Genomic DNA, 144,179 nt, shown 5'->3' with positions numbered 1-144,179 from the left:
TCTATTCTTTGCCTCCCGAGTCCCAGCCCTGCACAGAGCTGGAAAGCAGGTTAGTGGGTTGGGGGAGAGAATGGGGATTTTGCAGTATCCTTCCCCAAGCCACACCCACAGAACTGGTAGTAAATTTTTTGAATCCCACCACTGGTGTGTATGTGTATGTATCATATATATACATACATACATGTATATACTGTATATATCCCCCAAACATTATGCTTTTAAAACAAGACCAGAGCTCATGTAATAAGTTCAGAGAAACTCTGTCTGTCTGTCTGTCTGTCTGTCTGTCTGTCTGTCTGTCTATCTATCTATCTATCTATCTATCTATCTATCTATCTATATAATATATCTATCGATATCTATTGATATCTAATTGATATATATAAATAGAGATCCAAAGAAAAATGTAAATAATGGGAAAATAGGGGAGGAACAGAGGAAGAGGAAAAATGTAGGATCAACAGGAGATAAAAAAGAAAAGCAGAGACTTCCAACTCTGTTTAGGGCAGTAGAATGAGGTACTAAAATGCAATATCAACTTTTTATTTTTAATAACAATATATCCTAGCCATTTCTATAGTGACCTATTTAATCAGCACAACTCAAAATCAAAGTTTCATTTTTTTCCCCACCTCAAGCACAAAATCCAAAAATGGTTTCCAAGCAGAAATGAAATTAATTAGATTCTTTTATGAACACCTTTAATATGCCATTAAGGAAAGGCATGTTTTTCTGAAAGACCCTTTTTTCGGTGGTTGTTAACCAAATATGACAGTCGTAAAGTGAATGCCAAGCAATGGGCTACCGCAATGGGGGAGGTTTTACCAGAAATCAGAAGCAAGCACCAGTTTGAAAAAAAAAACCGTTGTAAATTGTGATCACATGACCACGGGTGCTGCGAGCAGCTGAAAATGTAGGTTGCCAAGTGCTGAAAATGCTATCACGTGACCACGGGGAGGGCTGCCGTTGGAACTTTGAATCTGAGTTGTAAGTAGCCCTGGGGAAGTCGATCACAATTTTGAATGGTTGTTAAGTGACTGTCATAAGTCAAAGACTATATGAATAAGACTTGACAAGCATTATAGGAATAGATATTTCCAAGCAAGCCAGTCAGAATAACGGAATAATAGAATTGGAAGGAAACTTAGAGATCTTCTAGTCCAAACACCTGCTCAAGCTGGAGATCCTGTACCATGTCAATTTTTTTTTTTAAAAAAACTTATTTAAAACTTCTAGTCTGGATCCTTTCCTGTTGTTTAAGTCAACATGGCTATGCGCCATGTTTCCAGTCCAAGGGCATCATACCTGCAGATGTATCAACCTTGTGAGATAGTCCAGACAAGAAGCACATCTAAAAGTACTAGCTCTTAAGATTACATTAACAGAATCTTAAGATTACATTAACAGAAGTCTGAAAGTTCATCTCTTCCCTCTCACCTTTACTGTCCAGGAAAATAGGGAGGGTCCTTTCTGAGATATTTGCCATGTCCCCATTCGTTGGTTTCAAACCAAGGTAACTGTCTCAATGACCTACACAACAGTGGTAACTGTTGTGGCCCACCAGTGAGGAGGTTGGGGAGGAACATGAGCCAATCCTGGAGTCTGGAGAAGGCTCTGACAAGTGCTCTGAATTGGAGGAAGAGATGGGACCAGGGCCTCCTCCACAGTTATCAGTTAACAGTGCCTTCGGAGTCAGAGATCAGTGGGGCAAAAGAACAGTTGGAGCCTGTTCCCTGTGTGTAAATGCACAGAGCTGCTAGGAGAAAGGAACAGTTAAGGAACGAAGGTCGACTCGGGAATAAAGGCTCAGGTGGACAGTAAATGGCCCCTCCCATAGGGAATAAAGAGGAGCGAAAGGGGAGTGGTGTTTTAAGGAGAAAATTAGTTCAATTCATTAGAGCGAAGATCTGTTCCTGACTTCTTGCCAAGCAATTGCTGCTACAGCGTGGCATTTGGAAGATATCGACCTGACAACTCTCCAAGCCTGATAAAGGTCTGTAGTTATGAAATCTCATGAAAGACTGTTTGCCAGGACTTTGCTGGAGAGGAATTTTTTAACTTAAATAAAAAGGTCTTAATCGGGATGAAGCATCTGCTTCATGATCTTGGGAAGCCTAGGTCAGAATAGTAATTGGAAGGCAGATCAGCATTAGAGATCGTGAAGTTTTACTCCTATTTTTCATTGGCTTCTGAGCCATTCATGGAGTGTTTGCAATCCTCAGTCTTCAATTCCTCCAAAACAAAAATGTCTTCCTTTCTTTTCTTTTCAAAACATGCATATTTTATTTTGTTGCTAAGAAGCTAAAAGCCAAATTTAGGTTATGGTGACAGCAGAGCATCAGAAGGGTTTTCCAGCTTGTTGTTGTCTTTTCAAATTATATAAGTTCTTCGATGCACGCACAATCTTGGTGAAAATTCTCTTCTCCTTCTACTTTCTGCTTCGCTTTATATCCATGATTGTGTTTTTAATTCTGCAGCTCACTTAGGCTTCAGTCTCTTTTATTCCCTGGTGTGCTCTTGGACATTTTTTCCTTCATATTTCTTTCCTTAGGAGGATGGATGCCTATGGAACAATTTATAGTAGAAATTGAAAAATTGGCTCTATTCTGACCAGGTTATTTTTGCAAATGTTATTAGTCTCAAAAGAGTGATCAAAATGCAATCTAAACCGGAGCATTGCATCTTCCATCAGCCCCAGGTAATTCCAAAACAGCAATTCCCAGAATTTTAGCCTGCATGATAGAATTTTGGGAATTGTAGTTCCAGCCTATCAGAAGGACATCAGTTTGGCACAATTGTTCTCACACTCTACCCAGAAAAGTCATTGGCAGGACCCAACGATTTGATGAGCATTAGAAGCTACTCCACATATAGGTAGCAATAGTAATAGCACTTAGACTTACATACCACTTCACAGTGCTTTACAGCCCTCTCTAAGCAGTTAACAGAGCAACAATCTAGGTCCTCATTTTACCCACCTCGGAAGGATGGAAGGCTGAGTCAATCTTACCTGAGTGGTAGTCTTTGACTCACACTCATTTAGATACCTTTCAAAATTACAATGCACCCCACCCCCCAAATGACTTGCAGCTGGTCCTTGCACCTACAACCGACAGAGCATCCCCATGGTCACATGATCAAAATTTGGTTGCTTGGCAACCAGCATGTATTTACAACAATTGCAATGTCCTGGAGTCATGGGATTGCCTTTTGCAACCTTCTCAGCTGGCTTCCAGCAAGCAAAGTCAAAAGGAGAAGCTGGCTTTATTTAATGACCTCATGATGCACTTAACAACTGTGGTGATTCGCTTAACAACCATGACAAAAATGGTAGCATAATTGCTCACAACTTCCTTAGCAAGCACCTTAACTATAGAAATTCTGCTTTCAGTTGTGGTTGCAAGTCAAGGACTACCTGTGTCTGGGGACATCCAGTCAAGGAAGACTGCTATAAAGGCCAAAAAGGGTTTGGTCTCCATTCTTCTCACTTCCACTTCCCCAATTTTTGGACATGATGTGAGATAGTAATGAAATATGAATTACACCTAAGCGCTGACACATAATTCTCCTTGGAATAAATTGAATCTTAGATCAACTCTGCCCACGGTTCTATGCTGAATTGGCTGAATATCACCAAAATACTGACCTAAACTAACCCATTGTTTCATTACTTCTGTTGCGGCTCCATACTACGTGTTCTTCCAAATTGTCTTCCAGCATTGGACATGAACCAGATTAAATTAATTTCAGTTCTCAGTCCCAGGACTGACTGTGCTATATAGTTAGTAGGCTGCTTTGGAATATACTTACCTGTTCTGTAATTGGAGGACCAGTGAAAGTAAGTTTGCAGCTTCATAACTGGCTTGTGACCTCCTTGCTTATTTCAGGGGTCACCAGTTATTAATCCAAACAAGCTGCTCTAGCACGTGTAGACTGCATACCACCTCAAATTTTCACACCAAAAATCTGTGACCAGCAGTGCTTATCAATAAAACTTTTGGAACACAGGCTGCCAGAATCCTATTTTTCCAGATCTGTCAACAATGGAGGATGGTACTTACACCATCCGAGTCCCCGGTGGGTAATTTTCTCTTTTATCTGCATTCTATGTGAATCTCGTATTGTTCGCATAACATCTTCAGAGATGGCAATTCGTAATTTGGCACAGTTTTCTCTTTCCCTGGAGGGCCTCTCTCCTTTGAGTAGTCTTTTCTGTTTGCCCCGCATCATGGCTGCTTGTTTGTGTATAGTAAGTCTTGTCTGGTCCACTGGGAAATTTGTTATATCTTTTAAATCATGACTGATTGCAAGCACATCTGCTCCAGAGGCTGCTGTCCTCCATCTTGAGAGGGTGAATGTCATATTGAATCTCCAAATTCTGCTGTTCATAAATTTTCACTTATTATGATGTAATTGCGATAGGTAAACCCCACAACATGTAAATGTCGAGTTTTAGATGTCAGAAACACAGTTCACTCATTCTCCTAAGACTTAGTTTGTATAATTATGATTTATTGGAAGGGGGGAAATCATTTGGCAGGTTTAAAACAAGAAAAGATGGGCTTTTTCCTCCTCTTCCCTTACATTCTGCATGCAGCCTTGATACAGAAGAGTATTACAGGTAATCCTCAACTTACAACTATTTATTCATTTGTGGACACACCAGAAGCAGTCAGATATCAAATTATAACATCTATCCTACTCAGAGGTGGTATTCAGCCAGTTCTGACAGGTTCTGGAGAACCGATAGCGGAAATTTTGAGTAGTTTGGAGAACTGGCAAATACCACTGGCATAATGTTTTAGGAGGATATTTGTGTGTGTGTGTGTCTGTGTCTGTGTGTGTGTGTGTGTGTGAGAGAGAGAGAGAGAGAAAGAGAGAGAGACAGAGAGACAGAGAGACAGAGAGACAGAGAGTGTGTGTGGGGGAGAGAGAGAGAGAGGTAGTATTCAGCTGGTTCTGACCAGTTCTGGAGAACTGGTAGCGGAAATTTTGAGTAGTTCAGAAGACCAGCATACACCACCTCTGACTGGCCCCGCCCCCATCTATTATCTGCCTCCCGGGTCCCAGCTGATTGGCTGGGTCTTTTTTTGTTGCCCTGCACAGGAGAACGGAGCCGGAAAGTAGTTAGTGGGGTGGGGAGGAAATGGAGATTTTACAGTATCCTTCCCCTGCCATGCCCACCAAGCCACGTCCACCAAGCCATGCCTACAGAACTGGTAGTAAAAAAAAATTGAATACCACCATTGGTCCTATTGTGACTTTGGTGTGATATTATAGTATTTTTTTTCACAGTTTTATCTTAATTTAATATTTTATCTCATATATTCTTCTGTCCATATATATTACAACACAAATATGTTTAAGTTGAGTATGAGCAAATAAGTATATTTAATGACCACTTAAACTTATATTTGTGTTGTATGTATAATGTGTTTTATTAGTGTGGTATGACCTCTGTAGATGTCACACCCTAAGTAAAATAAACAACCCTTCTGTTATAACTTGGAATAAGGGGAGGCCACACCAGAGCATTACAAGAACATACTTTATTCTAGGAATAAAGGGGGCTGTCGCGTCTGCTACTAACACGCAGACATACCCAGCAAACAGCGACTGGTTTCGACTCTAGCAGCCAGCTTTTATAGCCGGTTGTCGAAGGGAGCCAGCCAATGGGGCTGCAAACGTCCCGCAGTAAGAACGGACCTGGTTGGGAACTTGTGTCAGCCCCAAGGACATAACACCCCTTCCCCAGATATGAGCATGCATAGTCCTTTAAATATGCTGGTGGTCTGTGCGGGTGCCCGGATCGGCGCACTTCCGGTGAGTCACTAAGTGGCACAGAGTTCGGAGAACCAGGAACGGGGTCTGCTGGGGAGCAGGATTGTTCTGGGTCCTGGCTAGGTGTCAGAGAGTCAGTCAATCCCGGGTGGGGTTGTCATACAGTCATTGTCCAGCAACCCGGTGGCGCTGTCGATCGGTAATGCTGGAGTCTCAGGTGGACGGTCCGGTCTGCCCACCGTCCACTCCTTGGTTCGGCCGGTGGTGACTGGCCCCTCTGGTGGTCCCTGCTCGGATCCTGTGTGGTACTTGGAGAGTTAATGGTGTCCATGGGTCAGCGTTGTCATGACCGCTCAGGCGCCTTCTTATCTAGTCCAGATGCCTACGCCAAATGCGCCCGTCCTCCAGCTGAATGCGGTACGATCTTGGACCGGTGATGGCCACGATCTCCCTGGTACCCATAGCGGATCGCCGGCGTGGTTCCTTACAAACACCTGGTCCTGCAATAAAAACCTCTGACCCTACTGTCAGAACCGATTGGCATGTCAGGGCAATAGTGGGGATGCAGTCTATCTAACACTGTCCTTGGCGTCTGCCCATCAGTAGCTCGGCAGGAGACTTGTTTGTAACTGTGCAAGGGGGTCGAGTGTTGGCTTAAAAGGAAACGGGAGAGTCTGGAGTGCCAGTCTTCTTGATTGAACCTGGCCAACGCCTCTTTTGCTGACCTAACAGCTCTCTCCGCCAACCCATTGCTAGCGGGATGAAAGGGGCCCGTTAGGATGTGCCGGATGCCCAGGTTGGTGACATACCGACTGAATTCTGTAAATGTAAATTGGGGGCCATTGTCTGAGACTATGGTGTCAGGCAACCCGTGTGTATAATAAGCGGGTCAGAGCCTGGGCAACTGCTCGGGTGGTGGTCGTGAGTAGGAGGGCCACATCGATCCATTTGGAAAACGAATCCATGACCACCAAGAAGGTCTTGCCGTGGAATGGCCCGCCAAGTCAATGTGCAGCCATGACCACGGTGCGTTGGCACTTTCCCATTTGGTTGGGGTGGTGATTGGTGGTGCTGGCCTAGATTCCTGACAGGGACGGCAGGAGCTTACCCATTTGGCGATCTCGTCGTCCATGCCTGGCCACCAGACGTAACTCCGAGCCAACACTTTCATCCGGACGATGCCAGGGTGCCCCTCGTGTAGCGCCTTCAGGACGGATGTTACGCGCAGGGGGTTTGGGATGACAACTCTTGTCCCCCCATAACAGGCAGCCCTGTAAACTGGAAAGTTCCTGCTGGCGGGTTTAAACGGTGAGAATTCAGTTGAAAGGTTAGTGCCCGGCCACCCCCTCCGTGCCCAGTCCAGAACCTGGGTGATAGTTTTGTCTTTTTGGAGTGGAGGGCGATGCGCCAGCGGTGACTGGAATGTTGAACTTCGCTGACATCGAAGATGGCATGGACCGGGCCGGGTCCTCCATGGGGGCTGGCAGCGGGCAGCGGCTGAGGGCGTCCGGCGTGGCTAAGGTTTTTTCCTGGGCGTGAACGAGCTTGTGCGAGTAAGCCGCCAGGAATAAGGTCCACCTAGTCATCCTGGGTGACAAGACTTGAGGTGTTTGTTTTTCTCCTGAGAGTAGCCCCAACAGTGGTTTGTGATTTGTGATAAGTTCAATTTGTGACCAAAAAGAAATTCATGGAATTTTTTTACCGCAGCGACGGCGGCTAGGGCTTCTTTGTCAATTTGGCTGTAATTACGCTCGGTTGGTGAAAAGGTTCTGGAAAAGAATGCGATTGGAGCTTGAGCCATTGGGAAGCCTGTGGCTTAAGACAGCCCCAATCCCGAAAGGTGGCGTCTGCGGCTAAGACTAGAGGGAGGCGCTGGTCGGAATTGTATTAGGACGGCGTCTGAGGTGAGCAGTGATTTGACTGCTTTAAAGGCGTATTCCTCTTTGGGTCCCCAATGCCATGGAGTGTTTTTGTCTCAGAAGCCTATGCAACAGCTCGGCTACTGACGCTTTGTGGGGTAGGAATGACGCATAGAAGTTTAGCAAGCCCAGGAAAGCCTGTAATTCTGACTTGGTGGAAGGAGTGGATGCCTCGTGGATTGCTTTGACTTTAGATTCCACTGGGTGGATGCCAGAGGCGTCTATTTTATACCCAAGAAAGTCCACCTGCTTAGTGGTGATGGCACACTTCTCCTTTTTAGTTTGAGGCCATGCTGCCTGAACCTATCCAATACCGCTCTGACTCTGTGGAAGAGTTGGGGTCTGTCCCTGGCTGAAACCAAAATGTCATCAAAGCACGGAACCACGCCAGGGAGGCCTTGAAGTATCCGTTCCATTAATGACTGAAAGATGCCTGGGGTGACGCTAACGCCAAATTGGAGGCGCTTGCATCGGAATGCCCCTCTGTGAGTGACAATAGTTTGTAGTTCGGCCGTTTGGCTGTCAACAGGAAATTGCTGATAAGCCTGTGACATATCCAATTTGGCGAATAGAGTACCAGGCTCAAATGTGTGTAGTAAGTGTTGGATTACCGGAACTGGGTACGCGCTAACCTGTAGGTAGTGGTTGATTGTGGTCTTATAATCAGAACAAATTCTCAAACTGCCATCTTTCTTAAGGGGTGTGACAATTGGGGTCTCCCACTTAGCAAAATCCGTGGGCTCAATCACCCCTTGTTTGAGCAATTTGTCCAGTTCTGTGTCCAGTTTAGGGCGTAGAGCAAATGGTACTCACGCGGTTTTAAACGGACGGGAACTGCTTGGGGTCCACAGAAAAGGAAATGGGCGTGCCATTGTAACAACCTAATTCATTGCTGAACACATTAGCGTAGTCTGCAAATAGTGAGTCGATATCGGAAGTTGAGACAGCATGAACTCCCGTTAAGCTAAGACCGAGATAGGGGAACCAATCTAATCCCAGAAGGCTAGGGAGGGCACCATCTACAACCACTAAAGGCAGATGGCCTTTAAAGGATTTAAATTTAACGAGGAACTTGCCTTTACCAAGTACTGGAATATTCTTTCCTTGATAGTCCCTCAAGGTGAGACAACTCTTCTGGAGCTGGTTCCTGGACAGGCTGGGTCGTATTTTCTTAAGTGTGCTCCACGAGATGATCGAGAGCGCTGACCCGGTATCGACTTCCATACGACAGGGTTTACCTTCTAAATGAATAGAGAGTGTGATTTTATTAGGTGTCAAGAAAGTGTGGTTAGCTTGGTAGCACGTATAACAATTTTCTACTTGCCTTGGTGGCCCCGGAGTGGGGTAAGAGGACGACGACCTTTGTGGAGTCACGTGCGTTGCCTGGCAGGCCCTGGCGATGTGGCCTTTCTTGCTGCAATTGTTGCAGGTAGCGTTTCTGAACCTGCAAGTCGTTCTGGCATGGGAACCCCCACAGGAGAGGCACAACAGTATGTGTTTAGGCGCGTTGCTGTTCCCGGGCCTTGCTCCTACCTGTGGTTGCCTGGATCGTTTGAGGCGATGAACTTCTGAATTTTCGGTGGGGTCTTCTTCGCTCGCTGCTTCCTCGGAATGAACAGTGACTGGGCTGGGTTTGAGCGAGGTCCCTTGGATTTCAGCGGCTGACTGTGTCGCTAGCTCTGCGGCCAAGGCTTCTTCGACCGCTTGGGCGAGGTTGAGGTCTTTTCTGGCCAGTAAACGCCTCTGTAACCTTAAATCTCTGACTCCACAGACGAGTTGATCAAGGAGCATGTCTTCCAAGTAATTTTTAAATTCGCAGTGGAGAGCTGCGGTTCTCAGGGCGGCCATATACTGATTGATAGATTCCCCATCAGCTTGCTTCCTCATACGAAAAGGCAAAACGCTCTCATGATCTGCGATGGCTTAGGGAGTAATGGTTGGAGAGTGTTTCCAACAGCTCGGTCCAAGGGACGTTCTTTAACTCTCTTGGGGCGAGTAGCGCCGTGGCGGTATCGAAAACTGCGGCCCTCAGTAGCTCAGGAAGTACGACTTCTTCCTGTGTTCCGTAGCATCGGCCAGACCGATGGCATCAATGTAGTGATTGAAGCGGTTCCTGTAAGAGTCCCACTTTTCTTCATCTGGCTTAAATGGCGGGAACGCCGGATTTGAATTCATTTTGGGTTTTCAGTCTGTTGGTAGACTGACCAATCTCTCTGGGAATACGAGGCCCTGATGAGTGTGGCGGCTGTAACTGCAGCGCCAATCTAGCTCAGTGCTTACAGCTCTTAGAGGTTCTCTCTGTGTTACACGCTCTATGTGTCTTTTGGTGGCTATGACTATAGCGCCGTAACTGACTTCAGTTTGAATTTCGCGCCCTCACAAGAGCGTTGGCAGCTATAGCTGTAGCGCCGTGCTGACAGTCATTCAAACTGCGCGCCAATGTATTCTGGCGGCTGTGAGTGCAGCGCCGAGCCTCGCTAACAACAGAATTCGAACAGCAGCGGTTAGATTCTGTGTCGTAGAACGGCTGGGCGGCTGAGGCTCTCAGCGCCCTACTTTCACTATGTAGCTTTCTAACTGAGCGGCTACATACAACGCTCTACTTTCACTTCCGCAATCAACGACTGACCGAGCTCTCAACGGCGCGGCTACGGCTCAGCGTTCAGATGTGTCTTCAACTCTTTTGATTGTTGCTGCTGGCTGGCCAGATCCCATCCTCGTCGCCAAAGTTATAACTTGGAATAAGGGGAGGCCACACCAGAGCATTACAAGAACACACTTTATTCTAGGAATAAAGGGGGCTGTCGCGTCTGCTACTAACACGCAGACATACCCAGCGAACAGCGACTGGCTTGACCTAGCAGCCGGCTTTTATAGCCGGTTGTCGAAGGGAGCCAGCCAATGGGGGCTGCAAACGTCCCCGCAGTAAGAACGGACCTGGTTGGGAACTTGTGTCAGCCCCAAGGACATAACACCTTCATTTAGTGATTGTTCAAAGTTACAATAACACTGAAAAAAACTGACTCATGACCAATTTTCACGTGACTATTGCAGCTTCCCCCTGGTCACCTGATCAAAATTTGGGTGTCTGGAAACTAGCATGTATTTATGACAGTTACATTGTTCCAGGGTCATGTGCTCACTGTAATTTTCCCAGTTGGCTTCCAACAAGAAAAATTAAACCCAATTCAATTAATGACAGCATGATTCCCTTAACAAATATAGTGATTCACTTAACAACTGTTGCTTTTAAAAGAGTTCATAAAATGGGGCAAAACTTACTTAACTTCCTTGCTTAGCAACATACATTTTGAGCTCAGTTATGGTCATAAGTTGAGGACTATTTGTCTATCGGTGTGAAGACAGCTGCTCCTATTGCTGATCCCTTCCTGCCTCTACAGGTAGTCCTTGACTTACCTATAGAGTAAGGTAGTACAGATAACTCATTTAGCAACTGTTTCAAATTACAACAGCACTGAATAAAGTGACTTATGACCATTTTTCACACTTGTGGCCATTACAGCATCCCCATGGTCACTTGACTTACTTGATTTATTTACAAGATGCTTGGCAACCTGCTCATATTTATGACAGTTGCAGTTTCCTGGGGTCATGTGATCACCTTTTGCAACCTTTTGATAAACAAACCCAAGGGATCCACTTAACAATTATGTTACTAATTTAATAACTGGAGTAATTTACAGCTAACAAACGTAGTAAGAAACATCATAAAATGGGGCAAACCTCCTTTAATAAATTTCTTACTTAGCAACATAACTTTGGGGCTCAATTAATGGTTACCTGTATTCAGGGGTGGGATTCAAATTTTTTAACAACCAGTTCTGTGGGCATGGCTAGGTGGGCGTGGCTAGGTGGGTGTGGCTTCTTTTTTTTTTTTTGCAGCACCCCCCCCCCCCCCGTCTTTTTGGCTTCCTGGGCCTCAGGGAAGCCTCTTGGGGGAGGCGTTTTTGCTCCCAGGAAGCTTCCCTGGGGCCCAGGTAGGCAAAAAACAAGCGTGCAGGAGGACAGCCCCTTTTTACCTCCTGGACCTCAGGGAAGCACCTGGGCAAAGCAGTAAAACAGAGAGGGGTATCCCGGCACAGCTGATCATCGGAACAGCTGATCATCGGGAGGAAAAAAATACCTTAAGGAGTGACTGGGCGGGGGAGAATGCAGTCAGCGATGTCAGGCATGCATGTGATGTCGTGCATGCACAATAAGGACTGACTGGGAGGGGAGCAGTGGGCAGAGTGGGGCAGGCCCAGCCAGGGGGGCAATTTGTCAGTTCTCCGAACTGCACGGAATTGTAACAACCAGTTCTATAGAACCGGTCCAAACCTGTAGAAATCCACCCCTGCCTCTATTATCTTCCCCCACTACTTACTGCAATCATCCTATGAAGGTTTCTGTGAAAAAGCCTAAGAGATTTTGCAAATTTGAGGCTATCTTTGGATGGTGTCAGAATAAAGGGCAAAATATTGCTTCAACAGAGATACATTTGAGGTCAACTTATGTCTATTTCACTCATAAACAAGGTAGAGACAACATCTTGAGGACACAGCAGAAAAAAATATGACACCAGCCAGAGAATGTTTTTAGGAACAAATAGGAAAATGATAGTGTGGTGGACAACCACCCAACCATCTGTCTCTAATTTCAATTTTTTTAAAGAGAAGAAGGAGAAGAAGCAAAGCCGCCCCTTTTCTCATCCGTACCCTTTCTGTTTGTCCAATGTCCCTTTTGTGAAAGGGCCAAAATTTACGTCTTAGATTTCTCTAATGACCTTATAATTCCTACTGTTTTTCGTAATGAATCTTTTTCGCTACACTTATTCAGTGGGACATTTTCACCATGTCTCTAAGACTCTGTCCCTGATCAGTTGTCTCTGCCAACTCAGACCACATCAATGTTCATGTGAATTTAGGATTTCTCTCCCTGGACAGTGTTATTTCAGATTCATTTCCATTGAATTGCCTTTGCTATTTGGGTTTTCTCTCATAAACTTAAAAAAAAAAGAGCCACCCACAAATCTGGTGGAAATTTGGTCATTTCCTGTTCGCACCTAACCCCGAATAATGTATGCACAAGTTTAAAAGCAATAAACATCTTCTGAGAGAAAGTTTTGTGAAATCACAATAAGTTCCTCTTCTCTGTCAATCAAGTTGATTACAGTCAAAGACCAGAGACCAGAACAAATAAAAACACTCAAGGAATATCCTGTTAAAAATTCTACAATAAAATAATAAATAACGGATAAAATCTATATTAAAATCACTATTTGTCATCCAATCTGTCAGTTGCACATGGCCTATATATTATAATATCAATCCTTAAACAGTGAGGCCTATAGTCATTAAATACTAAAATGCAAAAGAGTTTGCTACATTGGTTGTGTAAAACAGCTATGGTGGATCAATTAAGGATTTTCGACGAATCCCCGATGCTCCTGAGCAGAATCTAGCCACCTGTGCTGTAATCACAGTCTGTCTCCAATCAGTAAATTATGCTTTCATTTTGGAAGCCCTGAAGCTGGTGTGTCTGCAATCTTGTTTCAGCTGTGATGTATATATGTATGTATGTATGTTTGTATGTATGAATGAATGTATGAATGTATGTGCACACATGTATACGCACACACGCACAGGGGTGAGGGTGGGATGCTACTGGTTCTGCCCGGCTCTGTAGAACCAGTAGCTCTGAAGAGCAGCAGACATAGAACCAGTTCTGTGTGTGCTACTGTTTGGTCCACCCGCCCGCCCGGTATCTTACCTGACCTTTATTTCCTGCTTTTTCAACCTCAGCTGCTTTGCATGGCACAGCTGAGGCTGAAAAATCAGTAAAAAAAGTTTTTTTTCAAACACTGCGCACCAGTGCGCAACGCTTATCAGCTGTCCGGGAAACACAGCTTTCGTTGCATTACATACGTGCGCAGTGCGTGTCTGGCGCAAAGTACTGAACCGGTAGTAACACCGGTTGAATCCCACCCCTGTATACAGAAACACAAACACGCACACACACACACCTTGCTACATGTAGTTGTCGACTTAACAACCATTTGTTTAGCAATGCTTCAGAGTTACAATAGCAGCGGAAAAAGTGATTTGCAATCTTTCATTGGACTAATCCCTGTTGCCCCATCCCTACAGTCACCTGATTAAAAGCCGGGTGCTTGACACCTGACAACATATGCTGCAGCATCATTCATGGGTCATGTGATCACAGCATTTGTCATTTTCCCAGCCAGCTTCCGACAATCAAAACTAGTGGGGGAAATTGAATTCACTTAATGACTGCATGATTCACTTAGCTAGTTAGTGATTTCCAATTCAGAATAGAGCTGGAAGGGACATTGGAGGTCTTCTAGTCCAACCCAAGCAGAAGATCCTATAGCATTTCAAACAAATGGCTGTCCAGTCTCTTCTTAACAACTCCAGTGATGAAGCACCCACAACATCTGAAGGCAAACTGTTCTACTGGTTAATTATCCTCACTGGTAGGAAGTTTCTCCTTAATCCCAGGTTGCTTCTTTCCTTGATTAGTTTCCATCCATTGTTTCTTGTCCTGTCCTCAGGGGCTTTGGAAAATAAGTTGAACCCCTGCTCTTCTCTGTGGCAGCCCTTCAAATACTGGAATACTGCTTTCATGTCACACCCTAGTCCTTCTTTTCTCTAGATTATCCAGACTCAGTGTTATGTCCTGAGGACTCTAGGAGTTCTCACTCAGGTCCACTCACTTTGTGTGGGCGTTATTACCCTTTTCCCATTGGTTGATTCCCCAGCATCATCTTCCAACCAGTGCTTTGCTGCGACCAGGCGGGCAAGCTTCTCTGCAGTCGCTTCAGCCTAGAGGGATCTCAACATCTTTTTTTTACATCGTGGCATACCAAAACTGGATGCGGTATTCCAAGTGTGGCCTTACCAAGGCATTATAAAGTGGTATTAACACTTCATGTGATATTGATTCAATCCCTCTGTTTGTGCAGCTTAGAATTGAGAGGATAATAGTAATACAATCATACTACATGGGTAAATATACCTACACATAAGACTGTAATGTGGGAATTAGGGGTTCAGTGAAAAAGGAAGGGAAACTCTCTGTGTCTAGTTTTCTTTTAGCATACGGTAAGTACCCTGTAGTGGTGTCCTGAAGGGAAGAATTGAAACAGTTTATGTCCAGGATGTGAGGGGTTTGTAGATGTCTACATTTATATTAGAATATGGAAAAAATGCTCGTTTGTGTGTGGGTTTTTCCCCTGCTTTATGGGCACTACATTTTTTAAAAAAAATTCTGTGTTTGTTTATTCCACATACTTATTGTTGGGTGACACCCGGATAATTTTTGACAAGTTAAAGAAATTTGATTAGTGAATTAATTGGAACTACCTCAACACAGGATGGCATCTAAATTGGATAGATCTAACTTATTCTCACAATCCATGAAAACCTAAATATAGATTTATGGCTTGTTCATCAGCACACACCGTCCCTCCTTTTTTTTTTTTTTTATTCCTACGTTGCGTGGAAAAGCCTTCTACAGGCAGTCCTTGTATTTAATGGCCATTTGCAGTTATATCAATAATGAAAAAGTAATTTTGTGAACAATCCTCACATTTATGATCTTTGCAGGTCTACAAAGCAAAGGAAAGATGAACCAAGATTAAAAGAGATTGCTTCATTTAACAACCAAGTTGTCAGTCCCAACTGGGGTCACAAAATGAGAACTACCTGTATTCTGTAAGCTGTCTCGATATTCTTGTAAAAAATGGGTTTTGGGGAATGCCTGTCATGTGGTTGTGATAGGTATGTAAAAAAATAGTCAATCAAGATGGTGAGATTTTAAGAGCTTGTTTAAAGTTAAGTTATGAGATATGGAAAGAAGAAGGCATTTGCTGTAACTGAAGAGGAGGTGATAAATTACCAATATCATTTGTACTTGTCAAGATAAAGGGGGAAATTCTTTATTTTTTAAATTTTTCTGCACCTTCTATTTTTCTTTTTCAGTCTTATATTTTATGTCATTTATATTGGTTTGTATTGTATCTAATATTTAATATTTCATTCTTTTTCTAACCTTTAATCTTGTAATCTTTAATCAAAATTATTTTAAAAGAAAGAAAGGAGGAAGGAAAGGAGGAAAGAAGGGAAGAATGAAGGAAAAAAGAAAGAAGGAAGGTAGGTTTGTACTTTTAATGAAGACTGTACAGGCATTTTGACCAAACAGTATCTGATATGCAGCAATGCCCTAGATTTTATCCACATCATATGCATATTTCAAATCAGGGATATTGTTCGATCTTCATTTACTCCATGGTGCTTTTTTTCCCACCAAGTCAGGAATAAATAAAGAGAGATCTGATTCAACCAAACATTTTATTAATGACTATCAGGCGTGTTCATGTTAGAGTTAATCTTCTGAACAAATAGAGCAAGGCTGTAGCAGAATAGAATAGAATTCTTTATTGTCCCAGTGTGATTGGACACACAAGGAATTTATTTTGGTGAGATTAGAAGTTCCTCAGTTTAATGGGCTGAGAAGCTGAGAAGGGTTAAAAACCAAATATATAGTATTAGAAGAACTAATGGGAGCCAAATTGAGAGTCAGATAGCTAAATTAAATAAAGCGTGAATGAAGGAACAGAGAACAGAATAGAGAACTGGTGAAAAAGAAAAGGCATACTGGAATTGTGTCACATTATAAATCCTCAGGGGATTTAATACGCAAAGTCCTTGAGTTAAGACTATAATTTGGGCTGGGAATTACAGTTATAAGTCATGAAGGTCTTAAAGCAAGTCACCATGAGACCAGATCCAATATCAAGAACTTTTTCGCTGCAGTTGTTAAGCAAACCCTCTGGTCATTAAGTGAAACCATCATTCGTTAGGGGTTGGTTTTTGACAGAAACCAGATGTAAATGCTGGTTTCCAGCGAAGCTATCATATATCACAGTGATGTGACTGTGAGGCACTGTAAATGGCCGTAAATGTGGGACAGTTGCTGAGGGTGAAAAATGCGATTACATGACTTCAGGGGGACAAGGATAGAACTTTGAAACTGGGTAAGTACAGGTAGTCCTCGATTTATGCCAGTTCACTTAGTGACCATTTCAAAATTACAGTGGCATTGAAAAAAGTGACTGATTCACATTTATGACCTTTGTAGCAGCCCCATGGTCATAGGTTCAAAACTGAGATGCTTGGCAACTGATTCATACTTATAACTGTTGCTGTGTCCTGTCATCATGTGATTCCCTTTTGTGACCTTCTGACAAGCAAAGTCAATGGGGAAGCCAGATTCACTTAACAACCATGGTATTCACTTATCAACTGTAGTGATTCACTTAACGTGGTAAGAAAGTTCGTAAAGTGGGGCACTTAACAGATGCCTCACTTAACAACAGAAGTTTGGGGCTTAATTGAGGTCGTACGTCAAAGACGGTGTAGGTTTTTTTAGGGGGGTGGTGGTCTGTTGTAACTTTGAACGGTTGCTAAGCAACTGGTTATAAATTAAAAAAAAACACCAGTAAAAGTAGTATTTCAGTGTACAGTCTGGATTGTTTTCTCATAACCAGCACAATTTATTTCATTTTTTTTCCCTTGGTTGCCTAGAAGGACAGGAAGGCTAGATATTCTGCACTTCTGAAATCTTATTTCCACTAGATGTGCTGGAGTTCCCTGCAGAATCCCCAATGAACCTTCGGTTATACGAACTGGAATTAAGAGGGCCCAGCATATAGCAGTAGTACATGCAGTTTATCTACCAGCCTTACCTGCCATCTCAGTCCAATATCCACATTGATGTTAAAATTCAAAATTTTAAACATTTTAAAACATGACCATAATAAAGACATTCAGTCAATGTAATGCAGGTAGTCCTCGACTTATGATCACAATTGACCCCAAAATTTGTTTTGCTAAGCAAGACAGTCATAAGGTGATCCTTGCACCATTTTATGACCTTTCATCCCACAGTTGTTAAGTGGATCCCTGCAGTTGTCCAGTTAGTTACACGGGTTGTTAAACAAATCTGGCTTCTCCATTGACGTTGGGTCGCAAAAGGTCATCGCATGACCCCAGGACACTGCAACCATCATAAATTTGAACCAGTTGCCAAGCATCTGCATTTTGATCACATCACTACGGGGATGCTGCGAAGGTTGTAAGTCGCTTTTTTCAGTGCGATTGTAACTTCGAACGGTCACTAAATGAACTGTTGTAAGTCGAGGACTACCCGTAATGCACATTCAGCATTAAGTGGCATGCTGATGGCTTGACATTGTTCACAGAAGAAGAAGAACAGCCAGGTTTAAACCACATTTTGGAAGATCAACCCTCCTTGCTTCAGGGGTTGGGGCAGCAAGGGAGGTCTGGTGAGGTAATAGAATATGCAGACGACCTTGGGGCAGTGGTACGATTCAAATTTTTTTACTACTGGTTCTGTGGGCATGGCTTGGTAGGCATGGTGTGGCTTGGTGGGCATGGAAGCAGAAGGTTACTGCAAAATCCCCATTTCCTCCCCACCCAATAACCTGCTTTCCAGCTCTGTTCTCCTGTGCAGGGCAACCAAAGAAGACCCAGCCAATCAGCTGGGACTCGGGAGGCAGAGAATAGATGGCGGGGGGGAACCAATCAGAGGAGGTATTTGCCGGTTCTCTGAACCACTCAAAATCTCCGCTACTAGTTCTCCAGAACTGGTCAGAACTGGCTGAATACCACCTTTGCCTTGGGGGATGAGGGAAAGATAAAACAGAATAGAATAGAATAGAATAGAATAGAATAGAATAGAATAGGAATACCTTTATTGTCATTGCATTCTACAAATACAATGAAATTTGAAAGCTACTCCAGCACAGTGTCCCAAACACCACATCACAATCACACTACAGAGTATTTAAAAATTAAAATAATTAAAATAATAATTAAAAACCTAGTCTAAAACCTATCTGAAACATATAGTAAGTTAGATAGTTTAAAAATGCCACTATATACATAGGGCTAAATCACATATGCATTGTTTCATTCAAGACAATTATTGCTTTGGAAAAGAAACTGTTTCTCAGTCTATTAGTCCTCAATTTAAGACACCTATAATGCCTCCCTGATGATAACAGTTTGAAATATGAATGTCCAGGATGAGAACGGTCTGTGGAGATTTTTAGTGCTCTAGAGAGGAGTCTGGTCTGCACAATCTCTTCCAAGGAAGAAAGAGAGCAACCGATGATTTTTTGTGCTGTGTTTATAACTCTCTGGAGCATCTTCTTATCCACTGCAGAACATCCAGCATACCACTCCGTTACACAGTATGCCAAAATACTCTCGATGGTAGAACGGTAAAAAGTAACCAGCAACTTCTCACCCAGAGCACTCTTTTTCAGCAGCCTCAGAAAGTGCAGGCGCTGTTGGACCTTCTTTGCAGTGGCCATAGTGTGGACCGACCAAGTAAGGTTGTCGGAAATATGAGTTCCTAGAAATTTAAAACTATGAACTCTTTCCACACAGTCTCCATTGATATATAGTGGAAGAGGCTCTGCTTTGCATCTTCTGAAGTCTATAATCAATTCTTTGGTCTTTTTGATGTTCAGGGCGAAGTTATGACTCTTGCACCACAAGACCAGTCTGAGAACCTCTGACCTATAGGCTGTTTTGTCTTCTGATATGAGTCCCACCAATGTGGTGTCGTCTGCAAATTTTATTATAGAGTTTGTGGGACAAGAGAGAGTGCAGTCATAGGTGTAGAGTGAATACAAAAGGGGGCTCAGCACACAACCCTGTGGAGAGCCAGTGCTGAGAGCAAGAGTGGAGGAAAAATAACTTCCAATCCTAACAGCTTGGGGTCTGTTAGTAAGAAAGTCCTTTATCCAAACAGCAGATGTGAGAGGAGAGGCCCAATTCTAGCAACTTCTTAATCAGTATATCTGGAATGAGGGTATTAAAAGCTGAGCTGTATTCAATGAAAAGCATCCTTATATAGCTCCCACTATGCTCCAGATGTTTCAGTGCAACATGGAAAGCCATGGCAATAGCCTCCTCTGTGGATCTGTTATTCCGATGGGCAAACTGGTATGGGTCAAGGTTTGATGGGAGGGCAATCCTGTATATATTTTAAGACCAGTCTCTCAAAACACTGCATAATTATGGGTGTGAGAGCTACTGGTCTATAGTCATTTAAAGTATCAGGAGAGGGCTTTTGGAGAACTGGAATAATAATGGAAGTTTTGAGACAAGATGGAACAATGGCTTGTGTAAGAGAAAGGTTAAAAATATTTGTAAACATACCTGCGAGCTGGTCAGCACCTGCTTTGAGTACCTTCCCAGGTATCCCCTCAGGGCCAGCAGCCTTTTTCACATTCACTGCTCTAAGCACCTGCTTCACATCATACTCTTGTACTGTGAACAGTTGAGTACCGGTGGTTTGTAGAGGCAGTGTGTTCGAAGACCTATTCAGTTCGAATCGGGCAAAGAAGCAGTTCAATTCTTCTGCCAGGGATGCGTCCTTATTGATCGATATGGGGTTGCTGCCCCTGTATTTAGTGATGTGTTTAAGAGAGGCAAGAGCCCCCAGGAGTTTAAAGATCAGAGTTTTAGGAAGGACCTGCCCAAATGGATCAAGCAGCTAAAAGCGATGGTGGAAAGTTTGTGTTTTCAGATTCATTATTCATTAATTCATCCCATGTCCATGTCATCCATCTCAACCAAATGGTTTCCAAAATTTTATTAATACAGCCTTATAATAAAGTAGAATTAATTCATCTAGTCACACTTCCTGTCTGGTTTACCTGGGAGAGCTGATTGATGTGGTCTTCTCTTATCCTGCGAGGAAGAAATCTTCTGTTCTCTGTTGCCCAGCCTCTCTAAAATGCCCAGATCCTGAGACAGATGGCATTTTAAAGGACCAGATAGATAGCATTTTAAAGGACCAGCACTGTGAACTCACTCAGAAACAATTTGGTTCCCATAGCGGCATTGTGACATGGCCATACTATTAGCATACAGCTGTCTTATGGTAGCTGAAGTTTTCAAGGTTGGCTTCACATAAAGTGAAATTACAAAAGTCAAACTGAGAGATGACTAGGGCATTATGATGCTTGTCAGCACATCCTAAGTCACATAAAGCTGCAACCAGGGTACCAACTGGAGATGGATAAAAGTCCTCGGCCATGGCTTTCATCTGCTCTTGTCGAGTGCAAAGTTGGAGAAGATTGGCCTTATCTCATGAAAGGACACAGAGGGATGGATGAAAAGAGTTGGTTCCTCCATTGCTATATGATAGCTTGCCTCCTATGGCTTTCTTGCTATCCCTGAGACATTCTTGGGGGAGTCAAATAATAGAAAATTGATGAATTGGATGACCATATATGCATAACATCAGTTGAAACAATGCAGGGAAACCCTTTCATGGAATGGAGTTACATTCAATTTGAAATCTGTATTGGGGCTGAAGGACAACATATGTGTCTACATCAGGGCTCTCCAAACTTGGCAACTTTTAAGACTTGTGGACTTCAACTCCCAGAATTTCCTATCCTGGCTGGGGAATTCTGGGAGTTGAAGTCCACAAGTCATAAAATTGCTAAGTTTGGAGGGTCAATGACAAATACAAGTTCTTTGATGAAGACGGAGCACTTCCTGTTGACTTGGATGATACTTTCATTTGCACAGATCCTAGAGGATTTCTGGCTGCCTATGAAGTTATTCACTGAAGACCAGAATGGATCTGGAGACTGGTGTGGGGGTTTAACTTAGTAGAAATGTTGTATGACTCTTGAGTGAGGTGGTTATCGGCCAGAGCCATTGCTCCTCAGGAGCAGCTAGTGTGCAAAAAAGAGACAACATCTGAGCATGTGGTAGCTGTGATTGCCTGAAATTGGCAATTTCAATTTCTCACTTTTACAAATCTGCCCATTTAATTTTCTCAGGTTGTTTTTTTTGTGTGTGTGTGAAACCACTACAGTCAATTTATGTAGGTATATACCTGTGTTTCCCTGAAAATAAGATTGGGTCTTATTTTCTTTTGGGCCCCCAAATTAGCACTAGGGCTTATTTTGGGGGTGTTTTTTGGGTTTTTTGGCCATGTACGGAAGGTCCACTTCTTCTGCTTGCTTGTGGCAGGGCAGGAGACTGTGTGGTGTGCCAGTGATGCCGCCACGAGGCATGGTGGGTGAAGCTGCCTCATGCACCCTGCACTGGCTTACCTCAAGGCCCTTGGTAGCCAGGCCATCCACACCCTGACACCTGCCTTGCCTCGCGGCCACAGCATCAACACACCAATCTGCCTTCTGCTCTCTTGTGGTTGTGAGCAAGCAGAAAAAATGGGCTGGCGGCCATGTGGGCTCTTGCTGCACATGGCTGCTGGTGCTGCCACCGCAAGGCAGGTGTTGGGGCGTGGATGGCTTGGCAACGTAGACCCTGAGGTAGGGCAGTACAGGGCCTGCCTCACTTCATGGCTGTGGCACCGTGAGCAACCAGATGGAATAGGCAGGAGGCTTGATGCACGGATTCTTAAGTAGGGCTTATATTAGGTGTACACATAAAACATTGTGGGTCTTATTTTCTGAATAGGTCTTATTTTCAGGAAAATAGGGTATATTTTAAAGATGCCCTTAAAATGCTGCTCTGTATTAGGGCTCTCTTTCCTAGAACATGCACGTTTGCCACATGTCATTTTTTAAAAAAATATTTTCATGAAAAAAAGAACATTTCTGAACAGACTTTCCTTAAAATAGTTCTTTCTAGAAAAAAAAAAATCCAACAAAGTGTTCTGCAAAATTTGAAGAAGTGCAAATTTGGAAGTTCAGCTGATTTTCAGTTGGTGCATTGGTTCAAAAATGCAAAATTAGAAAAATTCACACAAACGTTCACAAACCAACAAAAGGCACAATTTTCTCTCTCTTTCCTAATAGCAGATGCTGCTGCCACCCTCCCACCCGCTCTTAATTTTCCTTTACTGCAACAGGAGTATTGGAAAGGAACTATGGTAGGGCTCTTGCACCTCTGCAGCAGTGAGCAGTGAAGGGGTTGATCTCGTCATGTTTCCAGTTGCAGAAGGCAGTTAAGATATTCTAGTTACAGCCTGCCATTCTGGTTCTTTTGATACACCCCACCCCGCAGGGTTTCCCTGCTTGCCACACGGTGCTCCGTTATTACTAAGCAATAAGAAGCACCCCAAAAATCTGGGCAACAGGTTCCCCCACCCCCACCCCCCGGTAACTGGCAGTTATGTGAAAACAATATCAAGGCCATTCCTTGGTGGGACTATGGAGGAAAAGTTGATAATGATGGCAAGGCATAGTAATTGTGGGAAGTCACCCACTTCTAGAGAATAAAAGATTTTGGGGAATATTAAAAGAGGTAGAATATTATAGTTCCCCAAAGAAGAAATGAAGAAAGCATGTTTTTAAAGGCAACCCCAGTCTTCTTGCATAGTAAAACAGCCTCCAGCAGATGCCTGAAGTCTTTAGAGAGGGAGAATTTTGTGCCCTTTAAACAAAACATCTTCACCTCCAGGGTGGTGGTAATAAGAGAGACAGAACATAATCTTTAGTACATAAGAGGATTAACCCACCAACATTAGAATAGCAAAAGAGCTCGCTACATTGCACAACGTCCTAGGGCCGTGATGGCGAACCTATGGCAATCGCTGTGGGCATGAGTGCTTTCGCCAGTTGGCCTTTGGTTTCCAGTGTTCTGGTAGGCATGAAGACCAGGTGGCTGGCATGTGCATGCGTATCGGCCAGCTGGTCTTCATGAGTGCTTATATGCATGCATGTGCATGCACACGCATACACGCACACATTCCAGTTTTGGGAATTCAATGCCAAAAAGGCTTGCATTCCACGCTCTAGGGGAATTTCAGATATTGCACAACCCCCCGCAGCATTTTAGAAACCGTATAAAAATCCTTGCACTCATCAAGCTAATTTGTCAGCTATCCCAAAATCGCATACTGGTTCTGCTCATCAATAAATGGAATCCTTCTTTCCAATCAGCCTCCATTTTATTTTCTTCGTTGCCTTTCTCCCAGCTTGGAACTGAACCAGATGGGTTTTTCTTCCTACAGTAATAATGATGATAAGGCATAGTGGTGGCTAGCTTCTAGCTGATGGTGAGGATCTCAGCAGCCAGAAGGTAATATTCAACAGGAGTTTCCGTCAGTGGGAAAACCTTCATCCCCGCAACTTCCAAGAAAGGCTGTATCCTGTTTCGTAGGGTTTCTCTGAACCACAAGCTGTACATTAATGAGTTGTGTTTTTGAAACCCCGAAGGAAGCCTGTGACGTGATGGAGATATATGTGTATGTATGTATGTGTGCATCAGTCTCAAATTGGCAGGATCCCTGCATGTGGAGGGGCCTAATCTCCTTTTCCAGCACAACTTGACATTCCCTTTGGAACTATTTAAACATTTGGTTGGCTTCTGCTAATATGATGTGGAAGTGTTAAATCTTTAAAAAGGAGAGAAAGAGTGGGAGATTACCATAAAGCGGTGCCAAGATTGGTGGGAGAGAAGAAAGAGGAGAAAACAGTGACTGAACAACTGAAGTTCCAAGACCAGTTTAAAACAGTGCAAGTTCTATGAACTCCGAGGAGCCAGTTCGGTCTAGTGGTTAAGGCATCAGGCTAAAAATCTGGAATCTGGAAGTTCTAGTCCTGTCTTAGGCACAAAGTCAGCTGGGTGACCTTGGGACGGAGTCCAGTAGTGGGATTCAAAAATGTTTACCACTGAGGTTCAGTGGTTGTTGCTTGGTGGGCGTGTCAGGGGAAGAATACTGCAAAATCCCCATTCCCTCCCCACTCCTGAGGGAAGGATACTGCAAAATCCCCATTCCCTCCCGACCCCACTAACCTGCTTTCCAGCTCCATTCTCCTGTGCTGGGCAACAAATGACAACCCAACCAATCAGCTGGGACTCGGAAGGCAGAGAATAGATGGGGGCAGAGGTGGGATTTGCCAGTTCTCTGAACTACTCAAAATTTCCACTCCCGGTTCTGCAGAACTGGTCAGAACCTGCTGAATACCACTTCTGGGATGGACCCCCTCTCTCTCAGCCCTAAGAAGGAGACAAGGGAATTAATTTGCCAAGCAACTGCAGGGATTTGTGTCCAGGAAGTCCCATTGAAGTAGAACTGCTCAACTCATTCTTTGCATCTGTCTTCATGCAAAAAGAAACTATAGCTCAACCCACCAGAAATCTAACTGTAAAAGACAGACCAGAAATAAAAGTTAAAATAAGCAAAAAAAATAGTAAGAGAACACCTGTCTGATCTTAATGAAAACAAATCACCGGGGCCTGATGGATTACATCCCAGAGTTTTAAAGGAGCTGGCAGAGATCATCTCAGAATCACTGCACCATATCTTTCAAAAATCCTGGAGCACCGGGGAACTACCAAAGGACTGGAAAAGAGCTGATGTGGTTCCCATCTTCAAAAAAAGGAAAAAAAACAGACCCAGGAAACTATAGACCAATTAGCCTAACATCAATACCCAGGAAGATACTGGAAAATATAATAAAAAAACAGATCTGCCAACATCTAGAAACAAGTAAAGTAATAACTAGCAGTCAGCACGGGTTTGTTAAGAAAAGATCATGCCAAACCAATCTTATTTCATTCTTCAACACAGTGACTAAATTAGTAGACCAGCAAAATACTGGACATAATATATTTAGATTTCAGCAAGGCATTCGACAAAGTAGACCACAACCTACTTCTTAGTAAGCTAGAAAAAGGTGGAATAGATAGCACCACCACTAGATGGATTTGCAACTGGCTGGCAAACCGTACTCAATGAGTAGTCCTTGGGTCTAAGTCTACATGGAGGGAAGTAAGCAGTGGGGTACCACAAGGTTCCGTCTTAGGCCCAGTACTCTTCAATAGAAGAAGGTAGGCTCAAGATCCAGATGGATCTCGACAGACTAGAACACTAGGCCATATCTAATAAAATGAAATTCATTGTAGAGAAAAGTAAAGTCCTACACTTAGGCAAGAAAAACCAAAAGTGCACATATAGACTGGGTAAAACCAGGCTCAATAACAGTAACTGTGAGAGGGATCCTGGAGTCTTAGTAGACAACCAGCTAAATATGAGCCAGCAGTGTGCAGCCGCCGCCAAAAAAGCTAATGCAATCCTAAAGTGTATTAACAGCGGGATACAGTCAAGATCAAGAGAAGTACTAATATCATTCTATAAAGCCTTAGTAAGACCACACCTAGAGTACTGCATCCAGTTTTGGTCACCACATTATAAAAAAGATGTTGAGACTCTAGAAAAAGTGCAGAGAAGAGCAACCAGGATGATTAGGGGACTGGAGGCTAAAGCATACAACGAATGGTTGCAGAAACTGGGCTTGGCTAGTCTAGTAAAGAGAAGGACCAGGGGAGACATGATAGTGGTCTTCCACTATTTGAGGGGCTGCCACAGGGAGGAAGGGGTCAAGCTATTTTCTAAAGTGCCTGTAGGCCAGACAAGGAATAATGGATGGAAACTGAACAAGGAGAGATTTAACCTGGAAATAAGGAGAAACTTTTTGACAGTGAAAACGATCAACCAATGGAACAGAAGTTGCCCTCGGAAGTTGTGGGAGCGCCATCACTTGAGACTTTCAAGAGGAGATTGGACTGCCATTTGTCAGAAATGGTGTAAGGTCTCCCGCTTGGGTGGGGGGTTGGACTAGATGACCTACAAGGTCCCTTCCAACTCTGATTATCTGCTATCTGTTAAGTAGGGAAGTCTCTTTAATTCCTACAGCACTTTGTCCATGTTCTCCATCCTTCTCCTTGCCATACAAAGGATGCCGTAGGAGCCAAGGACTTCCTTCTCCTGACTTGCGGGGGAGGGGTGGGTGGAATTTTTTCTACCATCAAAATGATGTTGTTTGCTCTTTCCTTTCACAACAAAAAACGAGATTCAGAGCTGTATTGCTTACCTCAATTAGAGGCTTATTTAGCATTATTATTTCAACTTGTCTCAGAATTTCAGGTGGTCACAAAATGCACATGAAACATGAGTCAGGCGGGTAAGTTCTCTAAAAAAAGGGAAAAAAAGGAAAATTAAGTTTTGGGCTGTATCATTGTTTCTAAATGATCAGAAAGAATACAGTAATTCTGTTGGGCATGGCTCAGCCCCTACTTATTGCAGGATCTATTGGCAGGGCATATAATTTAAAAGAAAACTTTTTGCAAAGGTTGTCCAGTAACAATTGGATGAAATCTTCTAACAACCCTAGTTTGCCCAACATGGGTACTCTGATTTGGGTGAAATAGGACTCAGAATGTGATGGTTACACAAGCAACACCTGTTTTGTTAAGCACCTGCAACCAAGAGTATCTTTTCCTTTTATGGCATGGCAACACTTGTCTAGGAAAAGAGGCAGCTGTTTTAATAGATTCCTGACAGTTTCTATGTCTGCATCTATACATCTTCCAAATCACATTTTGCCCTTTGAGTCTTAGCCATCCTGCCACAAATTTCTTCTTCCAGCTCAATCCTTAGAGAAACAGAGAAGCTTTAAATCCTTCTGTCAAAAGGCCAGCAATGAAGCATTATTTTTTTAAAAAGCAATCATCTAGAAAACAGGATCCATATCTTGAACAGTTTTGCAAGTGCAAAAATTTTGAAAAATGTCCTTATTAAAGCAATGAAACCAAATTGCTAGAGATAGAAAGGACTACTTTGGGAAAAGAAAAAGAAAAAAGAAAGGTGGGTATTTAACACACTCTCTCTCTCTCTCTCTCTCTCACACACACACACACAAGACCCACACAGATAAAAAATCAAGGCAATGAAAGGATTTACACTACAGGCACTCCTCGATTTATGCCTATTATTTTAATGATGGTTTGAAGCTACAATGGCCTTAGAAAAAGTGACTTACAACCTGTCCTGTGAGCTGTGACCCTCGTACAACCCTTGCTGTCATAGGATTGCAAAATGAGTGCTTAACAACCCAGCTTATATTTACAATGGTTGCAGCATCTTGCAGTCACATGACCATGATCTGCGACTTTCTCAGCTACCTTCCGACAAGCAAAGTCAGTTGAGAAAGCTGGATTGGCTTAACAACTGCACGATTCACTAACAACCACTGTAAAATGGTCAAAAAATTGGGTCTAATCCAACTGCTGCAATTTAGGATGGAAAATTTTAGAATTTCTTAGTAAATGAAGCTTGAGCTAAGATACCTCTATGCCAATGTCTCCTGGGCACAACAATCTTCCATCATCTTTGAAAGCTGGGAAAAAAATGGGAAGAGCGGGTCAATCTATTCCCCAAAGCACCAGAAGGACAGATAAGAAGCAATGACTGGAAACTAACCAAGGAGAGAATCAACCTAGAACTAAGGAGAAATTTCCCGACAGGGAGAATAAGTAATTAGTGGAATGGTTTGCCTCTAGAAATTGTGGCTGTTTCATCACCATTTTCAAGAAGAACCTGGGCAGCCATGTGTCTAGTATATGGTCTCTTGCTCGAGCAGGCCTTCGGGGTCCCTTCCAACTCTATGATTCTATCTTCTATGATGGGAAGCACAATGAAATTTACCTGCCCTAGTTCTGGCAGTCTAACATGGAAGGTCTACTTCTTTTTAAGGACCCCAAAACAACCACAAAATACTTTTTTAAACCATAGTCTGCAGATAAATAAAATAGGAGTAGCAACATAAAAGTATGGTGTGAAACTGAGATTGACTAGTTCTGTGCCACTGAAAACTGTAAAAAAGAAAGGCCCTTTCTCTCTCTTTTCCCTTCTCATCTTTAATGTCAACTTCTTAAAATAGTTCAGTGAGACAGTCCATTGCAACATGCACAGTTAAGGATAGGATATGAGTCAGAACAGTTGTCCAGCCAAATAAGAACCATAAATAAGCCCCCCTAGAACCACATTTTCATATTCAACCTGATCGATGTTCTAAGGCAGGGGTGTCCAACCTTGGCACCTTTAAACCTGTGGACCTCAATTCCCAGAAGTCCAGAACCAGCCTTGCTGCCGACCCCTGACCTCGCCTTGGTCCCTTGGGTCTTTCAGTGATGCTCCCACCACTTTTGTAACTGAATCTATCTACCTCACTAAGGGCTATCTGTTTTTTATCTTCCTTTCTCCCTATTTCAGCATTATAGCCTTTTCAAAAGAGCTAGCTGGATCTTTGCATAATACCCTGTTTCCCCAAAAATAAGATCTACCCCTCAGAATAAGCCCTACTTAAGAGTCTGTGCAGCTGGCTGCCCACCCATTTCATCTGATTGCTCATGGTGCCATGGCCACGAAGCACCATGAGAAGTCAGGGGTTGTGGTGGAGCTGCCCCACGCACCCCACACTGCAGTGGTGGGATTCAAATATTTTTACTACTGGTTCTGTGGCTTGGTGGGCGTGGGAGGGGAAGGATACTGTAAAATCTCCAGTCAGAGGTGGTATTTGCTGGTTCTCTGAACTACTTAAAATTTCCACTACTGGTTCTCCAGAACTGGTCAGAACCTGCTGAATACCACCTGTGTCACACTGGCTTTCCTCAGGTCACCGCAACCAGGCCATCCATGCGCTGACACCTGCCTCACGGTGGTAGCAACAGCATTTGCAGCAGGAGCCCAAATGGCTGCCGGCACATTCTTCTGCTTGCTCGCAGCTAAAACAGAGCTGGAGGCCGAGCAGTGTGCTGAATGCTACAGCCATGAGGCAAGGCAGGTGTCAGTGTGTGGGTTGCCTAACTGCATGGATCCTGATGTAAGTCAGTATGGGGCAACTCAACCTCCTGCCTCACAGTGTTAGCACTGGCACACTGCATGACCTCCTGCCCCACTGTGAGAAAGCAGAAGAAGCAAGCCTCCTGACATGAAAAAAAAAAATGATATCCCTCAAAAATAAGCCCGAAAGGTTATTTTTGGGCCCAAAATAAAAATAAGATCTTATTTTCGGGGAAACAAGTATGTCCAAAATATGGTAATCTGAGCCGGCAATGTTTGTCTCAAGAGACAATTGTGGATTGATATGTTCTATGATCCATTTGGGTTCCCCCCTGCTATCTACAGTAATCACACTTGGCCAATAAAGAATTCTATTCTATTCTATTCTCCAGGGGTTTCTTCAGCATTCATGTTCAAAACTGACAACGTGCTTTCTAGTCTGCTTCTTCAAATTTCTCCTCAATAGAAAACCTTTGCCTGCGTGATTCTGATCTTTGCAGGTATAGGTATATCCCAGCATCTGACTATTTTTTCAAAGGACATTTTTGCTCCCTTGCCATGTACGAGTCTGTGGTGTATTTCTTGACTGCTGGTTTCTTTCCTCTTGAAAGTTGCTTCTAAAAGGAAGGAACTGCCTACCACCTCAGTGTCTTAATTGTCAGCTCTGAGGCTTACTGCTGTATTTGTTGTTTGATCTTCTTTGTAGTCCCCTTTTCATGATTTTCCTTGCTATTCATTTATTAGAGTTTTCAAATTATCAATATTTGCATTCTCAGTTATTAAAGTAGCATAATTATTATAGCACAGTTTATAAGAGCTGCAGTGGCGCAGTGGGGTACTGCAGGGTACTTCTGCTGATTGCCTGCTACCTGCAATTTGGCAGTTCAAATCTCACCAGGCCAGGGTTGACTCAGTCTTCCATCCTTTTGAGATTGGTAAAATGAGAACCCAGATTGTTGGGGGCAATATGCTGATCTTGTAAACCGCTTAGAGAGGGTTGTAAAAGCACTGTGAAATGGTATATAAATTTAAGTGTTGTTGCTATTATTGTTCTCCTTCTATTTCTCTTCTTTCTCTACAAGTAAAACCATACTCATCTTCTCCTAATCCAGCCTTTCTTAATACAGATATTAAATACATAAGGAGGAGGTATGAAGCCCGATCTCACTCTTTGCCTACCATTTCTCTATGTTTCATCCAGACTTCTTGTCTTAGGTATATTTGTGGGAAGCTATTCTGAGAGTCCCATTTTACTAAGGGTTTTCTATAGCTTGTTAAAATCAGCACAATCAAAGGCTTTTCTACATTCAACGAAGCACATATTGATTTATTTTTTTGGTGTTCTTTGGCTTTCTTAATTATCCACTCTGCATTGACATAATAATCTTGTTCACTGGCCTTTTCTTAAACCATCTTGAACATCTGGCATTTCCCTTTTCCCTAATCTGCAGTAGATAATCTTAAACATTATCCTGCCAGTATTGGAAATTAAGGATATTATGTGATAAATTACACTCTATTAAGTCTTTCTTTGGTATAAATTTTCCAGTATTTTGGCCACCATGTTGTTCTACAGATTTGCTAGCATAATTTATTTAGAACCTGCAATGATTGTTCTTCTGTGGCTTGCTATATTTCTCTAAATATTCCATCAAACCCTGTCGCCTTTTGACTCAGTAATGTTTGGGACCAGGGGAGGCATGATAGCAATCTTCCAATATTTGAGGAACTGCCACAGAGAGGAGGAGGGGGTCAAGCTATTTTCTAAAGCACCTGGAGGCTAGACAAGGAATGGATGGAAACTGAAGAAGGACCTGGAAATTAGGAGAAACTTTCTGACAATGAGAACAATCAATCAATGGAACAGCTTGCCCTCGGAAGTTGTGGGAGCACCATCACTTGAGGCTTTTAAGAAGAGATTAGACTCCCATCTGTCAGAAATGGTGCAGGGTCTCCTGCTTGGACTAGATGACCTACAAGGTCCCTTCCAACTCTGATTATCTGTTATCTGAGCCCTGGTCTAACTTTTTCTATTTCTAGAGACTCTTGTAAATAGAAAATATTTTCTAAGGTATTTTGCATGTTGATGTTCGAACTATATAGAATTTTGCTATACACCTTCCATTTAGATTTGATTTCCTTTGAATCAATTGCTATTCGTCCATTGGATCCTTCAACATGCCACTTTAAAATTGGAGCCTGTTTCTGAGTTTAGAGACATGTTCGAAGATTTCCCGTATTGTTTCTTGTCTGTTTTCTATCTCTGATGTGTTTATCAGTATCACTGTGATACTGGTAGTCCTCGACTTACGACCATAGCTGAGCTCAACATTTCCATTGGTATGCAAGGCAGTTGTTAAGTGACTTTAGCTCCATTTTATGATTCTTTTTGCCACAGTTGTTAAGCCAGTCACTGCATTTGTTAATCATATGATCATTAAGTAAATCTTGCTTCGCCTATTGATTTATGATAGAAATTCTGTATACAGCCCTACAGAACAGGCAATGCATAGTTCACATGTTCTTTTTCTACTCTGTAGGGTTATATAGGTTGAAATCATCCTCTGCTACCGTAGCGACTTTGCTTGTCGGAAGCTGGCTGGGTAAGTTATCAATGGGGATTGTATGACCCCAAGACAATGCAGCTGTCTTAAATACATGCCAGTTACCACAGGCCTGACTTCTGACCATGTGACCATTGGGATGTCATGAGAAAACTGCTCATAAATCATTTAATTCAGTGCCATTGTAACTTTGCTTGATCCCTAAATGAATGGTTGTAAGTCGAGGTGTACCTCTATCACCTCTTAAGTTTTCTAACAGTCCTCTGAAATTCTTTGTAAAGTTCCTTCATGAGTTCTGGGTTCCTAAAGTTCTTTCCTAAACTTCTTCTGAGTTCTTGGTTCCGTTTCTCTTATCTTCTTCACAATTTCTACCATTTCTCTTATCCTCTTGGTGATTCCCACGGTTTGCTTTCTTGTTTCTTGGTCTTCAGCAGTCTGCAGCTCCACATCCACATGTGAGAATATCGCAGTTCAGTGGTGGTATTTAGCAGGTTCTGACCAGTTCTGGAGGACTGGTAGTGGAAATTTTGAGTAGTTCGGGGGAACCAGCAAATGCCACCTCTGAGTGGCCCCGCCTCCACCTATTCTCTGCCTCCTGAGTCCCAGCTGATTGGCTGAGCCTTCTTTTGCTGCCCTGCACAGGAGAACGGAGCTGAAAAGCAGGTTAGTGGGGTGGGGAGGGAATGGGGATTTTGCAGTAACCTTCCCCCAGGAGTGGGGAGGGAATGGAGATTTTACAGTATTCTTCCCCTGCCACGTCCACCAAGCCACACCATGCCCACCAAGCCACGTCCACAGAACCAGTAGTAAAAAAATTTGAATGCCATCACTGTCGTAATTCCTTTGGTTCTCTGTGGGACTTCAAATGGTCTCTTTGAAAATGGTGGACATATGCTCAATATCATATCATAGAAAATGATTCCTTTTGTCTTCTACTTTAGCTTCCAGCGAAACCTGCACATATGATCAGCAAAATCATGACCAGTTCCTCAACCAGCCCTTGGCCACAATTTTGCTATCATAACTTTGACTTCCATCTTGTAGCAATCATATGGATGATTTGATTTCTGTGTGCTCTGCCTGATGACATCCATGCCTGTAGGTATCATTTCAGTTGACACTCACCACATGCTGTACATCATGCTTGGATGTTCCGTGATTTCTGATTAAACTTGACCATCACATTTGTCATCTGCCTTCTGCGTCAAGAGGATGAACGTGGATAGCTGTCCTATTAAAGAGCTGACTGCTAAAGGAGTCTAATTGATATTATTGGTCATTAATTGCAATGTACTGCAAAGTACTGTCTTTGCTATATCCTTCCTGTCTGTGGACATAATACTGTTCCTTCTTTGTTGTTCATGCCCAAAGGAGCATGATTTTCTGAAAGGGTCCAACTCCAATCCGTTGAAATTCATTAATGACTAACTTGCCCAAATACAGAAGATTCATTCCATATTTCATTAGGTTAAGCTTTCCTATGCCTATTGATTTATTTCTTTATTTCTCATGAGTGGTTAGAGTACAATATTGCAAGCTACTTCTGCCGGCTGCCTGCAGTTTGGCAGTTCGAATCTCACCAGGTTGACTCAGCCTTCCGTCCTTCTGAGGTGAGTAAAATGAGGATCCAAATTGTTGGGGGCAATAGGCTGGCTCTGTAAACTGCTTAGAGAGGGCTGTGAAGCACTGTGAAGCAGTATATAAGTCTAAGTGCTATTGCTATTGAATTTGTACGTTCCCCTTTTCACCTAAGTTGACTCTAGGTGGTTTACAGTCACTTGTTAAAAATGACCGTATAAAACATTAAAACAATAACGTGAGACATTTATCTAAATTATGCAATTAAAATTGACCAAGATGAAGAGGAAGGGAGCAGAACGTGCCAAGGAAAGAGATGGGGTTCTTATCATTAGACTCCTCCACAGTGACACAGCTCCATTTGGGTCCCAGGCCAATTTGTAGAGGAGGCTGATAGGGCGAGTACATCACTCACCTTGGGGAAAACACAAAATTCCAGAGGCCAGGAGCCATGGCAGAAAAGGCTCTTCTTCTGGACCCTGCCGGCCGGAATTTCTTGGCCAATGGGGTCCACAGGATCCCCCTTCTGCTGGCACACATGTTTGTACTTCTTATGGATATGGTGGGACAGTGGTTAGAATGCAGTATTGCAGATTAATTCACTGCTCACTGCCAGGAGTTCGATTCTGATCAGAGCTCAAGGCTGACTCAGCTTTCTTTTCTTCCAAGGTAAGTAAATGAGGACCCAGATTATTGGGGGCAATAGGCTTACCCTGTAAACCACTTAGAGAGAGCTGTAAAGCACTATGAATTGGTATATAAGTATTATTGCTATTATGTTCCATGTTCTCACTGTAGCTTTGTCTTTGCAATTTTGGATTTTGTTTTCCTCCATGGCAACCTCAGCAACTAGACGTCCCAAAGGCTTTAATCTAGCCGTGTCATAAACACCATTACAACTGCAAAAGATCCTCAGCTCTGCCTCTGTAGCATGCTGAGTGCCCTCCGCTCAAGAGATCCATTGTCCAGCACAATATCATCAATCACTTACTGTAGTATAACCATGTGGTTGTACTGGTTAAAAAAATGTCTATCACTACCTTTCTGCCTGCAGGATGAAATAATTCCTTACCATTCTCTCCAAAGTTATTATTTGCATCCCTGATCTGAGAATAGAATAGAATATTCTTTATTGGCCAAATGTGATTGGATACACAAGGAATTTGTCTCCAGTGCATAAACTCTCAATATACGTACAAACAAGAAAGTAATATAATCATAAGACACCTATAGGATTAGATTGGAGTGCAGATGAGAAGCATAACATTCAGTCCTACTACACAGGTAAATATCCATAGATAAAAGACAGTGCTATGGGAATTAGGTGTTCAGCGGAGTGATGGCCTGAGGGAAAAAATGTCTTTGCGCCTAGTTATTTTGGCATGCAATGCCTTACAACGGCATTCTGAGGAGACGAATTGGAACAGCTAATGCCTATGATGTGAGGCAACTTTTGCCACAATATAGATGTTTGTCTGCTTTAATTAAGCACCTGAGATGACCATCACACCACGTGTAACCCTACCAGGAGTAAATATATTCCCAAAATTCTTTACTCTTCTCTTCTAGGAACCTCCCCCCCCCCGCTCCACCACTACATGATGAGGCAGCATAGCAGAGGGTGCTGATGGAGGAGGGGGAATTAAGCAATGATGCTAAGCAAGGAAATAGACCCCAAATCTAAAAAAACCAATACAGAAGTGCAGTCAAGCATCCCCATCAGAGCATTTCAGGTTATGCAAAGTATTTCAAATGGAGGCAAGTATAATTCATGGCTTTCCTTGATGGGTCTAGGTCAATTTGCCATGGCCAACTTGCAACAGCCAACTCACCATGGCCAACTCGCAACAGCCAACTTGCCACGGCCAACTTGCCGCAGGACACCTTGCAATGGCCAACTCACTATGAGACAACTTGCTGCAGGATAAGAGTTACACTAATATCAAAGAAATGGTGGAAAAGAATAATTAAAGAACAGATGCAAAAAGAGGTGACAAAATGATATGTGAATGACAAAAATTAAAATAATAATAATATTTATTTTAAATCATTAAATTGAATTGATACCACCATACTGGGTCTTATTACAGGACGTGACGTAGCATACAGGGAAGAGGTCCAGAAATTATCCACATGGTGCTCCGAAAACGACTTGCACCTAAACTTTAGGAAGACCAAGGAGATGGTGCTAGACTTCCAGAAGAAGAGAGAGGAACCTGCCCATTTTATATCAAGGGGGGCTGTGTGGAGAGGGTCTCCTCTTTCAAATTCCTGGGAATCCATCTTAGTGAAGATCTCACCTGGAAAATTAATAATTGATGATCCAGGTGGTCAGGAAGGCTCAACAGAGACTCCACTTCCTCAGGGTCTTGCGGAAAAACAAAGTGGAGTAACAACTGTTGACCTCCTTCTACCAGTCTATGATAGAAAGCATCCTCACATATTAAATCACAGCATGGTATGCTAGCTTGACGGACAAAAAGACATTACAAAGGATATTGAGCACAGCACAAAAAATCATGGGTTGTCTCCTGACCTCACTAAATGAAATTGTTAGGACATGCTGTGTTATCAGGGTGAGGAAAATCCTCAGGGATAATTCACATCCTGGTCAACACTTCGTTATTCTCCTATCTCCAGGCAGGAGATACAGAAGCATAGCCAGCCAAACAAATAGGCTGAAAAATAGTTTCTATCGGTGGGCTGTCAGACTTCTGAATGCAACATAACACCATAACTATTTAGTATGATAGACTTGTAGGGCCAGCACAACGTGCAACATGTCTACACTGGTGCAATATAATATAATGTAATCTTGTGCACATATATGTATAAGGGTCATGTGTCTGTTAGTATGATCTACTGGGTCAGGGATTTTCTTTCTTTCACTTATGAGCTGATTGAGATGTATTTTGTGTTGGGGTGGGGCTGTACTAAGGGAGGCTCATCCAATCTCATTGTATATATGTTGTGCATTGACAATAAAGGTTTGAATTTGAATGTAAATTATCCTGCAGTGAATTGTCCCATAGCAAATTGGCCATGTTGAGTTGGCTGCATTCTGTTCCTTGCAATCTTCATCACCCAAAAACTACCCCCTCTCCAAAAAAGCACCGCACTTGGATATGCTGGATTCACTTTACCATGTGGTTTGCATAAGGACCATGCGGTTCACTTTACCACTATCGTAAACATGGCTGTAAAACCAAGTCTGGTCACATTGTGCTTCAACATATGACTGCAATGAGTTAACTTCTACTGTATATTTCTATAAAAACTTATAAGTATTTTTAAAAAATTATTTAAGGTACATTTGCAATATGTTTAAGGTTTCAGGAATCTCTGAGCTTCAAAACTGTACAACATCCAATTGTTTGCCCAGATTGGACAAAAGACCATATGTAAATCATGAGAAGAGTCCTCTGCTCCTTTACTTGTAACAGAATATTTTATGCCACCAGACTTGAAATTTTAGGCTTATGACAACTTAGAACTACGCCAACTTCAGTCCGATCTAAGTGTAGCACACAAAATTATCCATTGCAATGTCCTACCCATCAATGACTACTTCAACTTCAACCACAACAATACATGAGCACATAATAGATACAAACTCAAGATAAACCGCACCAAACTCGATTGTAGGAAATACTTCAGCAACAGAGTGGTCAATGTCTGGAATACCCTACCTGACTCTTTGGTTTCATCCCAAACCTCAAAAAACTTTAACCTTAGACTGTCTACTGTTAACCTCACCCCATTTCTAAGATGTCTTCAAGGGGCGTGCATAAGCGCAACAGGATGCCTACCGTCTCTATCCTAATATTCCATTTTATTCTTATCCATTTCATGTATTAATTATCATGTTTATACTTATATCTGTTATCTAATACATGTTTGACAAATTAAATAAATAAAAATAAAATAAACAAATCCTTTTTAATGTTGAATAGAAACCTGAAAAATCCACGTGGGCTTTTGTAGGTGAAGAGAAAAACAGTGAGGAGTGACATTGTGGGCATCACTATGTTATTATGCAATTTGTGCAACTTAAGTAATTTGCACCATGACATCATGAAGCTGATGACATCATAAACGACATTGAAATCTTATCAATGGGGCTTGTACTAGGTCATATTGCTGTCATGTGATGTATTGCAACGTTTTCCCCTTTGTGGAGCTGGGCTGGGCGTGGCCTGCGTGTGATGCATCCGGTCCGTAGGCTGCCAGTTTGACATCCTTGTACTGTATGCTTATCTTTGCAGTGTAATCCCTTTTCACACAGAATCTTTATGAAAGGTGGAGATCCCTCCATCTTCCCCTGCTGTTTCTGAAACATATTTTCCACCTCTTATGTCATGCTCACCTGAATAGGAAGGGTTCCAAAGTAGCTGGAAGTGAGGGGGGTGGGGGGATAATTTAATCTTCCCTCCCTGGGGCACAGTGACCCCTGCTGGGCTTTACCTGCATTACTAGTGAGGCTGCCAGAGAGGTAATGTTAAGAAACCGCAGGACTTAGGGGAAAAAAAGTTCTAACAAAGTGCTTCCCAAAACTGAGTGAATCATCCAGAATTTGGTAAAAGTGGGGATGGGGGAAGGGACATTTAAATAGGGACATTTAAACTGACTTGAAGATTGCCACATTTATTAAAATAGATTTAAAGCAATTTCTAAAGTATTCCTACTGTATTAAGATGAAAATCGATGAAATCATCAATGCTAATCTGTTGAAATGATATAAATGTCATTCAGTGATATTTTTTCTATAATATGGATAGTCCTCGAGTTACGACCATTCATTCAACAACTATTTGAAGTTATGACAGCAATGAAAGAACAGTTTTACAACCAGTCTTCAAAGTTCAATAAGATTCTTGGATAAATGATTTTGAGTAATGAAGGAAAAGACTTGGGAAGCACTGCTTTAAGATTTTACTTCAAGATCTGAACTCATTATTGAGAAAACGGGCTTATTATGGCTGCGCACATGGTTTTTTGATTATCTCACAGTCCCAGAAAGATGGAGAACTGCTTTTATAAGTCGCTAGCAGAATTTTGCATTGATACTCTGAAAGTCCTTTTGGGAAATTAAAATCAAAACTTTTCAGGATTGACTTTTTCTCCAAAGCACAAGAGGGTAGAACAAGAATAGGTGAAAGCTTGCCAAAGAGACAACTTAGAAGTAAGGAGAAATTTTCTGACAGGGAGAGCAATTAATTGATAAAATAGCTTGTCTCCTGGAGCTGTGGGGTACTCCATCATTGGAAGTTTCCAAAAAAAGACTGGACAACCATTTCACCAGGAATGGTATTCGGCCTCCTGCTTTCAGTGGAGGGTTGATCCAGACCAGGGGTCTCCAACCTTGGCCACTTTGAGCCTGGTGGACTTAGAATTCCCCAGCCTCTGGGAGTTGAAGTCTACCAGGCTTAAAGTGGCCAAGGTTGGAGACCCCTGGTCTAGATGACCTCTGAGATCCCTTCCAGCTCTGTGATTCTATATTCTATGTTCTACTCAATGTCAGAATTTCAAGGTATAATAGTTGAGGAAACAAATTCACAAGGGCTACTGAAACTCTATTTATTATACTCAGCAATAATAGAATTGGTTTCTTCCCCTTCTTTTACCAAAGAAAATGAAGGTGATTAATTTAGAGCTGCTTTTTCATTTCTTCCTCTTTTTTTTAGGGCTGAACTGGTATTTATGTATCCGCTGTTGCTTGTGTTTTTCAAGGTTATCTCCGTGCTTCTAAATGAATTCTGTTCTAAAGAACTCATGATTGTATTATCTTCTCTGTAAAATCTTGACTTGTGGGATCATCCCACCCGCCTTCAGATCTCTTATATTAGGCAGTGCAGTACAGTGGTGGTATTTGACCGGTTCTGCCCGGTTCTGGCAAGCCGGTAGGAGCGATTAGCAGCGGAGACTGAACCAGTTCTCTCTGCTGTTCTGTTGTTGGGCCCACCCACCTGCCCGGGCTTCCATACTCACCTTTATCCGCTGAATTTGAATTGCAGCTGTTTTGTGTGGCACAGAATAGTGCCACAGGGCAGCTGCTGAAGTGACCAGGTTTGCAGGAGGTGAGTTAGAACGCCTCTACACCTCCGCAAAGTGTGTGTTTGGCGCTTGTGTGTATGCAAAGTGTGTGCATGCATACAAAGCGCACTCACCAAGCCACGCCCACTGAACCGGTGGCAACAATATTTGAATCCCGTCACTGGCGCAGTATAAGCACACAGCAAACAATGGACAATTCCATCCCACCCTTCCATTAATGGACACCTCCAAAACTGCAGACATACTCTCCCAGAAATAAAAACAGATCTGTTAGGATCGGCATGGAATGAAAATAAAAATTTAGCTGTGGGGGAAAAAAACCCTCTCACTTTCTTCTCTCTGCCTGGATAACCTGGATAAAAACTAGCTACATCAAGGTGAAGGTTGCAAAAGAAGTTTGGGTTGGTATGGGATCTTCCATTATTCCTTTGCAGTCTTAACCATGATGGAGCTAGTTTTTATCCAGGTTGTATAAGCATAGCACTTAGAGCTCAAAGCATTGTTAGAGACTGCACGCACCCACTTCACGGCCTGTTTCTGTTTCTCCTTCTTTGAGAGGAGGTTTCAAAGTATTTCTAGCAGATTCTACCCGATTCAGTAACAGATTTGTTCCCTATGCCACCGTCTGGTAAACTTGCAATATTCATTTTTCTCGCCATGTACATCTATACATCTGAACTAGACTGCATTGTTTCTCTGTGTCATGTAATATATGTGGGCATATGCATAATTTTGTATTTATTTTTGTCATGTTTGTATAGTGTGACCCTGGAGGTGGTGACCCTTTGAGAGCTGTATGCAATGAAATTTCAATTTAATGTAAACCAATTAGTGCACATTCAAAGTGACAATAAAGTTATTCTACATTTAAGTCTAAGGTTTTGCAATATCATCTACTGTAGAATCCAATGGTATTATAGTGGTGATCATATAGTTCAGCTTTGTCTGGATGAGGATTATATGCCATCAACTTTGGTGTCAACTCTTAATGAATACTAGGGAACCCCAAAGAAAAGCAAAATAACGTAAGTTGAGGAAATTAAAAGAAGTAGAACAACTGAAGGAGGTATGAATTTATTTATTTTATTTATTTATTTGTTTTGTCTAACAATTATTAGATAATAGGTATAAGTATATACATAGTTATGAATACATGAAATGGGTACATATAAGAAAAATAAAAGAAACAATAGGACAGGGATGGTAGGCCCGTTGGTGCACTTATGCACGCCCCCTACAGACCTCTTAGGAAAGGGGTGAGGTCAATAGTAGACAGTCTAATGTTGAAGATTTTGGGGTTTGGGGAAGAAACCACAGAGTCAGGTAGAGCATTCTCAACATTGACTATTCTGTTGCTGAAGTTGTATTTCCTGCAATCAAGTTTGGTTTGGTTTATCTTTAGTTTGTATCTATTTTGTGCTCTTGTATTGTTTTGATTGAAGCTGAAGTATTCATTGACAGGTAGGACATTGCAATATATAATTTTATGTACTATATTTAAATCAAACCAAAGGTGGTGTAGTTGTCTAGATCTAAAACTTCAAGTCTGGTGGCATAAGGTATTCTGCTATGAGTAGAGAGTGGAGGACTCTTCTCCTAAAATATTTCTGGATTTTCTCAATTGTATTAATATTAGATATGTAATGCAGGTTCCAGACTGATGAGCTGTATTCAAGTATTGGTCTAGCAAATGTTTTATATGCTCTGGTTAGTCTCTACTAACCAGAGCATATAAAACATTTGCTAGACCAATGGTATTACTGGAGAAAAAGCTATGCAGGATTAGATTAGCAACTCTTAATGCCTTTTTGACTATGTAGTTACAGTGGGCTCTAGCACTTAGATCATTAGACATGAGTATTCCAAGGTCCTTGACAAAGTTTGTGTCATCAACAAGGTCTTGACTATTCAGCTTGTATTTTATTTTTTTATTTTTTTTGCCAATATGTAAGATAGAGCATTTATTTGTTGAGATTTGAAGTTGCCACTTGTTTGACCATTCTGACACATAGTTGAGGTCTTTTTAAAGGGTAGCAGCATTGTCAGTGGTGTTGAATAGCTTTACATCATCAGCGAAAAGAACACAGTTGCTCTTAATATGATCACAGAGGTCATTTATGTAGAGTATGAAAAGAGTTGGTCCTAGAACTCTGCCTTGGGGGACACCACTGTTGACAGGTACAGGATTTGATAGGATACTCCCAATTTTGACCATTTGTTGCCTGTTTGACATGAATGCTTCTTTTCAGTTATGCAGGTATCCAGAGATACCATAAGACCTTAGTTTTAGAGTAGTTTGCTGTGTACCATTGAATCAAAGACTTTACAGAAGTCTATGTAAATTGTGCCAATTGCTTTGCCCTGATCAAGTTGTGTAGTCCATAGGATTTTACAGTGCAAGAGTTGCATATTACAGGACAGTTTCCTTCTGAAACCAAACTGTTTGTTAGAGAGTAGGTTGTTTATCTCTAAGTGGAGGATAATGGATTGGTTAATAATTGATTCCATGACTTTACAGATGACGCAGCATAAAGAGATTGGTCTGTAATTTTCAACTAGGCTGGGGTCTCCCTTTTTGAAGATGGGAATGATTGGGGCTAGTGACCATAGATTTGGCAAGGAGCTGGTCTGAAAGATTTTTCAAAGATTATGCTTAGAGATTCAGCTATGGCAGAGGATAGCTTTTTTAAGAAGTAGGCACAAACTCCATCTGGTCCAATAGATAAAGATAGTTTTAGATTGCGTAGTGCTTTTTCAACATTGTCTTCTGTAAAATCGATATGTATTAGATCATTGTAGTTGTCTGTGGTTCGACTAAGAAATAGTGGGCATGATCCATTGCTGAGCCAAAGAATGCATTAAAGAGGTTGGCTTTAATGGTGTCATCATTGCAGTCTTTACATTTGGTTCTTTTAGGGGAGGGGTGGACCTTGAGTCTTTTAGTTTGTTTACAAAATTGTAGAAAGCGTGGGTGGAATTGGTGCGTAGAAGGTTTTCCTCTTGTTTAGTGTGATAATTGGTACATTCAGTCTTTATCTGGTGGCATAAATTTTTGTATCAGCTTTTAAAGTTGGCAACGTGACCAGATTTGTTTTTCCACCAAAGGGATTTCTTTTTGGATTGGAGCTTCCTTATTGTTATGGGTAATTTGTTTTTTTCTGGTTATGGGAGTTGTTATTGATACATATAGTTTGATGACTCTTTTGACTTCAGGTAAAAATATGTTGTAATGGTCTTCAACAGTATTGCATCCAGTGAATAGAATTTGCCAATCAAGAGATGAGAGATCGTATAATAAGATCATAGTTGCCTGTTTGGAAGCTATAATTTGGGATCCTGTCATTATGGTGATTTTTTTGAGGACATATGTTGAGACAAAAGTCAGTCATGCTGTGGTCACATTTTTTTTGTGCAGAAAGAATGTAGGACATGAGATTAGTAATACTACTCGATATAAACTCTTCAGGAGAAGCTAATCTTGTCTAATTTGAGACTGTAATTCCATAATTTCCAGCCATTTCCCTGCTGGATATGAATTTAGAAATGTTTTCCTGAGGCCCTAAATGTAATTTATTTATTTATAGTTGCAACACATTTTTTTAAATTCTTCACAATCAGTGTTCATTTTATTTTCCCTCCTGTAGGTTTTGCAAATACTAACACATTTTTAAAAATTATTTGCAAAACTACAGAGGAGAAAATAAAATAAACACTGATTATTCAACACACAAAATCTATAAATGCACCTATGGTATCTGTGAAAAGAAAAAACTGCTGACAATATAAAACTGGTTATTATTTTTATTCATTTATTTTTTTGAAGAGAGGGCACAAAAATGTGTGTATTTTTGTTGTTGCCTCCTATTGGTTTTCTGAATGTTTGCTGTTCAATCCATAGCATTAATCCAATATAGTGATTCACGCCCAGCATGTTAATTTCTCAAAATTCTCCTCAGATCTAGATAAAACAAAATAAAAGAAGGAAAGTGTTGCCTCACTCCCAAGAAGCATCCTGCAGGGCACAGGGCCAACTCATTAATAGGCTACATCAGGGAAAACTAACTGAAATTAAATCCAAACATAATTTGGAAGCTGGATTCTGGAGTTGAGGTGAGGCCTGCTTTGAATGAGGCTGGACATCCATCAATAGTTTCACACTTGACCCTCAGCTCATATTGGCCTTGCAGGTCACAATCAGAATAACAGAATACAGGTAGTCAGTCCTCAGTTCATCTAGTGACAAAGTTACAGCATTCAAAGTTACAATGGTACTGAGTTACAGCATTCCCATAATCATGTGATCAAAATTCAGATGCTTAGCAACTGGTTCATATTTACGACCATTTGCTGTGTCCTGGGGTCATGCGATTCCTTTTTGTGAGCCTCTGACAAGCAAAGTCAATGGGGAAACCAGACTTACTTAACAACTGTGTTACTAATTTAACACTGCAGTGGTTCACTTAACAACTGTGGTACGAAAAATCATAAAATGGGGCAAATGTCTTAACAATAGAAATTTTGGGCTCCATTGTGGTCATAAGTCGAGGACTACCTGTAGCAGAGTTGACAGGAACCTTGGAGGTCTTCTAGTCAAACCTCCTACATAGGAAGGAAACCCTACAACTATGATGGCGAACCTATGCCACAGGTGGCTCGCCGAGCCATTTGTGTGGGCCCGTGAGCCCCAGACAAATTTACCTGCACTGCCCATGTGCGTGCCTCCCAGCTGATTTTCAGCCAGTTTGAGGCCATTTTCGCCTTCCCGGAGGCTTGAGGGAAGCCTCTGCAGTCTTGGGAGGCCGAAAAGCGGGCCTTCCGAAAATACTGGAAGTGCCAAAATGGGCCCATTTTCAGCCTCCAGAGGCTCCAGAGGCTTCCCTTGAGCCTCTGGGAGGGCGAAAACAGCCTCCCTCGAGTTCCAGAGGCCCTCTGGAGGCTGAAAATGGGCACTTCCGGTATTTCCGGGAGGCCTGTTTTTCGGCCTCCCGAAGCTGCAGAGGCTCCCCTTGAGCCACTGGGAGGGTGAAAACATCCTCAAACAGGCCGAAAATCAGCTTGGAGTTGCATGCATGTGCAGTGCAGATAAGGGGACGGTGTGGGGATATTATGCATTGCATTGTGGGTGCCGGCGCAAACACACTTTTGGCACACCACAACAAAAAGGTTCACCATCACTGCCCTATAACATTTCCAGTGTTAGAGCACCTACAACTTTTGGAGACAAGTTGTTTCACTGATTAATTGTTCTGACTCTTAGGAAATTTCTCCTTAGTTCTAGGTTGTTTCTTGCCATGATTAATTTCCATCCATTGCTTCATATCCTGCCTTCAGATGTTCTGGTAAATAATCTGACTCCCTCTTCTTTGTGGCAGCACCTGAGATATTGGAACACTGCTATCATGTCACTACTAGTCCTTCTTTTCATTAATTAGACATACACAATTCTAGCAACCATTCCTTATATGTTTTAGCCAAAGGTGGTATTCAGCAGGTTCTGACCAGTTCTGGAGAACCGGTAGCAAAGATTTTGAGTAGTTCGGAGAACTGGAAAATCCCATCTCTGACTGGCCCAGCCCCCATCTATGCTCTGCCTCCCAAATCCCTGCTGATTGGCTGGGTCTTCTTTTGTTGCCCCTGCATAGGAAAACGGAACTGGAAAGCAAGTTAGTGGGGTGGAGAGGGAATGGGGATTTTGCAGTAACCTTCCACCAGGAGTGGGGAGGGAATAGAGATTTTACAGTATCCTTCCCCTGCCACGCCCACCAAGCCACGCCCACAGAACCAGTAGTAAAATTTTTGAATCCCACTACTGGTTTTAGCTTCCAGTCCCCTAATCATCTTTGTTGCTTTTCTTTGCAATCATTTTAGAGTCTCTCTATATATTTTTTTAATCTTGTGGTGACCAAAAGTGGATGCAATATTCCAATTGTGGTCTTACCGAGACATTATAAAGTGGTATTCGCATGGAAACTTCAGCTGGTCCATCAATTGCAAACCTTCTTAAGCTAGTTGGACTTAGCAACTAACAGTTATCCACTTTTGGTTATATCCCATCTTGACTAGTACAACATGGTTTACTGGGCCAGGGTGGGGTGAGATAACTGGGCAGCTGTTTTTGAAAAGTGTCCAGAATTCATAATCAAATAGGCTGCTAAGTGATGCAAGGGAAGGGAATCATATTATGTTTGTACTGAATAGTCTTCACCGGTTTCTAATTGCTTATCAGACAAAAGTGTTTAAAGCTATAAAAAGCTTAGGCGAAGGGTGGGCCACTATGACCCTTTTATAACCTGTGAACCTTAACTCCCAGAATTCCTGAACCAACAATCACCAATTGTTTTGTTTATAACTGTTTTATTATTATTTTATGCCACATTTGTTTAATGACCACCACAAAAACAGCCATTAAATCAGTTCAGTCGGGTAACTGACCTGTTTTATAACCATCATAACTTACAACCATGACAGGTAAGCTTCATTAAGATCAGTGGTGGGATTGAAATTTTTTTTACTACCAGTTCTGTGGGCATGGCAGGGGAAGGATACTGTAAAATCTCCAGTCAGAGGTGGTATTTGCTGGTTCTCCGAACTATTCAAAATGTCCACTATTGCTTCTCCAGAACTGGTCAGAACCTGCTGAATACCACTCTGATTAAGATTGTATATCGAAGACTACCTACATGGTCATAACTCTAAGTCACTGTTTCTCCACTTTGGCATCGTTAAGATGCGTGAACTTCAACTCCCAGAATTCCCCAGTCAGCATGGGTAACTGGGGAATTCTGGGGATTAAGTTCACCTGTCTTAACGTTGCCAAGTTGAAAACACAGCTCTAAATCTTTCAGAGCTAAAACTCAGTGCACATAAAGTGAATGCTTTGCAGCAAGGGATTTGGCTCAAAAAGTGAAATTAATGTTTAATTTAACCATGCCAGCGGCAACACTGGATGCTCAATTCTGAAAGTAAGTTGAGCTCTTCATCAACAGGAAAAGAAATTTGCCTTCTAAGTAATTTGAGGCTATTTTTCTTTCTTCTCTAAAATGAGAAAAAAATGGCATCATCTGTACACATTTGGGTCCATCTTATAATAAAGACAAAGTATAGAAATGTTTAACTATTAGAAAGCAAAAGGAACAGCTGAAATAATTTAAATATATTATAGAAATAATTTGAAACTTCTTAGTTCCGTACAAATATCCATTTAAGGAAGCTCACAAAGAAAAGTTCTATAGCAAATGTGACATTCCCCCCACCCCCACCCCGTTTTCATGCTGGGGAAAAGAGATCGGGCAGAACTGGCTCACAATCTTCTGGGTCAAATTTAAATGCAATTAAAATTAAATTAAATCTGTACAATTAATTCCCTGGAGATCTAATTATTTGATCCTTTGTTATACTAAGGACTGCAGTTGGATAGTAACTTTCTCCAATGCTTAAGGTAATAAACCCCAAGGTTTTTCAGACTGGCTGGGAAACCCAAGCCAAGCATTGCTGCCCATGGAAACTCGTCTCCAGAGTCCTGGACCGAGTGGGTTGTTGAGTAGCAGGGCAGTTTGTCTGTAATTGACGTAATTTGTGGTAATTTGTCCTTTACCCAGCTGCCTTGCACTATATTTAGAGTTGGTGATTGTCTAGTCTAATTTTTATTTCCTTATTATTTTTTCTTTAAGAGTAATGGGGAGAATTCAAGCTTGATCTGACCAGCAGGTTTATGGGTGAGGGAACTGTATGTAATGTAATATAATTATTTCAATAGTCTAAGTTGCTTTTCTGCTGCCTGAAGCAAACATATTGGGGGCCCATTTTTCATACTCAGTTGATTTCCTCCTTCCCCACCTTCAGAGAAAACATAGCAGTCTCTGAAGAAAGAGGATGTGTTAAATGATGTCATACCATTTAAGTAGCATTAAATTTTACTGGAGTGAGTTCTATAGCAAAACGACTGCAGCTTTTCCACACACAGGAACTGTTTTCGACTTACAAATTATTTAGTGATCATTAGAAATTACAATGGCCCCAAATAAGTGATTTATAACTGTTTTTCATACTTACAACCATTGCAGCTTCCCCATGCCATGGTCACATGATCAGAATTCAGATGCTAGTCAATTGACTCACATTTATGACGGTTGCAGTGTCCTGGGGTCATGTGATCCTCTTTTGTGACCTTCTAACAAGCAAAGTCAATGGGGAAGCCAGATTTACTTAACAACCGTGTTACTAACAACTGCAATGATACACTTAACAACTGTTATGCAAGAAAGGTTGCAAAATCGGGCAAAACTCACTTAACAAATGTCTCACTTAGCAACATAAATTTTGAGCTCAGTTGTGGTCGCAAATTGAGGACTACCTGTACTTTCTGCTAATTAGCCTTTCTGGTAATTAACTAACAACCCCGTCCTCTAATATTTCTTGTAAATTTGCTCTCTTGCTATAAAGGTAGTCTTTAACCTACCACAACAATTGAGCCCTAAATTTAAGTTGGTAAGCAAGGCAGTTTTTACATGCAATTTGCCCCATTTTATGACTTTTCCCCCCCACAGTTGTTAAGTGAATCACTGGAGTTGTTAAGTGAATCATGCAGTCATTAAGTAAATCTGTCTTCCCCCATTGATTTTGCTCATTGGATGCTGCCTGAGAAAGTGACAAATAAGTACATGCCAGTTGCTAAGTGCTCGAATTTTGATCCCATGATTTGAAGTTAACCCAATAGTCATAAGTGTGAAAATTAGTCACAAGTCAATTTTTGTGGTTGCACTGTAACTTTGTATAATCACTAAATGAACGATTGTTAGTCGAATGCCAAGTCTTTGGGGGCTTTACTGCTGATTGATTTTTATAATGCAGAACTGAATCAAAGGCTCCATTCACTTCTGACCCTGCAGAATTGAAATATCCACAGGTTGTGACCAATTTGTGTCTTCTTTATTGTTGGAATGTTTATTGTTAGCTCTCCCCAACCTGGAGTCCCCAAGTTGGGTTGGACTACAGGTAGTCCTCAACTTACAACCGTTCATTTACATAGTTACTAAAATGACGATGGCACAGAAAAAAAAATGATTTACAACTGATCTTCATACTTACAACCATTGTAACAATCCCAAAGTTATCTGACCAAAATTAGGGTACTGTAGGAAGTTGGCAGCCTTCCCCCTGAAAGAAGACTTTCCTAGGATCAAATCATTCATTTCTCTCCACTAACAGGAAAACATTCCAGACAGTCCCCCTAAAAATTAAGTTTTATGCATGAGATACTTTTGGATCTATTGAGAAAACTTGAATATTCCATTCAGTATCCATTTATAGAAACCCAAGCCAGCCTATTCACAAACAAAACACCTTCAACCACAGCTCCCCGCAGGCTGGAGCTAATGGGATTAAGAATTTACATTACCCCACTCAATTCTAAGGACAGGACATGACCTTTAGGACATAATAGGATTTACCCACCACCAAAAGACATAAGGGTCACTACATTGTAAAACCCCCTTAAGCATCTCAAACAGAAAACCTCAGAATCCTATAAACATCAATCCAGTCATTCAGCCATTTGGTCAGCCACCCCAGAAACAGTGTTGCTGTCACTGAAGTTTTTGGAAACCAAATAAACAGAAACCTTCTTTTCAACCAGCCAGCCTCCATTTTATTTCCAGCATCTTTCTCCTGGGTTTGAACCGGACTGTATTTTATTCCTGTATTGCTTAGCAAACAACAGGCTTTTAAAGCAGTTATACTGTCACAGGGTCATGTGACTTTTGTGGTCTTCCCAGCCAGCTTCCGACAAGCAAAGTCAATGGGTGGAGCCAGATTTGCTTCACATTTGCAAGATTCATTTAACAACGGGAGTGATTTGATTAACAACTGTGGTTCAAAAAGGGGGCATGGAATTGGGTGTAACTCAATTTACCAACTGCCTTGCTTTTCCACGTAAATTCAGATTCTAATTATGATTGTAAGTTGAGGACTACCTATACGCTGATTTTAAGCACTTAGAAAGTGTCAGATTGGGAGAAGACTGAAGAGCTATTCGCCACTTATTTCTAGGTCATGATATTGTTACATGAGAAAGACAAGCTCACTGCCTGGCACTCAGGGGGTGATGAATAAAGAACGGGAAAATATTCCTATTAGCAGAAGCTTTTGACTCAGATTTCCTGCATGGAAATCTCTGCTTGCAGCTTTATTGACAAACCCCTCTCAATCCTTCCAGTCAGCCCTGCAAAAGATTTTATTTTCCCAGGTTATGTGAGCATTCTTTATCACAAATCACTCTGTTTAGTTGCTGGCTGGTTACACCATTGTTATACTTCAATTTTCCAGCATGTACAAAATGTTCAGAGTGCAACATTACTTTTTCATAGGGATTTTAGCTGCTAGGAAGTTAACATCTTGATGGCCACAGGATGGAAGTGTGTAAACAAAGAAAAATAATAATTCAGTCCATAAAGATTATTATTATTAATATTTGTAGCCCAAATTAATTAAAAATCAAAATCATATGTTTTATAATTTCATTTTTAAAGGGGCATGGTTTCAAGTTAGAATCTTTGCAATTCCATGGATTGTTCTCATGTAACCAACACCAGGTAGTTTTTGACTTACAACCACAATTGAGCCCAACATTTATGTTGTTAAGTGAAACATTTGTTAAGTCAGTTTTACCCCATTTTATGACCCTTCTTGCCACAGTTGTTAAGTGAATCACTGCAATTGTTAAGTTAGTCACACGGCTGTTAAGTGAATCTGACTTCCCCTTGGACTTGGCTTGTCAGAATGTCGCAAAAGGGGATCACAAGATCTTGGGACACAGCAAGGGTCATAAATATGAACCACTTGCCAAGCACCTGAATTTTGATCACGTGACCAAGGGGATGCTGCAATAGCCATAAGAGTGAAAAATGGTCATGTCACTTCTTTCAATGCCGTTGGAACTTTGAACAGTCACTAAATGAATTGTTGTAAGTCGAGGACTACCTGTAATATTTTCTGCTCAAAAGTATGTTTGAAATTATTGTGTTTTTTTAAAAAGAAACTATGTTGATAATTTCAATTTTAAAAAAATTCATAGAGAAGCACGCCTTTCATGGGCTACTGTTGATTGTTAGTGCCAAAAATCTTCCAATTTGGAAAGTGTGGATAAGCACTCTTCAGTTTAACAGACTTTTGTTAATAGCAGACAAACCTCCCCGCCAGAGTTGGTATTCAGCAAGTTCTGACCAGTTCTGGAGAAGCAATAGTGGACATTTTGAATAGTTCAGAGAACCGGCAAATCCCGCCTCTGACTGGAGATTTTACAGTATCCTTCCACTGCCACGCCCACCAAGCCACGCCCACAGAACCAGTAGTAAAAAAATTTGAATCCCACCACTGCTCCCTTCCCATTTGTTTGTTAAAAGAAAGTTTTGCTGCACTATTCACATCCATTCACTGAAAAGACATAATGTTGTGGTTACTGCCCACCAGATTCACTCTCAAGAAGTTTCCCATTTATTTATTTTTGCAGGGTAGATGATCAATCTTTCTAGAAAAGTTCTAGGTTGCAGCTATCTGATGTTTATTTTTCAAGATTGTGCACGGAGAACATGTGGGATCCAGAGGCATTCTTGCAAAGAGAGAGCCCTGCTCGCGGAGGCTGTTTCACACCTTGAAAACTTCCAATTTGTTGATGGATGTTGGTATCAAAGGAATCAATTAAAAAAAGCAGAGGGCAGGAATTCAAGGTGGGCATCAAAATATTATAAACCTTTTCTCTCTCTTGGTAACCTGCTGAAGCAAACAACGCCTACCTTAACATCTAATTAACCCTGTCCTGGTAGGAATCTCTCAAAAGCTGGCAACATTAAGCAATAAAAAACATTGGAAAGCAGTCAAATATCTGCTTTCGATTTTGAAGGGTATGGAGGTGCAACTTTTATGTTCTTCAGAGTACTTTTTTGGAGGAGCCAAAGTTGTTGTTGTTGTTGTTGTTGTTGTTGTTGTTTCTTCTTCTTCTTCTTCTTCTTCTTCTTCTTCTTCTTCTTCTTCTTCTTCTTCTTCTTCTTCTTCTTCTTCTTCTTCTTCTTCTTCTTCTTCTTCTTCTTCTTCTTCTTCTTCTTCTCCTCCTCCTCCTCCTTCTCCTTCTCCTCCTCCTCCTCCTCCTCCTCCTCCTCCTCCTCCTCCTCCTCCTCCTCCTCCTTCATGGGTGAATAGCCAAAATGGAATGGATAATGAATAGCAGTACCAGAAATTAGAAATTCAGGATAGTTTCTGACTTTGGGAATCAACTATCCAAAGAACCAGCAGATACAGACTAGCACTCAGTAGGGCAGTCATGAAAGTCTTGGAAATGACATTCAGATGCTGTGATGGGTCTATAGCTATAGAGTCAGTTTGGTTAGTGGTTAAGGAACCAGGCTAGAAACCAGAAGATGGTGAGTTCAAGTCCTGCCTTAGTCATGAAAGCAGGCTGGGTGACTTCAGGCCAATCACTAGGAGACTATAAGTTCTAGTCCTGCCTTAAGCATGAAAGCCGACTAGGTAACTTTGGGTCAATCATTAGGAGACTGTGAATTCTAGTCCCACCTTAGGCATGATAGCCAGCTAGGTGGCTTTGGGTCAATCACTAGCAGACTGTGAGTTCTAGTCTCGCTTTAGGTATGAAAGCTGATGAGTAACTTTGGGTCAGTCGTTACAGGGTTGTTGTTGTGGGGGAAATAGGAGGGGGAAGGAGATGTTCACTGTTTTGAGTTGTTTATAAAAATGATAAAGGTGGGATACAAGAAATAAATAAAAATATTATAAATAAAAATACATGAAGACCAGAATCCTTCAGGCAATACTTTTCCCTGTGACTCTCTACAGAAGTGAAAGTTAGACTTTAGAGAAGCAAGATAGAAACAGTATGGAAGAGTAAGATAGTAAAAATATTGATGCTTTTGAAATTTGATGCTGGAGAAGATTCTTGAGAGTGCCACTCTCAAGTTCAGTTTAGAAAATAAACAAAGAGATTATTGAACAAATCAATCCAGAATTCTCCCTCAAAGCACAAATGACCAGGATCAAATTACCATGCTGTATTTTGAACAGATTATGCAAAGACCTAATTCTCTGGAGAAGTCCATCATGCTGGGAACATTGAATGGAGGAAAGAAAAGGTTTCAGCGGCCAGCAATAAATTATAAGGACTCTGTTATTGTGGTGATTGGAACCCTGTTGGAAGATCTAGAGATCTACATCCTGGAAAATATCTCTATGGACACTAAAAGTCAACACTAAATGGATGGTTTCTAATAAAATCAAAGCTTTCATTGTCTCTACTTGCTGAGTTGAGACATACATAGGGGAAGAATGATTTTCTGCTTCTTCTGCTGTTCTGAAATGTCTCATATAGCAGACTGCCAGGGCTGTGGTTTCAAGCAGAGAATTTGGATCAGGTCCTCCTGGATCATGGAAGTCACCTGATGAGGTTGTGCTAGCTGCTGACTTTTCATATAGCTTAGCTCAGAGGTCTCCAAACTTGGCAACTTTAAGACATGTGGACTTCAACTCCCAGAATTCCTGTTTCTGGCTTCTGGTGGGCCTCCAGAGCCCAGGAGAGGATGTTTTCACCCTCCCACAGGCCTCTGGGAGAGCAATCAACAGCCTCCCCCGGCCTCTGGAGGCTCACCAGAAGCCGGAAATAGGCCCGTTTTTCCACTTCCGGTTTTTCCGGGAAGGCTGTTTTTTGCCCTCCCAAGGGTCCAGAGATCTCCCTCGGGCCTCTGGGAGGGTGAAAATGGCCTCCCCTGGGTTCTGGAAGCCAGAAACAGGCCCTTTTCCGGACTTCTAGAAGGCCCATTTTTCCCCCTCACAGAGTCTCCATGCAGACCCTCCATTGAAAATGGGCTGCCGGGAGAGTCCTGGGAGGGGTGGGGTGGGAGGAGTGGAGCCAGCTGGCCAGTTGAAATATCAGTTCAGTGAACCAGCTGTAACTTTAACATCTGGTTCACTCAAATTGGTCCAAATCGGTAGAATCCTACCTCGATATGCAATTCTTCACTGATGATAGAAGTCAGTGGTGGCTAACCTTTTTTGGCTCCCGTGCCAATAATTGTGCACACGCTTGCGTGCCACCACCCAGAAGGCAATGCGTGTTGGCCATGCCCCTGCATGCACGACCCCCTCCTCATGTGCAGTGCATCCCTGCACATGCTTGTGCATCTCTCGCGCACCCCCCTCCGCCCTCTGCGCATGCACGCCAGATACCCAACAATCAGCTGTCAGGTGGTGGCGAGTATGTGCATGTGCAGTGGGGCTCTTCTGGGCGACCTCTCATGTGCTGGGGGAAATGGCTCAGCATGCCACTTCCAGCACGCATGGCATAGGTTCGCCAACATGGATATAAGTGAAGACAAGTTCAGGAGAGTGGGTTTGCAAAGTTTTTACTTATTTATTTAAATCCTGGATTCATTGTTTTAATAAATAACTCGAGGCAGTGAACATATCCAATACACCTTCCTCCTCCTATTTTCCTCACAACAACAACCCTGTTAGGTGGGTAGGGCTCAGAAGAATCACTGGCCCCAAGTCACCCAGTCAGTGTTTCATGCCCTAGATTAGAACTCATAGTCTTCTTGCAAATGTCTAATGAAAAGCAAACTCTGGTACCAATATTCAGTATCTGTTCCATTTTAACTATTCACCCCATCCTAAAAAAACAAACCCAAGGAAAGCTAACAAATTTGGCTCCTCCCAGAGGAACTCTGAGGGCCATAAAATTTATACTTCCAAACCCTGAAAAATGGAAAACAGATATCTGACTACTTTCCAATCTGCCTAAGGTGGGAGTAGAACTCACAGTCTCCTGGTGATTGGACCAAAGTTATCCAGCCAACTTTTATGCCTGAGGTGGGTCTAGAACTTACTGTCTCCTGGCCTCTAGCCTAGCCTGGTGCCTTAGGCTTGATTTAGACTTCTGCATCACTGCACGACGGGGAAAATGTGTTAGTTGTTTGGGGGTGGTTGCATAGCTGTTGCAATTATACTTCTGCGAATGTTAACGTTCTGGCAGTAGGATGCTCAGACAACAAAGCACACAAAATGTAGAAGATGTCAACCAATGAGCATGCAGGACACGCACCTCACACAATGCATAGTTGAGATTTGGCAGATGTGTGGATCAGCCCATTTCCAACCACTCGCAACCTATAGTTACCCATCAATCCTTTGGCAGGATAAATATGCATTGAAGCCTATGCACAGCTGCAGATAAAAGTTTCTATTGAGATTGCTGCAGATGTGTCCTCTCCCCTCCACTGGCTGGCCATTGTCCTGAATTGGCCATTTGATCTGGGCTGCTGGAGTGCCTAGACACTTGCCTTCTCTATGGTAATCTTCCTTCATAATACTTTTCCTGTCCTTTGGAAAATGCTACTTGGGCATTTATGTAGGCTTCTTCTTAAACATATGAGGAACAGTTGCAGGAACTGGGTATGTCTAGTTTAATGAAATGAAGGTCTAGGGGTGACATGATAGCATTGTTCCTATATCTCAGGGGCTGTCACAAAGAAGAGGTCTTTCAACCTATCCTCCAAAGCACATGAAGGCAAGTCAAGAAGCAATTGATGGAAACAAATCAGGGAGAGAAGCAACCTAGAACCAAGAAGAAATTTCCTAACAAGAACAATTAACCAGTGGAACGGCTTGCCTTCAGAAGCTGTGGGCGCTCCATCACTGGAGGTTTTTAAGAAAAGATTGGACAACCATTTGTCTGAAATGGTATATGGTAGGGTTTCCTATTTGAGTAGGGGGTGGACTAGAAAACCTCCAAGGTCCCTTCCAACTCTGTTTATTCTATTCTATTCTATTCTATTCTATTCTATTCTATTCTATTCTATTCTATTCTATTCTAGAGAGTGGATCTGCTGCTGGTGTCGCTATGCAATGGGAATCACAGCCTGGAGAGTCCATTACTTGCAGTCCTTAACTTGTCTCACATCTTATGTCTGAGACTATTTGTTATTTATGTGAGCCATGCATTTTATGCACTTTAAAAAAAAGGGGGGGGCAGGAAGTTAATCCAGACAGTCATGAATACTGTTTTGACTTTTTTGAGGGTCCCTCCACACAAAATAACCTCCATCCCATCCAGCATCGTTTATTTTTTTTAAAGTGTATGGCTGGGTTTCGTACATAACACCAATACAAAACATGATGTCTTGAATTTTGACTCATATACAGGTAGCCCTCGGCTTATTTAGTGAGCATTTGAAGTTACAGCGGCATTGAAAATGTGAGTTATAACTGGTCCTTGCACTTTTGACCGTCATAGCATCCTGACACATGATCAAAATTTGGCAATTGGAAACTGGCATGTACTTACGATGTTTCCAGGGCCATGTGATTTCCATCTGTGACCTCCCCAACTGTCTACTGATAAGCAATGTCAATGTGGAAATCTGGATTTGCTTAACAACCATGTGATTTGTTTAACAACTATGTGATTCACTTAACAACCATGGCCAAAACAGGTCATAAGATTGAGCATGACTTAACAACCCCCTTGCTTAGCAATACAAATTCTGGCCTGGTCATAAGTCAAGCACTACCTGTATGTCAACACAGCCTTTGTTCAGCCAAAAATTTTGGTTGAAATAAGCCAAGGCTTGGGTTCTGTGCATTAACTTATTCATCTTCTCAATGGTTTTAGAAAACCAGCATCATTTTTGTACTTTCATTTATATCAGGAAGGCTAAAGGGTCATATATCAGTTTGCTTAGGATCAAACAGGAAGGCTATGGCTGAGACCAGAATAGAAGTTCATAGCTGTTGCATTTAACCATTGCTCTATTTCTCCTGTTATGTGAATTCAGTATGCAATGCATACCTAAATGTTGAAAAATTAGGTTGTAAGAAATTCCTACATTATTTCAGCAGAGTGGTGGCACTGGCTTCAAGGGTAGACAACCGGTAAAGAAAAACAATGACTCTTTGTTTCCAGATTGCCTTTTATTAGCCACAGTGTTGACAGTTGGTCCTTTGTGGGAAGAACAGCTCCCAAGCAATGTGCAGGCCAGATCAGGTGGTGGTAGCTTTTCTTTCGCTTCCTTTTCATGATAAAGGAAGGGTGGGAAACTTGTTGGAAGAAAAAGTTGCTTAGGTTTAGTTTGGTTTACTCTTTTAGTAGGCATCTGTAGAGAGACAGATAATTGGCAACAGGGCATGTGAGACTAGTTGGATGCTGAAGGAACTTATTACACGGACCTCACTGATAGCAGGGAAGGCTTTCTGCTGCCTTCTACTCTACTCTTTCTTTGTTCTCTTGTTCCTGGACTCCATCTTTACAAGTGCTACAACCGCCAGGATATTTATCCCAGTGGAATCCAATGGAGGAAATGACGGAACTGTAATGGCCACTGAAGAATCGCAGGACAGTGTTTGGGAACAGCGGGGCCCCATTGAAACTGGAGCCATAATCCTTGCCGAAAGAAAAGTAGCGCCCCTCATCAGTGACGAAGACTAATTTGCGGATATAGCTGCTATATTTCCCAGATACTTGGATGATGGACTCCCTTGGGAACAGGAAGATTTCCTCCAGATCTCCTGAAGTGCCACCAACATAGTTGCTCCACTGCTTTCCATAACGGACCTGAAGGCTAGAATAAATAAATAGGATCTTGGTTCTCTTGGACCAGTTTCAATCTGTGAAGTATGAGTTTAGATTAGACTAGAATCATATAAAGGCTTCTTCATTCCCTTCGTTTCTCAAAGAAAAGAACAATGAGGAAATGAACAATGAGGAAGGTTAGAAATTGAGGATATCTTTGAAATAACTCCTCTTAAAATTCTGCAAATAATATGAAGACAACTGCACAATGAAGCTTTTGTTTGGACTTAATTACACCTACACTGTTAAAGAGTGAACTGGCTTAATGATGACTAAACCTACATTGGGAACACTGTTTATTTCCAACAAGTGTAGAAATTATCTCTGGACTGTTAGAAACCTTTCTCTGAAAGTGTGTTTGCTGGCATACTAAACCACATAGGCTATTCATTTCTGGTTAAGTAATCCTATAGTAACCCTGTCATGTGAAAAAACATGGATTGGAAGAACAGCCACTAACAATTCAAAATGAAACCACAAAAGAATTTAGATGAGTGTTTCTCAAGCTTGGCAAGTTGAAGATAAGTGAATTCTTCAAGTTGTCAAGCTTGGGAAACACTTATACACACTATAGTATCTTTGGGATAAGACACTGGATCAAATCTAACAAAAGGAATAATAACAATGGTTTTGTACCACATTATTTGAAGGACTGTCTTTTCCCAGTCACATCTATCCAACCCATCACAGCAGGCAAACAGGGAATGCTACAGGTCCCCTCTCCTAAGGAGATCCTTTTAGCAAGACTGAGAAGAAGGGGCTTCTCCTGGTGGCTCATCTCTGTGGTGGGATTCAAAAATTTTTACGACTGGTTCTGTGGGCATGGCTTGGTGGGCATGGCAGGGGAAGGATACTGTAAAATCTCCATTCCCTCCCCACCCCATTAACCTGCTTTCCAGGTCTGTTCTCCTGGGCAGGTCAACCAAAGAAGACCCACCCGATCGGGCTGGGACTCGGGAGTCCCAGAGAATAGATGGGGGCAGGGCCAGTCAGAGGTGGCATTTGCCGCTTCTCCGAACTCCTCAAAATTTCCGCTAACAGTTCTTCAGAACTGGTCAGAACTTGCTGAATACCACCTCTGCTGTGGGGATAAGATTGACCCACACTTTAACATTTTTTCAGTAGGCCCTGAAGACAAGGTTTTGCCAATAGGCCTGGGGACCCTAAAGTGGGATGGAGCCCGTCAAGTGTCTTATTTGATTGTTGTCACTTGGGGGGAGTGTAGGAGATTATTGCTTTTTATTATTTTTATATTGGCCTTTCATCTTTGCAAGCTCCTCAGAATCACTGAGTTTGGTGGCCATATAGATTTTCTTAAAATACTAAGACTGAGTATCCCATTTCAAAGTTGAATTTGATAACAAGCAGTAATTCAATTTCAGATCCAGCACCAAGGTTTTTAATATGCCATAGCCTGTTATCTCTCTGGGTTCACCAACGATCAGTGAGAGAAAAAAGGGATTTAAGTACAATAACTCTGGAAGGAAAGAGAAGAAAAGGATAACCAGTAGCAAGGTAGACCACTTAATTACAGCCGAAATGAATCCACTGTTGGAAGTCCTGAATCTGAATGTTGGGTTAGAACATCATGAAGAAATGGGGTCTTATGGGGTCACCATGAATCACATCAATATAATGGCACATAAGTCAAATAATTGATAAGCAACATTTTCATAATCAAGGTTTAATCATTACTCTGCTGTGTGCAAGACTGATTCCAGGGCTATTAACATGAACATCCAAAAATTGGAATTCTGTCAAACACAATTTTTAACAATTGTCCATTCAACCGATTCAGGAAATTTCTAAAATCTGAAAGGGAGTCACAATCAAACTGAAGGAAAACAAAAGTTACCCCAAAACTCTTCTCTCTTCTATATGGACAGAAAAGATCTGTAATGAGCAAATATCCTTATGTTGACATTTGTTTGTGCACACATCCTGTACACAATGGTGTAATTGAAATCCTTCCTCTTTTTATATGTGTTGTGTAGGCAACACGTTAAAAATCGGGGGGGGGACTCTGGTCACACAGTCATTACTGCCATTTTAACCTCTTTGACCCCTTCCTTGAGCTATCCCTATATATACACAGTACCATATCTTTTGGACTATAACCACACCCCCAAAGTGGATAAAAATGTCTGTGCGTCTTATAGAGCAAATACAGGCCCACTTTTGGCCTCCCAAAGCCTCCATGCATCCCGTTTTTGCCCTCCCCAGCGTCGAGAAGCACGCTGCAGGCCAAAAATGGGCCCGTTTTTGGCCTTCGTTTTTAGCCTGCAGAGTGCTTCTGGACATATAGTCTGAAAAATATGGTACATTTTAGATTTTATGGAACTTATAGTTTTGTTACAGTACCTTCCTCGTTCTTTTAATGTTTTAATTTAACAGAATATTTTATAATTAAACACAGGTCTTCCATAATTTCATAACTTATCCAGTTGTCAAATATTACCTTTTCTTTAACCATTCATACCACAATTCTATGTTTTATAGTAAAAATAGATAGCTGCAACCTAAAATGGGACTGGTTGTTTTAATTATTTTTATTGTTTTGAAAATATAGGCTGCCCAGTCTTTGACTGAGATGGGTGCTATAGAAATGGAATAAGTAAAAAAATAGGCTTCTGTTTATATTTATGTTGGATGTTTGGATTACAAAATGCCTTCGTTTTAATTGTTTTATTAATTCTGGAATTGTAAGTCACCCAGAATCATTGAAATGGAGAGCTCTAGAAATTAAACAAACAAACAAACAAACAGATCTGATCTGCTTCCCCACAAAGTTGTGCTGACACAGGATCTTTTCGGTTCCATCAACCTGAGCATGTTTTCCTTCCTTGACATGCATAATCCTGAACCACAGTCCACTCAGCCATTTATGTACTTACCCCACAATGAAATTACGGTTAATCCGGACCCTTAAGGCCGTTATGGGCCCCTCGAGTTGGTACCCAGAATGAGAAAAGCGATTTCCATATGACTCCCCATACGGGCCAGAATAGGAGGAAGTCCGAGCATTCTCTGAAATAATGGAGGGGAGGAAGAAGGGGTTGAGCTGTGGTAAAGTAGTGGAAATAGCTCCACTCACTGTGGAACAGCCTTTCCTTGAATTTACCTGCATGGAGAGTGATGCCACACGACAGGAGGAAGATGATGATGAAACAATGCTTCCTAGAAAGACAATTGTGTATAAAATCAATAAATTACATTATTTTTGTTATTACAGGTAGTCCTAAATCTACAACCATTCATTCAACAAATAGCAATAGCGCTTAGACTTATACACAGCTTCATAGTGCTTTACTGTACTTGCTAACCGGTTTACAGAGTCAGCACATTGCCCTGAACAAACTGGCTCCTCATTTTACTGGCATGGGAAGGATGGAAGGCTGAGTTAACCTTGAGCCAGTCAGGATCGAACTCCTGGTAGTGGGCAGAATTAGCCTGCAATGCTGCATTCTAACCACTTTGAGCCCCACAGGTCAAAGTTACAGCAATCCTGGAAAAAGTGACTTACAGCCATTCCTCACACTTACAACCCTCACAGCACCCTCTGGTCATGTAATCAAAATCCGGGCACTTGGCAACAAACATGTATTTATCCCAGATGCAGCATCGTGGGGTCACATGATCGCCATTTACGACCTTCCCAGCTGGCTTGTGACAAGGGGGTCACAAGTCAGTGGGGGAAGCCAGATTTGCTTAGTGATCATGTGATTCACTTTACAACTTCATTGGTTCATTTAACTATGGCCAAAAAAATAATAATCATAAAATTGGATGTGACTCACTTACTTAGCAATGGAAATTCTGCTCCCAGTTGTGGTTGTAAGTCAAGGATGGCCTGTATATTGCGACATTGCTCTTCTTCCCATAGTAGCAGCCATACTTCTGATCTGCTCATTGTATTTTTTGCAATACCTCCATGCAGGGATGGGATTCAAATATCTTAACAACCAGTTCTGTGGATGTGACCTAATTTGTGGGTGTGGCTTGGTGGTCATGTGACTGGTTGGGCGTGTCTTGCTGACTGGGCATGGCTTGGTGGTCATGTGACTGGCTGGGCATGGCTAATATGTAAATATAATAAATATTTATGTAAATATTGATTTTTTTATAAAAAAACGAGCAACTTTTACCCAAAATCAGGCAAAGCAGGCAGGCAGATTGAGTTGCTCACAGAATCACAGATTAATTCAGAGATCTATCTTTTTGCAATCGGTTACCTGAGTCTGCACTGTAAAATAGAAGCTTCAGTCCTAAGGAAGGTTCAGCTCTGCTTTCAGATTAACTAGAAAGCAAGAAATCCAACGATTTCCTGCTTTCTAGCTAATCTAAATCTCCCGGCACAGTAGAAAGAGCTGATGGTCGGGGGAAAAAAAGGAAAAATAGCAACTTAGCAGGAAAGTTTCATGGTGCGCATGCCAGCTAAGAAGTGAATGGGTGGGGTGAGGTGGAGCCAGCCAGTGGCACGATTTGCCGTTTTTCCAGCAGATAGAATCCCATCCCTGGTGAGAGTGTATTTTGCGCGTGTGTGTAGACCATTTCCCAAAAACCTCAGCTGTGCCGTCTGGACAGCTGACAAGCAGCGTTTCAAACTCCTCTTCTTTCCTGCCTTTTCAACCTCAACTGTGCCGCGCAAAGCAGCTGAGGTTGAAAAAGCAGGAAATAAAAGACAGCCAAGAGCCCGGCAGGCGGCTGGGCCAAACAGAGCAGCAGACACCAAACCGGTTCGATGTCTGCTGCTCTTCAGAGCTACCGGTTCTATAGAACTGGGGCAAACTGGTAGCATCCCACCTCTGCCTCCATGGGGTGACCCAAGGTTAAACATTGGACACGGAAGCCTCAATATTCCTCATGCCCCAATTTTTGCAGAGGAATGGGGCTTAATGGCAGGGCCTTGAAATCCACTTCTAACATTCTTTCTACAAATCCCAGATTGACCTTCTCTTTCCAGAAGACGGCTGCTAAAAAGAACTCTAAAGCTACTGGGATATAAAGACCGCTTATGGATCACCTGCATCAGCACAACATTCAAGATTTAAGAAGCTTCTCCCCTATTAAATATTTTATTACATTTAGAAACCATCCAGCTCCCTCTACCATTGAAGCAACTCTTAGAAACTCAGAGTAGGGACAGCGTATAAACTTGTCACCTAGATTGGTGAGAATAGATCTTTTGTTATATTAAATCAGAGGTCTCCAAACTTGGCATCTTTAAGACTTGTGGACTTCAACAGAATTCTCCAGCCAGCTGGAAGTTGAAGTCCACAAGTCTTAAAATTGCCAAGTTTGAGGACCCCTGTATTAAATAGGAAAAAAAAAAATCCTTGCTCCATTTCTTACTTACATTGCGGCCAACACAGTCCCAGGCTTGGAGATCTGTGACTATCTCTTGCAGAGCCTCCTAAGGGGACTTTCAAACTGTTTTATACTGTTTCCGAGGCACCATATGAATCACCTTATCTTGAGAACAGGCCTGCTGTGTCAATATCATAATTTGTTATAGATTTCTTGGGTTGCCATTTTCCTGGAAGTCACCCAATGAACCCTCTCTCTCTTTCCTGACTGCCTGCTCTGGTGGCCCCAGCTGGGTTTTGAATGACTTCTAGGATAAGGATGTCCTTGTGACCAGGAGTGGGATTCAAAATTTTTAACAACCGGTTCTGTAGGCGTGGCTTGGTTGGTGGGCATGGCTTGGTGGTCAGGTTATTGGCTGGGCGTGACCAACTCAATATCCCTCACATCGAGGCACGCATCTCCTCACCTGGCCACTCATGACTGTGGGGATGCTGCAACAGTCGTAAGTGTGAAAAATGGTCATAAGTCACTTTTTCCAGTGCCATTGTAACTTTGAATGGTCACTCCACACAAGCAAAGTACCAGCAAAAGAGGGAAAGAAAACACCAGAAAAGTTCCTGAGACAGGAAGTCTAGTCCTGCCAAGAATGTGATAAGGGTTAACAGAGAGGCGGTTTCTGTAAGCAACACCAGAATGTTTCCTTTCTGCCTTCCTTACAGGATTAGGCCAATAATTTCTTGTAACAACCAATTCTCTGAACTGCTTAGAATGTTAACAACCGGTTCTAGCAAATAGGTGCGAACTGGTAGAATGCCACCCCTGCTTGTGACCAACTTTGTTAAAAATTGTATTTCTTCAAAACCATTTTCTAGCTGAAGGGCTTATAAACTGCTTTGAAGGGCAAAATGCTTTGTAATTACCCATTATTAACAAACTGAGAAGGCCCATAGTTGACCTGAATGGCTGACTTAGCTGGTTTCTTTGATCGAACATTGTCTAAATGCAGGGCTGGAATGCTGTCGGTATAACAACCGGTTCAGTGATTGCACGCTTTAACACAGTTGAGGAAGGGCAATCCGTTCTTCCGTGCTGATCAGCTGAGACGATAAAGGCCAGTACAGCGTAGGAGTGGGCATGTAGGCCCACATGATCATTGGAGCGAAGCGGTTCCCTCCCAGCTGATCTTCGGAGCTAGGGGTTCACCCAAACTAGTCCAAACTGGCAGAATCCCACCCCTGCCTAAATGTATATTTATATATCTATATTTTGAAAACTCGCATGCATTTTTCTAAAATGAGAAAAACAAAACTAAACAATTTAATTCAGGATTTATAAAGGGAAGGCCTGGAAGAAAGGTAAAATGATAAGTACCTTACAAATTAGAGGTAAGAGAATATTCCAGAGCAGTGTTTCTCACCCTTAGCAACTTTAAGATAGGTGGATTTCAACTCCCAGAATTCCCCAGCCAGATTTGAAACTTGAAGTCCACCTATCATAAAGTTGTTAAGGGTGAGAAACACTGCTCTAGAGCACAAGCACCACTCCACAGAAAGTCTCCATACAAAGATTGCACTACTAATCTAAACACATGAAGCCAAATTCCCCTGAATGTAGCAATTCTCTAATCTTTAGTGGTGACGGCAATATTTGACTGGCTCTTGATCCTTTTGTATGTCAAATACTGTCAAGGAGCAGTGCAACAGCAGCTCATTTTGAAGACAGTCTAGTCTGTCATATCTTTTTTGGATATCCCAGTAATAGCACTATCTCCTCATGGATTCTTTTAAGAATTCCCAAGTCAGCGGGCTCCAAAACAGCAGGTTCCTAGCCAATACATACTCAAAGACTAGTACTCACTGGTCTTTTCTACTCTTTCCTACCTCTACTATACCTTTATTCCTCCAGTAGTATTCCTTATAAGTCCTACTGCTCGAGAAGAGTATCTTTTACTTCCACAGATCAATGCCCCCCCCACCCCCAGCTGCCTCTCTGCTCAGTTTTTATAGCCAACAGTAGTTATGCTGGCTAGGATATTGGCCAGGTAAGGATAGGTGTTGGCCACTTTGTAGGCAACCTGCTTCTCAAATCTGCAAACTTTTGACCCTAGTTTGGAATCTAAGGGGCAGCCTGTGCATATACACACATCGAAAGACGTTGGCACAGCATTTTGCAACTGCCGAATAAATACATTACAGTACACTGAACTACCAACGCATGAACAGATTATGTCCGGGAAAAGTCACAGCTGACATGCCAGCTGAAGATAATAGGTGCTCCTGGCCTCCAATGACATTGTGACCTTCTCCAGTTCAAGTGTTTGTGGTTTCTGAAAGAAGACAACCCCATTTGAACAGTTAGGACTCCTGCTCCCAATTTTCATACCTGGGAACTATCCAGTGGTGGTATTCTACCAGTTCAGCCTGGTTCTGGCGTACTGGTAGCACCAAAGATTGGTGGAGACCGAACTGGTTCTCTTTGAGGAGTTGCTGTTGGGCTCACCCTCCCACCCAGGCTCTTGTGCAGACCTTTATTCCTTGCTTTTGAAGCGCAGCTGCTTTGCGCAGCACAGGAGATTGACACGTGTCAGCTGCTGAAGCTATAGGGAGAGTGCAGGATTACAGCAGGTGAGTTGGAATGCTTGTGTGTGTGCACAAAGTGTGCATTTAGTGTGTGTGTGCAAAGCGTCCCCACCAAGCCACACCCATCGAGTCGGTGGCAACTTACTTTGCAACCGTCCACTGGTACTATCCATCCACATAGTCCTTTTTTTATTCGTAGTAGTATTAGTGAGATATCCAAAAAAGATAGGATAGATCGCCTACAAAATGGCCGCACTAGTGCTTCTTTTGCCCTGTTAATTGCCCCTCAACAATACCATCAGTGTTGGTAGTTACAGATAGTCCTTGACTTACAACACTTCATTTAGTGACTGTTCAAAGTTACAATGACACTGAAAAAAGTGACTCATGACTGTTTTTCACACATATGACCATTGCAGCATCCCCATGGTAACATGATTTACATTTGGATGCTTGACCATTGACTCATATTTATGACGGTTGCAGTGTCCTGGGGGGGCTCATGTGATCCCCTTTGGCGACCTACTGACAAGCAAAATCAATTTGGAAGCCAGATTCACTTAACCACCATGGTACTAATTTAAGAACTCCCCTGATTCACTTAGCAAATGTTGCTCCAAAAGTTTGCCCCATTTTACGACAAAAGAAGTTGTAAAATGGGGCAAAACTCACTTAACAATTTTCTCATTTAACATAAAATGCTAAGCAAGGCAGTTTTTAAGTGAATTGCCCCTGATTTTATGAACATTTTTTTTGCCACGGTTGTTAAGCGAATCACTGCAATTGTTAAGTTAACCATGTGGTCATTAAGCCAGAGTCTGGCTTCCCCCATTCCTTTGCTTGTCAGAAGAGCTCTGGGAAGGTTGCAAATGACAATCACACAACCTGGGGATGCTGAAACTGTTGTGAGTACATGCCAATTGCCCAGGCCCCCAATTTTGATCACATGACTACAGAGATGCTGTGAGGGTCATCATAAGTGTAAGGACTGCTTGTATGCCACTAAACAAATGGCTGCAAGATGAAAACTACCTGTAGAACTTTTCCAAAATTAGATGTTATTGAAAAGTAAAACCGAATGTCATCAGTGCATTGATACCAAATGAATTCAAAACATCTGATGACTGCCTCAGTAACTTCATAAAGATGCTGAATAGCTTTTGGATCAAAACTAATAACTTGTGGCTCCAAGCAGCATAGCTGTCATTCACAGTGAAGAGGAATGATTACTCAGTGCTACTCCTTGAAGTGCTCAGCCTCTAAATCATGGAGTTCATTCAAGAGAATAGGGTTACTGATCTCATCAAAGGAGGCTGAGGGATCAAACAGGATCAGTGGAGTCAATACTCTCTTTTGGTCCTACAGAAGATTACCAAGCAAGGCCACCTTGGTTAATTCAGTCCCAAACTCAATTCTAGTTGGCTTTTAAATGGCCTCGAAGAACATCTGGGGCTGCACAAAAAACACCTGCACATTCAAGCGCTTTGCTCAAAGGATGTGGGATAGACCCTGAGCCAGAAAAGGTCTTTAGAAATGGGTACATTTAGTAGCCCATGATTTATGACCATTGGGACCAGAATTTCCACTGCTAATAAGGAAGGAGATTGTTGTATGACTCAAACCTGATTTTACTGTTCACGGTTGGTAAAACAAATCACAGCAATTGTTATGTGAGTCACATGGTTGTTAAGTGATGATTGTTTGCTTGTAAGAACTCGGCTTGGAAGGTTGCAAATGTTGATCACACAATCTGGAACGCATAATGGCCATAAATATGCATGTCAGTGGTCAAGGGCCCTAATTTTGATCAAGTAACCATGGGGATACTGCAAATGGTCAGGTGAGGATTGATTCTAAATCACTTTTTCAGCGCTTTGGTCATTAAACAAATGGTTATAAGCCAAGGACTAGCTGTATTGTTTTCTTTAAAGCCAGCAGCATCTTTCTACAGTGCAACAGACTGTTTGGTTTCTCTCCCAAGTGACTAAGTCAATTTCTTCTGCTTAGCTCAAGTAAAGGGGATTTGCAGATGTTAAGAAAACATGTGATAGACTTTACAGCTATTATGCATCTTGTTTATGTCTTCAGATTCAAAGATTTGAAAACTACCCCCCAAAATTAGATTAAATGGCACACTGGAGCCTTCCATATGTATCACATCAAAATGCTGCTTTTAATATAAACTAGAGTGAGCCTGTACCACATTTCAGTATGATTTATACTTCTACATTTGCAATGACGCATATAGATGAATATATGCAAAGTTAATGCAAATCACTGCCTTCTCTTGTCCTTCTTTAATGATGGATTTCCTCCTTTATGGAGATGTATAAACAGAACTGATGAAGATGAAAGATAAAGTAAAAGGAATTTCATGTAAATATTCACTACAAAGTTAAGCCCTGGTGAGTTCAATAAAACAGAAGTTGGAGTTCTCATTTTAGCAAAATGAACTGTTAATGACAGAACAGGCTATGCCATTTCTCACCAGAGATAATAAGAAACTTATGGGTTATGCAGATATAGTCCTCGGCCTACGACCATAATTGAGCCCAACATTTCTGTTGTTAAGAGAGACATTTGTTGAGTTTTGCCCTATTTTATGATCTTTGTTGCCACAGTTGTTAAGTGAATCACTGAAGTTGGTAAGTTAGTAACCCAGTTAAGTGAATTTGGCTTCCCTATTGACTTTGCTTGTCAGATGGTCACAAAAGATTATTACATAACCCCAGGACACTGCAACCATCATAAGTATGTTTTTTGTAATTAAAATTTTATTAATTTATAATATGGCATACAAAGAAAATACAAAAGTAAATAGTAGGGAAATTAGGGGAGGGAAAAGAAAAGTTGATAGTGGGGGAAAGGCAATTGGGGGCGGGGGGGAAGCATTGACTTCCGACTCCTTTTTGCATTAAATAAGGTATTAATATCTAACCTCAATTTTTTACTTTTCCATAATAGTATAAACTAGCCATTTCTACAACACCAAATCTATCGAATCGGTGAAACCCCAAATCTAAGTTTAATTTTTTCCCCCATTTCAAGCACAAAAGTCCAGAAGTGGCTTTCAGGTAGAAATAAAGATATTTGTGTTTTTCTTTAATCAAAACAGTCAATTTAGCTACCTCTACTAACTCCGTCAGTTTTCGCAGCCATTCATCATCCTTTGTGGGGATTGAGGTGGACTTTCCATTTCTGTGCATAGTCATAAGTCACTTTGTTCAGTGCTGTTGTAACTTTGAATGGTCACTAAATGAACTGTTGTAAGTTGAGGGCTACCTGTATACATCTCTCTGTATAACAATGCCAGGATCAGAATAGCCCATCCAGTCTATAGAAATCTGGGGCCTTTCTTCATTTTGGGCCGGTGCAGTGGCTCAGTGGTTAAGATGCTGGGCTTGTGGGCTGGAGAGCTGGCAACCCAGGTTCGAGACCCGAGGGTCAGGCGACGGGGTGAGCTCCCATTCTTGCCCAGCTCCTGCCAACCTTAGCAGTTCGAAAGCATGTAAATGTGAATAGATAAATAGGTACCACTTTGGTGGGAAGATAACAATGGTTCGTTATGTCATGCTGGTGACCATGGAAACGTCTTCAGACAGCACTGGACTAATGGTGTTGAAACAGAGATGAGCACTACCCCCTACAGTTGGCAACAACTAGTGAAGTTAAATCCTCAGGGGCTCTCTTACCTTTTACCTTTATCTCACTCCTCAGTTAACTTCCTGAGTTTGAATTGGCAGAAAACTATTTTGTCATAACAATTGCTATTTTTTATTTCCAATTCCTACTTTTGATCTACAGTTTGTTCTTGACCCAAAAAAGGAGCTGGAATTTCTGTTCCTAAACAAGAGAGTAATTAAATTAGTTGTGCAAGATTTCTTGACTTTTTTCCTGCAGTCATTAAACAAATCACTATGATTGTTAAACAAAGTATGCTATTGGTTAAGTGGCTCCAGCTTCCCCTATTGACTTTATTATTGGAAGCTGGCTGGGAAAGTTGAAAATGCCAATCACATCATCTTAGATGCTACAATGATCATAAATAATGCCAGTTGCCAAGTGTGATTGTGGGGGACAGTGATACGGTCATAAGTATGAGGATCAGGTGTAACTCAAGTTTTTTTTCAATTTCACTGTAATTTCAAAGTCACTAAGTGAATAGTTGTAAGTTGATGAGTTCCTGTACAGGTAGACTTACGACCACAATTGAACCCAAAATTGTTACCAAGTGAAACATTTGTTAATTTTGCCCCCATTTTACGAACTTCTGTGCCACAATTGGTAAGTGAATCTGTTGTGGTTTGCTGGCAGCAAGTGCAGACGACTGAGGTCTCAGAGAGTAAGGAGTCAGGTGAGGGACCTGCATGTGATGCAGGGATGGGGCCAGGACCATCAGGAAGTGGAATGCTGCCTGTGGAGGCTGGCAGCCGTGATGAAGAAGTCCCCGAGGAGCCTGTGCCCAGTGCGCGTGCGTGCAGGGCTGGAAGGAAAGAGCAGCTGCAGCAGCACAGACGACTCAGGAATAAGGCTGCAAGGTAATGGCCCCTCCCTTAAGAGATAAAAGCCAGCTGAGAAACCAGAGTTCTTTGCAGGAAGCAAAGAAGTTTTTGCACTCAAACCTTCTGGATGTTCGAAATATCGAAATATATGTTTGGTGTTTGGAGACTCTTTGTGTTTGAAGTATTTCTTAGTAACTTTATCTAGTATTCTTGGCAGCCTTGCACAACCTTGGCAAGGCTCGTTCTTATCAGAGATAATTAGTTTGAAACAGCCTTTTAATCATGAAGGAACGGAATTCGTAAAGAATCATTAAAAGATTTTGCGAATTCTGTTCCTTCATGTTTGTTTCCTTGGAACAAGGTTTGGGTCAGAACAGAATCACTGCTGCTAAGTTAATAACATGGCTATTAAATAAATCTGGCTTCCCCACAGACTTTGCTTGTCAGGAGGTCACAAATTCACATGACCCAGGTACACTGAAACCTGTCATAAATACAAATCAATTGCTAAACATCTGAATTTTGATCACATGACTATGGGGGGGAGGGGTACTGCAATGGCCCTAAGTGTGAAACACGGTTATAACTCTTTTTAGTGCTGTTGTAACTTTGAACAATCACTAAATAAACTGTTGTAAGTAGTGGACTACCTGTACTGTATAGCCTTTGTTTTGATTTGCCACTGAACAGCATTATCTTCTTTTGTATGTGCAAAAATCACGGAGAAAATCTACCCATGTAGCTGCTAAACATTGACAATGACTTGATGGCAGATATTCAATCAATCAATGCCACCAGCCATTGCCAACCATCTGCCAATAGAATAATGAAAGGGAGACAGGGCAGGAGCAAGGCTTGGGCAAGCGATGAGTTTTGACAGATGATCACAGTGCCTGTCCAACTGAGCCATCCAACAGGAAGACCAAACCTATCAATCAAGGAGAACTGCTGGAAAAAAAAAAGAGACGGAAGCCCTCATAAAGCCTGAAAACCTCACCAAATAGCTGATCATTGGCTTGAGGCTGTTGCATAATAAATTGGGACAGCTGGCTCTCTCCAAACATGGTAGCACCACCTCTCTCACTTTACCATCCAATGAAAGCCAGCTTGGTTTGATATCAAACTCAGAGTTCTTTCAAATATCTAGTTTCTCCTAAGGCAAATAGCAGCCCACAGCTGTGGCTGCTCTTTCGTGAAGGGGTGGTGGGTGGGGAAGTAGCTTTCCCCACTCTCTGCAAATCATCATATTGCAATGAAAGAACAGGGAAGTGCACCATGTTTTCCACATCCTTAAAAGGCTTAAGGGAGAAATATTGATTGATTGATGCTTTAAAACCAGCATTGATGCCCGGCAATTGCCTGGAGAAGTCTGCCTTAATGACTATACCAAACTGGCTCTGTAAGGCCGGGTTTTGCAACCATGCTAAGATGCATGGATTTCAGCTCCCACGGCTGGCTAGGGAATTCTGGGAGTTGGAAGTCCACACATCTCAAAGTTGCCAAGGTTGGGAAACCATGCTCTAAATGAAAAAAAAAGTGACTTTAAAACAAAACAATGTAAGATCATTTAAGCCTGGCACATCAGTGGGCTGAGGATGAGATACATCCATGGCATATTTGTGCTGCATTTATGCGCAAGCGACATTTCAGCTCTGAATTTAGCTCTCTGGATTTAGCCCCAACCTGGTGCAAACTTGGTGTGTGGGTGAAAAGACTGAATTTTTGTGAGAAGCTTGTAGAGAAGAATGGTTGGCCACTCTTCAGACTTGTACAGACAAATGTTGAGAAATCTATTATTATTTTTAAACCCCGCAAGTAGAAATTTCACATAAGGGAAAGGGTGGGTCTGGACATTGGGAGGTTTTTTTGTTGTTGAAGGAACTAGTTTTACAAGACTGAACATCCGTAAATAGAAGTATCTGTGAATACACTGGTAACCACTGGTGGCCAACCCTATTGCTTAACTTTCTCAACTACTTGTAATCTTTATGACCATATTGGGACAAAAGCTTCCATTGCTAAACAAGGCAGTTAAGTGAATCACACCCAATTTCTTTTGACAAGGAAATCATTCAGTTCTTAAATGAAGCCTGCAGTCGTTAAGTGAACCCAGCTTCTCCCCTTGACTCTGCCAGTCACAAGTGGCTGGCAAGGTTGCAAATGGTAATTATGTGACCCTGGGATACTGCAGCCATTTAAATTCATACTGGTTGCCAAGTGCCTGAATTTTAATAACAGTGGGTTGCTGCAATGGTCCTTAAGTGTGAGGACAGGTTGTAAGTCACCTTTTTCAGTACTGTTTTAACTTCCAACGGTCACTAAACAAATGGTTATAAGTTGAGGACTACCTGTAGTGAGGTGCTGGGACTTGTTCAGCAAGCTGCGGTTTAAAACCAAGCCTAGCATTTACATCTGGCAACTTTATTCTGTTCCTTTATTCTGTGCTTGGCTTATTAGCAGAAACCAAATAAAAATATTAAATAGATCGGTGTTTCTCAAACTTGTCAACTTTTAAGACCTGTGGGTTTTAACCAACTCCTCCCCACTCCCCTCTCCGCCAAAGCAAGATCCTTGCCACGAATAAAACTGGTGCAAAACAATAATAAACAATAAAAAACCCACGCTCCTTGCTCTTCTTTCCTCTCCTTAATTTTTTTTCCCCCCCTTTCGTCTCTGCGTCCACTTTTCCTTCCTCTTCCTTGTCAGGCCAGGTGGATTTTTTATTTTTATTTTTGGGAGTTTGGTTTTGCAAAATTTTTATTAAGTTTCCACCTAGCCCAAAGACTGATATAAAATATGCCAAGAAAAATCAAAACAAGGGCAAGCGCAGGAAGAAAAACAGGGAGAAAAAGACTAACTTTTATTAAAGAATTACTCATCAGAAGAAAAAAAAATGTTACTGTGCTCCCGGCCCTCTTTTCAACAATTATCAGCAAACACCTCCCTCCCTCTTCAGCTTTGCAAAAATCCAGCCTCTCCTTTCATCCCCAAATCTAGAAACCGTGTTTCCCCACGTTTTTTTCCTACCTCAAAGCTTTAGAGCTGTTTTTCCAGTTCTAAAGGCACGTATTGTTTGGCCACATTTGCAAAGCCGCTTGGTTTTTTCCCTTTCGGAGCCGTTTTAATCCCTTGGCGCCCCGGGCCGGCTTCCTCCCGCCTGCTCCCCGCAACCCATGGCCCGCCTGCCTCTCTCCCCGCGGCCAGTAGATGGGGTCCGCCGGCGTCGCTTGCCCTCGCACGCAGCTTGCTTTTTCCTTCCTGCCTGGTTCCTGCCTTCCTGCCTTCCTTCCTTCCTCCAGCCCGTAAAGATGGACCCGCGGTGCCTCTAACAAAAGACCCCGCCAGGCACCCAGCTTTCGCCTCTCCTGCCGCCGCCGCCGCCTCGGCCGCCGCTGCTGTTTCTCTTCCTGCTCCTGCTTGATCGGGGTTTGCACGTCTGGCCGGGGAAGTCGGGTGCTTGGCGCGTCTGCGTCCCGGGGATCCCCTTTTGTCTCCGACCGCAGCGCCCCCACCCTCGCCCCCATGCCTTGCTGAGACGCTGCGAAGCCCACCCGGGGGGGCGGGTGGGGGAAGGACCCCCTTCCGCACCATGGGCGCCCCCACCTTCCCCCCCGCTGCTATAGAGGGGCCGGCCCGTCGCTAGGACCCTTCTTGGGCTGAGGATTGGGTCTCTTTGCCTGCCTGGGAAAGAAAAGTTGAGAGCACCCCAAGATCTGCCTCTCAAAGCACCTTTGGGTCTCCCTTTGCACCCTGTTTATTCTCTCCCCCACTTTGCAGATCCTGAACCCCTAAACTTCACCTCCGCAGTTATCCAGGCATCCTTCTTCCAATCTGTTGCCCCTCTTGTTGTGGGTGGTGTTTTTTTTTTTTCATACCTCCAGATTTGATCACAGCTTCCTGTAGCCTAATAGGGCTGGTTGCCAAGATAGCTGCTTTCCCTGCACCCCACTTTTTTTATTGGGAAAGCCCCCTCCTTTTGTTTGTTGAGAAACTTTCCCCAAAGGGCACCTGCCAGTTAAGGCTGTGTGGTTCAGATGGCAGCTCTTCTTGCGTAGTTCCACCACATCCTCATTCGTGGTTTTCCATCCCGTTGGAAGGGGATATTTTCACAACCTTGGGCCTTTTGGGTCACAGAAACCCTTCTAATATTTTGTAGTGAGCGCCCCCCACCCAGCATTTTCACACCTCACTAGAAAGGCAATAGACCTCATTTTCCAATTCGTGAAGTGCTCTTCCCAAACTTCCATTTATCTAGAGAGTGCCTCCCTTGCGCCTCAGCCTCTAATTGTAGCTTGCATTTCCTGACCCGTGGATAAGATTCCCCAATTTTTTTAGGCCTCTTGATATTTCAGTAGAGCCTGGGATTTCCATCCATATTTTGGTTATGTGGTGAGATAAAATCTCAGTCCTTTGTTCTCTATTCAATATTTTTTTAAATTAACGTAATCCCAGAAACCCTGTTTAAATGTCTTGTGGTTCCACAAAGCTCACCTATTAAGAGAAAGATGTTATACAACATTTCTGCTTTTTTCCTATAGATTTTCGAGCCTTCACATCTATTCTTTAGTCATTCTCTTTTTGTTTAATGTAAGTACAATATTCCAATTTTTTCTGTGCATTCTGTCGAAAACGCACCTTCTTAGAAATCATTCACTGATGTCCCCCACATCAGAGATTTGGTTAGAGAACTGATAGTCAGTTGCTTTGTCACCCCCGCTTTCAGCCAAGGTGTACACAATCCCTAAAAAAAACCCATATCAAACTATCCCAAAATATAATTTACTCTTTGCTGTAAATTTAAAATAAGCCAAGATACCTCTTTTCTTTTTAAGATTTTTTTTAAAACCTTAAGGGAAAAAAATATTACTGTACTCGTATAAAAACACTCCTTTGCTGGAGCACACAATTTTGCATGCGTTTATTTTGCTGGTGAGATTTGCCCTAATAATCCAGGTATTTTCTGCTGAATATTCCTCAAATCTCACTTTTGCAAACCGCAGTTGATCTGAATTCCAGAGGGCTGTTTTGCTCCTCTTGCAGTCTTGTCCAAAATCGGTGTCTCTTCCACCCACCTAATTTGTCTGATGGCTTTCCAAGACCCCAACCATCCACTTCAAGCTCAGCTTTGTAGCAATGTTTTTGGGGCATTGACGGGGTTAATCCAGCCACCTTTAGCTGCTGGGCTAGGTGCGGGCCAGAAATATTATTGCAATAATGGGGTACAGATAGGTCCCCCCCAGCAACAGCAGACAACGCTTGGCAATGCGATGATGGTGGACCCAGAACCAGATCGACCCATCGGTTATGGTGCTTTTGGTGTGGTATGGTGAGTTATTTACTGCCGTATAATGATAGAGAAGGATGAAGGTGGAGGCAGGAAAAGGATTGGAAGTGCAGGTATTTACAATCCCAATTCGATCCAGGATTTCCATTGCTAATCAAGATGGTTGTTAGGAGAGTAACACCTGATTTCTCAAGCTTTTTTGTCCTGGTTGTTAAGTGAATTATGGAGCTGTTAAGCAAATCTGGTTTCCTGCATTGGCTTTGCTTATCAGAAGTCAGCTGGGAAGGTTGCATGGGATGACCACATGACCCTGGGACACTGCAACCATGGTAAATGCAAATTGGTTACCAGGTGCCTGAAGTTTGATCACATGACCATGAGGGTGTTGCAACACTCATAAGTGCAAGGATTGGTCATAAGTAACTTTTTTCAGTGCTTTTGTAACTTCGAACAGTCCCTAAACAAGGACTACCTATAAATCATAATTGGGTGTTTAAAAATATTTTTTATTAAAGAGATTTTTAGGAAAAAAACGTACACATTTTAGAGAAGAAATAGAGAAAAACAATGCATTGTAAAATAAAGGAAATGGGAGCGGGGGAGAAAATAGGGGGAAAGTAAAATTGTTTTCCAAGATCTTAAAATGTATTTATCTTTGTCCTCTCTCTAAAATTACATTATGGTTGCCTCCTTCCTCTAGTCTAGCCTTTCTGACCACCTAAAAGTAAATTGTAAGTGGAAAGATATTTTTCTTCCTGCAGGTCTGTGACAGATCCTCGGGATGGGTCGCGAGTTGCACTCAAAAAGATGCCCAATGTTTTCCAGAACTTGGTCTCTTGCAAACGGGTCTTCAGAGAATTGAGAATGCTCTGTTACTTCAAGCATGACAATGTGAGTGTGGAACAGTGTGCGGAGCTGCTTCGGGGCCAGAGGTGGCCCTTCCTTCTTCCATAGCACCCTGGATTTGGGTTAGGTTTTCTCAGGCTTAGGAATGTGCATTGTGGAACTGTGTAGGCATATCTTGGTTTTTCAATCATTCTTGCTTCTTTTAGGATTTTTAACATTTTATATACCATTTTTACATTCTAATAATATGTACACTGCCCAGAGTCCCTCTGCGAGAAAAATAAGCGGTTTCAAAATAGTGCTTGGTTGTCTTCTTGCAAACATTTCATTCTGAGATGGTATAAGATCTCTTGCCTTGGGCAGGGGGTTGGACTAAATGATCTCCAAGGTTCCTTCCAGCCTTACGATTCTAAGATTATGACATTCCTCAACTAGGTAACATCATCACAATGATCAGATAACATCTGATGATGTTACCTAGTTGGGTAATGAAACATCCGCAAGAAAGCAACCAAGCTCAGAGAGCACCATCGACCCCACAGTTGCAGTGTGAGCTACAAATATTTTATATCGGTTTCAACATTTGATTAAATAAGTATTAGGTGGTGACTCCAGACAGATTATAGTGGAGAGGCAGCAACAAGAGCAGTTGATCACACATATAGTGACACTGGATATGTTTTTTATTCAAGTCAGTGAAACCATGCAATTCAACTCATATCCCAAAAGCGACTCCAGAATGTTGGATTTCCACAAGCTTCTTTATTGGGCAGTTGAACAGGAATGGACAAGAAGAAAAGCATTAGAGCGATATAATTTGGTGAGAAGCAGTAGAAGGAGATGGCCTCTCCCGGTCCTCTTGATCCAGGCAGGGCCTTGTAACTGAAGCTCTGAATGGAGTAGGCCAGAATTAATGGTGGCCTTGCTCCCTGGTGCGAAGAAGCTGGGAAAGGGCAGTTTTACCTCAGGGATGCGTACAAACTGATGATGTGTAGGAAAGAAGGACGTTTGATGAAGGGTCCCTTGTATTGCAGGTGTGGGTGGCAGGGCTGACCCTATTATTAGACAAACTCTGCAGGCTGCTCTTACCAGCTAAGTTTCAGTCCTGTTTCCGAGTAGCTACGTTATTAGTTGCTGTTGTCCTATTTTTATTACTAGGAGGAGGCGAGTGATACATTAGGCTTGATAGCTTGTCACACCAAGACATCATATTACAGTATAGCTGTTGGGCCCCATCACTGGTTTCTTATTTGCAATAGTATACAGGTAGTCGTCAACTTATGACCACAATTGAGCCCAACATTTATGTTGTTAAGTGAGTTTTGCCCAATTTTACGACTTTTCTTGCCACATTTGTTAAGCGAATCACTACAGAGGCTAAATTTGTACCACAGTTGTTAAGTGAATCTGGCTTCCCTGTTGACTTTGCTTGTCAGAGGGTTGAAAAAGGCGGTCGCATGATTCCGGGACACTGCAACCGTCATAAATATGAATCAGTTGTCAAGCATCCGAATGTAAATCACATAGCCATGGTAATGCTACAAAGGTCATAAATTGAAAAATAGTCATAAGTCATTTTTTTCAGTGAAGTAACTTTGAACAGTCATTAAATAAACTGTTGTAAGCTGAGAACTACTTGTATTTTCAGAATTTGGTTTCTTTTTCTCTTCAGGTCCTCTCAGCACTGGATATCCTCCAACCTCCACAGATTGACTGTTTTGAGGAAATGTATCCTTCATTCCACCTGTAGCTAAGTTATTTTCTTATTATTTTCCCTACTCTTCTGATGTTCCATTTTGTGCTATCTTTATGTTTCGTTGCTTTTTCCCCCCCCTCACTACATGTTACATGTGAAGAGAGGAAGTGAAATATTTCTTGATTATTCTTGCTTTTCTTAAGTCTGGTTTGATCCTTTTTTTTCCTTTAGTATATTTGTGTTTGGTTTGTTTTGATTTTTCTCTTCTCGCCTTTTAAAAATTTCCTTCATTTATGTACTGTTTTGGATTTCCCCCCCTTATTTTTATCATGCAATTATTTTGTAGTTTTTTGAGGTTGTCCTTGCCACCGTTCCTTGCCACCGTTTCTCAGCCTGTTTCAGCTATTTTCAAATGATCCAAGTTTATCTTGCCCCAATTTGTATGCAATATTTACTCATCTGAAAATGATTGAATGGTTCACTGGCTTTGCTCCAGTCTTTGAGGTCAACTGCAGCATAATATTCAAGGTAGGTTTTTCCATGGGATTGAAAATGCTAGGGAATCTGAATGCTCACTCCTCTAAGCCAGATGTCCACAGCCTTTGGATACCGATAGGTACACTTTCTATTTTAAGTCTTTCAATAGCTGGCATAGAGGGCCCTTGTTTACACAAAGGCAAGGAGAAGCTGCTCTCCCTTCGTTCTTTCAAAACTCTGAAGATGTTCTACACCAGTCTAAGTTCCTCTGTTGTTTGTGGGCAGCTGAACAACCTTCCCATAAAGCATTACATCAAGGTCTTCCTCTACTATGAGCCTCTTGAGGTCTGGTAGAGGACCGAGAGGCTTTCTTAGAAACTATGGTAGGACTTTGTTCTGGAGCCTGCCAGCTTCCAGTTTAATTTCTTTGGATAGTAAGTACATGAATCTAACAGAATTTGAGGTGGGCATGGAATCTGATGGACATCAAGGCCTGTGGGGTATGGATATCATACTGGAGACTGAGATGCTAGAGTCCTTTGCTTTCTATATAATGAAGAGTAATGAGAACGGATGGTCTCACAGTGGAATCCTTGATGTTGTTTGAGCTTGGTTATTTGCTCAGAGAGCACCAAGCTCTGTTTTCAAGCTCAGAGAGCATCAATGATTTCACGATTCAATTCTGAATTACATATATTCTTTTGTAATGGTCCCTGCCTCATCTCTGTGTCTATGTTGCAGCACCTTGATAGGACTGTCATATCTTACGATAATGTTTCTGCTCCACTTCCTCTCTCCTTTGTTATTTATTGCTAAAAGTTATGATACTATTCTTTTAACGTCAGCAGTCAACAACAAAAATTTGTTACATTTATTGGTTCAATTTTTATGCTGTTCATCTCATTAGCAAACAATTCTGGGTGGCTTACAAATATCAATGCTCACAGAAGCCACTACATCAGGTATCACTGCTTGATTGTTGTTGTTGTTTTAATTGTTAAGAATACTCTAATCTTTTCACAGTCCTCCATTAGAGTTTGTGGTGAGATTGTCAAAAATTCATAAAATTTGAGTGTCATTTGTGGGTAGGAAATACCTCATCTTGAGATTGTGCAGTGATATCTAATACTAGGAAAGATTTCTTATGCTTATTTTATCTTCACTTTTGTCTTGTTTTAGTTTCCTTGCAACTATGATAAGGAGTTTTCATACTGATTTTTAAAAATTCGTAGTAATAGTTACATTTAGTCCATTCTCACATGTGTTTCTTGTCTCAATTATCTGCATTTTTCTGTTTTGGAGATGCTTTTCATGTTTTCTAGTTATTTTTGATTTATGCCAGTCTTCCTTTAGTTTTGTGTTCTCCAAAATTGATGCAAGTTGACATCCAGCCCATGTATAGAGTAATAGGTTAGGGATGGCTGATCTGTATAATAATTTTCTTTCTTTCTTGTTTATTTTTTATTTTACTTTGTTCATGCCCTTTGAAATTTGTGCCTCCTAATTCTGTTGGAACCTGTTGGTTTTATAAAATGGTGGAAAAGTAATTTTTCGTTTTTACTTACAATGGGAAGAGCTGGGTATTCAGATGACCTCCATTCTCTGCTCCATTCTCCATCACCCTCCTTAACAATGACCATCAGTTATGTTATCACTGAATTGATGCAAAGTGACCTTCACAAAGTAATCGTTTCTCCACAACCGCTCAGTTCCGATCATATCAAGGTCTTTTTGTATCAGATCCTCAGGGGTAAGTCTGACATGCAAATGCCATAAATTGGGAACTATCCATTTGGGCAAAGTTCTTTATTTAGATTCAGTATGCATGTAGAAGAGAGGAGCTATCTGGCTTGGGGACCATATAACACGACAGGGATTGTAATTCAGAAGAAGAATGTGAACAAGTAGGACAATGTCTATACAGAGTTGACAGGCTGATGCATAGCTGGTAATTGTAGAATCACTGTTCCAAGTTAGAAGATTCCATAGCTCCATTGGTGGCTGCCAGAACTTAATCAAGATTAGGAATAATTGAAGGGGATGAGAAGCGAGGATGGGAATAATCAGAGGAATGGAAGATAAGTCTTTTGAAGAATCAAAGAGAGTCAAGGGTATTTATTCTATATACTCTCAAAGGAGAGACTGGATCTCAGGGGCTTCAAGTCCCATGAAGAAGACAATTCATTGATGGGATGCTATCTGTCTAATGCTTTCACAGTTGAGTGGTTAGCCAAATGAAGTATTTGGAGGAGTGTTGAGATCTTCCTTGTTGCATGTCTTTGAATTGGGATGGAGAGCCATGGGGCAGAGATCGAGTGGGGGTTGGATGAGATGACTAAACAACTTGTATTTCTGTTGTACCTCGTGAAGGATCTCTTCCATACGTCCTCTAACATTTTCTACTTTCATGTTGATCCACTTTCTTATGCCCTTTTCCCCTGCCTCTTTCCTTTGCCTTTCTTAACTGTCCTGTTGTACTTCATTCACTTTAATAGTTTTCCTCCCCTTTTTCCTTCTTTTCTGACATTTCTGGCACAGTTGCAATTCTATAAAATAAATCAGAGAAAGTTGATCGCTTGAGATCACTGCCATGACAGAATTGGCAACAACAGCTCTGAAACAAATAGCTTATTTTCAAAGTTTCAGAATCATGTGATTTAGCAGGCTAATCTCTTAGAAAAGAAAAGGAGTGTCCCTTCTAAAGTTATCGAAAGTTAAGGGAATGAATTTAGAGTTAATTTTAACCCTAAGCTCAGCATTTTGGCAATAGTACAGAACTTACATAGAAGTTTAATTTTGAAAACCATGTTGATAATACATAGCTAAATGTCTGGAGATTTTCAGTCATCCAGGTCATAGTTGTCCTAAGGATGATTTTTCAAGAGGCAACTGGACTTCCTTTGTTTTTCCTTGAAGATGTTTTGCTTCTCATCCAAGAAGCTTCTTCTTGGATGAGAAGGGAAAACATCTTCCAAGAAAAAACAGAAAGTCCAATTGCCTCTTGAAAAAGCACCTTTGTGATATGTTGATAATGGAAGGAAGGGTTTAATTTTACTTTTAATTTTTATTGCGTCTGTTGACTTCAATTAAGTTTGGGAACACCCAGTGTGTTTTTTCCCTCTCCTCACTTCTGCAGGGCTAAAATATTTGCACTCTGCTGGTGTCCTTCATCGGGACATCAAGCCTGGGAATCTGCTGGTCAATAGCAACTGTGTCCTCAAGGTAATTCATCCTTGTAGCCAATCCAGGAAGCTTTCAAGATAGCCACCTCCAAGGAGAGTCTGACATCCAGCAGTTTTAGCTATGACGGCCAAAGATTAAACGTTTTGTTGCACACCCTCCCATTCCAGCCACTATGAATCATGCTACTGTGCTAAGCATAGGGATGCTAGGTGTATAAATATGTGTATGGGTGTGATAAAGCTATAAGATGTCAAGTGTGGTGTTGTGCTCAAAGCCATCAGTGGTGACATTGCCCACCGTGCTGCAGATTTTAACACGTATCTTCAATAATTCCCTGTCTTATCGCCTGGCAGCTGATATAGCCGCAGCCACCAAATTGCTATTTTTGATGTGACAAAAGAAGGAAATTATTAACCATGCAAGAAGAGATCAAACGGGTTGTATTTAATTTAATTTAATGTGATGTGCTACAGTTTCAGATATAAAAACATGTATTTATGCATAGGTAGTCCTTGACCTTAAACTACCTGCCCATTATGATCCTAAGTTGTGACGGTCATTTAAGTGAGGCAACCTTGTGATCTTACTTAACGATCCCACCTCTGATCTCCTTCAGGTAGTCATTAAATGGGCCACTGGGGGCCTCAGGTGGGGGAGAAAACCTAGCGTAGGCCTAGGAAAACCTAGCGCAGGCCCAGGCTCACCTACCCCAGCCTTGTAGGGCCTCGCTCATCTTCTGAGACACCCTATGGTCTGCTTCCACCCCTTGATAACCCCATAGACCTTGGGTCTGCTTCCCCTACCCCTACTTGGGCCTTACATCCCTCTCTCCCCTGCCCCCCTCTGGTTCCTCACAAGCATGAGGTTCCCTAATATCGGCCAGGGAGTTCTGGGAGTTGAAGTCCACACATCTTAAAAGTTGCCAGGGTTGAGAAATACTAGCCTAGAGCCACCCACTCAGCTCCCATTTTAGAATGCACCTGAATTAATACCATTCAGTGGCATTGAAAGAATATTGATTCCCAGAAGGAGCAGCAGACTGTAGAGAAAACTAGGCCTGGAAGTTTTATTTCTCTAGAAGCTTCCAAAGGATTGACCACACCTTTTCATCTTTCTTTCAGATCTGCGATTTTGGTTTGGCCCGGGTAGAGGAACCAGATGAGTCCCAGCACATGACTCAAGAGGTGGTTACCCAATATTACCGGGCTCCTGAAATCCTGATGGGCAGTAGACATTATGGACGTCCAATTGATATTTGGTCTGTGGGCTGCATTTTCGCCGAACTCCTCGGCAGGCGCATCCTCTTTCAGTCCCAGAGCCCAATTCAGCAGGTATTTCAACAGGCTTTGAAGAAAGACTTGTGAGAATGTGTGGTTGCAGAAGGCATGAAAGAACATCTCGTGGTTCCACAAAATGTCCACCACATGACACCGAAAAAGCAACTTAACTTTCTTCTTTTCTTTCTCTCTCCATTTCTTCTTCTTCTCTTCTTCCTTCGATCTGTGGGTGGCAGTTGGACCTGATTACGGATCTCCTGGGGACTCCTCCCGTGGCTGCTCTCCGTTCAGCCTGCGAGGGGGCCCGTGCCCATATCCTGCGTGGCAGTCACAAGCCAGTGAGTACAACCCAAGCTGGGAAGGTAAAGAGTTGTGAGAGCAAAGGAAGCCTCTTAACCACTTTGATTTTTTTTTTCTAGCCATCGTTGTCTGTCCTTTACATGCTCTCTGGAGAAGCAACCCACGAAGCTGTGCATTTGCTCTGCCGGATGTTGGTCTTTGATCCAGTGAGTTGGCAATGTCGTCCAAGAAAAATTTAAGACCCCAGTCAAGTTGTCTCTTTTCCCTGTCTCTTCTTTCTCTCGCGCACATATATTCACCTCACTGTTATTGATCCGCTTGTTAGGAGCATAAATTGAAGACATAGAGATAAACCATCAGATATGCAGATATGATAGAAACAGTGCATAAGTAGTCCTCGACTTAACAGCAGTTCATTTAGTGACCGTTTGAGGTTGCAACGGTACTGGAAAAAAGTGACTTATGTCCATTTTTCAAACTTAGGACTATTGCGACCAAAATACAGGTGTTGGCAACTGACTCATACATATGACAGTTGCAGTGTCCCAAGGTTATGCGATCCCCTTTTGCGACCTTCTGACTAACAAAGTTAATTTCAGACCATCTCACGCATTTATGATCAAATTTTGTGTGCCTTAGGATAGCATACACTGAAATTAGAATAACGGTGATAAGCAATAAGAATAAGGGGCAATGAAAAAGACGCCTTTCTATGCAAAACCAGGCATTGAGTTGAGGTTTCATAACTGGTTGACCTATAAACCGGTGTTTCTCAACTTTAGCAACTTTAGGATGTGTGGATTTCACCTCTCAGAATTCTCCAGTCAGCATGTTGAAAAACACTGTTGTACAGATAGTCCTCAACTTGGGACCAGTCCCAAAGGTGCTTTTTCAAGTGGCAACTGGACTTTCTCATTTTTTCTTTGAAGACATTTCACTTCTCATCCAAGAAGTTTCTTCAGCTCTAACTGGTTGGTGGGGAATATAAAGATTTATGTGCCTTGCAGACAGCTGGTCATTTGCATCCTCTTAGAGGGTTGTTGAGGCTACTTGGAGATTATCTGTCCCCAGGATCACCTGAGTAGTGCTAATGGTTCATGTAGTCTGCATTTTTTCTAGAAATGTGCTCATACTCCCACACCCTTTGGTTACTCAGGTGATCCTGAGAACACAAATAAACCTCCAAGTGGCCTTAATGACTGGCTAAAAGGATGCAAACGACCAGCTGCCTGCAAGGAATATAAATCATTCCATTCCCCACCGTCCAGTCAGAAGTGAAGAAGTGAAACATCTTCAAAGAAAAACAAGAAGGTCCAATTGCCTCTTTAAAAGGCACCTTTAAGACAACCATGACCTGGGTGACTAAGAATCTCTACAAACCTTTAAAACTCAGCAACCGTTCAAAGCTATCACCTACCAGAAAAAAAGGGATTTATGATGCAGATCTGAAGTTCTGATGGTTCCTCAGTGCCACCACAGTCATGTGACTGCACTTTGGCTACATACCCAGCAACATGGCTACACTTACCGCTGTTTGCATTGTTCCAATGGTCGCATGACTGCATGTTACGATGGTTTTGTCAAAAAACAACACCTGCTTTCTGATTTCGGCACAGACCTGCCATAGCGAACAATGGATTTACTCAACGCCTGTGGCGTTCTCTTAATAACCGCCACAAAAAGTAGTAAAGGCTGGTCTTGTGAGTGGCCCACTTTACAAATATTAAGACTTATGTCTGTAATTGGAAGGCTCCAATAACAGTCATAACTCAAGGACTACCTGTATACAAGGGGACTTTGTGGATGATGCTGTCCTTCCTTCCGCAGGCCAAGCGGATCTCTGCCAAGGATGCTCTTTCTCATCCTTACTTAGATGAGGGGCGACTGAGATATCACACTTGTATGTGCACTTGCTGCTTTTCGGTCTCCTCCGGCCGCATTTATACTAGTGACTTTGAACCCCGGGCCGACCCCAAATTTGATGGCTCTTACGAAAAGAACCTCGCTTCTGTCTGGCAGGTCAAAGGTAATGGATCAAGTACAAATCTTGGGGTGTTCAGAAAGCTCCATAATAAACGTAGTGGTGGCACGGTGGTTAGAATGCAACATTGCAGGCTAATTCTGCCTACTGTCAGCAGTTTGATCCTGACTGACTCAAGGTTGACTTAGCCTTCCATCCTTCTGAGGTGGGTAAAATGAGGACCCAGATTTTTTGGTGGTAATATGGTGACCCTGTAAACCTCTTTGAGAGGGCTGTAAAGCACTGTGAAGCCTAAGTGCTACTGCTATTCTTAAGTCGCTAATTTAGGAGCTAAATATTGATCTTAACTGTCCTACATACATGAGGGCAATTAATCCACATAATTCTTCCATGAATTCCACCAGACTTTGGGATTTAAACCTTTGGTCTGATTTTTTTTTGGGTTGTCTCAGTTCTTCCCCATCCTCTGTGTTTTTGGTATCATCTTACATAATTGTGGAGAAGTCACTGCCTTGTGTTACTTCATCCTAAAAAGCACATCCCATTTGGGCCGCTGAATTTCCCAATTCTCCTGTGCAACCACATAGCACTAATGGCTTCTATTCACTGTGGAGGAGGAAGAGATTTCCAAAGAGGTGATGAAGACTTTGCAGTAGTAGGGATTTATCCGAATCTGCAGGTGGAGTTAGAAGTCAGAGGTCCCCAAACTCAGCAATGTTAAAACTTGTGGACTTCAACTCCCGGAATTCCTCAACCAGCATAGTTGGCTAAGGAATTCTGGGAAGTGAAGTCCACAAGTCTTAACGTTGCCAAGTTTGGGGACCCCTGTTATAAATGTACACGGGGCAAGTCCCTTCAATGGCAAGCTATCCGAATGTGTGATTCTGTTGTGATTCACTGCTGCTATTATCCCAAATAGTTGTAGCGGCCTTGGCTTGCCTGAGTTAGGAGAAGCAGAATGAAAATACATAGAAAAATAGAGGAGAAGAAAAGAGAGATATATATTACACAAATCAGGTTTGCAAAGATTTGGGGAGGGGGGGATTTTTGTGGCTCTGATGGTGACCAAATAAAAATGGACTCTTTTTTTCAGAACTGGTGCACAGGTTTATCTTGGAGCAGCAGCATGGGAAACGGGTCCCCCTTTGTATCAACCCCCAGTCAGCTGCCTTCAAAACCTTCATCCGGTAAGTCTCTGAAATTGGTGGCTCGTTGTATCATCCCCTAACCAGCAAGTTTGTGGTTCTGCCTTTACAGAAGGAGAGAGAGGAGGTAGTACAGGCAGTCCTGACTTACAACAGTTCGTTTAGTAACAACAGTACTAAAAAATGGCCGTTTTTCACAGTTATGTCCTTTGCAGCTTCGCAGGATCATGTGATCAAAATCTAGAAAGAGCGTAGAGATGAGCAACAAAGATGATCTGGGGACTGGAGGCTAAAACCTATGAAGAACGGTTGCAGGAAGTGGGTATGTCTAGTTTAATGAGAAAAAGGACTAGGGGTGACATGATAGCGGTGTTCCAATATCTCAGGGGCTGCCCACAAAGAAGAGGGAGTCAAGCTATTCTCCAAAGCCCCTGAGGGCAGGATAAGAAGCAGTGGGTGGAAACGAATCAAGGTGAGAAGCAACCCAGAATAAAGGAGGAATTTCCTGACAGTTAGAACAATTAACCAGTGGAACAACTGGCCTCTAGAAGTTGTGAATGCTCCAACACTGGAAGTTTCTAAGAAGAGACTGGACAACCATTTCTCTTAAGTAGTATAGGGTTTCCTGCCTAAGTAGGGGGTTGGACTAGAAGACCTCCAAGGTCCCTTCCAGCTCTGTTATTTTATTCTATTCTATTCTAAATTCAGATGCTTGGCAACTAGTTCATATTTATGACCCAAGATGATGGGATTGCCTTTTGCGACTTTTTAACAAATGGGGAACCCAGTTTTACTCAGCAACCGGCTTAGTAACTTATCAGCTGCAATGATTCACGTAAACAACTGCGGCAAGAAAGGTCGTAAAATGGGGCGAAACTCACTTAACAAATGTCTCACTTAACAGCAGAAATTTGGGGCTCAGTTGTGGTCGTAAGTTGAGAACTTGCCTGTCATATTTTTCCTGCTTCTCCCCCCGGCAGCTCCACAGCATGGCATTCTTCCAAGGTGTCCAAAAAGAAGAGAGATGAAGTTGCTTCTTGGATGGCCGTGACGGAGGAAGAAAAGAAAGACAGCAGTAGATGGACAGAAGACACGAGGGGTTGGCATTGCTGCTGGCAGCTGTGAAGAGAGGAAAAGGAGGCAGAGGCGCTGCTCTTCATCTTGCACTCTTGAATATTTTGACTCACAGACAGATGCATTTGGGAAAGAGGGAGGGAGAGAAAAGTCTGGGTCATTATTACTGATATTTGGAAGTGGACAAACTGGGGAAGGGATTTCCCCCACCAACACTGGTGGATGAGTTTTCCTTTCCCGTGTTCCTGTACTGCACTGGAAAACTGGGTTGTAGGCATTGTCTTTGTGAATTCTTTCCCTTCCTCCCCGGCTCTGCACCAATATTTTCCTCTCCTTATACATATGGGGTCTTACCTGGCTTCCTCCGAGGTGCCTGTTCTTTCTGTTTCAAAGAATCTCCCCCCTACACAAAGACTCTTGTGTTTCTCAGCCGTGTCTACTTAGCATGGCTGGCTAAGGAATTCCTGGAGTTGAATTCTAACCATTTCAAAGTGAACAAGGTTAAGAAACACTGCCTTAGACTAAGGATAGATGAGTTTTTCCCCCAAATTCCCTTCCCCTTGAAAGATTTCTTAAATAGGGATTGGCGGTAGAAATAAATAAGGCTCAATTTTCCAAATCTACCACACTTCTTGCAACCAGGGACTGCATTTTTGAGTCCTTGTCTTTGGTCTCCGGGAGTTGCTGAGAAACCATGTGGTGTCCTTAAACCTGTCTTACACAGGTTAAAAAACAACAACCCCACAACGTATTTGGGATAAGATGCTAAATATTTCTTTGGTGTGTACTTTTGGCCTACCTGCCTTCCAGGTTTTCCCTTGTTCCCAGCATGGCACCTTCTAAGTAGTTGGAGGCCCTGACGCATTTCTGCTGTATTTTCAGAAAGTGCTTCTTTTCTTTAAAAAATACTTGGCGTTTTCAGAAAAATTGAGGTTTTGGCCTTGATGATGGATGTGGAATGCTTGTTATGTTCCCTCTGCCTTTCCTGCCTGCAGCCAGCTCAACCTCCTTCCTTGATTCAGTGTATTCCTCCATTAATTTCATTACCACCCCCTTCAAAAATCTACCTCTTTTCTCCTAGTGGGTGTCACGTGTGCATGTGTTTGGGATATTTGTGTTATTAATTTTGTATTTTTATTTTGTCGGTGGTTGATGATTTCTTTACTTGGCTGGTGTTTCATCTCTTTTTGTCAATGACCCATTATTAATTTATGATCAGAGCAGTTTATATACTAGTTTAAATCCCGAATGTGTGCATATATTTCTTCCTTGTGTCTGGGGAAAAAAAAACAACGCATGGGGGTGGGGCGAAGCACCAATAACCTAGAACCAATAACCTGGAAACTTGAACTGTCTTTGGCTGTAATAACCCCCTTCCTTAATTTAATTGTGCTCCATAGTAGCTGAATTAAATTTATGCTGTATATTTTTCTCCTGTAGTGGATTTGGTTTGTCTCCGTGACTTTTTTCCCTTTGGATGGGATCAGCTGTTCTCACTGCTGAGCGGTGGAAAAGCTGTCACCTGAGTTAAAACTAAGTCTGATAGGAGGAAGTGCTTTGCTCTCAGCTGACAACTCAGAATGGGTGCGCCCAGGAAGTGATGTGACTTGCTGTCTATCCCACATCCTTTTCTCCACTGTTGTCAAAGGCAAATCAAGGGTATGACGCTCTTTTGGAGGCCAATATGCTAGAACATTGAAGACAAAGATATCCAGCACAATTTCCAACATCTGAGGTTAGAATTTGTTTTTCCTCCCTTTGTTACAACTTCGCTTTTTGCCTCCCTTTCTCCCACCCGTCCCTTCCAGTCCCTTAAGCCCCTTCTCCTATGCCTCTGAGCTGAAAGCAAACCTCACATTTCTTCCCTGGTATCCTTTGTTGGGCTGGGATTACAGCTTCAGACTTCTCAGCTATCATCTGAAGGGAAAGTAGTACAACTTTACAGAGAAGAAAAGAGAGACGGCTAGCTTTAGACCCTGTCTTAGTGCTGTTCTTTTGGACTTGTGTTGTCATGGTGACTAATCCTATCTTTCTTTTGAAAAACTCTCCATTTAGCCTTGTTTGATAAATTAAGGGCAATCTACTTTGTTGGAGGCTATTTGAGGATGGGCCTTCCTAATTATTCTTCAGTTTTTTTAATGCTACCATGGCAAATTTGGACCTAAAGCAAGGGTCTTCAACTTGGCAAGTTTAAGACTTGTGGACTTCAACTCCCAGAATTCCTGAGCTAACATGACTAGAGGAAGAATTCTGGGAGCTGAAGTCCACAAGTCTTAAAGCTGTCAAGTTTGAAGATCCCTGACCTAAAAGTACAACAGCCTTTTTCAACCTTCTATTCAGATAATTTGGCCTGTATATTCCTGCTGAAGAGTAATAGCTATGTAGCAACTTGAGTTAATTTGAAAAAGTACTTTGGAGAACATTTGTAGCCACAAATATAGTGCTTGTCTGTAACTCTTTAAAGCAGCCTTGTCTTCTGGGATCTTACAACTGCCCTCTGCAGCTGATATGACAGCCCAGGAAAAGATACGGTTGCTTTAAAGAGTTGCAGACATGTGCTATATTTGGTATATAAATCCAAAGTAATACACAGCCCTAATACTGAAATAGTACAAACTGGAGAAAACTGTCCCGGGAGAAGATACAATCAGGGCTTCGAAGAACTGTACAAATGATTGGGATTTGCAAGGCAGAGTTCTTGTATTCTAGCCTTTTTTCAGTCATGTGTCTTTCAAATGTCTTTAGGTTACAATTCACAGAATTTCTAGCTGATGATAATTACAACAGCTGAGTATTTGGAGAGCTTATCCTACACATCTAGAGAGCATCAAGTTAGTACTGGTATAAGCCATTGCACTTAAAAGAGTTTTGTTGGGCTGCCAATTATGAGCTGTTGTTGAGTTGTTAGGCTAAGTTTGCACAACACTCTCACATCCCTCAGTTGCGTCAAAGATTGCTAACTCTTTCATAAGTTCTCTGACCCGTTTCCTCCCATTTTCCTCTCCATCCAGCTTTTTTTTTTCTAAGAAAAGTAATATTGGCTCTAGATGCAGCCGTTTTGATCTGGCTTGGTTCTTGTCCGTTTGCTGTCATGTTGGGGCCCCCAACGAATGTTGAGATGCTGCCTCCTTCCACTGCCTCCCCGCTAAGCGATTGTGGTAACTGCTTGCTGATCATGGTAAGCCTGGCGACCGTCGCAGCTGTGTTCATCGTGGTCTCAGCTGTCCTCTGTGAACGGGTTTTCCGGGGGTCCCTGCCCCAGGAAACAGGAGCTGTGCCGACTGTGTGGAGGCAAGGAGGGACACTGTGGATTGAGCCCCACCACAATAATAGACAACCAGATGTCCTCTCAAGGCCGTCAGCTACCGTCCCACTTTGGATTCAGCGTTCGAATGATTGGTTTCTGGATGTTTCTCCTGCAGGACCCGACAGCTACAGTTCCACTGAGGACCTCCAGAGAGAGACCGCCAGCCCCAGCAGCACTAGCCCTCTCTGGAGCCACAGCGAGCAATCCTGGGCAATCCAGCCGCACGTAACTCTACCAGACATCAATAATTTCTTCCGAAAGAATAGCCATGTTACCTGTAGTTCTCAGCACTTGGTTTAATTGAGGGACATCTAGGGCAAAAAGGCCCCGATCTTCTTCTCTCTTGAGTCCAAGGCTCAAAAGTCTTAGAGTAGCTTACCTGATGGCTGATCAGCTATATCTTCTACTTCAAAACATACCCCAAAAATGCTTTGGTATGAAAACAAACTTTGTTCCACGAGACTCCCCTACTTAGGAGCAAGGGAAGAGAATGGAAAATGGGTCTTGAAAAAGTTCTAGATCATTGTTGAATTTATGTTTACCCACAAAGAAATAAAAGGGGGATTAGTATAGATCTATTTCAAGCTATTTAGCTCTCATCAGCTTAAGGGATGAAACTCAAATACTTTAGCCACCTAATGAGAAGGAAGGATTCACTGGAGAAGAGCCCAATGCTGGGAACGATTGAAGGCAATAGAAGAAGGGGACAGCAGAGAAGGAGGTGGCTGAATGGAGTCACTGAAGCAGTAGGCATGAACTTAAATGAAGATGGCAGAGGACACAGGAAGGCCTGGAGGAACATTGCCCATGGGGTCGCAATGGGTTGGACACAACTTCGCAACTAACAACAACAAAGCTGATTGATGAGAGCTAAGTAGTTTGAAATAGATCTATACTAGTCTCCCTTTATTCCTTCGCAGGTAAACATAAAATTCAACACAAAAATAGTTTATCACGAAAGCAACTGCCTACGAAGGCTCCTGGATTGGGGCTGAAAGGCAAAAATAGAAGCAGTATGCTCCATCCCATAATTGGGTAGACCAGGTTGCCTGAAAGACTTATCTCACCGGAAAAAAATCAACAACACTTCTAAATCATTGTCAATCTGGTGACTGGGGCAAGTATTTAAAGGCTGAGGTGAAAGGAAACCAAAATTTTGGAAGTAGAGGTGTGTTCCTTGGGAAAAAAAATGGTACATCATAAAGACCATTAAAAACAACAAGGAAACCAATAACAATAGTCCTCGATTTATGACCACGATTGAGCCCAAAATTTCCTTTGCTAATGAAATAGTTGTTAAGTGTGTTTTGCTCCATTTTGCGACCTTTCTTGCCACTTGTTAACTAAATCACTTCAGTTAGTAACAGGGTTGTCAAATGGCTTCCCCATTGAGTTTGCTTGTCAGAAGGCCGCAAAAAGGGATGACACTGGGACATGGTTGCCAAGCAACTGGACTTTGATCATGTGACCATAGGGAGGCTGTAATGGTTGTAAGTGTGAAAAATAGACAAGCTGCACTTTTTTCAGTGCCGTTGTAACTTTGAATGGTCACTAAATGCATGGCTGTAAGTTGAGAACTATCTGTAACGGTTTACATTAATTATAGGTACTTCTTGTCTTATGAACAGTCCTTGACTTATGAAGAGTTAGTGACCATGCAAAGTCATGATGGACCTCCATTATTTGGGGTGTGCTCAGCCACAGGCCCGCTCTGGCGGCCATTTGCAATATCCCATGGCCCACATCACTGTGTTTTAGAACATTTTAGCTAAAAACCAAAAAGTAGCAAACTTATCCACCTCTGCATTTGCTTTACAACTACAACAAAAAAAGTATCCTAAAGTTGGGTCCATTACGGTCTTAAGTCTAGGACTACAGGTAGTCCTCTACTCACAACAGTTAGTTTAGTGACTGTTTGAAGTTACAACGGCGCTGAGAAAAATGACTTATGACCATTTTTCACACTTGCAACCGTTGCAGATCAAGTTCAAGTGCTGACAGTGGCAGTGTCCCAGGGTCATGTGATCATTTTTTTGCAACCTTCTGACAAGCACAGTCAATGGAGAAGCCAGATTCACTTAACAACCATGTTATTAGCTTAACAGATGCAGTGATTCACTTAACAAATGTGGCAAGAAATGTCGTAAAATGGGGCAAAACTCAACAAATTTTTTCACTTAGCAATATAAATTTTGGTCTCAGTTGTGGTCATAAGTTGAGGATTGCATTACCTGTCATCCCTTTTTTTTAAAGCATTCTAAACTTATGTACACTCATGATTTTTCTACAAGAGGGAGGGGATGGGAGAGAGAGATTGATTGATTGTCTACTGCTCAAATGTTGGTTGGCATAAAAGGAAGGAACCAGTACCCGTGTGTGTGTGTGTGTGTGTGTGTGTGTGTGTGTGTGTGTGTGTTCAGAATAAGGCTGGTAACGACCACAAAATTTGCATTTTCTCCTGTACCTTGGTTACAGATTGTTCTCCACAGTGGCTGGTCAGGTCCAACTTCAGGGCCTTTGTGGTTTCTAATTAAAACCTTATATTTTCCTGGTCTGAGGTGGAATAAGAATATTTTAGAACTGTCTGTTCCTAAGGACAGAAGGTATGAATGTTAATTTATCTAATTTTGCATTTCTGCAGCAAGGGACCAGAACTATGTCCTAAATTTCCAATTCTTTAACCTTTATAGTTCAAAGGAGTGAACTGCAGTTCTTAAAAGCATGAATGTTACAGAAGTGTACCTGAAAAGGCAATCATGGTTTAAAAAAAACAACAGTAAAAAAAACGAACCAAACACAACACACTGGGAAAGTTTGTATGCAAAAACTATTCACCCACAACAGGCACCATTTGAAGGGAAACTGTTGTATGCTCGTGATTTCTCTAACTTTCTGCTTTTGGCCCTCATGGCTGATCTGTGCGATTGGCCCACCACCCCATAGGAAGGGATGCGCGTGAAGATCTCTGTTTATGGAAGATGCCAATATTCCTCAGATGTCCTTTGAAGGACACCCTCAGACAGAGCCGCACCCTCTGATGCCAAACGCATCGTTCCATTGGTTGCACTGCCAAGGCTTTAATCGTGTTTATTCTTATGGGTTCATGTTTTACTGTTAGAATAAATGTTAATATGATTAGTTGCTCTGAACACCTTGCAGTAACAGTAAAGAATAAAGACAATTGCCTGGAACAAAGACACACATAAACTACTGCCGCAAAACATCCCTTGTGTTCTTTTGTGGTCTTGAGTCACGAATGGCTCTGAAGAGCAGAGGGGAACCGTACAGAAAGGCACGCACCATCTTGAAACCAATCTGAAATGCGAAACCGGCCTGGAGATCTGAGTCAGTAACCATTAAAAAGCTTTTTGCATCACACTCGTCCCAAAGGTGCTTTTTTCAAGAGACGACTGGACTTTCTGGTTCTTCTTTGAAGATGTTTCGTTTCTCATCCAAGAACCTTCTTCAGTTCTGACTGGATGGTGGGAAAGTACCTTGGGGACAATCATGGCCTGGATGACTGAGAATCTCCACAGATATCACACTCCTTGCTTTTCTGCCTGAACTGAATTAGTGCCTACTGTGGCCGAAACAGCTGCCCAATGCAGAGGAACATAACAAACTTGAGTGTTAACAACGGCAAATAGGTGGTACTCCAGAGGTTTCTGTCAGAGAATTCTCCATAATCTGAACTATCCTGGGAGTTGTACAGGTAATCCTCAATTTACAGCAGTTCATTTAGTGACCGTTCAAAGTTACAATGGTACTGAAAAACGTGAATTTACGACTGTTTTTCACAGTTACAACCATTGCAGTATCCCCATGGGCTGCACGATCAAAAATTCAGAAGCTTGGCAACTGGTCCATATTTATGACGGTTGCTGTGCCCCGAAGCCATGCGATCCCCTTTTACAACCTTCTGACAAGCAAAGTCAGTGGGGAAGCCAGATTCACTGAACAACCGGGTTACTAATTTATGAACTGCAAGTAATTCACCTAACAACTGTGGCAAGAAAAGTAATAAAACAGTGCAAAGCTCACAGATGTCCCACAACAGAAATTTTGGGCTCAATTGTGGTCATAAGTCGAGGACTATATACCATCCTAGCTATATTTAAGGTGGCAAGAATTCTGTTTCATTAATTCGGGTTCATCAGTTTCTCATCACATTTGCTCTTTACTGGTTAAATTGGCCTGTAGATGTTTGGTTATTTGTTTAATAGGCTTAAATGCCCCCAATCAGCCTGAGCAATCTACGGCAGGGGTCTCCAACCTTTTGTACCCCCGGGACCACCAAAACTCATAATTTTAAATCCCATGGACCAGAGACCCTGGGAAAATCCCCAAAAAAGTCTGCAGGAAAGTTCCCCACTCCATTTTCCTACCAATCGATCATTCTTTATTTGAGATCACAGGATACCATCTACCGCTCTGTTCTAAGGGGGAGGGAGGGAGGGAGGGAGAGAGAGACTCTCAATCTTTTGGCTTCATGCAAGAAAAGCCGCAGAAGCAGCAGAAGTCTTTTTTTCTCTCCCCCAAACTCCGCCAGAAATGAATCTTTGTGAGACTTGTCACACCGACGTAGCCTCTTGGAGCAGGAGACCTTGCAGGGTCCCAAAGACTCATTTCTGGCGGAGTTTGGGGGAGAAAAAGAAAGACTTTTGCTGCTTTCCTTGTGTGCAGCCAAAAGCAGAAGAAAAAAGTGGAAAGAAGCAGCCCGGTGGCCAGGCCAGGCATCTGGGGGGCAAGTTCCCCCCTCCGCCCTTTCCTCCCTCCCCTCACTACCTCGTGTTCTTCACAATACAAGCAACACAAGTCTTGTGTTCCCACGGGCCATGTGGGCAGGGCAGCCTTGTGTTGCTGCGCAGCCTGGATTAATTGTTTTGGGGGGTGCTTTGGGGTTGACATTTCTCTGCGGACCACCAAAATTTTCTTAAGGACCACCAGTGGTCCCCGGCCCACTGGTTGGTGACCACTGATCTACGGTACATACCCAACCTCCCTATGTAAGATCAAACATATACAGATAGGTCTCGTTTAACAACCTATCAGTTAGTGATCAGACCCTGGTTCCAGAGCACTTGGCCAACAGCTTACCTTTATAGCTACCTGCAGAGTTCCATGCTCATGTGACCATTTATGGCACATTTTTGGCAAAAAAAAAATCCATAGGGAATATGTTGATTCACTTAACAACTACAATGTTCACTTAATGGCCTGGCATTCATTTAATGACTGCTGCCAAAAAAGTCATAAAGTCAGGTCCAGTCATGTGAGTGCCTTGACTTGTGATGGTCATGAGTTAACAGTGAACTTCTGGCTCCATTACACTTGTGAGTTGTGGACTACGCGTATGGAAAATGAGAAATTATCAGAATGATCTATACCATTCATCTCTTCAGAAGAAGTGAGAGATACAGATGTTATAGTTGTCGTGTCTACAGATAGGGGTTTTTATAAGTCTGATTTCACCCACCCCCATTCTCCCCTATTTTTACATCCTATGTGGTGGTTTCAAGAGGCAGGTGCTCTTATGACTGGTTTTGGCCTATATGGGATTTTTCAGACACAGATAGACAGACGTTAGTCAATGGGGTTCAAACCTTTATGGGGAATTGAACTCATGGATCTTGGCACTTTAGTGTGATGACCCCGGAGCGTCGTACGAAAGCAACAAAGGCACAAAAATAGGTAAGGTACCTCCAACTTGGCCCCCAATGTCCAGTTATCCTCGGCTGGAGAAAAAAACTCTCCTAAGAACAGTTTTTAAAGGGAAGAAATTCCGTCCAAACCCAAAGTACATATAAAGTATAAATAAAAACTGACACAAACCACGCTGCAGCAATTAACAAGACAGGGCAGGATAAGGAATTGAAGACTTCAAAAGATAACGAAACACATTTGGGAGGATGCCAGAACTCAGATAAAACTTGATAAGCCAAAATAATTCATGCTTTGCTTCCAGCAAGGAGCTGTGCTCAAACACCTTCTTTTCCCACCTGAAAACACTCTGTTTTCCCAGCTACAGCTAATGAAGGGAATCAGGACCTTTTTCTCCCCTGTAACCCCTGTTGCTCCCTTATCCGTTCCTCCCTGTACCCTCTAGGATGAAGAGGGAGTGGGCCTGGGTCTTCCTCTGAATGCCCAGCCGGACTGTGCCCTTCCCAGTTTTCTCCACAGCCACCTGAGCCACACTCTCACTCCCTGTCACCTGTTGCACCTCTCCCTCGGAATCAGATTCCAACAGGGGCATGACATTTAGCTTTAGATTAACAGAGTTGGAAGGGACTAGTCCATCTAGTCCAACCCCCCCATCCAAGTGGGAAACCCTACACCATTTCTGACAAATAGCTGTCCAGTCTCTTCTTGAAAACTTCCAGTGATGAAGCTCCCACAATTTTCTGAAGGCAACTTCTGTTCCATTGATTGATTGTTCTCACTATCAGAAAATTTATCCTTATTTTCAGGTTGAATCTCTCCTTGATCAGTTTCCATTCATTATTCCTTGTCTGGCCTTCAGACACTTTGGAAAAGCACTTGACCCCCTCCCTACTCTTTGTGGCAGCCCTTCAAATATTGGAAGACCGCTATCATGTCTCCCCTGGTCCTTCTCTTCACTAGACTAGCCAAGCCCAGTTCCTGTAATTGTTCTTCATATGTTTTAGCCTCCAGTCCGCTAATCATCCTGGTTGCTCTTCGCTGCACTTTTTCTAGAGTCTCAACTTCTTTTTTATAGTGTGGTGACCAAAACTGGATGCAGTACTCTAGGTGTGGGCTTACTAAGGCTTTATTTCCTGGCATTAGTACTTTAGAGGACCAGGACTTAGCCCCTGAGCCTATAATTACTTTATAGTTACTTAAAGTTATGCTAGTGGACAATCACTTAAATATGAGCCAGCGGTGTGTGGCAGCAGCCAAAAAGGATAATACAATCTTGGGTTGTATAAACTGAGGCATAGAATCAAAATCACATGAAGTATTATATTAGTACTGCTTTATAAAAATCTTAGTAAGGCCATACCTGGAATACTGCCTCCAGTTTTGATCACTACTATAAAAAAAAAAGATGTTGAGACTTTGGACAAAGTGGAGAGAAGTGCAATTAGGATGATTTAGAGACTAAAACATATGAAGAACGGTTGCAGGAACTGGGTATGGCTAGTCTAGAGAAAAGAAGGACTAGGGGTGACATAATAGCAGTATTCCAGTATTCGAGGGTCTGCCACAAAGAGGAGGAGGGATCAGCATATTTTCCAAAGTACCAGGAGACCAGACAAGAAATAATGGATGGAAACTAATCAAGAAGAGAAGTTTCCACCACACGTAAGTTGTAGAAGTGACAAGTGCACCTTGAATTGCACCTGGAGCCATAATGAGGCAGTGGTGGTTTTCTGTGATTGAACAGTTCACATCTGACCCAGAACACATTAACTGTCGCCAACTGATAAACACGATAAATTTATCTTTTATGTGAAAATACAGGTAGAAAGATCCATCCAATTCTCCAGACAGAAGCCCCTCATAACGCACATGGAAATTGTTGCAAGAATGTCCTGTGAAACAAGATAAAATGAAAAATTCCAACTCGGACTATAGCAATGAGACAACAACCTTTAGATCAACTTATTATCCCAGCTGCTTGTTCCTACCTCGTCTAAAATATATTTATCTGGCTAGCCACTAAGAACCCAGAAGGAAAAAGAAGATTAACTTACACAACCTTTGCAGTTTCTTTACTGAATCCTGATCTTATTTTGTCATCTTCTGTTGGGTATCTTCCAAAAACCGTTAACCAAAAGGCTGTTATCAAGCCCTCCCAGATTGTTTCCTGTGGTTTTTTTTACAAATTCCTTCACTGGTTTCGTTTCTTTGCTTCTTTCCCTTTTCTCCGTGATCTCCAACTTGCAGTGGTGCCCAAATATGTGACAAATTGAAGCACTTCTCCAGCCTGTTATCTTCATACTTGACAACATGGCAGCTAATTCTCAATATTGATTAGGGAGCATCTTCATCTCCAACAACTCCATGGTTAGGAAGGGCACCAACTTGACTTGCAGAAAGTGCTAGGTCCAACTCGAGTTTCAAAATGGGCAGAGAGTGGGAGAATGGGGGGAAAGCTTTAAAAGCAGGCTTTGTTTCTTTTGTAAGGAGATTGAGTCATGGCAACTGGGTTTCTTTTCTTTTTTTGTTTGAAACATTTTGCTGCTTATCCAAGTGTCCCAAAGAAACAACTGGACCTTCTTTGTTTTAACTCGAAGATGTTTCGCTTTTCATCCAAGAAGCTACTTCAATTCACTTCATTTGAGTACTGAAGAAACTTCTTGGACGAGAAGCGAAATATCTAAAAAAAAAATCCAGTTGGCTTTTGAAAAAGCACTTTTGGGACAACCATGACCTGGATGACTGAGAATCTCCACAGACATTTATCAAGGTAGCTTCCTCAGTCTAAGTATGTTGGTCAGGAGGAACCTCCAGGGCGGTGAATCTCATTAAGCGTGACCTCTCTGGTGAATCTCTGAAGAGGTCTTGGTCTTCTTGGAGCAGCATTAAAAAAAATAATGGAGGATAGGTTCTGTCTGGGGCTCCACCCCTATTGAGGGAAAGATTATTGAGAAAAGGATTTTCCACTGTAGCATAAATAGATTTCCTCATGCCTCTCTCAAACCATCTATTTTCCCTGTCCAAAATGTGAACATTATTGTCGTCAAAAGAGTGCCCTTTTTAACTGAAGGTATAATGCTGACTCTGATCCCGTGGGGTTACTTCTCCTGTGCTCCTGTGCAAAAGCTACTTGGATAGCTTCTTCACAGTTAAGAAGAAAAGACCACTAGTTGCCATGACTCAACTTCCAGACAACTCTATCTGTATAACTGAGCCTCTTCATCAACATTATAATCATAAGTTGAGGACTACCTGTACTTACGAGAATCTCTAGTATTAGGAATAGGAAGCGCTCTGGTCACTACAAAGTCAGAAGACCGCAAAATTGATGCAGTATCTACTGAAATATGGAAAGAAACAGAAGGGTGCAGCTTCCTACTGTCAAAGAAAGGAAATTTAACACAGTCTGCCAACTATTGTACAACATCCTTAATTTCACATACTAGCATAACTAGTCCTATCCGGGGTATTCTGGGAGTTGAAGTCCACACATGTTAAAATGACTAAGGTTAAGAAACATTGGTTTAGAACAGGGGTGTCAAATTTGTGGGCTGTGGGCTGGATGCATCACATGCTGGGCCACTCCCATTTTAGCAAAGAGAAGCTATGCTGATGTCACTGTTGGATAACTAAACATGCAAATAATTAGCAACTCTTGTAAGGAAAGTCGAAGAACTCAGTGGGAAAAAAATGGGACTAAGGTTAAATATAAAAAAGACCAAACTAATAACAACAAATATAGCAACCTATCTTAAAATAAATAGTGAAGATAGAGAAGGAGTGGAAAATCTCTTCCTTTTAGGATTAGTTATCAACAGTAAAGGAACCAGTAGCCAAGAAATGCATCAGAGACTAGTACTTGGTAGAATTGGATTAACGACCTTATAAAATAAATTCAGATGCTCCAATGCAATATTTCTCAACCTTGGCAACTTGAAGATGTGTCCAAGTTTCCAAAGTTGAGAAACAATGCATAATGAGTCTATATCAAAAACAGAATCATACAGATCATAGCTTTTCTTGTGATATTCTATGGAAGTGAAAATTGAATAGCAGGATACAATAGAAAGAATACTGATGCTTTTCAGTTTTGGTCAAAAGTTGGAGAAGACTCTTGCGCCTACAGTGGACAGAAAACAAGAAAACAAACAGATCATTGAACAAATCAACCCAAGTTTTCATTCAAGGCACATCTGACAAAGTTCGAATTATCCTGCTTCAGACACATTATGCCAAGACCTAGCTCTCTGGAGAAGCCTCAAGTGCTGAGAATGTTTGTGCACTTATCTAACATCTCCTGGCTAGGATCAATACTCAATAAATCTTACATCAAGCTCCAAATTTAGTTCCTCACCTCCCAATCCATTTTCAGGTTACTGCCTTAATTCCTCCAAGAAATTGGTTGACATGATTGCCCAACAGAGTTGACCCAGATTGCAATTATGTGTTGAAAAACTGAGTTTGACTGCTTCTAGTTTCAAGAAAACTCTTCACTGACTGAAACAAGATAAGATAAAGATGTAATGCAAGTAATAAGTGGGAAGAAAATGGGAAGGAAGATCCATAAAAATCCAAATATTCCCATTTCTGTTGACAATAAAATATTAAATAACTGGCACAGAGGAAAAAATAAATTACACATGAGCTAACAAAAGGCCAAGGATTACTTACATTCAAAAACTTGCAAAATTCAAAAGAAGGAGGTGCCCCCAAACTTCAAATTCTACTTTCATGCTAGTTGCCCAATCTGAATTCCAGAATGGATCGTATTTCCTTATCGTTCTATCACCTGAGTAAAAGAGGCTTTCCAGGGGTTACTTAAATAAATTTGGGTTATATTCATAGATGTAAACTATTTTCAACATGCAATGCATTCTATCCAGTCCTCAACTTATGACCACAATCGAGACCATAATTCCGTTGCTCAGCAAGACCGTTGTTAAGTGCATTTTGCCCCATTTTACAACCTCTTTTGCCAGTTGTTAAATGAATCATTGCAGTTCCATTAGTAACTCAACTGTTAAATAAATCTGGCTTTCCCATTGAATTTGTCAGTTCACAAAAGCTGATTATATGACCCTGGGATACAGCAACTGTTATAAATACACACTAAGTGCCAAATGTCCAAATTTTGATCATTGACCATCCATGAGGATCCTGCAACTTCATGTGAAAAACAGTCATAAATCCCTTTTTTCAGTGCTGTTTTAAGTTTAAATGGTGATTAAACAAATGGTTGCAAGTTGAGGGCTGCTCAATGCACTCTGGGGAGCTTACAACAGAGCGAACTAAATTAAAACAATCAAAAACATAAACAAAAGCAACTTAATGAAGGCTGTTCCAAGTCCCTCTTTCTTGCAAAGCAGGGACCCCGCCCTGTGCAATAAACATGCTTGCTTCTTTGCATGTGCCTTGCATTTAGAATTTTCTGTGACATTGCATGATTACATGGGTGCAAAATTAGAACACAGTATCTTTATAAAGCCTTGGTAAGATCACAGGTGGAATACTGCATCTGGCTTTGGTTGCCACAATGTTGGAAAGATGTTAGTGCTCTGGAAAGAGTACAGTGAAGAGCAACAAAGATGATTAGAGGACTGGATGCTAAAACATATAAAGAACATTTGCAGGAACTGGATATGGCTAGTCTAGAGAAAAGGACTAGAGCAGAGGTATCCAAACTTGGCAACTTTAAGACTTGTGGATTTCAATTCCCATAAGTCTCCAGCCAGCATAGCTGGCTGGTGCATTCCTGAAGCTGAAGTCCACAAGTCTTAAAGTTGCTACATTTGGGGACCTCTGGACTAGAGGGTGACATGATTGCAGTATTCCATGGGGCTGTCACAAAAAAGAGGGGGTCTCCAAGTACCTGAAGGCAGAACAAGATGGAAACTAATCAAGGAGAGAACTCAGAGCAGAATGGAGCCCATTAGATGGCTTGTATGAAGGTGTGTTGGCACCAGGGAGGGGTCGTATGGAGAATTATTATTTTATTATTTTTCTTTTGACAAGCAAAGTCAGTGGGGCAGGCCAGATTTGATTAATGATTGCATGATTCATATAACAACTCCAGCGATTCTTTTAATGACTGTGATAAAAGGTTGTAAAATAGAGCAAGACTCAATTATCTTGCTTAGCATTGGAAATTTTGGGCTCAAATGTGGTCGTAAGACTACCTTATGAGCTGTGGCGGTGCAATGGTTAGAATCCAGTACTGGAAGCTACTTCTGCTGACTGCAATTTGGCAGTTTGAGTCTTACTGGCTCAAGGTTAACTCAGCCTACCATCTTCCTGAGGTGGGTAAAATGAGGAGCCAGATTGTTGGGGGCAATAGGCTGACTTTATAAACCGCTTAGAGAGGGCTGTAAAGCGCCGTGAAGCGGTATATAAGTCCAAGTGCTATTGCTATCTGTAATTGGGTAAGTTTTATATAGCCCTTTAACCTCTCTCAATCCATCTACTCCAGAGTTGCTTAGTTTAGGCATCGGTACCTTTTAGTAGGGAAACAATACCCTGGAAATAACTTGTTAGTGGTGTAAGGATTATATGATTTTTTATTGGAAAAGATTTCTGGTGGCCTCTATGGAGCAATGATTAATCATTTTGAAACTTGCTGGGGTTTCACCTCTTTGGCCAGCCTCAGCAGGCACAGAGTGTTGCAATTTGGGGGGTACCACTGAAAAGTTCTATTTCTTGTAGTCACCAGGACACTAGGAAGAGCCTCTAAGCTGCTAGCCTTGTTCAGAGGAGGAGGAGGAGGAGGAGGAGGAGGAACCACCCTTAAGCTATGATAAGAGGAAGACGTGCAAGAGACGATAACAGCTTTTGAGACACATTACTTATGTTTCCTTGATGCGCTTCAGATGTACAGATGCAGAGCTGATGCTTGGTGAGCAATCAAGACTTGTGGTAAGACGGAAATCTCTTCCCTCTGCTAACTCCTTGCCCCTGCCGGTTTGAATCCCACACCTGGAAACCTGGGATTGGTTCTCTGGGTGCTGTGGCTCATCTCCACCTGCAATTTCATTTGTCCATTTCTGGTCCCTCTGCTCAATCTCTTCCCTGTTTATACGAGGGTTTGCATTTCTCTGTACTTGCGAATGACTCACCTTCTGAATTTGCGGCTCTGAGAAACACAGGAAGTTGGCCAAAATGAACAAATGATTTGGGTTTTGTGTCACTTTTATGCAGTTGCCTAACTTTTTTGTTTTTGGACAGAAAAGGTGAGGCACAGCCATTTCTAGGGCCTGCTCAGAGGTACGCTTTCATCCTTTGGATAGATCGAGAGAGGGCAAAATAAGAAAAGAAAAAAAGACGGAACTTACTTTTTTCAACCCAAAATACTTTATCCAAGTCATCGGCCTCAGATTGGTCCCACAGAGCTAATGCTACAGAAATGGGTGGAATTGACATGTTTGCCACCACTCAAAGCCACTTCCTCTATGAATATAACGTTTGCTTCTTCTTTTTCTACATTTTCCAGCAGCGCCACCTGCTCAGTTTCATTCACTTCTTCCTGCCCAATCAAGCGAGAACGGGGGAAACAGAGGCAGCTGATGGTTAGTAGAGAAGAACTGTTCCTTGAAAACCCCAGGACCTATCCTGAGCTTGTCTGAAGAAACCTAGAAGAAGGTATAGCAGATGGGTTGGTGGGGCAGCAGGTGTGGGTGGGATGCACCTTATTTATTCAGTCTCCACAAAATGGTTTGTGTGTGGGAAATATCAGTAGGAAATTGTTTCAGGGAGTCAAGATAAAGGAGGTGAGCATATTAGACTGAGTACGGTTTTGTTGTACTTCAATCAAATGCTTGATCGCCAAATGTAGTTGGATATCTATGCCTCAATTTTTTGATTCGCAACAACACTGCAAAGTGTATTAGGGTTCTGATCTGGAAGAGTGGATGATGTGGAATGTAAGGATCAACCAAGGGAGGTTTTCCTCCAATTAACTGGGCTCTGAGTCCCATCATCTAGACCAGGCTGACACAGTCTGGAGAACACTAGTTTGAGGGCAAAATTTCCCCACATCATATCGAAAAGAGGAGAAGTTAGTGGGTTGAGAAAAAAATTTGAAAAGGGAAGACAGCATAAGCCACACTTTTGATCTCTCTTAATCCTCCAGAAATCAGCTTCATTAGAAGAGAAGCTGAGTCAAGGTCAAAATGAATGTGTTGGCCAGAACACATGGTGTATGGTAGGGAGGTGGAAATAGAGATGGCGTTTGACTTCACAAAGTAAATACTTTTGGACTGATAAGTGCTATCATCCAGACCATCTTACAGATCATTTCTCTGTTCTTCATCTGGTAGTGATCTTGAGCCTTTGGCAGATGTATCCCCTGCCCAAATCCTAACCCTAAAACTCACTAATGATTGTGCAGTGAATTGCGCATCTGATGGGGTTTGGGTTTCCATGCAGCAAAGAGCACCACAAGGAAGGCGTCAACCCACGATAGTGTTTATAACGATTTCCTCACCTCGAGTCTTTCAGCAAGACTAGATTTTTACTTGAATCATTTCCGGCCAGCCATGCCACAGTAACACCGCTAGATTCTCTCTGCCAAGATAGAGAGCTAAGGACATAGCTCTGCCTGTTGCATGTGAAAAAAAAATGGAGCAGTTAATACTGAAATAGACATTATCAACGGCTTTCCTTAAAAACTCTGACAGCTGAGCTCACTTACTTTAGTGGGACTGATTATCTTGCTTCTCTGAGTTTTTGATTTCCTTATGCAATGTTTCCCAACCTCCACTAGTTTATGAGATGTGGACTTCAATTCCCAGCATGCTGGCTGGGGGATTCTGGGACTTGGAAGTTCATAGATCTTTTAGTTGTTGAGTTTGAGAAACATCCTAATTGTCTGCATTTCCTCACAAGACTTGTACTTTTCAAGCTTGAAATCCCGATTACTCTGGATCCCAGCTTTTATTGATGGAACAGCTCCAGTTGGGTCACCTAGCATCTTCCCTGTTGATCAAGAACCGTGCCACAATATGATGGCCTAACCCGTCACCCTGTCATCAAATCTAAGTTGCAGAAGTAACAATGCCCCCCACCCCCGGCTCCTGGGGCTTGTAGGACATCCCTTCTGTTGAGCAAGTCAAGCTAGTTCTCAAACCTGACATTTAAAACAAGTGGTGATGTCTGCAGAGATTCTCGGTCATCCAGGCCATGGTTATCCCAAAGGTGCTTTTCCAGGTTGCTACTGGACTTTCTGGTTTTACTTTGAAGATGTTTCGCTCCCCATCCAAGAGGCTTCTTCAGCTCTGACTGGATGGTGGGAGAATGCAAGGATTTATATTCCTTGCAAGAAAAAGTACTGGCCTTGATGCAAATGCTAGTCTTGCACGGTTTAGAGGAGTTATCAAAAGCTTTTCTTCTTCACAACACAATATTTTATTTTAGAAACGGTCTAAGTGCTCCAGATATGTTGTTTCTGTGCTAGATTTGTCTTTCATTAACCAAACACACTTGTCTTATTTAACTTTAATGATCTATTGCTATCAAAACAGCACTCTGGCATGGCATGTATTGCGAGGTGCGATTATGGAGTTTTTTTAATGACCGTGATAAAAGTGGGGAGGCGGGACATAAAAAGGCATCAGTAACCATCCAGGCTGGGATCTTGGGAGGGAGGGCGGAACGGGCGACAACTCCCGTCTGATGATGAGCAAATTTGAAGTATAATACTTAATATTTCTTTTAAAATATTTAAACTCCCACTTCGACAGATGTCTTAGAAATAGACAGATGTCTTTTCAACATACTAGGAGCAAGCAAAGAGGAGAATGTCTTGAGAAAGATAAACAGTTGCAACACTAGAAAGTTGCTTTTAAGTTTTTGTTTCCTTGTAATCTTGCCAAACATCTTTATTAGGTGTATGAACAATTGAAAGTTTGCACTCCCCTAGTTTTTAATTAAGTTGAAGATTTCCTGTGGATTTATTTTTGGCCCAGCTTTCTATTGTACTTGCTTAAAACAAATTTCTCCTTCTCTTTCCCCTATCCTTCTCCCTTTCTCTCTCCCCTCCCTCTCTCTCCCTCCCCTTCTCTCCCCCTCCCTCTCTCCTCTTCCTCTCTCTCCTCTCCCTCTCTCTCCCCTCCCCTTCTCTCCCCCTCCCTCTCTCCTCTCCCTCCCTCTCCTCTCCCTCCCTCTCCCCCGAACCCCTGAATTTTCATTCCGTTGTGTTGAGTGTGGTGCTGGTAGGAAATTTTCCACCCTGCCAAACAGCCAGAAGACCTGCAGGTCTGCCTTCAGGCTGACAAGCGCATGGTGCTATCATCTCTTTTTTCCTCCTTCAACTTCTCCTCCAACAGGAGACTCTACTGGGAAGGTGAAGGAAATGCTAGTTCAAACGGGTGAGCAACATGCACCTGTGGTTGAAAAACTCACATGTTTTATGCTGGGTTTGGTCTCCTGGAAGCTAATAGCACCAAGGAAGTTCTATAGGGCGTCCAGTCTCCCTGGCAGTCACTTTTGGGAGATTCTTTACCATTTTATACTCATCCATTACTATCTTCCCTACCAGACTTTCCTTCCATGGTTCTGTCACAAAGCCAAGCCCCTTCTATGCGGCTGGGAGAATATTGCACAATAGACAGAGGACTCTACACTCACTTTGTAGCAACGAATTGCTTCCAAGTGTTGTTTGTGCTGGCTTGAATAAGCAAGTCTTGGTTTTTTTTCAGACCTGTCGTTATGATTGTCAGCCATTCGGCTGTGTCCAACCCTTGACCACTCTACGGCTCAGCAATCTCCACGTCCCTCTGTCTTGCACCGCCTCCTTCAGATCCACCGTGGTCATCCCAGTATCATACTTTATAGTGTCCCAACCAGTGGCACTAGGGTAGCTCCTTTACCTTTTTCCACTGGTCACTCTCAGCATGGCTGACTTTTCGAGTGAGTCAGCTCGATGAAATTACAAGAGCCTCTGTTTGGTGATCTTGGCTTCAAATGATATTTTTGGTGAGGTGTGGGCTAAGGGGTGTCAAACTCGATTTCACTGAGGGTTGTGTTTGTCTTTGAGGAGCTGGAGAGGGGGGCTGGCCAGGGGAGCGTAGCCCACTTGATGTCACTCATTGAGTCTCTGTTTTCGGCCTGATGGCCTCCTGGAGCCCTCTGCCAGCGGAGGCCACCCTGGGCTCCGTTTTCGCTGGCAGAGGGTTCCAGGAAGCCACTGTGGCTGAAGACAGAGCTTGCACTGCCCTCCCAAGCTCTATTTTCACTGCAGAGGCACTGCGAGCCAGTCTGGCCAGAATCTAAGCAACCCACAGCTGAATCCGGCTTACAGGCCTCAAGTTTGACACCCTGGGCTACGACTTCTTTGCTTGTTATTTTTGTACTCCATGGGATACGTAATAGTTGTTTCCTAAAGAGCAGGAAAAAAAGACTTCAAACCACAGGATCATTTGTCTGTGGAGATTCTCAATCACCAAGATCATGGCTGGCTCAAAAGTACTTTTTTTTTTTTCCTAAAACGCAACTGGATTTTCTTCTTGTTGTTGTTTTTTCCCTTTGAAAACATTTCACTTCTCATCCAAGAAGCTTCTTCAGTTCTAATTGACCAGTGGAGAATGGAAGGGTCAACTTTCTGAGATTATTCTGTTCCCTTTGTTCATTCATTAATGAACATAAGCAGTCACTGCTTTCATCTTCCGTAAGTGAGTTGTAGATAATTAAAAAGAAACTTCTTTTTTTTAAAAAAAAGCTTGCATTCTTGTTCAAGGGAAACAACTGGAAAATTACACAGGAATTGTGGTGGAATGTAATTTGGAATTACAGGAGGGAGAGAGCAAAGACATCAAGAAACTTGGAGTCTTTGGTATACAGAAAGAAGTGAGAAGGCAGACCCTCCCTAGCAATTCACAGAGAATATCTACAGTAGTAGTTATGCAAGTAGTTGCTTTAGTCTGGCAAGATTTTGGTCGATATATAAGGAGATTCTCAGTCATCCAGGTCATGGTTGTCTCAAACGTGCTTTTCAAAAGCACCGTTTTTTTCTTTCTTGAGGAAGAAATATTTTTCCCTTAAAGAAAGAAACCTCTTCTTACATCTTCTTCTTCAAGGAAAAAATATTTATTCCTCAAAAAGAAGCATAATCCAGTTGCCTTTTGGGGAAAAAAAAGCTCATTTGAAAAATTTCTATCAATAGCTCAACACAATAAAGCAGGGATATCAAACTTGATTTCATTAAGGGCCGCATCAGAGTTGTGTTCAGGGTGGGATTCAAATTTTTTAACAACTGTTTCTGTGGGCATGGCTAGGTGGGTGTGGCCAGGAGGACATGATCATGTGACTGGGTGGGTGTGGCTTTTTTTTCAGGGGGGAGCTCATTTTTTTTCACCTCCTGGGTCTCCTGGGTCTCAGGGAAGCCTCCGGGAGGAGGGGGGGGCAGGAAGGCAAATAACAGAGCACCGGGCTGGGGTGGCACAGCTCCCTCCCCCAACCGCATGTCCCTTTTTGCCTTCCTGGGCCTCAGGGAAGCTTCCTGGGTGAAGCAGTAAGACAGCGAGGGGGATCCCGGAACAGCCGATCGTCGGAACAGCTGATTGTTGGGAGGAGGAAAAAGAAAAAAGAAATACCTTAAGGAGTGACTGTGTGGGGGAGAATATAGTCAGCGATGTCATGCCTGCATGATAAAGACTGACTGGGAGGGGAGGGGTGGGCAGAGAACGGCGGGGCCAGCCAGGGCCACAATTTTCTGGTTCTCTGAACTGCGCAGAATCATAACAACCGTTCTATAGAACAGGTCCAAACTGGTAGAATCCCATTCCTGGTTGTGTTTGACATGTGGGGGTGGCATGGGGCCCTGGCCTCTAAGCACTCTGTGGGTCAGATCCAGCCTGTGAGCCTTGAGTTTGACACCCATGCAGTAAGGAAATAATTCAATTTTTCGTTCTTGGTTCCTTTGGCCTTGCACGTACTCATTTTGTGCCTACTCTTGAGGCAAAGGAACCAAATGTTTTTTTAAAACCCTCTTTCTTTCTAAAAAATAACATATTTTTAACCTGTTTACCATGTGTGTTAGCCCTGGCTTCCAGCTGAAGTCATCTCTGAGTGGAGGATATTTTCTTGCCAAACTTCATTATTTCCTCACACTTTACATAAGGCAAATATAAACTATATCTGCTATTGCCACCTAGTGGTCAAAAGACAAAACATTCTTTTAGGAAAGGGGAATGTTGCATCTCTGGACTTTTAGTCACATGGTTGCAGGTTGGTTGTCAGATAGAGAGTGACATGAATAGGGACTAAACACCAAGCAATGCTCCATTTTACATGTGTAACCACTGGTGACTAATTATATTGGCTTTATAAAGCTTAGTTCTGCATCCCTTGTCACATTCAGAATAAGAGAATTCAGAAGCGTTCCTGAAGAACTCACAATTCACAGAGACCTGTCGATGGTTCACATCTCCTGTCCTTTGCTTTATTTATTACATATTATTATGTAAGCAATTGAACCTGGACAATACACTGTTCATAAAGTACTTATGTATGTTAAGGAAAATGTATAAATAAATTATTTTTTAAAAAAGAATCCTTGGGTAGAGTCCTAGCTTTCAAGTCACTCTATAGTTTTGCTCCTCTGTCTTAAGCATACAAATTCCTGGAAATTTCTCTTACAACTTGTCATGTTTTTGTTCCCAGGTTTTTCTTAGCCTTTACGTATTCCATACCAAGAAGGCCTAGGCTCTGGAATTCTGCTGCCATGGAAAAATCAAGATCCCTGATCCGGCAAGTAATTGGCCACAAGATACTCTTTGTTGTCTTCCTACTTTTCCTCACAGATATTCTTGTAGAGGTTGTTGCCATGGCAAATCTGACCACCACCGTAAAGATAAGAGATAATTTAAATATAACTGGCTCACCTTTTCCAGCATCTTCTCAGATAACTGAGGAGAGTTTTACGACATCTGTTATAAAAGCACCTCCTGATGCTACCACGCCTGGCACTCTCAACAGAAGTTTGAGCACTCCAGGGCAATCGGCACTGTCCCTCAATGCAGCACCTCCAGTCTCCGAACAGGAACTGCGATCTGCCACGGCCGTGACCACCGTGACCGTCCCAGAAGACACTTCCTCCCCTATGCGAAATAAAGGCATTGCCTCTACCAAAGAAAAACACACTGAGACTGGCAGTCACTATATGTCTGGTCCAACGCCACCAAATCAAGCTGTTCCAGAATTAACTCAGATTCCTGAGACTGGCAGTCACTATATGTCTGGTCCAACGCCACCAAATCAAGCTGTTCCAGAATTAACTCAGATTCCTAAGACTGGCAGTCACTATACGTCTGGTCCAACGCCACCAAATCAAGCTGTTCCAGAATTAACTCAGATTCCTAAGACTGGCAGTCACTATACGTCTGGTCCAACGCCACCAAATCAAGCTGTTCCAGAATTAACTCAGATTCCTAAGACTGGCAGTCACTATATGTCTGGTCCAATGCCACTAAATCAAGCTGTTCCAGAATTAACTCAGATTCCTAAGACTGGCAGTCACTATACGTCTGGTCCAACGCCACCAAATCAAGCTGTTCCAGAATTAACTCAGATTCCTAAGACTGGCAGTCACTATACGTCTGGTCCAATGCCACTAAATCAAGCTGTTCCAGAATTAACTCAGATTCCTAAGACTGGCAGTCACTATACGTCTGGTCCAACGCCACCAAATCAAGCTGTTCCAGAATTAACTCAGATTCCTGAGACTGGCAGTCACTATAACGTCTGGTCCAACGCCACCAAATCAAGCTGTTCCAGAATTAACTCAGATTCCTGAGACTGGCAGTCACTATATGTCTGGTCCAACGCCACCAAATCAAGCTGTTCCAGAATTAACTCAGATTCCTGAGAATGGCAGTCATTATAGGTCTAGTCCTTTCACCATATTGGTGACACCTATCAATGATACACCTATATTTGACTCTTCTGATAAAAGCCCCTCAGAGAAGAAGAACTCTGTCATCATTTTGGCCATCGTTTTTTCCATCCTGCTGCTTGTAGGCCTCCTAGTTTTCTTGTACTTCAGGCGCCGCCGTCACTCTGGCTCTACCAGCTTCAATTCCCCAGAATGGGCTGGACAAGCGACGTTGCCAGATGATACGGGCTTGGATAAGGACGTGGAGCAACAGGTGGGGTCTGTAGGGGAAGGGGAAACCCGGCGTGGGACTCTTGTGACTTTCTTTGGGAAGCGTCAGTCTAGGGTACCCTCGATAGCTATGGAAGAAGTCAGTGGGAAAGGAGGCAAGGAGGAAACAGAGAAGTTGCTTTGTGAAGAGGCTGAGAATGGGTCCCCTTCGGAGGCAATTGGAGATGCCAATGGCAAAGTACCAGAGCCCCTTAAGGAGTCTTCTCAGGAGTCCCCAGCCTCCAATAAGGACTAAATAGGACTTTCTTTGTTTTTCCTTGAAGACATTTCACTTCGCATCTAAGAAGGTTCTTCAGTTCAGCTTAGATAAGAAGCGAAATGAAAGGAAAAACAAAGTCCGGTTGCCTTTTGAAAAAGCACATCTGGGGTACCCATGACTCAAATGACTGAGAATCTCCATACGCATTTCTCTAAAATCAGAATTCCTCCTAGATCAGAAATTCTGGCTTTGCAGGTTGGTGGGGGGAGGGGTGGGTGGGAGAGGGGATGGCTGAAAGCACAAATGCACAAATGGAGTGCACACTCGCTCCACTGCTCCCTCATATGGGGATGTGTGTATGTGCACACACTCACCCACCACTCCCACTGCCCGGTTCCGAATGGCTCAAGGCCCAGTAGTGGGCTGCGGCCCAGGAGTTGGGGACCCCTGTCCTAAATCGTGATCAGAAGATAGATTCACCTCTTAAGCTTCTTCTGGAGCAGACCATTTTTATGATTTACATCAGGGGTGTCAAACTCAAGGCCCGGGGTGCTTAAACCTGCCCCGCAGGGTGTTTAGATCTGGCTCGCGGGGCCACCCTGGAAACAGTGAGGGACCGGCCCATGGTGCCTCTGCCAGCCAAAATGGGCACCCGAGCTCCATTTCCAGCTGTGACTTGATTTCATTGAGGGCCTCATCAGGGTTGTCAGTGATGGGATTCAACCAGTTCATACCACTTTGGGAGAACCAGTTGTTAACTTTCTGAGCAGTTTGGTGAATTGGCTGTTGGAAGAAATCATTAGGGCAGAGAACCAGTTGTTAAATTATTTGAATCCCATCGCTGAGAGTTGTGCTTGATCTCAGGGGGCAGGGGTGGGTGTGGCCTACTCAACGTCACTCATGTGGGGACGCCTGTGGCAGCCCAAGCGCTCTGGCAGCGAAAATGGGCTCCCGAACTCCCTTTCCAGCTGCAAGAGCCTCTTGCAACCCACTGCCAGCGAAAACGTAGCTCGGTAGGGCCGCTCACTTTCACTCCATTTTTGCTGGCAGAGGGTTGCAGGAAGCTGTCGCAGCTGGAAAGGGAGCTTGGGAGCCTGTTTTCACGGCAGAGCATTTGGGCCGCCACAGGTGTCCCCAACATGAGTGACATTGAGCAGGCCACACCCACCCCGCTCCCCCTGAGGTCAAACACAATCCTGATGTGGCCCTCAATGAAATCGAGTTTGACACCCCTGATTTACATAGGCATCGTTAGGTGTATCTTATTATCCTGCAGGATAGAGGTATCCTATATCCTCTATAATCTGAGCATTAGGTTAAGATGTCCCTTGTTCATATGTGAGGGATGAGTGGAAAGACGGAGGAGTGAAAGAGAGATATATCTCCCTCAACTTCTCTTTTGAAAGTCCTCAGCGTCTCCATTTCTCCTGCTTTATTATAAGTGATAGATAGATATAGCAGACCCCAAAACAGAGAGAAATTTAAACATTGGCCCAGCCCAGTTTCACCAAGTACTTTTTTTTTAAATTTTCCTCTTCTTTTAAAAAGGTCAGTGGGAGGTTGGATAGTTAACAAATTTCCATGTGATGGCAGTGCTGGGTTGTGTTTGAAGAATAATGAGCATTGATCCGGCATTGATCGGGCTTTGGGTCTGTATTGTAGGGGAAGGTCTTGATCGCCATTGCCAGAAAGAAAGTATATTAACAAAAGTTCTGCTTGCTATTTTTTTTTTTTTAATGATGCTGCAAATCGCTTGGCTGATTCATGTTCAGAAGTGAATGGCTTTTATGCATACATATAGAAATATCCTAACTAGATTGTTTTATTAGCTCAAGATTTTATTAAATCAGATTTTTCATTGTATCTGCTCTCTGGGAATGTCTACAAAGGTAAGGCTTTATATGGGCATCCCCAAAGAGCTGATATAGCTGGCAGTAAGATACATGTAGGTTTAAATGCTTTTATTTAATTCAGAAACCTTTCCAATTATTCTGCGGTGCTTTGTCCTTCAGAAGTTCTAAGTTTAAAACAGCCAGAGGAGAGAGTATTTCTTCCTTTCTAAAAAGTCTTTGGATGAACATAAAGGCAAAATGGAAATATCTAGTAGACACAATGTACAAAATGTATAAATACAAGTGTTTAAATTTTGAATTATATGAACATATATTAAATAGGAAATATTATGCTTTGCCTGTCCTTGCTCATATACCGAAGGTTTGTTTCTGTAGGTTCCAGTGGATTTCAGAGAATTTAACAGGTTAAACTAGTTCATCTTATTACATAACTTTTGCTTAATTTTTTTCTAGGATAATAACATTTGATCCTGAATAATTTTACTCTTGATGCTGAATAATTTCAGAAGAACTACTTAACAAAGAGCTAATTAATAAATCAAAGTCCTTGATTTATGACTATTCAATTAGGAACAGTTCAAAGTTATGATGGCCTTGGAAGAAGTGATTTAGATCATATTTGCACCTATGACCATTGTACCCACCCCCCACAGTCATGTGGTCACAATTTGGGCATTTGCCAAACTTGCGTTTATAACCCGGTTGAAGCATCCTGTGGTCACATGAGTGCAATCTGCTAGTTTGTTTCCAGCAAAAAGGCACCCATTTAGTGACTGTGTTTCACTTAATGACCATCATAAAAATTATTGCAAAGTTGGGTCTGACTCAATTTACAACCGCAGCATCTAAATGGGATGGAGATTTCCATTCTAGCTGTGCTCATACCTGTAGATAAACAATGGCAGAAATTGCAATGCAATCAGCTATGACTGATCTCTTGGGAATAAACCCCATTAAATTGAATGAGACTTATTCTGCATGATAGTGTCTGGAATTGCTGTCTGAAAAAGGCAATCTTTTTTCTCATTAGCCAGTCTTCAACTAATATATTATACAGCAGTGTTTCTCAAACTTAGGAAGTTTTTTGTGGACTTCCACTCCCAGAATTCTCCAGTCAGCCATGCTGACTGGGAATTCTGGGAGTTGATCCCTACTTCTTAAACTCACTGAGATTGAGAAATATTTCCTCAACTGCTCATAGACTTAATGAAGATATCTGGCAAAATTGCAAGAAAATGCTTCTTTTCCACACACTTCATTTGTCTATTCTCCTGTGAGGCAAAAATTAGAAGGCCAAGCATGTGTTTTCTGAAAATTCCTATTTGTTTCCAAAAACAAGGGAAACTTTGCACAGAGGTAATTTGTGATGTGATGTGATGGGCTGGCGGGAACCAAGATTGGGGAACCTTCCAGACTAACAAATAACCCAGGTCTTGTGGAACTAAGTTAAGACTTCCTCAAGTCAAGGTAGACTCTAAGTGACTTCATGGATGTGTTCCTATAATTTTCTTGGCAAAAACACAGTCCTGATTTGGCACTAACTTCTTCCCTGGTTAGCCCTGATACTGCCTATAAGTTTCTCATTTCGGCACAAAGCAGCTCAGCCCTGCTTAGTGAGACGAGATTGACCAGGAATATTATCACCTTCTAAAACTCTGTGGAACTAAATTTTTCTGATAGAGCTTCATTGTTCAAATTATGCATGGTAATCATGTCACATGCATTAAAAACAAACAAATAATGAATGTTTGCTGTCTCCTTTTTAAAATAAAATGTGAGGCAGCCTTTGCCACCACAGTTAAGAAGACACGAAGACAGCATAATATTTGTGAAATTTGGTTTAATTTCTGAGTTGTTTGTGCCCGTACTTATTTGCTTGTTGAATTGATATTCTCAGCTTTTATTAAAAAAAAAAAAAAGCCATCTGTCTCAATTCAAACAGCTCTTTAAAGTCAATCCAGTGAACTAACTTTTTTTTGTTAGTTTGGTAGTCTTTCTGCAGACATTTCATTACTAAACTAGGTAACATCATCAGTATTAGAGCACCAATTAACCCCCAGCTACAAAGTTTCTCTTCTATTGGTACAACTTTATGTGCAAGAGTCCCCCATTACATTAAGCTATGGCTTGCTTAATTTTACTTATTGAATAAACCAGTCATCCTAGTTCATGCTAAAGTTGGTTTGCAAGCCATATTTGCTGCATCTGGAGAATACGCTAAGCCATAATCCAGTACTGTAGCTTGGTATAATCAATGAAGTCACTTGATCTCCTTCAAATAATTGGGGCCTTTTGGTAGCGGTTGTTGGAAAATACAGTTAGACATTTCTAATAAACAGCAGGCCAACTACACAATGGCTGAAGATAAATATTTAAGCAAATGAATCAACTAATAAAGACAAATAATAAACTGTGGTAAGGAAATTATTACATCATTTAATGTTTTCCAGCACTTAAAGGTTGGTGAGAGGATTTGTAGATCCTTTCCAATTCTATAATTCTGTTTTTCCATTATTAGAAATTGAGAACCTGTGATCCTCCAGAGGTTGATGAATTATACTCGAGATGGCCAGACAATTATCAGTAATACTCAGCTTCCTCACCTGTCTGTGTACCTGATCAAAATTTTAAATCAATGTCTTCTCTAAAGGAGAACTTTCTGAGGAACATCTAGCGTGCTTCTGAAGATACTGTTTGATGATGACTGGTTCTAAGATTCCTTAGAGGGGAATGTATGACAGCAGGGGATGTCCAAAAAAATCAAGATGGCGACTACCACTACCGAGCCATTTTATGTGCATATGTACGAAGAGTGGGACTTCAATCACAGTCTTTTTTTATATACATTCCCCCACTAATAGTGTGCCTGACAATTGTTTTAGTTTGTTTGTTTCATTGATTTCCATTCAGTTTTATTAGATCTAGGCCTTAGTGAATTTGAATTTCTCTTGTGTAAAATGCACTGAAATGAAGAGGAGCTAAATAAGAACTTATGTGCCAGTTTCTGACTTACTTTTCTCTTCCATTCAGCTTCTGCAGAATTCTAAATTCTTTATAATTTCTGAGCATTTTCTGTAATCATTAGTTCAATATTTTTTATTCATTCATTTCAGAAGTGTATTTTATAAGAGTCTGTGGAGTTTCATTCAAGTATACTCAATAAAAAGTTTTAAGTTCCATTTAAATGTTTTCAGCATGGTTCTTGATGAAGTTGAAACCAGTTATTATGATCAGCTTGCCTTCATTTTAATTCTCTCCTCTCCGCACAGAGAGACCTCAGACCTATCAAGAATGATTTAGTCCAGTGTTTCTCAACATGGGCAGCTTGAAGTTGTAACTTGGGGAAACTGACTGAGGAATTCTGGGAGTTGAAGTCCACACATCTTTAAGCTGCCTGGTTTGAGAAACACTAATTTCCGGTTCTATGGATTTCAGTTCCCAGAATTCTTAATTATGTTCCCATTGACTGGGGTTTATGAGAGTTGAAGTTGACACATTTGGAGAGCAGCAATATTGGAAAATACTAGTTTTGAACATTCTTTGCTATTGGGTGGGCATTCTGCATTATATATCTTGAGAATCTGGAAGGCAGATCTATTAAAAATGAATATTCTTTTAATTGTGGATATATAAGAAATTCAGAGACAAGAAATGTGTCTTCACACAACAATGTGAAGCATAAGGGCACACCCCTATTTCTAGATTTGCTCTCTCTCTCTCTCTCTCTCTCTCTCTCTTGCCTCCAATTTTTTTTCTTTCTCTCAAAGTTTCTAACTACTGGTTAGAAACAGCAGCCTGCAGCATGGTCCACCTCTTCTGCTCTTCAGCCAGGGTAGGAATTACTCTAATCTGCTCTATTTTCAAGGAAAGCTTTAGAAATATGTCCTGTCCAGTCTCTCTATGGCCAACAATTTTCCCAACATACGTACCAAATACCATAGCTGAGCATACAGTATATGAAACATTCGTTCAGCCTAGAAGGACCTGAGAAATGGCTATAGTTCATTTGGATGCTGTTTTGGAGAAACAGTTGATATTTTTAGCCTAGCTTGCCTGCTGATGTGCAGAATTATAACAAACACGCTAGGTTTGGATAATGAGGCTTATAGTTCAACCTGTCAGAAGACAGCTTTTGGGGGAAGACTGATTAGGCAGTTAATCTGCAGTGCTCTCATAATTTCTAACCCACAAGGCCAAAAGTGATCTTGACAGGGAACAGAGGGAACTGTAATCTGATATTTGAGAGCTGCTGTAGAGGTAAAGGCAAAAGAAGAGACAAGGGTTTACATAATGTTGCAGAAATAGATGTTTAATGTACCGTTACCTAAACAGAGATACAATATTCACACCAACATTGACCAGGCTACTGCTATCATGGAACATTTATGGTCATTGTTCTGACTTTCAGCTCAGGAGCCTGATCTATAGCCCACATGGTTGCTGTCTTGTAGAAATGGTGGATCTTTCTCCAAAGGTACACTTCTGAGGTGGTCTTCCAAGAACAAGAACAGCTGAGCATCAGCAGACCCAAATGTGCCCAGTGAGAAGTTCTCTTGATCCAGATGCTCTTTTGCATACTGTACTCCCAGTCATATAAAAAGGGAGCATAAGGTGGTATTATAAATAAACACAGGGAAAGGGTATCAGAAATAATTTGATGCATGGAAAAATAATAATTATATATAGGAGTGGGGGTGGCTTCAGCCAGAAGGCTGGGTTTTTCACCACTTAAACCCTAACACTTCCAAGGCTGTGACGTCCCATTTCTAACTTAAAGTTACCTTTTCATATTGTTTCCTGTATTCATAAAAGTATAGAACATTTTTGTAGCCTCCTCTGTTGGGAAGAAGCAAGGGTAGAATGGAAGCATCACACAATCACAAAAGAGCTAGTCTTGACTCTTCCCCTCAAGTTCCTTGGGGCCTTATCTGTTTGGTCCCAAGGGAAGGCCACCAGTCTGGGGAGAATCCTGTATTATAGTCAGAACATAATAAAATAGTTAACTTGACCTCTGCACGTGTGGGCTAGTTGTTTGTACCTGACATCCCTCTCTTTATCTCCAAATCATCTCTGACCATACGTGCATGGTTTCTTGGCATGTTGAGATGGAAAATTCTTACAATATAAGCCTGAAAGGAGGTTTTATCTATCTATCTATCTATCTATCTAATCTATCTATCTATCTATCTATCTATCTATCTATCTATCTATCTATCTATCTATCTATCTATCTATCTATCTATCTCTATCATCTATCTAAATCTATATCTGTTTATCTATCCATCCATCATCCATCTATCTATCTATCTATCTATCTATCTATCTATCTATCTATCTATCTATCTATCTATCAATCTATCTATCATTTATCTCTATTTTCTTGTATCATCTACCCATTTATTCATTCTCTCTGCCTCCCTCCCTCTCTGAAATTTCCAGGAGCTCTCATGAAGTTCTCCAACAGATGGGATTCTTCCTAGTTAATCCTCGAGCCTTTAATCAGAGTTTCCCAATCTAAGTGCTCTCCAGGCAGATGGACTTCACTTCCCAGAATTCTCCAGACCATGGGTCCAGTGCTGAGAATTCTGGGAGTAGAAATCCACCCATCTAGAAAAAGTTTGGAAACACACTCTATAGGAGATCTCAAATTTGAATCCTGTTTCATGTTTCAAAACCATTTGAGAAGCCAGGAGTTGTGGTGTTTTTAGGATATTGATGCTAAGGCTCAGACGCTTGCTGGGGGGATGATGTCAGTATTTTGTATAGTCAGTCAAGTACTTTGAAATATCCTTAGAAGATGATCAGCTTTGATGAAATGTCCTGGTGAAGCAAGAAGACTACTGGAGGGCATTGTCTTTCTGGCATTACATTAAAGCACACACCTGCCTGGCATAATTTCTTGTCAAACTTCTTCCTTTGTTTCCCTTGCCAATATTTTGGAAGTAAATCTACAATGCCTGCTTGCACAGTAAACAGGCAATGATCTTTGTTGTCATTAGGCATTGATGAAGCAGAAAACATTTTTTAATAACAGGCTTCCCTCTCCAAAACAAAATAACATATTTAGGACACTAGAATAATTTGATCTAATCTCTCTCTCCATGCTGATTATTTTGCAGAGAATAAACTTCCTGGAGTCTTGTGTCACAGCTTGCATCTGAGAAGCATTTTTTGGAGTTGAAATTCTCTGTATGTGCTGGATATCAGATCCTGTACATTTTGGCCAACATGCAGGATAGCTGTTGAAAACCAACAAATTTGGGGACATTGTCTTAGTACAGGGCTTTAGGCCAAGAGTGTGGAACTATGGGCCCTTTATGACCTATGGACTTCAATTCCCAGAATTCCTGAGCCAGCCAAGTGGCTGGCTCAGGAATTCTGAGAGTTGGTCTGTTGAGGTAATTCCCCGTTAGGAGAATGAGCACATACAGGGAGACGTATTTGAGAGTAGTGTTTGAATAATACACACACAGTACACAGATACACTGTACAGTAAATGTAGGTTTTTACTTCCAGGCAGTTTAAGCAAAGTTCAAGATAAGCAGTCCAAAAGGCATTCACAGGTAAATCAGTCAGTTTTTCAATCCAGGGATAATCCAAATATCAAAGTCCAGTGTCAAAAAACAGTTCAGTATCAGACTTACATTAAATCCAGGAATATCAGTCAATTAGAAGAAATGGAGGAATGGCAATACTTTCCAACAGAAGGAAACAGAGATACTCACTCAGATACACTCTCTTCTGAGACTAAGACTAAGACAAACCAGGTTTTTGGCTCCGTCTTATGGCCGTTTGAGAAACCACACCTAACTGCAGTTTTTAGCATGCTCTTAAAGAGACAGTATTAAAATGTCTATCCTGGTTTATATATTTCTAAATACCTGTTAGGTGACTTATATTCCTAACATTCTCCCCTTTTGGGTAAGACAATATATACAACCTTACATTCTAAGTCCATAATCTTCACAGCTAGCCTTATGCTGAGCCTTGGGCCTTTGTAAAATGATCTGTTATATTGTTTTCTGACACACATTATTCTAGCTTGATCATCTTACTTTGCACACAATGTCTCACATTTAAATATCTTAAATCTGTGTGTTTCGTTCTTGTTTTAACAGCAATATTTGAAGCCATCTGTATTGCTGATTGGTTATCTTCATAAACAACAATAGAATCTGTTACATTAATTCCCATATCAATTAATAATTGTTTATACAAAACTACATCTGTACATAATAAAGACAAACATGAGAATTCAACCTCCATTGTTGACAAACTTAGATGTTTCTGTCTAATAGATCTCCATCCAATCAATGCTTTCCCAGCTGTACCCGATGTAGATTTTCGTGTATTTGTGTCTGTTGCAAAACTTGCATCAGCATATGCAGTTAAATTTGATTAATCTTTTGGCTCCAAATACAATGAATAATGCATTGTCTGTTTCAGATATCTTAACACATATTTAGCAGCTTACCAGTGCCTTTCAGTTGGCTCAGCGTTAAATCTTGCTAATCGATTAACACTGTATGCAATATCTGGCCTTGACTAATTACTGAGATAAGATAAATTACCAGTCAAGGACTGATAAATCTTCTTTTCAAAAACAGGACTTTGAACATCACTATGGCTAAACACCTGGCTCATTGGTGTCTTAGCCGGCTTACAAAGTTCCATTTTAAAACTTTTTAGTAATTGGTTAATTTTATCTGCCTGTGAGATCTTGTATCCTCCCCTAGTTCTATCTATCTTTAAACCAAGATATTGTTTCATTTCTCCTAATTGTTTTATCTTAAATTTCTTTTCCAATAGTGAAATTAGTATCTTCTTGTTCAGTTTTGGTGATTAATGCTATGTCATCAGTAAATAATAACAATAATGAAATTATACCGTTACTTTCTCTTTTAAACAAACATGGATCAGCCATGCCAACTACAAAACCTATCTTAGTTAATTCTTTAACTATATATTGGTTCCACTCATATCCTGATTGCTTCAAACCATAAAGACTCTTTTTCAATTTCCAGCAATCATTATTATCAGTATTATCATTTTTGAGACCTAAAGGTTTCTTTAAATATATAATGTGTTGCAACGGTGCATGCAGATATGCTGTCTCTACATCCAAATGATTTACAATATATTTCTCTTTAGCTGCCCACACTAATGCTGCCCTTAATGTAGTAGCCTTCAGACTAGGAGCAAACACCTCATCATAGTCATTTGCTGTCTAATTGAACCCTTGTGCTACTAACCTGGCTTTATGGGTAACAGTCCCATCTACACCTGTCTTAAGTTTATATATCCATTTACATCCTATTGCATGTTTACCTGGTGGTAACTTAACATTTTCATATACCTCCAGTCTTTTTAATGATTCCAGTTCCTTATCCATTGCTTTCTGCCAAGCAGCCTGATCCTTAGCAGGATACAGTTTTAATTCACTATAGTTACTTGGAACTGTATTCACTTGGCATACAACACTAGCCTGATATCTATCAGGTGGTCGTGTTACTCGGGTTGAACGTCTTGGTAATACAGGGCTTACTGGTGGACTTTCCTGTGCCACCTGCTCCTGTTCTTCTATTTCTTCCTGTGCCTGTTCTCCTACTTCCTCCTGTTCTTCCTCTTTAATGGCTATTTGTGGTTTACTGATATCATCTTTAGGGACTATTTGGGTGTCAGTAATAATATCATTGCTGGATTCCCGTTCCAGTTTATCCCACCCAATGTGCTCTAGAAATTTTGCACTAGCACTACAATAAATATGAGGTGTGCCTTGATCCCAAAATCTAAATGCTCTGCGGTTGGCCTCATAACCCACAAAAAATAACTTCTTAGCTCTATGTTGCCCTTTCAGTCTTACTTGTGAGGGAATATGCACCCATGCTGGAGCTCCAAATGTGTGTAAATAACTTAAATTTGGCTTTCTGCCATGCCAACGAGTGAATGGCAATTCTCCAGTTGTTGTATTAACTACATTGTTCAAAACATGGTTACTACACATTATGGTTTCACCCCACAGTGTTTCAGGTAAACCTGAATCAGATAACATAGTGCGAGCCATGTCTTGTAATGTTTGCTCTCTTCATTCTATAAACGAATTATGTTGTGGTCTGTAAGGTGCAGAATGTTTATGCTCAACACCAGCCAATTTCAGCATATCTTGGAATCTTTTGTTAACAAATTCAGTCCCATTATCAGTGACTAAAGTAATTACTTTACTTTTCATTTTTCTCTCAGCAAACCTTAGCCAGTTAAAGAAATGTTGGAATGTTTCTGTTTTATTTTTCATAAGATAGCAGAAACCGTATCGTGAGTAATGGTCCATAATACTCAAAATATAGCAGGCACCTCCTAAACTTGGTTTCTTAGGACCAATTATGTCAGCAAAAACAACCTCTACTCCCTCTGCCAATTCAACAGTTTGTTTGAGCATTTTGAAATTAATGTGCCCTAGACATCTATGCAGTAAATGTATATCATGTGGCTTAACATTGTTGTAAACTGAGTTAGCCATCTTCAGCTGATCATCATGTATTACATATAAATCACTCTCTAATGCAGCAGTAATACTTTTACCCTCTTTCTCTATTATACAGTTATCTCCCCTAAAGGTTACTACATAACCAAGATTAACTAAAGCCCTTACTGATAGCAAATTAAATTTTAGTTTAGGTACATATAACAGTTAAATGTTCATTTATACAAGGACAATATACAGTACCTTCACCTGATGCGATCATCTTCCATCCATTTGCCAATGATACATGTTGTTTACTCGTGGACATCTTTACAAACCTTTTTCTATCTTTAGTAATGCATTGTGATGCTCCACTATCAACAACCCACAAATTATGGTTTACAGTTGAATTGCTAGACATAGCTAAACTAACATTCTTCTTAGCCTTCTGGTGTTTGCCAGTCTTCTGTTGTTTTCCCTTCTTACAGAATCTAGCTATATGTTCCCTAGCCCCACAAGAAAAATATTTCCTAACAGTATAGGCAGTTGAAGACAAATCCTCTTCTTGTGGTTGTTCCTTCCTCAGTTGGTCCCTATCCAGCCGTCTTCTTGCTTCTTCTAACAATCTTCCAGTTATGTCAGTCAATGTCAGTTTATCTTTGGTCAGGACTTCCAGTGAAGATACACAATCATCATAACTTTCATCCAATGAGGAAAGAATGATGTAAATTTGATGTAGCTCTGAAAATATCAGTTCTTTTTCATGTAGCTCTTGAAAAGTTCTTTTCATGAAGTTTAAATGAGCTAACATATCTCCACCTTTCAGAAGATGTGCTCTAAACAGTTTACGTGTAAGATGTATGTGTGCACCCACACTGTCACGAACATAAATCCTCTTCAAATTCTCCCAACACCTAGCAGCAGACTCTTCTTCACGAATATGGACTAGCTGCTGGTCACTCAGTGTTAGTCCAATTATACAAAGAGCTCGTTCGTTGTTCTGTTTAAAGTCAGCAAGCTTCTTGGCATCATCCTCATTATTTGGATCCCAAGCATTTACATCTGGTGGGTCTTGAACTACATTCCATAAACCTTCTTTACGCAGAAGTAGACTGCACTTCATAGACCAGGAAACATAGTTTGTTCCATCCAACCAGGTTATCAGTGATAGACATGTTGAAGTGACTTGTGCCATCTCTATCAGGATAGTAACCCACAATTAAACAGTAAACAGCTGTCTGTATACAGTACTGTGTATTCACACCAACTCTCAGGTATCTGAGCCTGGTATGGCCTGGGCCCATAACCAGTGTTGAGGTAATTCCCTGTTAGGAGAATGAGCACATACAGGGAGATGTATTTGAGAGTAGTGTTTGAATAATACACACACAGTACACAGATACACTGTATAGTAAATGTAGGTTTTTACTTCCAAACAGTTTAAGCAAAGTTCAAGATGAGCAGTCCAAAGTCATTCACAGGTAAATCAGTCAGTTTTTCAATCCAGGGATAATCCAAATATCAAAGTCCAGTGTCAAAAAACAGTTCAGTATCAGACTTACATCAAATCTAGGAATATCAGTTATTAGAAGAAATGGAGGAACGGCAATACTTTCCAACAGAAGGAAACAGAGATAGTCACTCAGACACACTCTCTTCTGAGACTAAGACTAAGACAAACCAGGTTTCTGGCTCCATCTTATGGCCGTTTGAGAAACCACACCTAACTGCAGTTTTTAGCATGCTCTTAAAGAGACAGTATTAAAATGTCTATCCTGGTTTATATATTTCTAACCCAAATACCTGTTAGGTGACTTATATTCCTAACATGGTCGACATATCATAAATCCACAGTTCTACACCCTTGCTTTAGGGGGAAAAGGCTAGATTTAGATTATGGATTTGAAACCAGGAATAAGTCACCTGAGACCTTTGGACTTTATGGAGGCTCAGAAGCCATCCCCCCACCCCAAACTTCTGGGACATAGTTTCCTGACATTTTGAGGACTTCTCCAACTATGGTACAAACTTTTAGAAATAAAAGGCAATTGTATGGACTTCTGGTTTGAAGGGCTTCAGCAACAGACAGAAATCCATGATCGTGCGCGGTTTCTGTCTGGGCTTGCCACTGGAGCTCCCCGAGCTGGCTGGTTTCGGGGCTAAGCCACCCCTTAGAGGTGGTGAAGAGGGGGAAGACCACCAGCAGGGTTGAGGAGAGCTGCATCTCTCCTCCTCAGCTGGCCATTACTCCCTTTCCCGAAGGCGGTTGCAGTGGTGGTCAGAAATGGCCACCACAAAGAATAACTCGACCGAAAAAGAATGTGCAGGAGGAAGATAAGAAGTGAAAGTTTTGGCTGACTGGATTAAATTGTAAAAGCAACAACTGGAATTTAAACTAACAAAAAATAACATCGCTCCCAAAGAAGAGTCGGAAGCAGCGAAGGAAAGTGAAAAGGGAAAGGTTTGGCTTTTTTTGTTCTTCTCTCTCCTTCCCTATACTGACAACTAAGAGACTTAAATAAGAAATTGGAAAAATCCGCTTTGACATCAATAGGCAATTAAGCTGAAAATAAAATAAAATGCTAAAGGGATAATAAAGATTTCTGGACATTAAAATTTTTCTTTTTCATAAGCGGGAAGGGAGAGAAAAAGAATAAGGGCAGGATCTGGTAGAGGGAGGAGACTGCCTGGAATTAAAAAGAATCTACAGTAAAACTTCAACAAGACTTCTTAAAGATACATTTTAACTGAAACTTTGCAACTAAATAGTAACCCCAGGAAGAGAAAGTGAAAAAAAAGAGCAAAAAAGAAACAGCTTGCATGTATTTGGATTGTTTGGTGAGCTTTGGATTGTTGGTTATTATATTTGAATGACTAAAATCAATCGGGTGGTTGTTTAAAATTTTATACAATGGCACCACTTCTGGATGAATTGAAAATGGAACTTAAAAAGTGCAAAGAAGATGCACAAGAAAGGAAGGGTTCTTTTGGCTTTGTTTTTCAATTCTTAGAAATGGAGATTTGGAACTATGAGAAACAACAAGAAATGACTGCAAAACAAGAAGACTGGGACAAAGAAGAAGCCATCTTTAATGAACAAACAATTTTATGTGGGGAAGAAAAAGGAAAGGGGGGAAAGAGAATGGAGAATTTAAGACTTAAAAAAACAACCAAAGAAAAGAAAAATAATTTGAAAAATAAGTATAACACTGGAAAGCAACAGAAAAGGGAATACAGAAGAGAGAAACAGAGGTAGAGAGACAAGGGGGTAAAAGGGGAGAGAGAAGAAGAGAGGGAAGAAGGAAAGGAAAAGAAGTTACAAAGGACCGGAGCAAGATATAGAGAAACAGGACCTATTTAGAGATAATGTGTGAAAATCTAACTAAAAAAGGGATTCTGTAAAGGTACATACGATTGTATTGTTATATTAGTAATAGAAATAACTTTAGAAAATTGGAAAAAACGTATGATTAAAATGAGGGATAAAACAGTGTAATTTAGTGAAATGTTTGTGAATAAAATAAGTGAATAATTAGTTAATGTTTTATAAAATATAAGTGAAGAGGGCGGGAATTAACTATGGAAAGCTTATAATTGTTCCCATAGAAGTATGATATTTAATTGAAAAGTAATGTTAAAGATGTTAAGACTTTAATGAATATTAATATTAATGATAGAATTGAATTGGAATGGAATGTTATTTTAATTATATACATTTATAATTTTTTCTTTTTTTAAGAATACAGTGTGTATTTTAAGAATGTACCAAGCAGAATCCAAATGGAAGTTATGTATTATATTGGATGTTACAACTTTAGGGAAAAGGTATAAAGGTGTCATACTCCAATCAGTAACTACAGGAGAAATTTTGTTTAATGAGAAAAGATAATAGATAATTGAAACAGGACAGACAAAAAATATAAATACAATGATTTGAATTGAGATGAGATAATTAAAATAAAATTGAGAAAATTAAAAGAGGGGAGAAGCTATGCAGAGAATATAAAATAGTAATAAGATACGGAATAGAATATAAAAATGAGCGTGTGTCTGTACGAAGAAATGTAACCTGGGATTACGCTACTTTCAAAAAAGATGTTTTATTTGTATTTTTTTTTCTCTTTGTGAAAACTCAAATAAAATTTACAAAAAAAAAAAAGGCAATTGTAACCTCTAGGCATACAGATCTGCTTTTCATGGCTCAGTACTCAGTCTGGCTTTGAAGAAGCTGGTCTACTGGAATGTCCGCTTCAGGAGACACCAAGCCAGAAATCATCTGAGGCCGATCAAAGGCAGGTACCATGAGAACAGTTGGCTAGTCAGATGATAGTGCGTGAGCATGACTGGCTCCAAGCCCCTAGACCAGAGGTCTCCAAACTTGGCAACTTTAAGATTTGTGGACTTCAACTCCCAGAATTCTCCAGACAGCTATGTTTTCTTGCCGTTTTTTCTCTTTTCCGACAAAAGCTCCTCATTGGATAACATAGATTTGGATTACAGCCAGGTGATTGCTTAAACAACCATTGTAAAAACAGTCGCAAAATCAAGTCCAGTCACTCGACTTACAACTGCAACAACTTAGAACCAAAATTCTGGGATCCACTGTGGTTGTAAGACAAGGACTACATGTACTTGTAAAAAATTCTGAAACACTATAACCTTTGGATTGGCTGACAATCCTGGCTGAACTCTTTGAACTTTAAACTCTGGCTTTTGACTTTTTTCCCCTGGGAGTTTCTGTTGAAAGCAAAATTACTCAGGTAAGCTTTTTTCCCCGGAAACATTGTTTTGATTTACATTCCATTCCTTGTCTGCAGTTTATCTACTTACCCTTGAGCAGGGATGGGCTGCTACGGGTTCACCCGGGTTTGGGTTCGGAGAACTGCCAAATCCCATCCCTGGCTGGCCCCTCCCACCCACCCTGCCCCTCCCCTCCCGTCCCTTCCCTCCCCTTCAGCCTGCTTTGGATTTGAGGTAAGTGCAGAGCTCGCACAGAGGCTCAGGGAGGGGAAAACATGGGCCTCCCGGAAGTTCCAGAAGGGCCTCAGGAGCCTGCCTGAAGGAGGCCGTTTCTGCCCTCCCAGAGGCTCGAGGAAAGCCTCCAAAGCCCGGGGAGGACAAAAACGCCCCCCCTCCCCGCACCATGGTGCATGAGGCCGACTAGACCACACCCACCATGGCCACGCCCACCCAGAAACCCACAGAGAACCTGTTGCTGAAATTTTTGAAGCCCACCCCTGCCCGCGAGTAAATTTTTGCTCTCACTGATCACAATCAGTAGGATAATAGTGCATACTGGATAAAACTGTATTTTTCCTTGGGTTTGGAGATATTTTTCAAATGGCTTTTTTCATTTTTTGGAACTCTATTAAACCTATTGTTGAATATGACAGTTCACTCAGCTCTACCCGTAAGAACTGTAAATATGGTCTCTTTGTAAAGTTTAAAAAAAGAGATGATCCTTGTATTTCTGAATTATCACACTGGTTATAACCACAAGGGGGACTGGATCTTCCATCGCTAAGTGATGCAATCATTAAGTGAGTCGCACCAGATTTTATGACCTCTGTTTCCATGGTCATTAAGCAAGTACCACAGTTCTTAGATGAATTGCATGGTTTCCAATGAATCTGGCTTTCTCCATTAACTTTGCTTGTTGAAAGCCTCCTGAGAAAATTGCAAAGGATGAACATGTAATTCCCACTGTCAAGTTCCTGAATTTTGATCACATGACTTTGGAGATACTGTGATGGGGTATCAGTGCGAGACAGATCATTGGTCACCTTTTTCTAGCTGTGTTGTAACTTTGAACAGTTGTTTAACAAATGGTCGTAATTCAAGGACCAGCTATATAGAGCCATGGTGGCGCAGTGGTTAAAATGCAACATTGCAGGCTAGTTCTGCCAACTGCCAGCAGTTTGATCCTAACCGGCTCAAGGTTGACTCAGCCTTCCATCCTTCCGAGGTGGGTAAAATGAGGACCCAGATTGTTGGGGGCAATAGGCTGACTCTGTAAACTGCTCAGAGAGGGCTGTGAAGCACCCTGGAGTGGTATGTAAATCTAAGTGCTATTGCTAAATAGCACAACTTCTCACTTGGCTGACCTTGTTTGGATTCTAGAATTATTGGGAAGCCAAAACATATCTCAAAAGAAGAGGATGACAAAGCCCTTCCCACTGCTGCTAAGAAAACAGGAATGGGATTTGGAGTCTAACCCCAGAGAGAAAGCTTGCTAAGCATTCTCTTCCTCCAAAATGGATCTGATAGCAGCTATTCTTGACTAATTAAATGATGGTACATAAATCACTCCATTTTGTGTACATGCAATTATGTGATTTCTTCTCAACTTGATCCAAGTTATACTGGATTCACCCACACCTTTGATTCCAGGCACTCCCCATGGGCTGAAGAACCTGGAGCCGTTTAAATATATTGCATCAAATTATAGCATTTTTTTAAAAAATGAAAAGAATAAAATAGTAAATATAGATTTTACCAAGAACAGCTAAAGACATGCAAGCAAGATCTTCCTGGGCTTCCACATTTAAGAATAGGGTGTGATTAAGACAAAAGTTCTTGGCCTGAAATGTTCTATTTTTTTTTTTCTTAAATCAAAATTTTATCTGGGGCTTATCATCTGAACTTTTTTTTTTTAAAGATTAAGAACAAAGATGATTGGAACAAGCTTAGGAAAGTGTGACTCAGTTGCACACCTAGATATGTGCACTGATATTGTTACCTAGTTTAATAATAAAACATCTGCAAGAAAATACCCAGGTTAGAGAACACCAAGGACTCCCACATCCTTCATTCTCTGGCTTACTACTTTTCATACCTTATAGTCGCTAAGCTTTTAACTCCTTCGTTTCTCTCTTCTGCTGACGGGCTTGTCCTATCCACTGTCTCAGCTCATGGCCAAGCTAAGCTCCCTCGATCTTAAAAGCCAGCCAAGTAAATGGCACAGAATGAGCACTTCTCCTCTATCATTCTGGCCAGTCCGAAATATTGGGCCTTCTTTATTCATCGGCTCTCCAATGCTGGTTTCCTAGCTAGCAATTGGACTCTATGGAAGCTATGCGTCCTCCAATGGACCTGGGAGTCATACCTGATTGTGGTGGTGTCCCAAACAGTGTTGACCAATTAGATCTAACCATCTTTAACATTTGCTACAAGACTCAAAAGCAAAGGAGCATTTGGGGGGATTTAAATTCTAATTAGGCTGAGTCACCTGATCACAGCTGATAGGAAAAGAGGAGGGGTCCTAAGGATGCTAAGGGTTGGCACTCATCCCCTTTAAGTGGGCTCACAATCACAGCCTTTTAAAAAAGCTCTTGCAAATAAACAACAGAGATGTCAGCCAGCAAAGCAACATGCAAGCTTTGACATCTAACTCTCAATAGGAAAAGAAATATTAAAACGTAGGAAGGATATTAAGGTATTTGCTGTTCTTATTATTTCCTATAATAAGAAAAAAGGCTGAAAAGTTCTGAGCCTTCTCTATTCCCAAGATAAAATGTCAGATTTTGAATCGTGTCTCTTCTGATGGCACCTAAGGACTCAAATGCTAAAATAAAATTATATATATATATATAATATATATATATTTCTACAGGTGAGAAAACTAAAATTCCAAAGGGGATGAGAACTGCTTTATTTTTTTTTCCATTTGAAAGCTTAATCTTAGTGAAGAGGAAATTCTACAAGCTTTCTCAACCTTGGTTTTATGATATTGTTAAAATATATCCTTTCATGGGTAATTATTGTCTATGATTACTGGTGATATAGCAATAGAAATAGCACTTAGACTTATATACCACTTCGCAGTGCTTTATAATACTCTCTAAGCAGTTTACAGTATCATCATATTGCCCCAAACAATTTGGGTTCCCTTCCCATCATTTTAGGAAATTTTAATAAAGCAAACTTAAGGAAAGAGCTTCCAAAATATTTTCAGCATGTCAATTGTCCCTCTAGAGGCAAGAATACTTTAGACCAGGGGTCCCCAACTACTGGGCCGTGGACTGCTACCGGTCTGTGGAACATTTCCTACCGGGCCGCCAGTTTGCTGGGCGCTGCCATCTTGTTTGACAAGAAAGTGCTTCCGGGTGAGCTTTTCCGGTTGGAAAGCGGCATTTGGGTCCTGAAGGAATCCTCGCGCCTTAGTTTCATCGAAGGGGGGCTTTGAACGAACTAAGGCGCGAGGATTCTTTCAGCACCCAAGGCAAGGTGAGTCGAGCGACTGTCCCGAAGCCGTCCCGAAGCGAAGCCCATCGACAAAGGTACAAAGGAGCAGTTGAAGGTGGTGGGGAGAAGCGGGGGACGGCTGGCTGGCCGGTCACTCAGCTCGCCTTTCCTTGTCATGCGTGCTGATGCTGGTACCGGGCCACGGATCATTTTGTGATGCCGGTACCGGGCTGTGGCACAAAAAAGGTTGGGGGCCACTGCTTTAGACCATTGCTACACAATACTAAAAGATGCTTATCAGTCTTTACCACAAGCAGCTGTGAGACACTGACCACTGCATGATTCGCCTTGTACCTGCCTACAGACAGACTTAAAACCATGAAACCAACAATTAAATCAGTGAGGACTTGGATTGAGGAGGCAAAGCTAAAGCTACAGGCTTGCCTTGATTGTACTGACTAGAATGTTTTCGAAGATACCTCTGCAGACTTAGATGAACTCACAAATACTGTAACATCGTATGTCAGCTTCTGTGAAGAGCTATGTGTACTGACCAGGAACCTGCAAATATACAGTAACAATAAACCTTGGTTCACAGCTAAATATAAGCAGCTATGTTGTTAAAGAGGAAGCCTACAGAAAAGGTGATAGAATGCTGTACAATCAGGCCAAAAACATATTAACAAGGGAGATCAGAGAAGCAAAAAGAAGCTACTCTGAAAAGTTAAGGAATCAGTTCTCAACAAATGAACCAGCAACCATGTGGAAAACTCTTAAAAACATCACCAGCTACCACAAACCTCCTTCCTGCTCAGAAGGAAACCAACAACTAGCACATGATCTGAATGTGTTTTATTGCAGGTTTGAAAGGAAACTACAGCCACCTATCTCCACAACCCCCATCTAAGACACATCAACAACAGCCAAACCTCCCAACCCTGTTGATCACAGAAAAAGAAGTGCAAGATCTATTTCACAGACAAAAGCCAGGAAAAGCACCAGGCCCAGACAAGACAACTATTTCTTGTTTAAGTCTATGCTGTCTAATTGGCCCCCATCTTCACCTGAATCTCCAATAAATCACTAGAGATGAGCTGTGTTACTTCTTGCTTCAAACACTCTACTGTCATCCCAATCCTGAAGAAGCCCTCCATCAAGGAACTGAATGACTACAGACCAGTTGCTCTAACATCTGTAGTTATGAAAACATTTGAAAGGCTCGTGCTGTCCCACCTGAAAACCATCATGGATCCACTATTAGATCCCATGCAGTTTGCATACCAAGCAAATAGATCCATAGGTGATGCTGTTAATATGGCTCTGCACTACCTCCTACAAAATCTTGAATCTCCCAAGACCTACGCAAGGGTCCTCTTTAGTTCAGCATTTAGGCTTTAGTTCAGTATTCAATACCATCAGATGTTCTTCGAACTAAACTAAACCAGCTAGCGGTACCTGAATACACTTGTAAGTGGATCATAAGCTTCCTAACAGACAGGAAGCAACGGGTGAAACTAGGCAGAATATGATACCTGATACCTTTACAATTAGCACAGCCCCCCCCCCCCCGCCTAAGTCTGTGTGCTCTCTCCACTTCTCTTCTCCCTATATACCAATGACTTCATCTCAGATGATCCATCTGTTAAACTACTGAAGTTTGCACATGATACAACAGTGATTGGTCTCATTTGAGACAATGATGAATCCACATACAGACGGGAGGTTGAACAGCTTGCCTTGTGGTATGACCGGAACAATCTGGAACTGAACACACTCAAAACTGTAGAAATGGTGGTAAACTTCAGGAGAAACCCTCCAATACTACCACCTCTTAAAATACTAGACAATACAGTATCAACAGTAGAGACTTTCAAATTTTTAGGTTCTATCATATCTCAAAACCTAAAATGGACACCTAACATCAAAAACATCATCAAAAAAGCACAACAAAGAATGTTCTTTCTGTGCCAACTCAGAAAGCTCAAACTGCCCAAGGAGCTGCTGATCCAGTTCTACACAGGAATTATTGAGTCTGTCATCTGCACCTCTATAACTGTCTGGTTTGGTTCTGCAGACACAGACTTCAGAAGATAATTAGGACTGCAGAAAAAACAATTACTACCAACCCGTCTTCCACTGAGGACTTGTATACTGCACAAGTCAAAAAGAGGGCTGTGAAAATATTTACAGACCCCTCACATCCTGGACATAAACTGTTTCAGCTCCTACCCTCAAAACGACACTATAGAGCACTGCACACCAGAACAACTAGACACAAGAACAGTTTTTCCCCGAAAGCCATCACTCTGCTAAACAAATAATTCCCTCAACACTGTCCAACTATTTACTAAGTCTGCATTATTATTACTATTAATCTTCTCATTGTTCCTATCACCCATCCCCTCCCACTTGTGACTGTATGTAACTTTGTTACTTCTATCCTTACGATTTATATTGACTCATTCCTAGTATGATTTGATTGCTTATTTGTACCCTATGACTATCATTAAGTGTTGTACCTGATGATTCTTGATGAATGTATCTTTTCCTTTTATGAACACTGAAAGCATATGCACAAAGACAAATACCTTGTGTGTCTAATCGCAGTTGGCCAATAAAGAATTCATCCATCCATCCATCCATCCATCCATCCATCCATCCATCCATCCATTCATCCATTCATCCATCCATCCATCCATCCATCCATCCATCCATCCATTCATTCATTTATTTTATCAACCTCGGAAGGATGGAAGGCTGACTCAACCTTGGGCCGGTGATAATCGAAGTGTTGACAGATGGCAGAATTAGCCTGCAATACTGCATTTTAACCACTGACTCACCATGGCTATAAGATACTTTCTCCAAAAAAACCTGAGAACTCATTTAGAAAAATCTGGTTCAGTCTGGTTTGTGTGAACCAACTGGTAAATTGTTATACACATTACAGCTAAGCCAAAAGATTACATTTTTCTTATCTCAGTCTGGGCAAACTGACAGTCTTACTGATTAACTGAGATTAGCCTTTGCCTGTGCAGCCAAATCCGGCTGTTGCACTAGGGATTTGGACAAAACAACACTCAAAACTGAAAAAAATATAAGGTCTTGACTTAGCTCGAGTTTCATTGAAAATACCAGGATTTTAGCAATTAATCAATTATTTGATTTCTATTGATTTCTTTTTAATATATCTTGATGTTCATAGCTGAGGCTTGCGGGTGAAAGTTTCTTCCAATATTTTCTGTGTACAAACTCCTGTTTAGTTCAGTAAGGCTTGGGGCAAAAAAAAAAGTATTACATCAACCTAGTTCTAAGCAGAAGTGTTATCAGTAAGTTTTGGATCACAATGCTCCTTAACAAGTTAGACCTTTAAAATAATCTATGCACCATATTAGCAATATTAAAAAGGAGGGGGAAATTAAATAACGTGGGGAAAATCTATCCAAGTCCCTTATACCTTCACCACCCAGTCTCAAGAAAAATGGAAAGTTATTTTCTCTTATATTTCTAGCTTTCTGAATAAAATAGAAGTTTTTCTCTTTATCAAGAAATGTCAATCCCACTCAAAAGGGATTCTTTTTCCTATCTGCTGCAATCCCTGCCTTTGTCAAGCACTCCAGTTTAAATTTATTTAAATTGTTATTTGGAGCTGGCTTCTGAATTTGTGATATCCAGGAATTGGAAAAAGTCAACCCTGTTTAGACAGGGCAATGCAGTGTTAGAAAACTCCTGTTTTAATGTGATTTTGAACCTGTTAGCAGATGCAATCCTTATGGCAACCCTGAAGCTTCAAAATTATTTTGGTCAGGTCAGTTTCAGGGTTTCATCAAAGAGCTAACACAGTGAATGATTACCGTAAGTGGTTGTTGCCTCATTTAGGTAACACCTTTGGGTAACTCTGATCAGCAGTGTGAAATGAGTTGGTTGGACTTGTCAACAATTCCTTTCACTCTCCTGCCATCTTCTTATAATCCTTCCTCTGGCTCCTCGCCGCCATTTTCTACATCCCTAATCACATGGCCTTCCGGTGCTGTCTCCTCAGCACAAGCTCCTGGGCAACTCCCCTGAGGCTCACTGCATATGCGGCAACACCTTTTGTTACAGCAGAACCGTATGTGAAAGTAGCCACAACAGGCTATTATGAAAAGGATGGAGGTGAACGCCATCCCCCATAATGCCATCCGTTTTTCAGCCCTTCCTTTCACGGCACATTCAAGCACTTCAGGGCAACTGGCAGCATCTGGAGAGCAGACCCAGGCACGGCCAACCACTCTGGGCATCTGGAGGAGAAGTATAACACACAGAAAGCAAGTCTCACTTGTTAGGAGAAGCGCCACCCAGATGTCAAAGAGAGGGACGCCACAGATGTTTGCGAGGAGCAACCCGGCATGGTCCTGTGGGCCAGCTATCGATCGTGTATTACAGGCGGGCGCAGCATTGGAACCCGGGTCACTCTGGGGTTGAGATGAAGGGCCTGGGTGGCATGGATTATTCCCAGCACACGTACACGCTGCACCACCGGGGCAAGGTGGAGTTGGTCCAGGGGCCATGGTAGCCCCTGTCATGGCTTTATTTTCATCCCTTGATCTACCGTGGGAATCCTCTGCCATCCATGGTTGGGGCCCCATCTTATTGTCAAACGCCATGTCACTCCTACCAGGAGCATCAAAAGCTAATTGCTCTTTGGTTTTCATTTTCCATCTGGGAACTGGCCTACGTTTGATGGCCATACTCATGGCATCTGGCTTAGGATGGGCCTCAATTTGGTCCACGTGGCTTTCGGAGTTTGTTTTACATTTGGTTGCCATGCTATATTTGCTTTCTTCGGAGTATCTGGGGTTCACCTTGTTTCTCCCCAGAGACGTTCTACCCATGGTGTATGCATAGTCAGTACCGTCACCATATTCTTTAGGGCTTCTGTACCTCTGTTGGAAACTTTCATGATCTTTCTCCTCAGACCGATAATGAGGAGGCATTTTACTTTTATATACCATGGGAGCAGGCGCATAGCCGGTAGGAGCATTGATTGATTCTTTAGAACTTTGAAGGGAAGGCATTTCGTATTGGTCTGTTTCGGGGCCATGGGTTGTCATCCTGGCACATTGCATATCTTTTGGGTGTGCAGTCATTGTGTGTTGAAACATACCATGGCAGTGGTCAGGCATTTCTGATGGGTCAGGATATCCAAAGTAAGAAGGCATGCTGTAGCCTCCATATGGCTGCAAGCCAACATTGGGATGATGGCCTCCAGAAATGTGGGCCATAGGCCTGCCACCCCAATCATGCCAAACATTGGGGTGAAAGTATCGGTGATGGCGCAATCGGGGATCAGTGTGATCATAGCGCATTGGAAGACCACGAGGTCCAGCCAAGTAAACAGAGGATGCCCCACTTGGTCCAGCAGCAACTACAGCCACACCTCTGCCACTATTCTCACTGGTGCTACCAGTGATTTTGTTGTTCTCATCCTCTTTCTTTTTCCTCGGGACGGTGAGCCTCATAAGGCCCACCAGGAGGATCACGATCAAGAACGACAACGCCGCCGTGGATGAAACTGCGAGTGGGAAATATTGGTTTTGGCACAGGACTGTGCAGAATTCCTTTGATTTGTCTTGTGTTGGGGCCACCCAATTGCAGGCTATGTCCTGCTTCAAGGAATCCCAGGGCCCGCTGGAGAAGAAGATGGCCACAATGCGAAGACCTGTGAGGAAGTACCATGGTGCGACACCCTTGCACTCGAGTACTCCAGAGAGGGACGATAGCAGTGGCCGAAAGAACTGGATAAGACCGGTGAGGATAACAGACATCTGTTGGGGACAGGGAAAACACAAACAGGAGAATTATTCTTAATTTTGGAATTGACCCAGCAAGTTACTTAGATTGGCAGAAGTTGAGCTTAACAAAGACTTTTGCTGTCTAAGGAACCATCTCACCCAAAGTCAACTCCTTAAACCTAGTCAGTGATGAAAAGAGGCCAGACATATAAAACAGAAGAAAATAAAAGGTAAAGTCTTCCCCAACTCAGCATCCTCCACATGGATTGGGACCATAATTCTAAGACTGGCATCGTGGCTGAAAATTTTAGGTATTGTACTTACAGTGGTGGGATTCAAATTTTTTTACTACCGGCTAGGTGGGTGTGGCTTGGTGGGCGTGGCTATGTGGTCATGTGACTGGGTGGGCGTGGCCAATTTAGCAATCCATTTTGCCAATTTAGCAGTCCATTAAACAATACACAGCAGCCCCCCTTTTTAATACTGCAAGGAGTTTTTGCTCTAATTTTTTTTTTTATTAGGGGGAAGAGGTTGGCAATGCCTGGGGATTTCTGGGAATTTCTCTTCTGTGTTAGAGGCACCAAAATAACCAAGATGATATAAGGTGTCCTGCTGGAGCTGGGGGTTGGACTAGATGACCTCCAAGGTACTTTCAAGCCCTGGATTGCTGTGCTGTTTCAAAGCATCCTCTGAAGCTGCATGTGATGACTTGGAGTGTATCAAAAATATAACAAAAACCAAAACGTAAATGAAGGTCCTTTAATGCCTTCAACTTGGCTTCACTGTTTAATTGTTCACAGTTGAAGATTAAACTATTTTCAAAATAACATTCCAAACAAAAGAAATACAGTTCAAATTCAAAGAGCAGATAATGAAGCAAAAACTAAAAACAAACTGCACTGAAGAAAGTTCCACGACAAACCAGGATAAATAATTACAAACTTCAGGAAGATAACTAGGTACAGTCCATTGGAAGAACGCCAACCAAGATAAACCTCATCCAGGAATAAAACATTAATTTGTCTCCAGCGTTTGTTAGCACGCAGGTCCATACTCTTATACAAATCTCCCACCTGCAACCCATGAAGAGGATCAAGGCCTTCTCCTCCTGAATAGACCACGTTTTTCCCTGATCCTCTCCTCCCTGCGTGCCCTAGGATGGATAGGGGATGGGTCTGGGCCCTCCTCTCACTGCTCAGCCGGCCTCTGCCCTTCCCCAGCCTCCTCCACCACCTCTGGAGCCACACTTCCTCTCCTTGTTGGCTGTTCCTCCTCTCCCTCAGAGTCAGTCTCCACCCGGGGCATGATACTGCAGTCTAGTGCCAGGGTTTGTGATCCTTCCTTCCTCTCCTTTTTCTCTCCCTCCCTCCCTCTGTCCCTCTGTCCATCTATATCTCATTCACTTTACCTTCTCTTCCCTCTTTCTCCCTTCCCTCCCTCCCCTCCCTCTTCCCCTCTTCCCCTCTTTCTTTCTTTCTTTCTTTCTTTCTTTCTTTCTTTCTTTCTTTCTTTCTTTCTTTCTTTCTTTCTTTCTTTCTTTCTTTCTTTCTTCCCTCCCTTTCTTTCTTTCTTTCTCTCTACCTTCCTCTTTCTTTCGTTCTCTTTCTTTCTCCCTTCCCTCACTCCCTCTCTCTTTCTCTTTATTTCTTTCTTCCACTTTCTTTTTTTCTCCCTTGAAGCCCCCCCCCCCTCATTTTGGGCATATCAGGCCTCCCTGCAGCCTCCTGGGAACCAAAACAGGGCATATGGAGGGGACTCTTGGAAGGGGGAGGGGAGGGCCCAGCCAAAGGTGGTATTTGCTGTTTCTCCAAACCAGTTAAAATTTCCGCTACTGGTCTGCCAGAACCAGTCAGAAAGGGCTGAATATTACCTCTGTGTACGTAGTTGCAAATCACCTGAAGGCTACTTGCCTGGGGGAAAGCAACCGGTCTAATCTGCTCCTTCACAGACTTTTCTTGATTAATCTCAGACTTTGCCTTGACATCAAGAGAAGCAAGCGCTCATTGTATGGCTTAGACAAGATATCTGATAATTCTAAATAAGATCATGGAGATTTGCATTCCTCCGCAGAGTCAAGTCCAGCTTGGCTTTGATCTGCATTGACTTTGCCCTTCCATTCCTCCCTTCCTTGGTTCATAAGTTACAGGCCATTCCTTCTTTTTCACATGTTGTTTTATTTCTTGTTCTGCTTTTCTCCATTTGTTTTGCCTTACTTTCAGAATTAAATTGCTATAAGTCAGGGGTAGATGAGGTTTAAAAAAATCCAGAGAGGCTATTTATGGAAACTGTGCTCCATTTATGGATCTCCTGGACCTCAGGCGAGCCTCCTGGGCAAAGCATAAGGCAGCATGGGGGATCCTGGCACACCTGATCATCGGAACAGCTAATCGTCGGGAGGTGGAAAAAGAAATACATAAGGAGTGACTGGGCGGGGGGGAGGGGCGGGCAGAGAGGGGCAGGGCCAGTCAGTGGCGCGATTTGCCGGTTCTCCGAACTGCGCAGAATCATAACAACCGGTTCTATAGAACTGGTCCGAACTGACAGAATCCCACCCCTGCCTCCATCTCATCTTTACTCCATTGATGATACTAACTTGTGCCTACTGCATGGCGGAAGCAGGGTGAGATGATCCCTTCACTAGTATTATCACAGTAACCTAATAATTCTACAACTGCTTGAACACATCTTAATTATGCCAGTATTTTCTTGGCAGCAATATGGATTGTAGCACAGCACAGCACAGCACAGCACAGCACAGCATAGAATAGAATAGATCCTAGACAAGTGACTGTGCAGTCTCTTCTTAAAAGAAAAGTCTCTCCTTAATTCCAGGTTGCTTCTCTCCTTGATTAGTTTCTGTCCACTGTTTTTTGTCTTGCCTTCTAGTGCTTTGGAGAATAATTTGGCCTCCTCTTCTTTGTGGCAGCCCCTCAAACTTTGGAATACTGCTATTCACTGTTCACTCCTAATTCTTCTTTTCTTTAGATTAGCTAAATCCAAATCCTGCAGCCTTCTTCATATATTTTTAACCTCCAGGCCTTTGAGATCATCTTAGTTTGCTTTCTTCTAAACCTTTTCCAAGGTCTCAACATCTTTTCTGTAGTATGGTGACCAAAATTGGTTGCAATATTTCAGGTGTGGTCTTACTAGGGTTTTATAAAGCAGTACTAATACTTCACACGATCTTGATTCTATGCCTCTGTTTATACAGCCCAGAATTGTATTAGCTTTTTTGGTGGCATTGCTGGCTCATATGCAAGTGATCATCCACTAGGACTCCAAGGTCTCTCTCACAGTTACAGCTTTGAACCTCTCCTAATCTGTACTTATATCTTTCATTTTTCCTGCCTAAATATAAAAACTTTGCTTTGCTTCTTGAAAGAAAGGCATAATTTACTCAAGCAAAATTTTCCTCCTGCCCCAACAGTAGATCTTCAGGACCATGGATGGTGGTTGGGAGGAGTGGAAGCCATGGAACCTCTCTCTCTCTCTCTCTCTCTCTCTCTCTCTCTCTCTGATATGGAGAATGGATCTGCTGCCTTAAAGATGAGTCTTTATTAACTAAAGCGAATTCAAAAAGATTGTTAGATCTCCAAAGCTCTCTCCATCTTTGGTGAAATGTTCATTCCCTTCTCACTATTGTTTCTATTTATTTCCTTCTGACTTGCCATCGTTTCTTCTTTAGTTCAGGTCCAGCAATAAACTAATTTGTGTTCCACTGATTTTGATTTGCAACTCTCCCTGTCTCAAGGCTCCTACTATTCAGAACCTTATAAAAAATAAAGCAGATGCATTAATTGCTTTCTTAAATTTGAAACCTGAATACCCTTTCTAGAAGGAGAATCAAAGCCAGCATGACTAAGTCTCCTTGCCTACACTGTGGTGCAATGTATACAGGCAGTGGAGAGGTCAACCTGTAACATCAAAGTACAGAAGATCCTAATAAGGTCACTGGATTAACAAAGGATTTCTCAGAGTGAAGAGACAAGTTAGACAAGGAAACTCAGATCTTCTCAGTAAAAAGTAACTAAGATAATGTCTTTAAATTAACATTTAAAATAGTTTTTAGGAAATAAAAACAATGACTCTGACATATAAATCAATAAGTTTCTTGAAAATAATCAGAAAAAGGACACATATTGACTGGGGTGAGAGGGAGGAATTCACTAAATGTGACCTAACTAAGCAATTTAAAAAAATCTTGAGGTTCCATGGAGTGATGCCCTTATTTCAGGGGAAAAAGCCTTTTTAAAAAGCCTGATGTTCTAATTTATCCAGCAAAGGGATGAAAATAGAGCAAGCCACCATATAATATATTGCATTGATGTGTTTATACAGGTAGACCTCGTTTAGCAACTGCCTCACTTAGCGACCATTCACAGTAATGAAAAATAACTTTGAAATCAATCCTCACATTTGCAGGCCCATAAAACAAAGGAAAGCTGAAGTAAAGACATAATCACGATTGCCGTTTCATTTAGCAACCGCTTCACTTAACAACTGACTTCCCAGTCCCAGTTGTTTTTTCTATACAAAGACGCCCTGTATATTACTGCATGGCAGTTCTTATTGATTAAATTTGTATATTGCATCTCAGAAAGCTTAGAAAGGGTTGTGAAGCAGATAGAGACAGGTCTGCTTTTCATCCTGCTAAATCATCCAGATTGCTTTACTTCTCAAAAAGGGCATATGCTGGTGCACCCAAATTAATCCCTTAATTCTGCCCAATGTGCATGTAACCAAGATGACTCCCTCCATACCTGTGGCTATGTGAGTTTTCCCCTCTTCTTTCATTCGTCCTCCTCGGAAGTTCAGTCTCTCTTGCCAAAGGGCAACAGATCCTAAACAGGTATATCTCAGGTGAGTGGATGCCAAACAACCAGCCAGCTGGACAAGAACAGAGGCTCACAAGGCTGATGCCTGGTATTAGCTGACAATATCCTGAGCCACACCCTGAGCCACCTACCAATGAATTTCTCAGCCACCCACAGGGCATCCCAGGGTGTTACAGCAAAATTGAGGCTAGTCCTGAATGACAGCCTGATTTGCTCTCCTGTATGGAGGGCACCCCAGTCAAAAAGAGTTTGCGCACATAAATCAGACCAAATCACAACAGCTTTGTCCCACCCTGTTAGATTTATGAGCATGAAAAGAAAAAGAAGAAAACCCAGCAGCTGCTTATCATCAGAGAGATAAGGGGAAAATAAATCAGCCTCTCCCACAATATCAGATGCATCTTTTAAGTTTTCCCCAAGTCCAGGTTATGCGCAGCTTCATGTCACTAATAAAAGCTATTTGCTGGTGGAAGTAAAAAAATCAGGTGCTTTTTCTATGGTTCATCCTAAGGCCAAAACTTTAGAAAAAGTATCTCTGCATCACAAGACTTCAGTTTATACTTTATAGTATTGCTCATCCAAAAATTCCCTTGCATGGTTTTATCACACCACTGGAGATCTACAATTCTAGGGACCCTTTGAGTGGTTTTCTTTTTTTAGGATTGGAGTCCTGATGGCAAAACTGACTGCTTCTTCAAAAGAAGCAACAAACAATAACAAATGCTCCAAACAGTGCTTGATGGAATTTATTTATTTATTTCCTGTGGTACAATAAGGTTCGTATGGATTTTAAAAATCATTTTGTTAGGTGTGCCATACTGAGAATATGAAATAGATGCAACTCAGTACCCAAAAGAAGCCGTGCAACTGTCGGCACAAGAGGCATTTTATAGATGAGAAATAATAGCAAAGATAAATAGATAACTAGTGAGATACTGGTGATTCTTGACTTGTAACCATTCATTTAATGACCATTCAAACTTACAACGGCATGAAAAATGTGACTTATGGCCATCTTTCATACTTATGACTGTTGCAGCATCCCCATGGTCATGTGATTTACATTTGGATGGTTGACAACTGGTTCATATTTATGATAGTTGCAGTGTCCTTTTGTTACCTTTTAACAAAGTCAATGGGGAAGCCAGATCCACTTAACAACTGTGTTACTAACTTAACAATTGCAGTGATTTACTTAACAAGTGTGGCAAAAAGGTCATAAAATAGGGAAAAATTCATTTAACAGATTACTTACTTAGCAACATAAATTTTGGGTTCAGTTGTGGTCATAAGTTGAGAACTACCTCTATTAGATATGGTCAAGAGGAAAGTAACATAAAATCAAGAGGAACTGGTGGAAGAGGGACATAGCTGTCAATGGTTCTCTTAATTTACAATTTTCAGAAAGATTTAAAGTAAATGAACAGGTTTATGGATCTGAACATCCTAAAACCAAGTTTGAAAGAGAATTCTGTACAAATAAAGAATAGGTAATTAACCAAAATATATAAACTTTTATTGGAGGTTGAAAGAGAAGAACAAATGAAAGAGTGTATGATAAAGCGAGCTAAACATTTAGATTATAATATTCAGGTGGAACAATGGGAAAATATGTGGCTGAAATATTGAAATTCTAAGTATGTTATAATCTTAAAGCAAAATCACAAAACTGTGTCTCACTTATTTTGGCCATGTCATGCAGGGGTATTCACTGGAGAAAGCAAATTATGTTTGGAAGAGTTAGCAGTAAAAGGAAACCAAAGAACATGGCGACTGGACACCATCAAAGCTGACATCAGTCAGAGATGATGCATAACTCAAAGAAGTAGTGCAAGATTGGAAGATGTGGAGAGACCCCATAGAGTTGCCAAGAGTCAGACACAATTGGAATACTCGACCTGACTCTGTGGTTTCTTCCCCAAAACCCAAAAACTTTAACCTTAGACTGTCTACTATTGACCTCGCCCCTTTCCTAAGAGGCCTGTAGGGGGCGTGCATAAGTGCACCAACGTGGCTACCATCCCTGTCTTATTGTTTCTTTTATTTTTCTTATATGTACCCATTTCATGTATTAATAACTATGTATATACTTATACCTATTATCTTGTAAGCAATTGACAAAAATAAATAAATAAAAATAAAATAAATAAATGCCAAAGGAGATGACAAAATGAAATGTGAATGACAAAACAATTTAAAAAAAAACCTGAATAGATCAGGGGTCTCCAATGTTGGCAACTTTAAGCCTGAAGTACTTCAGCTTTGCTGGCTGGGGAATTCTGGGAGTTGAAGTCCACCAAGCTTAAAGTTGCCAGTGTTGGAGACCCCTGGAACAGATAACATCATCATAATTCTAAAGATAATTTTTATGAAATGATGTTGATACATGTCACCAGAGAAATTGTTTAAAATGTATAAAGGCACTTTCAAATTTATGTTGGAAAAGTGAACAGCAAGAAGGGACATTTTATTATGCTTGGTAGACATTAAAAAATGCTGGAAAAATCTGGATTCAAACACATACACTGACTTCATGGATTCACACTGACGATGTTACCTACTTTGATAATGAAGTGCTGCAAGAAAACTGCCTAAGGTCACTACAACAATATTTGGCAGCATATGGGTAACCTCATTCTTGATAATATTGTTTTAGCTTAAACAAGCTTAAGCAAAGATATCCAAGTCTATGATAGGTTTGTTGTGTTCTAAATCTATCAACTCGGCTCCTATAAAATGAAGAGGGCATGTTGGTCTCATCATTAAATGATGTTGCCCACCCATTCGAGGTACAAAAGCCCTTTTACAGTGTTAGTTTTATCCCTTCCCAAATTATTTCCTGATTTCCCACCCCCAACATCTACAATGTCAAGTATCAACACATTGACTCTCACTTTACGTGTTAGAATTTCC

At 41.8% G+C, this 144,179-nt stretch overlaps 4 protein-coding genes and 1 non-coding gene across 7 annotated transcripts; 3 read left to right on the top strand and 2 right to left on the bottom strand.

Annotated features, from left to right (window-relative positions):
- Positions 1 to 56,521: 56,521 nt before the first annotated feature.
- On the bottom strand, positions 56,522 to 73,103 carry ZG16 (zymogen granule protein 16). The gene is made up of 4 exons (XM_087917118.1): positions 72,910 to 73,103; positions 60,313 to 60,368; positions 60,086 to 60,218; positions 56,522 to 57,180 (listed from the first exon to the last, which is right to left on the bottom strand). Exons 1-4 carry the CDS (start codon positions 73,101 to 73,103, stop codon positions 56,823 to 56,825), a joined length of 741 nt encoding a protein of 246 aa, XP_087773244.1. The 3' UTR covers positions 56,522 to 56,822.
- Positions 72,833 to 88,273, top strand: LOC113443577 (serine/threonine-protein kinase NLK2-like). The gene is made up of 11 exons (XM_026711904.2): positions 72,833 to 74,905; positions 75,625 to 75,754; positions 77,382 to 77,437; positions 79,526 to 79,632; positions 81,019 to 81,104; positions 82,187 to 82,396; positions 82,579 to 82,680; positions 82,762 to 82,848; positions 84,470 to 84,668; positions 85,717 to 85,810; positions 86,749 to 88,273. Exons 1-11 carry the CDS (start codon positions 74,664 to 74,666, stop codon positions 86,891 to 86,893), a joined length of 1,458 nt encoding a protein of 485 aa, XP_026567689.2. The 5' UTR covers positions 72,833 to 74,663; the 3' UTR covers positions 86,894 to 88,273.
- A 204-nt stretch (positions 88,274 to 88,477) lies between these two features.
- On the top strand, positions 88,478 to 92,517 carry LOC113443629 (uncharacterized). Its single transcript, XR_015740291.1, has 3 exons — positions 88,478 to 88,577; positions 89,854 to 90,020; positions 90,265 to 92,517. It is a non-coding gene; the product is annotated as an uncharacterized LOC113443629 (transcript).
- Positions 92,518 to 102,588: 10,071 nt separating this feature from the next.
- Positions 102,589 to 116,198, top strand: SPN (sialophorin). Of its 3 annotated transcripts, none has more exons than XM_087918296.1 (4): positions 102,589 to 102,719; positions 103,294 to 103,442; positions 109,461 to 110,110; positions 110,574 to 112,040. In XM_087918296.1, exons 3-4 carry the CDS (start codon positions 109,522 to 109,524, stop codon positions 111,194 to 111,196), a joined length of 1,212 nt encoding a protein of 403 aa, XP_087774422.1. In that variant the 5' UTR covers positions 102,589 to 102,719; positions 103,294 to 103,442; positions 109,461 to 109,521; the 3' UTR covers positions 111,197 to 112,040. The 3 variants fall into 3 exon arrangements, 2 of the variants coding, with proteins under 2 accessions (XP_087774422.1, XP_087774421.1); XR_015740428.1 differs by adding an exon at positions 115,532 to 116,198 and having other exon boundaries at positions 102,596 to 102,719; positions 109,461 to 110,944; XM_087918295.1 differs by having other exon boundaries at positions 102,593 to 102,719; positions 103,294 to 103,369; positions 109,461 to 116,198.
- An 18,424-nt stretch (positions 116,199 to 134,622) lies between these two features.
- LOC113443603 (uncharacterized) lies at positions 134,623 to 136,464 on the bottom strand. The gene has a single exon (XM_026711946.2). The coding sequence runs from the start codon at positions 136,462 to 136,464 to the stop codon at positions 134,623 to 134,625; it is 1,842 nt and encodes a 613-aa protein (XP_026567731.1).
- Between the last annotated feature and the right edge of the window lie 7,715 nt (positions 136,465 to 144,179).

Source organism: Pseudonaja textilis, chromosome Z, assembly GCF_049901715.1.
Source record: "Pseudonaja textilis isolate UNSWEBS1 chromosome Z, rPseTex1.2, whole genome shotgun sequence".
NCBI lineage: Eukaryota > Metazoa > Chordata > Lepidosauria > Squamata > Elapidae > Pseudonaja > Pseudonaja textilis.
This window is presented reverse-complemented; position numbering and strand designations above follow the sequence as displayed.

Coding starts and splice junctions, on each gene's coding strand:
- ZG16 (XM_087917118.1), bottom strand. CDS start 73,103: ATGGGGGCGAGGGTGGGGGCGCTGCGGTCGGAGACAAAAGGGGATCCC. Junction 60,369..72,909: donor GGTGCCTGGCGGGGTCTTTT/GTTAGAGGCACC, acceptor TTGTCTTTCTAG/GAAGCATTGTTTCATCATCA. Junction 60,219..60,312: donor TGGCATCACTCTCCATGCAG/GTAAATTCAAGG, acceptor CCATTATTTCAG/AGAATGCTCGGACTTCCTCC.
- LOC113443577 (XM_026711904.2), top strand. CDS start 74,664: ATGGCTTTCCAAGACCCCAACCATCCACTTCAAGCTCAGCTTTGTAGC. Junction 82,849..84,469: donor GGATGTTGGTCTTTGATCCA/GTGAGTTGGCAA, acceptor TTCCTTCCGCAG/GCCAAGCGGATCTCTGCCAA. Junction 84,669..85,716: donor TTCTGTCTGGCAGGTCAAAG/GTAATGGATCAA, acceptor TCTTTTTTTCAG/AACTGGTGCACAGGTTTATC.
- SPN (XM_087918296.1), top strand. CDS start 109,522: ATGGAAAAATCAAGATCCCTGATCCGGCAAGTAATTGGCCACAAGATA. Junction 110,111..110,573: donor TGGCAGTCACTATACGTCTG/GTCCAACGCCAC, acceptor AAGCTGTTCCAG/AATTAACTCAGATTCCTGAG.
- LOC113443603 (XM_026711946.2), bottom strand. CDS start 136,464: ATGTCTGTTATCCTCACCGGTCTTATCCAGTTCTTTCGGCCACTGCTA.